Raw genomic sequence first — 144,179 nt, 5'->3', positions numbered from 1 at the left:
CTGGGAATCCTTTAGCCCTTTCGGGTTAATGTCTGAAATTAACCATCACATTAACTAATATTCACTTTATTAAGTCAAAACATCTCAGTGTGTGCATTGTGTTTAAAGGACATCTTAATACAGGATCATCTGTAGCTCTGCACATGGCTCAAACTGGGCATGAACATAGAATTCCCACACAGTGAACTTAACATAAGATATTCAGAACAGAGGGGCCATGGCCAGCCCATTAAGTTCCACAATTCATTTGCTAAGAGCCTAGAAATCTTATGAAGCACCTAATTTCTTTTTCTGAATAATAATAATATTTCCATTTCTAGAAAAATCTATTAATTCTGTGATCCAGATTACTGTTTCTAACATAATGCACCTATTAAATGAAACATAGTCCCTTGAATCTTTGGCAATAAATGCACCATCTGAAAGGAAATACCAATTCTAAACTCCAAGCCAAAGGAACATATGCAATGCTTACATTGTTTTTGGTATGCTTCAATTCTACCTTTTAAGTTATGAAGCTGTTTGAAATTCTAGTTCACACATAAGAAGATTCTAGGCCATCAGTGCAGCAAATACAGAATTTCCTCCTCATTTAGGAAATTAAATCTATTAACATTTAGGGGAAAAAACTTTATATGAGCATTTGCCTGAAATTCAGGTGGTATTGAAACATTTCCTGCAATGAGAGAGAAAATAACACAGAAAATAAATGCTGCTTTAGTGACTTAAGTAATAATTGCATGCCATCCCCTGGAGTGTTTTCTGTCCTTAGGAGCAGAACGCTATTGCACTTTGTTGGAGTGGAATGAGAGTAGGGATAATATATAAATACCTTTTAAAGAGGATCTAATGAAGTCACAAATAACAGAGTCAAATGGAGTACTAAGGGAAAGTAGGATCATTCAGACTAATCCTGTAACTTTGAGATTGACGTCAAAAGCTTCAGATGTTTAAGTGGTTATTTCCTTGTTTGTGAAAGGTTTTGTTAGGAAAAGGCCCCCCAAAATCTGGCCATAAACTGGCCCAAAAAATGGCCATAAGCAAAATCTCTGCAGCACTGTGACATGTTCGTGATGGCCATGACGCCCACGCTGGAAGGTTGTGGGTTTACCGGAATGAGGGCAAGGAACACCTGACCTACCCAGGGTGGAAAACCACTTAAAGGTGTTTTTAATCCACAAACAATAGCATGAGCGATCCGTGCCTTAAGGACATGCTCCTGCTGCAGATAACTAGCCAAACCCATTGCTTTATTTCGGCCCATCCCTTTGTTTCCCATAAGGAATACTTTTAGTTAATCTATAATCTATAGAAACAATGCTTATCACTGGCTTGCTGTTAATAAATAAGTGGGTAAATCTCTGTTTGAGCTTCTCAGCTCTGGAGGCTGTGAGACCCTTGATTTCCCACTCTACATCTGTATATTTCTGTGTGTGTGTCTTTAATTCCTCTAGCACTGTTGGGTTAGGGTCTCCCCAACCGAGCTGGTCTTGGCAGGTTTGAGGGTGGCTGGAGACATGTACTAGAAGCAATATACTGGACTGTCTGAATCATGAGTTTGATCCAAAGTGGTGCTTCCAATGTATATGTTTCCATGTGTGTCATGCATAAACATACACACACATCATTATGCTAATATATGCATATCTAGGCACTCACATGTACAACTGTGCATATCAATATTATTTTCTAAAGAGAAGAATTGTGTTTTCTTTTTTAACATGCAAGAAATGTCCATTTTTTGCTTTTGCCCCAAATTTTTACTGTTTATAAAGTTTTACTACAGCTAAGGAATTTTGCAATGCCTGAGTAATAAGACAGATTATTACTAGCCATACTAACTTGGAAACCCCCTAGATGTTTCTCTTAAAACTTTGGTTTTGGGGTGGTCAGATGTGGAAAGAAAAGGGGAAGAAATGCAGAAGATGTGAAAAGGAGTCTGATGGGAAAGTATGCCTTTCTGTATTCTACTACTAACTAAATCATGTTTCTCAAACTTTGGATACTTTTTCTTCCAAACATGCTTCTCAAACTTTAGAAACTTGAGAAGCTTTTTTCAAAATATACGTGTACAGCCCACAACACTGGAGATTCTTTCATGGAGTCTGGGGCAAGAATCAGCAAACTTTTTCTGTGTAAAGATTAGAGAGTAAATATTTTAGACTCAAGGCCATATAATATTTGTCAAAACCACTCGGTTCAGCTGTTGTAGGGCAAAAGCAGCCATAGACCATATGTTAACAAATGAGCATGACTGTGTTCCAATAAAATGCCATTTACAGGACAGATTTGGCCTCCAAGCTGTAGTTTGCCCACCTCTGGTGTTGAGTGACACCCAGGAATACTATACTTGGAAAAGTGTTATGCATCTATAAAATTCTCATTAAAATTTATTTTTAAAACTTACCAAAAACTCAACAGGAAAGTTATAAAGGGTTAGAATAGGCAGTTCCAAAACGAGAGAGAGATGAGAGAGAGAGAGAGAGAGAGACAGAAGGAGGGAAGGAAGGAAGGAAGTAAGGAAGGAAGGAAGGAAGGAAGGAAGGAAGGAAGGAAGGAAGGAAAGGAGGGAGGAAGGAGGGAGGGACCGGGCGCAGTGGTTCACGTCGGTAATCCCAGCACTTTGGGAGGCCGAAGCGGGTGGATCATCTGAGGTCGGGAGTTCAAGATCAGCCTGGCCAACATGGTGAAACACCATCTCCACTAAAAAATACAAAAATTAGCTGGGCATGGTGGCAGGCGCCTTAATCCCAGCTACTTGGGAGGCAGTGGCAGGAGAATCGTTTGAACCCAGAAGGTGGAGGTTGCAGTGAGCCGAGAAAAAGCCATTGCACTCAAACCTGGGGGACAAGAGAGAGACTTCTCTCAAAAATAAAAAAAAAAGGAAGGAATGAAGGAAGGAAAAGAAAGAAAGAAAAAGAAAAAGGAAGGAAGGAAGGGAAGGAAGGGAGAAAGAAAATGATTTAATAAAGGAAGGAAAAAATGCTAAACATAATTTTTTAAATGCAAGCTAAAACAAGACACCATCTTTTACCTAATAAATTGGCAAAAACTAAAAAGTCAGATAAGACGCAATTTTGTGAAGCCATGGGGAAGCCAGCATCCTTAGTATGAGGATAGGATAATACAACTTCAAAGGGCAGTTTGGACACAAATTATAAAATTACAGGGCACAAATATTTATGTATAAAGAGGGATTATAATAGCAATATATTGGAAACAATCTAAAAATCCTCCAAGAGGGACATGGTTGAAAAATTACCGTATATCTGTTAAGTCGTATGCTACATAAGCACTATAAAGAATAAGGTAGACCAGTATGCTGACCATAATGTTGGTTAACCCCCCAAAACTATTCTCACTTTTTCTTCGGTGGGGCTGCCCCACTTAAGATGACTTTTTTCAAACTTTTTGCAGCTAAATGTAGCCAATTACCTGAGTTCTCACCAAATGGAAATGAATGAAATTGGTGTGTTCATCTTCCAGTTCCTCTTCTGAAAGATGTTTACTTTCAAATCACCTTTCCTTTTTCTATGTCTTTAGCAGCTGTGGAAGCTATGATTTGAAGACAATTGCTTGACTTCACTCAAATGCGTCACTGAATGATTTCCTGGAACAGAACCTGCACTGTACTGCACTGTAATATGTGAGAGAAATAAATATCTATCTTATTTAAACCAGGGCATTTTGGCTTCTCTTTACAGAAGCTGGGCACTTGCCCTAAATAATACAGAAATGTGCATAGTGCTGCCATAACTGAAACCTAAGATGTGGCATTGGTACAATGAGAGAATCACAGGTGATGGGGACGTGGGTATTTCAGGCTAAAATGTTGACCACCCTTGTTCTATTGTCAAAAAACATTTGGCAAAGCTATTACCTACAATAACTGGAGAAGAAGATCGCTTCTCCTATTACTTCAAATGGAGCTATTGGTAAGAATCCAAATGTCAATCTGTGTTGGCTTCTCTTTGCTGTCTATAAACAGGTTTTTAAAAAAGTGATCAACTAAGACAAGAATTGGCAAGTTTGCAAGCAGAGCTGGAAGAAAGTAGAGAGCATCCAAAAAGAAGAGACTTGTTAAGGGTTGAAAAGCCAACTGATACGTAAAGAGGCTTATAATAGCACTTAATTGAACCAGAGCGGCAAGTGATAAAACCAGTACTCACGCCCTTTCTCAAAGGCCTGTTAAGACTCCTCAGCCACACAGAGAGGAAGCCTCAGGCAAAGAACAAATCCAGGGTGTTGCCTTTCTACCCAAGCCAATTTTTTTTTTTTTCAGATAGCTTCAAGGTACCTACGATTCAAACAGCAAAGAAAAGTGTGTCAAACCTACAAGCCAGGAAATAGGTCAGCCTGAATATCCACGTGCAGAAAAGAACATTGAGAGTGGTCAGTGGCCCAGGTACTGACTGCAAGTAAGCAGACCCAAAGCCAACTGAGTTCTTAATCAGAAGCAGTGTTTTGGTAAAACACCCTGGTGAATAAGACATTCAATAAGTCACATGAGTATGATGGGCTCAGAAGGCAAACCCAAATCTGGATGTGTCTACCCCATTGAGGACAAATCACTGCCCCCTCCAAGATGTTCACGGGCTGCTTCCTGCCATTGACTGACGGGACACTCAGGCCTGCAGCAGCCAAGTCAGCCTCAGTGAGAGGAGGCCTATTCTTCTGAGCCATGTGGGACCCCTGACCCTACTGCACAGACATTTGCTCACGAGCACATTGAGAAAATGCCAGAGTGCGAAACTGAGTAGGTCACATGTCCACAGAACAGGTCACCTTGTCCATTGATCCTTGACAGACATCCTGCAGTTTTATTTGTGCTGTAAGGTTGGATCCAGTCTTGCTATGCTCCTCCTGCTTCATGGTTTAATGGTCCAGAGAAGACCCATTCATGATGAGAAGTGTGGGCCACATAGTCCCAGGGGACCCCAGGGTCAGGCTTTTAGCCTCCCTCAGAGACCACTAATAAGCCAACAGATGTTTTCCAGAATGAGACTAGTTATTTCCTGAAGAGGGTAGGATTTTAGTCCAAAACCCTGGAAGCCATGGCCGTGTGTCTACTGTCAGGGTTTGCCACCAACTTCCTGCTTGGTCTCCTCTCTAGTGTTACCTCTTCCATCTAACTTTCATATTACAGCCAGAGTGATGTTTCTAAAACTGAAATCTGGCCCTGGCTAAAATCTGATCATTAATTTGTACATCTTTAATAAGCATCAATTATGTGCCTGTTCTAGGTCTCGAGAATTCAGCAGAGACAAAGTAGAGGGCCCTTGTTTTATCCTTTGAATCTGTAAAAGAAGCTAACCTCATAATGTGACATGAGGGGCACTAGCCCTGCAATGGTGGCAAAATTTCACCATTAGACATTCATTCTTTGAACAAAGCTGTTCATCTTATGCTAAAATGCAAATGTGCTTGAGCACAGTAAAGCTTTGTCATTCATGGTCATAAACAATTTTGGGTAAATTTATTTATATGATGAGTTCCAATATGACAACCCAAGATTATCTAGAAGAGTTTTGTGGCATCCTTGATAGGGGCTTTTATAGACAGGAAAAATTACTAAGGGGATACTGTGATTTTCTTAAATTAATACTTTATTTATTAAAATTACAAATTCAAATTCCTCATTATTCCTTGAATTTTTAAGTCCAACTCATAAACCTTATTACTTTGTTTATGAATCTGGCAACTTTTAACCATCACTTTTAAGTGGCCTTTTATACTTTAATTGAATTAGTTTAAATATTTTAAAACTTGATTTTTTTTACCCTTTTTGAATACTTCAATTGTACAACAAAAAAGTTCAAGAACTGTAAGATTTCTAAGGCTTTACCCTACTTGGAAACTAACTAATTGACTTGTCAGTGTTTCTTAGATGCTGGCAGAAGACATGAGACTCTTGGATCAGAGACAAAGGGCTTTAATACTCACAGCAATAGCTTTAACCAGAGTGTCATTCTTTTGCATCAGTTCACTTTTTATTAGGTCTGGAATAGGACCCAAATACAATGTGATGAATAAATTTAATGTGGTACCCTAAATGGGATCCAGGTACAGAAAAAAAAAAAGGACATTAAGTAAAAACTAAATAAAGCATGGACTTCAGTTAACAATAATGTATCAATTAATTTAGTTCATTATTTATGACAAATGTACTATACTAATACAAGATTTTAACAATAGGGGAAACCAGGTGTGGGGTATATATATGAGAACTCTCTGTACTATCTTCATAATTATTTTGAAAATTTGAAAATATTCTTAGTTTTTTTAAGTTGAGCAAGTGAAAAATATTAGATAAAATGACAATACATATTGTACTTGAATTTAGAAACATTGTGAAAATTATAGCCAAATGACTGAAGTTTGGGAACACGGGTTTTGAGAATAACAGGGATGGCTGAACTATGCTGAACCCTTGATCCTTCCCACCAGTGTGACAGGAAGATGTGTGATTACACCACAGTACTATCTACCCACAGCTTACAATTTCAGATGGTTATTCCACAGCACTAAGTAGAAGACTCTTTCATGAACCATCCTGAGAATGGGCAGGCACTAACCACCAAAAACAGAGCTGAAATTTCTCTGAGAGTGAGACATGTCTTTCTTTAGAGGAACTGGGCCTTCTTGGTGGCTGGGTTCTCAGGGGATTTCTTAGTGGAGAGTTACTATAAACATCTAAGCTCTGGTTTACCACAAAGGTTTGGCCCTTCAGACACCTGGTGTCTTTTAGCAGCACCCTCAGCAAACATGAGTCCTTGTCTACAGATAAGACCTCAGGCTCAGAGAATAGGGATTGGAAGCTGAGTATCACACCACTGATGGCCCATTCTCAGGAACCCTCTACCATCTCTCTTCTCACCCCGTTCACAATCATCTAGGGATTGTAGCACTTGTCCCCCTCCCCAACCTCAACACCCAAGGTCCCAAAGTGATAGACAGAGTGCCAACATTCCTTATCTGTAAAATAGAGGATAACAGGAGAGGGATGGTCTACATCAGCAAGTCTGGAGTTTTAGCCTATGCAATAATTGTCTGGAAGGCTTGTGAAAACACAGGGAACTGGGCCCCACCTCCAGAGTTCCTTTTTCATAGAGTCAGTAATTTGCATTTCTAACAAATCCCAGGTGACACTGATGCTCTGGTTGGGAGCTGCACTTTGAGAACCACTGGTTTAAATGATCTCAGGGGCATCTTTCAACTTTCATAGTCATTAAATCCATGTGTCTCAGACTCATGTGATCATGAGACTCACCCGGAGTCTTGGTTAAATGCACAGATCAGCAGGCCCCACCCCAAACTTTCTGACTCAGAATTACAAGATGAGCAGCCCAGGTGATTCTTATGATCAGAGGAATTTGGGAATCTTTATAATACCAAAAGCCAGTGCACCACCAGTGAATACGGTCTTTGAGCAGGACATGGTGAGAAATTGAGGGCATTCAAAGATGGCACACAGGCCCAGGAGAAAGGAGTAAAGCTGAAGGAGGGGATGAGAAGGGATCAACAGGGTCAAAGTTTTGCCCTGACCCTTGCCCATGGCACGCATAGCACTGCAAAAATCATCTCAACCGCTGGACATGAGCCTTTGCCACTCCACTGTCCATTAGATGGGGAGGGAAGGAGGCTCAAGGGAATATAAATGGCCAAGGTGATGTTGGGTCAAAGGGCAACTTCAGAAGGTCATAAATGTAACATTCATTGAGTGTTTTGGCCTTAAATTCATTTATATGATGAGTTCCAATATGACAGCAGCCTAAGCTTGTCTGTGAGTTTTATGGCATCCTTGACAGTGGCATTTGTACACAAACAGGTCAACCCATGAGCATGGCGTACTGGGAGGGCTGGAAGGGCTAGAATGGCAGTGCCCATCAAAATACAGCTCAAAGACCCCAGTCATTTTCCCAACAGAAAACAATACCCAATTAAGCTGGAAGCAAGAAAGGGAATAGAGTCTGTAGTTAAGGGGTTGCTTGCCCGTGGACTTCTGAAATCCTATAATTCTCCCCATAATACCCTCATTTTGACCATTTTGAAGCCTTTGGGGGAATACCATATGGTACAGGATCTCAGGGCAATGAATGAGGTCGTGATCCCAGCCCACCCATTAGTGGCAGATCCACGTACTCTTCTAACTCAAGTGCCGGGGAATGCAAAATGGTTTTAAGGTTTTTTGGTCAGATGCCTCCTGGGTTGGACTACATACAAGAAGGTCATCTACATGTTGGAGTATACTCCCACTTTCTAATTGAAAATTCCTCAGATCCCTTTCTAGGGCTCAAGCAAAAAAAAAAAAAAAAAAAAAAAAAAAAAAGGAGCTGTCCCAAAAGCCCTGAGGGAGTAATTTCCAAGTGTATTGTTTTGTTTTTCTCTGCCATTCAAAAGGAAAAAGGTATTGAGACTCCAGGCTCAGAGGGCTTAAGTGGTGTGACCAATGTCAGAGGCTATAATAGTTGCAGAATAAGGACTAAAACCTCTTCTAATCCCTAGACCAATGAGTTTCTTCCAGAGAGTGTTATTTGAAGGTAATGTCATCCATTTCATTAAACTATTTTACCTATGAGTCCCAGAAAATGAAATTCCATCATTAAGATATTCATTCCTTTGAGCCTTTTAACATCAGTGTCAGATGTCTCTTTTAAGATAAAAATATTTTAAGCCTCCATCAACTAATACATCAATGTGGTTAAACAAAGATGTAGCAGAAAGCTGGGCCTAATGTAGTAGTTAATGAAAGGCATGCCACCACCATAACCCCAACCTGCCTGGCAGGAAGTCGAAAGAGTAAGAGGAGAAAGAATCATGAGTAGGGAGACAGGCCTTCTCAATGGGTGTTTGGGAAGTTCCAGGGCAAGGAGGGCTTTATAACTCCTGCTTCTCAATTTTGCCTATGTAGTCCCCAGAAAATACTAGTTGCTTTGAATTAAATAGAAACAGTATTATCTCAACTGAAAGCAATCTGAGGTTTTAGTTTGGCCTAAATTCTTCTCTTACAGACTTCTTTTACTTTTGGAGTGCAGTGGCACGATCTCAGATTACTGCAGCCTCCATCTCCCGGGTTGAAGTGATTGTCCTGTCTCAGCCTCCTGAGTAGCTAGGATTACAGGCGTGAGCCACCACGTTTGGCTAATTTTTCTATCTTTATTAGAGACAGGGTTTCACCATGTTGGCCAGGCTGGTCTTGAACTCCTGAACTCAAGTGATCCACTCACCTCGGCCTCCCAAAGTGCTGAAATTACAGACATGAGCCATGGTGCCCGGCCTCCTCTAATAGATTAGGGGGCAGAAACAATCTCCTTATAGAGAAAGACACTATCCCGTGATGGCAACCCAAGATGCCCTATTTAAAAGAATGATTTCAAAATGACACTACCCAAAAAAGAAGGCTTAGTCAGGATAAGAATCAAGGCCTTTCTCTCTTTTTTCTCTGAAAGTCAGGATTCTGGGCAGTGTCATTTTTCCCTGGTGATAACCCTCCTTTCTTTCCTGCCACATCATGGGGCTGCTTTAAACCAGAGACCCAAGGATAAGGTTGTTAGAAAATTGGAGAGTGGCAGTGAAAGAGCAGATGCTCCCGCCTTATAAATTAGCAGAAGATTATGCACGGCCAGCTGTACCACGGAACTGCCCAGGTTTTATACCACACCGTGATCCTCTGTGTTTATCATATGGTCCGGCATCTGGTCAATTCTGTCCCCAGCTCCCATGTATCTACTCAAATCAAGCTTCGGCTGGGGATTTATTTATGTATACAGCTTCAATCTCAATCAGGATCCCTCCTGAGGTCTTAACTTGCAACACGGCAGGGAATTAACCCAGCAAGTCCTTTGTATCACAACTCTAAGTTACTCATTCACCTGAAGGTAACCTTTTTTTTTTTTTTCATGCAAGGTTTAGGAAGTGACGGGGTGGCCAAATGAGGAAGATAGGTATGTGTGACGAGAGTCAGAGAGAGAGAGAGAGAAGCCTCCAAGTGTTTATACATCAACAAAACCAGACATGGATACTCTGAAATAAGGTAAAAGTAACGTACTGTATGCCTTGAATAAGAAAAAAAGGAAAGAGATTTTCCTGTGTTTAAAAAATCTTGGGCTAAACCCGAAGTTATATAAAAGTTTCCTAAGCATTTTTCTCCTTTGTAACAAGATAGTATTTCCAAGAAGAAAATCCACTAATTGATTTCTTGGCATTGAGTGTTTGCCTGGGGTGTCTTTTTCCATTTATTTTAACAGGTAGATATATGGGCCTGTCACTGTGGTTAGGCCAAAAGAAAGTTCTCATTCTCCTCTCACACCATGCATCAAAACAAATTCTAGATTAACCAAAGAATTAAACTGAAAAAACTCAAACCAAAAATAAACTTAGAAGAAAGCACTTTGCAGGCCGGGTGCGGCGGCTCACGCCTGTAATCCCGGCACTTTGGGAGGCCGAGGTGGGCGGATCACAAGGTCAGGAGATTGAGACCATCCTGGCTAACACGGTGAAACCCTGTCTCTACTAAAAATACAAAAATTAGCCAGATAGCCAGGCGTGGTGGCGGGCATCTATAGTCCCAGCTACTCAGGAGGCTGAGGCAGGAGAATGGCGTGAACCCGGGAGGCAGAGTGCAGTGAGCCGAGACCATGCCACTGCACTCCAGCCTGGGCGACAGAGCGAGACTCCATCTCAAAAAAAATAAAAAAAGAAGAAAGCACTTTACTATTTTTCTGATCTCTGGAAGGTAAATAGCTTTTAGAATATAGAAACAATGGAAGAAGTCATAATGAAAAAAGACTAATAGACTTTATAACCCCATAAAGCTGTAAATTTTATGAGTCTTAAAATTTAGCATAAACCAAATTAAAAGACAAAAAGAGAGGTGTGAAGTTTTTTGCAACGGTTAATGAATAAAAAGTTAATATTCTTAGCATATGAAGAACTCTTATAGATCAATAAGAAAAACATGAAAACAATAAATAAATAGGAAAAAGACATAAGCAGTTTTATAAAGGGAAATACAAATTTTGGTAATTTTTTATTGTTCAATTAATTAGTAATTTTGAAACTTAAAGCAAAATACTATTCACACCTATCAACAGAAAAGGGATTAAATTATAATACTCATTTTGCAACACAAACAAAAAGTAGAAAAAATCTTAAGGCTCTTCAACTATAGGGAAATGGGAAGGTACATAGCTATGTCCTTTAAGCTGTTAGGTTCTCATTAAAAATCATTCTTGGCGGCTGGGTGCGGTGGCTCACACCTGTAATCCCAGCACTTTGGGAGGCCGAGGTGGGGGATCACCTGAGGTCAGGAATTCGAGACCAGCCTGGCCAACATGGTGAAACCCTGTCTCTACTAAAAATACAAAAAATTAGCTGGGCATGGTGGCACGCGCCTGTAGTCCCAGTTACTCAGGAGGCTGAGGCAGGAGAATCGCTTGAACCAGGGAGGCAGAGGTTGCAGTGAGCCAAGATTGCACCACTGCACTCCACCCTGGGCGACAGAGCGAGACTGTGTCTCAAAAAAAAAAAAAAAAAATCATTCTTGGCCAGGTGCAGTGGCTCAGGCCTGTAATCCTAGCACTTTGGGAAGCCAAGGCAGGAGGATAGCTTGAAGCCAGGAGTCCCAGACCACCCTAGGGGACATAGCAATACCCCTACAAAAAATTTTTTTTAACTAGCTAGGCATGATGGCACACACCTGTAGTCCTAGCTACTCAGTAGGCTGAGACAGGAGGATCACTTAAGCCTAGAAGTTGGAGGCTGCATTGAGCTATGATCATGCCACTGCACTCCAGCCTGGGCAACAGAGTGAGATCCTGTCTCAAAAAAAAAAAAAGTCCCTTTTATGAGAATTTCAAATAACAGAGGAAGGAGGAATAAATTCACATTTCTGTGGCCTAATTCATGAAGTGCCTTTTCCATATAGATTTGATCTGTTTGAAATGACAAGTCTATATCAAGCTTTCTAGTCAGTGTCTGGCAAATGGAAATTTTTTCAAGAATCTTAGCTATTATTGTAATTCTTATATAGTCTTTGAAAGAACTCTGTAAAGTTGCCATTGTTTTTCCCATTTCATCAGAGTGAGCCAAAGTTCGGAAAGTTCAAGCCCAAGGACATCTACCTGAGCTGCTGTGGTGAAGCCACATAGTCCATGTTCTTCCCAGCCACATTTTGCTGCCAAAGGCTAAATAATTCAGCAAGATTCATCACAAAATTCAACAATATGCCCCATGAAAAATCTGTCTTTGACTGTTTGGAGGGTGGGCATTTTGTCCTTTAGGACAGATATTGAAAGAGGCTTCTAGGTATCACTCTGATATGAAGCGGCTATTTTAGGATTTCAGGATGATTTCTTATAAGAAAGAGCTGGTATACTAACAGTAATTAATCTTTTACTTGCCAGAGGGAAAGAAATACTTTACAATGTCTTCATTATTTTTTCTATTTCAGAGTTTTCCAATGTCCGAAGGCAAATATGCCTATCAATTGCAAATCACAAATTCTCAACCTGGACTCTGAGGCATGGTATTGAGTGGAATGCTATAAATATGACCCAGCTGTTAACTTTGCATGCTACAAACAGAGATGTTTCATAATGGCTCATCAAGTGACTTATAAACATCAATGATGCAAGACAGAATAACTTGTTTTTTTCTACTATACCATGATGTTAAATACATCTTCTGTATTAGATTTTGTTACCTACATTCTCCCTTTGTTTATTTTTGAAAAATAAAATCCTTTTTATGGTACTCCAGACATACATTTGCATATTAGAGAGTTGGTAAAAAGAAAAAAAGAGAGAGTTATTTGGTATAAAAAGGAGTCATTAAAGACTTTAACATCAATTTGGAAAATTCAAGAATTAAGGCGGAAGACTATCATGCAAAAAGCAGTAAGTTCAAAGTAAGAGTTTAAAAAAGCAAGGGAGATTGTGGGAAATGAGCTGCCACCTTTTTTTCCCAGATTTTTATCTCATTTTAACTTTCTTTTAGGTACAATGGATGCAGACATGTCTGTAAACATTACTAATTTGAAATTACTCCTCTTGAATTTGAAGCGTATTATTTGATGGAATACTGTAAATGTGCTCACAGATGTTTCCTCACATGCTTCAAAACATAGGTGTCCCAACATGGTCAGCCAAGTGGCTTTTAAATATTGATGATGCAAGAAAAATTACCTTGGTTTTATATAATTGGGCACCATTGAGGTTTTGCAAGGCTTCAGATTATACTGGTAATAAAAGCTATAAATTGAGTCTTCCCTTACCACCAATCTCTTCATCTCAGACCTGCCCCAAAACCCTACTTGTCTGACATAATAAACAGTTGAACCCCAGCATAATTAACCAATTTTATAAGATGGTTTTATAATCAACCTAGAATATAGATGATACAAATGTCTTCCCATGTTACAGGGTGCAAGCCCATTTTCATCAAACATTTATGAGGAGATCATTTTCTCTGACCACTTCATTCCCAAGGCCAGGGCTGATGGGAGGTAGGGTAGGGGGTGAGGGAGACAGTGAGGAAATGGAAGTTCTGTCACCAAGAAAATTTCCTGGTGAGTGTGATATCAGGCAGTGAGAGAGTTTGAGAAGCAAAGAGCAGTGGTTTGCTTTTATTTTTTGGTTTTTGTTTTGTGGTGGTGGTGTGGGGTTTGTTTTAGTGACAGGCTTTAAATCACAATGAAACATTTCAAAAGTAAATGACATTTAACTTGAATAACTGAACAAATGATTCTTCTAACATCATCTGAAGAGAAGCTATTTACCTTCTGATGCATTGGTGGGGGGCCATATGGTATTGCTATGCCATTTATGCATAGGAATTCCTGTTTTCATACTGAAGTATGTACACACACACATATATACAGTGTTAGTTCTACTGCTCTCTTATCAGCGGATTTCAGATATATTTCCATTTAGTCTCACTGAAGGTCTGGTGTGGGAGGATATGAGAGAGGAAGTCACCGGGCCCATGGGAAACTGAGCTTGGGTGCAACCTCTGAAGCCAGAAGAAGGGGGAAGCCACCAGGAACCTAGTTATCTCATCCAGGCAACCAGTGATGATTTACGTGCACAGCCGTCCTCAGACGGCCCTGCTGCGTGGCTGACAATTACAGGATGGTTGAAACCCTGCTCTCTGTGTCTAGTAAATATTATTTCTATTGTCATGTCAAAACACTAGGCCTTTTTTCAATTATTCAGCTTTTCTTTTACAATCATCAATTGTACTGTGGAAAAAACCTCAGGAGAAAACTCTGTTATATACCAGCCAGAATCCTTTAACGAGTAATTTTGCACATTTACCGTAAACTTAAACTTGAAGCTTACACTCTTCAGTGTTTTGGGTTGCAAACAACAGTAGATTTTCTGGCTAACCTGAATTTGTTATAAGGATATAAATAAGCTCCCAGCGTTGTTGGGAAAACTCAGCATACTTAGGCAGAAACGAACGTAGGCAAAGCCCCGCCAACATCCTGCAGGGCCCTGCTGATCCCGGGTGCTTGCTATTACGCCACTAGCCTACACCTGACATCACAAATAATATGCAAGTGGCTGAGCCTTTGAGACGCCCAGCCACGCTTTGGTCACATGACCATGCTCCAGCAGCCAGGGGTCAAAGAGTCGAAGAAAGATCGTCCCTCTTTGACTTCCACTGCGGTGAGGCAAGCCCTGTCCCTCACCCATCTTCAGATTCTCCCCAAACCGGAAGGATACTGGGCATCCAGAAGCACAAAATGTTTAGGGCTTGGTGATCGGTGCTTTAACTACATTTCCTCACTTAATTATGACAATAGCCGCGTCAATCCTGTCTTAAAGATGAGAAATCAAGGCTCGAAAAAGACAAGCAATTGCCCATGATGATGAGATCTAAGATATTGAAGCCCCATTGCAAACATCACAGAAATCTTACATTATGATCAATCTCACTCAAATGTTAGGTGTCTTTGAGTGTATTTCCTTAGAAAAGTTGTGATCTGAATGTGGTAACACTCTTGACCAAAACACAGGTTTCATTAAAAAACAAAACAAAACCATTTCTTCAAACACAGCCGTGTCATAATAAGAGTCTTTAAGAATAAGTTAGTGCCTGTCTATTCCATATTACAAGCTGAAAGCATAATTTCTTTAAGCTTACCTGTCAATTTATCTGAAAATATGGAAGGAATAACATATTCTTAGTTTACAAGGAATTTAGGGCTTAAAGATGCTAGGGACTGTTTTTTGCTTCTGCGTAGAACCACAGCACGCTACTGACCTCCTGTGGCCATATTTCAAGGTACTGTCTTCTATTTAAAAGCAGCTTCTTCAAAGAGAACAGCAGTTGCAGGAGAGGTCCCCCGGGTGTTTGATCCTGATGTGTCATCATTGAGAAACTAGTTGTTGTTCTACTCAAATGTGGAATTACTGAGCCAGTAAGTCCAACTGTGCTCTGCCCAAAAGCTACAGTCTTGTTCCTAATAATTTGCCCAAGTCTTTGCGCACAACATAACTTCTATATTTTTAAAAAATATTCACTGAGCACCTATTGTGTTTGGGGCATCTGACAAACACTTTACCTTGTCTCATTTAATCATTGCAACAACTATATTATTGCCATTTTATAGAGAAATTGAAGTTCAAGGAAGATCAGTAATTTTTCCCAAAATCAGAGGCACAAAATGGGATTTTGATCAAAGGATTCAATCCCCTTCCCCATCTTCAAGGTCTGTAATATGGTTTGGATACATGTCTCCACCCAAATCCCATGTCAAATTGTAATCCCCAGTGTTGGAAGTGGGGCCTGGTGACAGATGATTGGACAATTGGAGCGATTTCTCGTCAGTGGTTTCGCAGCATCCCCTTGGTGCTGTTCTCATGATAGTGAGTGAGTTCTCATGAGATCTGGTCATTTAAAAGTGTGCAGCACCTCCCCACTTCCTCTCTCTTGCTGCTGCTCCAGCCATGTAAGACTCCTGCTCTCCCTTTGCCTTTTACCACAATTGGAAGCTTCCTGAGGCCTCCCCAGAAGCAGAAGCCACCATGCTTTCTGCACAGCCTTGCAGAACCATGAGCCAATTAAACTTCTTTTCTTTATAAATTGCCCAGTTTCAGATATTTCTTGATAGCAGTGCAAGCACAGACTAAAACAGTCTTCTAACATCGCCCATGAAGGCTTCCGTGACTGCTTGGCACACAGAGATATCACCTCCTCAGGACTTTAGTACTTGGCTCATACTCCTTTATATTATTATTTTTATACATGTAGTAAAAACCTTGGTCAAAGGTCAGATGGGAGGGGTGTTAGTGTGTAAATCTAGAACAAAAAATTCTCCCAGGGTCAAAATCTGCACACATAGTTGTGAAAAATAATGATGGCTCACATTTACCAGCTGCTAGCTGTGAGCCAGAGATGTCTCGATGTGCTTAACATGTTCTAAATGACTGAGCATGTGGCTTCGAGGCTTAGCTGGTTACAGCGGTTGTCTAGGAAATGACTGAATCTTTTTTACACCAACTCTGCAATGTGGATGTTACTAATATCCCTGGTTTATAGATGAGAAGACTGAGATGTTAAATCTGTTGTTTTCATAGGTTGAATTGTGTCTCCACAAAATTCATATGTTAAAGCTCTAACTCCCAGTACCCCAAATGCGGCCTTATTCAAAAATATGATGGTTGCAGATGTAATTAGTTAAGATGGGGTCTTATTGCAGTAGAGTGGGCCCTTAATCCAATATGACTGGTGTCCTTCAAAAAGAATGCTATGTGAAAACACAGACACACACACATAGTGATTATACCATGTAATGGCCAGACACGGTAGCTCATGCCTGTAATCCCAGCACTTTGGGAAGCCGAGCCAGGCGGATCACTTGAGGTCAGGAGTTCGAGACCAGCCCCACTAACATGGTGAAATGCTGTCTCTACTAAAAATACAAAAATTATCCGGGCATGGTGGTGGGTGCCTATAATCCCAGCTACTCGGGAGGCTGAGGCAGGAGAATCGCTTGTACCCAGGAGGCAGAAGTTGCAGTGAGCCGAGATTGCACTACTGCACTCCAGCCTGGGCGACAGAGAGAGACCCTGTCATACACACAAAAAAGACTGGAATTATGCTGCTGCAAGCCAAAGAATGCCAAAGATTGCTGGCAAACCACCAGAAGCTTGGAGTAAGGCCTGGAACAGAGTCTCCTTGGTGGCCCTCAGAAGGAATCAACCCTATTAACATCATGGTCTGACTTGCAGCCCGCAGAACTGTGAGACGACATATTTCTGCTGTTCTAAGCCACCCAACTTGTGGTGCTTTGTTACAGCAGCCCCAGGAAGATACAGTGCTTGGCTAAGATCTCAGAGCCACCAGGTGGGCAAGCACAAAAGCAGACCCCAGCAGTATGGCATGAGAGCCAGTGCTCTTCTGTGCACTGCACAGGCTGGAGAGAAACAGGAGGAGGAAGGAGGTAAGTGATTGCAGAAATATCTCACATCCCCTGGGAGGGTGGCCAGTACCTAGAGCCAGGGGGAAGGGATTTTATACAGAATCCCCACACTGCAGAAGCAGTCACTGTGTGTGTCCCGGTCTCCAGTTGTACTTCTTATCACCCAGGATTCCGGGTAGTCATACTGATATGATATTGAGCAACATACCATCTGCAGCAACAACAGGGGCAAGGGGAATGGGTGCCCATGCCTCCTTTGACCTTTCCATGAGCCCTGTCTACCAGCTGTCACACACCCACAGCAATAAACAGTGTGCTCCAAAAAGGTTAGTGAGGTTTTTTAAGATTAATTGTTTTATTGGCATTTAATTGCTGTGTTAGTCTATTTGCATTGCTCAAGGAATACCTGAGGCTGGGTAATTTGCAAAGAAAAAAAGTTTATTTGGTTCACAGTTCTGCAGGCTGTACAAGCATGGCACCAACATCTGCTCCTGGTGAGGCCTCGGGGTGGTTCCAATCATCGCAGAAGGCAAAGGGGGAGCATGCGTGTCACATGGCAAGAGGGGAGCAGGAGAAAGGGGGAGGAGGTGCCTGGCTGTTTTTAAACAACCAGATCTCATGTGAACTCATAGAGTGAGAACAGACTCATCACCATGAGGATGACACCAAGCCATTCATGAGGGATCCATCCTCATGATCCAAACACCTCCCACCAGGCCCCACCTCCAACATCGGGGGTCACATTTCAACATGAGAGGAAAAACATTTGGAGGAGAAAAGCAACCAAATTACATCCATTGCCATAAAATAAATTGTACATATTTACAGTGCACAATTTGATAAGTTATGACATCAGCACACATCCATGAAACCATCGCCACAACTAAGATATTGAATGCATCCATCATCCACAGAAGTCTCATCACACCCCTGTGTACTCTGTCCCACCTCGCCATCCTACCCTCCTCTCTGTCCGCAGGCAATCTTTCACTTGTCTGCTCTCTTTCACTATGGATAGCTTGCATTTTATAGAATCTCATATCAAGAGAATCATGTAGTATATTCTATTTTTGTCTGGCTCCTTTAACTTGGCATAATTATCTTGAGATTCATCCACGTGTTGTGTTATATCAATAGTTCATTACTTTTTATTTCTGAGTAGAATGCCACCATATGAGTATATCACAATGTGTTTATCCATTCACCTGTTGATAGGTACTTGGATTGTTTCCACTTTAGAGATATTACAGATAGTCTCGTCCATGCATTGTGACAGACTCTTCGTATGGACGGATGCTTTTATTTTTCTTGGGTAAATAGGAGTGACATAGGAGTGAAAGCCTGGGACCTATGGTAAGTGTATTTTCACTTTTTAAGGAACTGTCAAATGATTTTCTGTCGTGATCGTACTGTTGTACGTTCCAATCAAGAGTGTGACAGCGTTCTGGTTGCTCCATCTCCTCTTCACCAATATTTGATATTGTCCATTTTTTTTAGATTTGTGCCACTGTAATAGAGGTATATCTCATTGTGGTTTTAATCTGCATCACCCTAATGATAATGGTATTCGTGGAGCATCTTTCGGCTTGCTTATTTGCTATACCTTCTTCAGTATATATAACTCTATCTCTCACCTATGAGACGTTTAATTTTGGTGACTCTCTGAACATTTCTTCTTAGTTTTTGCCCTCCGCATCCCCAATTCTTGACTTCTATGCAGATTTAAGCTCTACTTATTACCTTGATGTTTTCCATCCTATATAATATTGAGATGAAGACGCCTCCTTGGTGGAGGCAATGAGACCAGGAGAGACATTTGAGGTTCTTTCTTGCTTTCCCCATATTGCCCCATGACAATCCCTGCCTGGTCTAGAGTCCAGGGGTGTCTTAGTCTGTTTGGGCAGCCATAACAAAGTACTACAAACTGGGTAGCTTATAAACAACAGCAATTTATTTCTCCAAGTTCTGGAGGCTGGGAAGTTCAAGATCAAGGCATTGGCAGATTCAGTATGTGGTGAATACCCTCTTCCTGGTGCACAGATGGCACCTTCTTGCTAAGTCTTCATATAGCAGAAGGGGGAGGGAGCTTTCTGGGGTCCCTTTTATAAGGGCACTAATCTCATTCACAAGGGCTTCACCCTCATATTTCATCACCCCCTCCAAAGGCCCTGTTTCCTAATGTCATCACACTGGTGACTAGGTTTCAACATGTGAATTCGGGGGTGGCACAAACATTCATTCCATAGCAAAGAGGTTCCATGTGAACAGCACAAAAGTACAGCTCAGGTGAAAAGCTGACAAAAACAGGTGCAGACAACTCCCCTGTCTAAACCACCAGGTTGCTGAGGAGTCCGGAGGAGCTTGTCTCCCTCCAAGGCACCTCCCCACTAAGGGTTAAAGATGGAGACCTGGCCTGGCCTAGAGTCACCTGGTACACAGGCAGCAGTTGGGAGTGGACCAGGCTGCGCCTTTCTGCCTAGGCATGAGGCCTCCTGCATTTCATCTGCTCCCCTCTCCTTAAATCACGAGGTGCCCACACTAGGCCTGGCTTTTGACCTTTCCCCAATCCACAGCACCAAGTGGTGTATACAGAAACGAACTACTAAATCATGATTCAAACTTTTAGGGAGCACTCCAGAATAAAAGAAGAAAGGTATTTATAGGAAACCAAAAACCAAAAATGAGTAAATAACTTTTTCAAAAGACAATTCCATCACTGACATTAATGGGAACTGCTTCTTGGGTCCTTGAGATGTTTACTTCTGCAAGGTATCAGAACTCTTGGACACCCTCCAGCCCTTTCATTACGTGACTGGTCAATTTAGAAAGACTAACGAGGCATTCTCAGCTCTGCCTGGCCTTTCTTCCTCTTGGGAGTGAGCCAGCCTGAGAGTGCTGGAGCTCTTCTCTGCTTTTCTGGAGGAGGGGTCTGTCTGCCGCAGGCCACTGCTGCTTGGGCAGAGTGAGTAAATGGGCCCGGCTGCCAGTCAGAGAGTAAGCCCGTTTGACTCTCATGCTAAGCTGCATCCTCCACCTTAGACTCCCGTTAGTAATAAAGGTGAGACTTTAGCTTCAATATTTACCTTTTTCTTTCATTTTTCAACTAGTTTAGAACTTATTCAAAAAAAAAGGGGAGGTGTGCATTATCTCCTGAAGACCTCAGCAACTGGCAGCCACAATACAATTTTCAGTCAGTCAGTGGAGGCTCAAAAAATCCTTTTTCTCCTGCTAACTGTTGCATACCCTCCATCAGCTACTCCAAATCCTTTTTTTCCCTGCTAACTGTTGCATAGCCTCCACCTGCTATTCAAAGTGTGGTCTGCAGAAGAGCAGCGTGGGTATTACCTGGGTGCTTGGGAGAAATGCACAGTATCAGGCCCCACCTCACACAGCAATGGAATCTGCATTCGAACCACATGCCAAGGGGATTCACATGCATGAGAGCTAGTAGCAAATATTAATAAGAAGGTAAGTGTTGCTCTCTCTCAGCTCACTCTTAACAGTTATTTTATTAAACATTTATCATTTTATTTAGCTTTTTATTTTTAGATAGTATTTTACAATAAATTTGTTCACAAATTTGTGCAATAGTGATAAAATGTATCAATATAAAACCAATTTTGCAAATACATAGCACAACTTATATTTTTAAAAAGAAGGTAAAATAAAAACTTTTTCAATAAAAATTTTATTTTTTATAATAGAAAAATAGATAAGCTATATTGAGCACATTTGTGTTCATTTCTTTCTTTCTTTCTATTTTCTCTTTTTTTTTTTTGAGATAAAGTCTTGCTTTGTTTCCCAGCCTGGAGTGCAGTGGCATGATCTTGGATTGGCTCACTTCAACGTTCACTTCCCAGGCTCAAGCAACCCTCCCACCTCAGCCTCCCCAGTAGCTGGGACTAGAGGCACGCACCACCACGCCCAGCTAATTTTTGTTTTGTTTTGTTGAGATGGGGTTTCGCCATGTTGCCCAGGCTGGTCTCAAACTCTTGAGCTCAAGCAATCCAACTGCCTTGACCTCTCAAAGTGCTGGGATTACAGGCATGAGCCACCATGCCCAGCCTCATGTTAGTTTCTATAGTAGTAGTGTTCAGTATCTTGGTTTCCAGTCAATAGTTTAGTTTTGCTATAACACATAGGGCCTTCAGAGTTTATTTAAGTAGAATAAAACTTTCATATGAGCCTTTCTGACAGCCTTGTTTTCATTTTTGGTCAATGATTCACTGTTTTTGACAGAAAAGGGTGAGAGGCAAAGGAAGACGTGACTCATTTATTTCTTCTTTTCAACAGAATGTCAGCCTGAGTCTTACTGCACACATTTCAAGATCGTATTGTTGTGAGATAATAATACCTTAGGCTTATGTGGTATGCTGCCATTAGCAAAGCGCCTTCCCAGGTATTATCTTGTCTATCCTCCCACTAACTGGCAAGGTGGGTGACATTAAGCTGCCTACTGATGAAAAGAGTCAGGCATACTGAGGTTGACTTGCCTCAGAATACATGGTGGGAAATGGCGAAGCAAAGATAGACAAACCATTCCCCCAACTCCAAGCCCAGGGTCAGCTCCAGACTCAGCCTAGATGGCATTAGTCTGAATGTGCTGTGTTCCACAGAACTAGAGTCTGGATATGGAAATAATAGAAACTAATATTGGCACTGCTTTAAATGCTTTACCTTTGAAAATTTACATCTATTAACACACTTAATTCTCATAACAACCCAATAATCTAGTTATTTTTATTATTCTCCTTATATAGATCATATATATCTATATATGCCCTCAGTTTCAGCTTCTAAGAAAATTTATCAATTATCAGGTAAAAAAATGGCTTCTATTAAATTTCAAAACACAAGTCTCCTTATTACTAGGATAAATACATGAGTCTGGGTTATAAATGACTTCAGACATCAAATGACATACATTTAGTAGTATAATGGTAAATGTCTCAAAACCAGATTTCTGAGGAGAAAAGTCCCCAATTTGTAGATTTTGCCAATTTCTGAAGTATAAATATTTCTATTTTGGTCGATTCTAAGCTATCCACTTGACATCACTGCACCTGGAGATGGGAAGCGATGTGTACATTCTGCTCTTACAGGCTGGTACTGACACATCCCTGGTGCAGAGCCACAGACAGTCTATTTTCAGTTGGTATTCTTCACACTCTTCAGTAAGCCCAAACGGTTTTGCCTTTGCCTTTTAAAATATTTTTGCAAGAATTTTGAACACTTTTTTGAATTACTGTTAATTTTTCCAAATGTTTTTCTGGACTGGATTATGCTAATAGGCCCTACACAGCAGGAAGACCTGTATATAAGCCTCTAAGCCAAGGGTTGGCAAACTCTTATAACGCGCCATACATAAATATTTTAGACTTTGCAGGCCACTTGCTGTCTCTGTCACATATTCTTTGTTTTTATCATCCTTTTAAAAGACAAGATTTATTCTTAGGCCAGGGGCTGTTTAAAAACAGTTGGGTTTGTCCCACAGGCTGTAGTTTGCTGATCCCTGATCTAAGCCCTGGGAACACAGATCAGGGAGAGAAATGAGACTGGTCATGTGGTCAGACACTCCTGATTTTACTGTTTATGTGATATTGACAGGTCAAAGCCTTCTACCTTACAGGATTATAAGGGTTAAAGTAATTAATTCCTTTGAAAGTTCTTTCTAAAGTATAATATTTCAAGAACCATGGAGTATCATTGATAGCATTATCCTGAATTGCTCACGAACTACTGCAGTTACAATCCCAGTTTAATCAAAACCTTTACTCAGAGCAGAAAGTACCAGCTCTTTAAATATCTGGAAGCCCAACAGCAGGGGAGGACTGAAACAAACTCAGATCATTATTATAAACCCCTCTATCTGTTCTAAGCCACTCCTGGGAAATATCCAGGCCTTCTGGCAATGGATAACAATTTCAGCCTTAGCTCTATTTCACATTGTTCAGGTCTCTGACCCTGCAAAGATATTGTCTGATACAGGGTAGGTGCTCAATCTATACTGAGTGAATGAATGATCATTTTCAAGTACCTGAGTGCTCACCTTCTATGAATCATAGCTCCCCCAAGCCATGGTCCCAAACCATATGCTCAATCAGCCACCTGCCCAACCCAACACTAAGAGACACCCTCTCCATGTATGGAGATGTTTTTCCTCACTCAGTGGACAGGAAAGAAATGAAGAGAATGCTATGTGGGTAACTAATCTGCCTCTCCATAATTATTGAATAGATGTCTGAATTTCTTTATAGCTGAAAAATAAACATATTAGGATCAGAATTACATCCTAATGAAATTTAAGAAGAAAAGGAAGAAATTCCACTTTTGAACTGACTGAGAAACCTAATCTAACAATTTAAGGAGGAGTATTCCAAGAGCTGGGTTGATAGGAGGACACCCCAGGAAGAGGTGATCTTAAGCTTCACTTCCATCCCATTCTTATAATATGTAATGTTTAGACAAGACCTCCTTATTTACAAATGCTTTACAATAATTTATTAATCTGGTACACCTTATGACCTAGCATTTTAGAGTACTTTAAAAACAAAGATTAATTACTCTAGGGCTTAGCAAAAAGGTGGAGGCGTAATAAATGATTCATTAAACTTTGTGGGGTTGAGGAAGGCTTTATCCATTTCACAGAGAGAATATTTCCTATGTCCGGGCAGCACAGAGGGATCCAGGAAAGGTCACATAAGAATTCAAAAGCAGAACTGAATGAGAACAAATGCATGTTCATTTCTTTACAAAAATATTGTAATGTGAAGTTCCCTTTTACTCTTATAGCTTTTAAACGTGATTTCTATTTGAACATACTTGGTAGAATTTTGAATTCTAATGTCAAAATCAAAACCCATTTCTCTCAATTCTACTTCCTCATTCATCTCTCACCTTCAGTCTGCAATATGAGCTGGGACCCTGTTTTTAACTTCAAGTGGGGACAGTTCCATCCATCTGAGATGTGTTTATACTTTGTGTTTTAAGTAAATTTTCTAACTATATGGCCAGTGTGTTAAAGAATGATAGAGAAAGGTAGATTTAAGAATCTAGTTTCAGAAAGAGAATGCAAACTTTATTTTCAGATGCCAAAGAGGAAAAAAGTACAACTATACTTTTTACTTCTATCAGTACATTAGGAAAAAGAAGTTGGCAATGAATTACAACATTTGTTAGAATCCAAAGAGATGTCATAAAGTCCTACTGAACATAGAAGTGAGAGTAATTAGGAAAGCTGGTTTTGAAATAAACAGAAAGAGATCTTCATAGAGCAATTCAAACTGGTCTATATGTTTTTACAGAGTTATGAAATCATGCAGCATTTAGTTGTATTTCACTTTTATTCATCTCTAGTGAGGCCCTATCCTAACCAGGACATTCATTCCAGTAAAAGAAGGATGGAAATACTACAAGTTTGTGATATTTAAACCAAATGAGTGAAAAAAGAATTTTTTAAAAATCAACTCTGGTGGCTAAAAGAATTAAGCCAAAATGATTCTAACTTCACGTAATGGATCCTAAAAGAACTAGCGATGAATTGCTATCACCAAATCTCACAGTATAGATGAAAACTACACTGGTGCTCATCTTCACCATGCCATTGTGCAGTTAAATCATAGTAACTGTCAGCTCTTTAAATGACTTTGTTCCCTATGAATTAGCCATTTTGTGGATTATCTGTAACAACACTTTCATCCCAGACCCATTTTCTTCTCTGCTATGCTACATGTTATGAAGCATCTTCCCTGACATCCGTTGGTATCTTCAAAAGAATAAATTTATTTAGAAAGTAATCTAAGCCTAATGTTTTCCAAACTTCATTGCAAGCAACACTAGTCCTAGAAGATGTTCTATAAAAAAGAGGTTCATCATCAAATAGATTTGAGCATAACTGCTTCGGATTCCTCTCTTGATGATTCACAATGCATTTTGGATTTTAAAATTTCTGAAAAGTCTTGCAGTAAAGAAACTCGCTGGAGCTTAGCCTGGGGGCCCGTGCCTGTAGGCGCAGCTATCTGGGAGACTGAACTGGGAGGATTGCTCCAGCCTGGGAGTTCCAGGGCAGCCTGGGCGGGACCCTATCTTAAACAAAGAAAAGAAAAGGAAATGTATTTGACCATAAATAATTTTATTTTTTCTTTTTTTCATCTAACACTTGTTAACATTCCACAGAACTAATGTTCACAGGCATACTTTGGAAGATATTCTATAAGTAAACAAAGAGGAAGTGAAGCCAGCTGGAAAAAAATTTCATAGCTATACCTAGTTTGAAAGACTTAGTATGAAAAAAATGCAAAATATCTTATTAATAGTTTTTTATTTTGCTAACATATTGAAATGATAATGTTTTTGATATATTGGATTAAATAAAATATTAAAATTTTTTTAAAAGGTTATAGCCACATTTCAAAGCCAAATCTTAGAGTACCAGAATCACCCACACAATGCTAGGGCCTGGGATTTGCACCAACTCATTCTCTGCTTTCCCATGCCTTGTCCCAGCACCAGAATGCCTGAATCCCTCTTCATTTCCTCCCTGTGGCCTGCCCTAGTTACCTGCTAAGATCAGCATTGTTTTTTAAGACAAAATTCTTTGAAGTTCTTTGAGCTTAGATGGAAATTAGACTTCTGTCTTTAGTTGAAAGCTAGCAGTATTTGAAAAATACATGCACCTAAACAAGACAATATTAGGAGTGTGTCTAAGAAAAATAGAATAAAAACATAAATACTAATTTTTAAAATGTCAGCTTCGGGGGACGGAGGTGCATAGTGGTTTTTAGACTAAGTAAAGGTATTGGAACTATAACTATTTGCCCATAAAATTACATTCGCTCAAAACACCCACAGGTAATTGTTGAGAATGGCCAAGAAGTGGAGAGGAAAGTAGAAAAGAAAGCCATGAGAGACGACCTGTTGAATTCTGTAATGTTTCTTTCTGACAACAAAATAACAAGAAAAATAATCTCATGTAAGAAAATGCTAATAAATTATTCTTCCTCATTTCCCCTCCATTGTTTTCACAGCATCCAGGAATTTTCAAACATAGCACTCACAACAAGTGTAATCCCAAGGTTCTCAGTGAAATTATGTTTAATGTCTGTCTCACCCACTAGAGTGTGATGCTTATAAGGGCAAGTGCTGTGACTGCTTGTTTGCTTCTGTGTCCTGCAGACTAGCACAGTGCCAGCACTTAACAGCTGTCAATACAATATCTGTGGAGAAGGAAGGAAAGAAGGGAGGGATGCGGCATGAGATGATCAATATATTCTCATAGAACAACCAGAGGAAAAAGTATATAACTAAGTATTTTCCTATTCTCATCAATTTGAAGCAAGAAAAGTCACAAATTAACACATTTTTCATTATTATGCTGAGCAGGGTGTAAAAAATAGTGCTGCTTCAACAAAACAGAAAAGGACTCAGGTATTCTCATATTTCTTTTCTGAGCCTAGATTTGAGCAGGGCCATTACATGTGGTTGTAATTCCTGTAGGTAAGCAGATGGTCAGGCAGCACACCAAGAATTATAATAATCTATGTGGGATGTTTCTAAGACATGAGTTAATGCTTTCAAACCCATAAAGCTTGGGATTTTATGGAGATGAACCACATTATAGACCCACATGCAAGCATGTGCTCATCAAAATGATCTCAACTGAATCAACAGCTCAGCTCATTTGCACCTCCCGACCTTCTGGAACTGACCTGAAAGATGCATCCTCAAACCTATTTCTTCTTACTAAGGATTGCAATTAGACATAGAAAAATATATATAACTAGCAGTGCTGACATGTATTTGAGGGTTCCAATCCCTTGGTCCAGAACAAATATGGGCAACAAGGTAAACTGTGCTGCTATAAGCAAAAATTCTTAAATTACAATCCACTGCCTCTCTAAGATTTCAAGGAACACACCAGAGGTGATTTTGAAAGCAATGGGAGGGGGCATAAATGGAAAGATTCCCAAGAGTAAACTGATTTCCACTGATTATCCACAATTAATTGAGAGTCAGTTTTGGTGCAGTGGAAAGAAGGCAAGACTTGGAATCCAAAGAGCTAGATGTGAATTAGGACTCAGACACTATTACCAATCAATGGCATCAAGTGGTTATTGAGCCTCTCTCAGCCTCAGCATTCTCATCCATAAAATGGGGATAAATAATACCTGCCTCGCAGCATGGCTGTGAAATAACCTGTGTGAAGTGCCTGGAACACAGGCCACTGCCAGTGAACAGATTTTACTTTTCTTCTTATATCTTTCTATTTTAGTAATAATACTTTCATTTTTTACAACATCTTACTGTTTTCAAAGCTCTTCTCCATAGTTTTTCTTAACCCATCTCACTGCAGCATTTGATACGAACATCAATTGTTTCACATGTGAGAAAACCAAGGCTCATTCTAAAACCCAGGCTATTTTACTTCTAGTACTGTGCTAATGCCACTAGACTGAATATTTAATACCCAAAACCATAAGAGGAAATAGATCAAAACAGTGAGCAGATTCTAAGATAAAAATATAATAATCCAAGTTTTTAAAAGATGATAATAGGTCATATGGACAAAGTGATATGGCAGTCCAGGTGACATCATTTCATTTTTACTACCTGGTTGGGGCTACAAAAGACTAGAAATAAATATCTCATTAAGAATTATAGAGTGCGTGATATAGGATTTAGTAGGCTTATGGAGAGCTGTGAAATGATTCATTTAAAAATTTATTTTTATTGCAATTATTGTTTGCAGAAATCTAATAATATACACATATATAAATATATGACCTTTATTTACAGCTCTTGCCATTGCAAAATTACAGTTAAATAGGAAGTATATATTGATTTTAGTAACTTAATAAAATAATGAAGCAATTCATATGGTTAATTGCTATTGGGGAAATATCTTTTTGGTTCTTGTCTATTTTCATTTCATTCCTGCAATGAGTGTACATGCCATCACCAGATGTCTTCATTTAAAAATGAAGTTTAGATCAATTTTATGAAACAAAATCTCAGAAATAAAAAGATGGAACAGAGGTAAAATAAAGAGTTTTAACAAATTTTGGAAGACAAAAAGAATAAACATTAGTATTTGGAAACAGGGCATATGTGAAGTCCCCAGCATACTGCCTGCTGGATAGTAGGCTTTCTAGTCCCATTTTCCTTTTCTGCCAGGTGAAGATATTCATAAGAATAAAAGGTAGAGATGATGAGTCAACAAAGATTGAATCTGAGAGCAGAGACAGAAGCAAAGAAGGGTCAAGATAATGAGAAAGCCAGGTGGGAGGGGGTCCCTGGAAAAACTCCAGCTGGCCTGGGCCCTGGGAGGAATGCACAGTGGGATGGAGCCACAGAGGTTCCCGCTGTTTGCAGCAGGGAGGATCCCGGCCCCTCCTCTTCCTGTGTGGAACCTGGGGTGCAAACAGTGGGCTGGGAAGCGCCCCAGCAGGAACCCTGGCCTTGCGGAAAGTCCCTGTTTCCCCTTTTTTTTTTCCTTTTTGCCCAATAAATTCCATAATTCTCACCCTTCAATCGTCTGCGAGCCTAAATTTTCCTGGCCATGTGATAAGGACCCCTGTCTTTAGCTGAGCTAAGGAAAAAGCCCTGCAATAGTAACAGGTTCATGTTTTATAGAACTAAAAGAACCCATCAATAATTTCTTGAATACCCACTGTGTGAAGTCTGGCGGGATTTCTGTAGTGGGGTTCAGCTGTACCACCAAGATCCAACCTCAGACTGAAGTATTAGTTTCCCAGCAGCCAGAGGTGTTGGCTGCACACAGCTATGTCTGTCTTATGGAACTGCCCTTGGCTGAAGAAAGCGCTTTACTCAAAGTATGCTGCCCTCTTCGGAAGCATGCAGCACCCAGGGACTAATGGCTGCAGGTTCCAAGGCCCAGTAGCCCCTTGCTATAAATGGAACAACTCTGAATGGCCATCCCAGCTCCAGGGCCCCTTCTGGGCTTGGCCAAAGCTTCTGCTGAAACTACATCACAGTTGTGCCTCTCTAGGAATATCGCTTCCCTTGCACCTTCCCAATGTTGATCCTTGGAGCACTCACCAATAAACTGCTGCCCATATATCTCCATATCAGAGCTGTTTTCAGGGGACCCAACCGAAGACAATTGGTTACACAGCACAAAAATTCTAGAAGATAACATCAAAAAAACCCTTCTAGACCTTGGCTTAGGCAAAGATTTCAGGAACCCAAAAGCAAATGTAACAAAAACAAAGATCAGTAGATGAGACTTAAACTAAAAAGCTGCTGCACAGCAAAAGAAATAATCAGCAGAGTAAACAGACAACCCACAGAGTGGGAGAAAATCTTCCCAATCTATACATCTGACAAAGGACTAATATCCAGAATCTACAAGGAACTCAAACAAATCTGCAAGAAAAAAATAAACAATCCCACCAAAAAGTGGACTAAGGACATGAATAGACAATTCTCAAAAGAAGATACACAAATGGCCAACAAACATGAAAAAATGCTCAACATCACTAATGATCAGGGAAATACAAATCAAAACCACAATGTGATACCACCCTCACTCCTGCAAGAATGGCCATAATCAAAAAATCAAAAAATAATAGATGTTGGCATGGATGTGGTGAAAAGGGAAGACTTTTACACTGCTAGTGAGAATGTAAACTAGCACAAACACTCTGGAAAATAGCGTGGAGATCCATAAGGAACTAAAAGTAGATCTACCATTTGATCCAGCAATCCCACTCCTGGGTATCTACCCAGAGGAAAAGAAGTCATTATACGAAAAAGATACTTGCACACATGTGTTTATAGCAGCACAATTCGCAATTGCAAAAATATGGAATCAGCCCAAACGCCCATCAATCAGTGAGTGGATAAAGAAATTGTGATATATATATATATATATATATATCTCATGGAATATTACTCGACCATAAAAATGAATGAAATAATGGCATTTGCAGCAACCTGGATTATATTGCAGACCATTATTCTAAGTGAAGTAACTCAGGAATGGAAAGCCAAACATCATGTGTCCTCATTCATAAGTGGGAGCTAAGCTATGAGGATGCAAAGGCATAAGAATGATACAATGGACTTTGAGGACTCGGGGGAAAGTGTAGGAGGTGGGTAAGGGATAAAAGACTATATATTGGGTACAGTGTACACTGCTCAGGTGATGGGTGCACCAAAATCTCAGAAATCACCACTAAAAAACTTAGTCATGTAACCAAACACCACCTGTTCCCCCAAAACCGATTGAAAAATAAACAAACAGCTGGTTACAGAAGTGGTCCCAGGAGGCAGACTCCATTATGAGATCTGGGAAATTGATTACCCATTTGGCCAGTTGCAATAAGGACCCCCCACCCAAAGCGTGGCGGGTAGAGAACTGATACTCTGACACATTGTAGAGGTCAATCGTCAAACTGTTCAGCGACTGGAATGAGATAGCACTGGGAAACGATGTGCTGGCTCAGGTGTTTGAGAGGTATGATGGGCATCAATGTTAGAAGGGCTATGGAACTAGGGAAACCTGATTGACCTAGGGGGACTGGCTTCCCTGCAGAAGTGGCTGCAGTTCAAGCTGACACTAAAGGGTGAGTTTGCATGTGAGGGGAGGGAGGGATGATCAGAAAAGAGCTTTCCAGTCAAAGGAAACAGTATATACAGAAGTTCTAATGCAGAAAAGTGCCTGGCAATTAGAGGAAGGGCAAAATGGCCAATGAATCTCTAGAGAGTGGAAGCATGGCTGTCAGCGGAGGCTGGGGAAATAGGCAGGGGCCAACTCACAGCCATGGCAGGATTTGTCTTGTCATTTTAGGAGAAGTGATAAACCATTGAAGGATTTGAAGCAAGGAAGCTACAAGATAAGATTTAACTTTTAAGAATCTCTTTGGCTATTTGTGAACTGACTGGAGGGAATAAAAATTAAAATGAAGAAAGCAGCTGCTCAGGGCCGTTGCCGTTCCTATACTGGGATATGACTGCTCTCACTAGAGCCTCATCTACTCATTGAGCTACTAAACCACCTTCTTGGTGATGGAAGGCCAGATCCACCTCCTGACACCTACAGAAATGATCTGGGCAATTTTTCTTTATTTTAATCTGTGTTAAACACTAGAATGTGGGCTCAGCAGTAAGAGAGACTTTGTTGTATCACTGCTGTATCCCCAGCCCCTAAAACAGTGCTTGGGCCTTAGAAGATGGCACTCAATAAATGTCTAGTGAGTCACTGAATAAATACGTTTTATTTTATTTATATGTATTTTTAATAATATATATATTGAGACAGGGTCTCACCCTGTGGCCCGGGCTGGAGTGCAGTGGTACAATCACGACTCCTTGCAGCCTCAAACTCCCGGACTCAATCAATCCTTCCACCTCAGCCTCCTGAGTAGCTGGGATCACAGGCATGTGCCACCACACCCAGCTAATTTTTGTATTTTTTGTAGAGATGAGTTATCGCCATGTTGCCCCAAGCTGGTCTCAAACTCCTGGGATCAAGTAACCCTCCCACCTTTTCCTCCCAAAGTGGGATTACAGGTATGAGCCACAGGGTCTGGCCTGAATAAATGAATTTTAAAGGAAATACTCCTAATCAGAGTGGAGCAAGTTTCTGAGGATTATTCACGCCTTGAAATCAATAAGTGTGAGCAAGGCTCCAAGGGGAGGGAGCAGACCACAATTAAGCAATCCATAGCAACTCACCTATTTATTATATTTATATGGTGGATAAGTAATGGAGACAAACAGGTGTTGCATGCAGGTTGGGAGATCTTAATGAGACTGGCTGAAGATAAACTTCCCAGGCGAGCTGTAACCTTGTGCTGCAAATAATTTCATTCAAAGTAAGAGCAGCTGACATGTTTTGACACAAACTGGTCACTGACCCTTGTTTTTCAATTCCTATTTTTTTGTTTTGTTCTTTAATGGAAGAATTTTGGTGTTATTGTTGAATATCATCTAAACCAGCTGTGAAACCCAAATGATTTCCAGTCCTTGCCTGTAGGTCTGGACCTGAAGAAAAGCCTATCAGCTCTTGAGTGACAGGGAAATGTCCTGGCAGCTGTGTTCCTACTCCTGAGCGCCGTTTTAGGGCTGAGACTAAAGCTAAGAGCCGCACTTGAGACCACTCATCTCTTCAAACCTTTCTGTGCTGCTCAGAACCGAAAATCAATTTTGTGTAGGAGCAGTATGTGATTCCATATTGAGAAGGCCTGTACAGGTGAGTCTGTGCCCTCTGTCACAGCTGTAAACCAGGACATTGCATATTGATGCTTAAGGAGACCTGGCAGGACACCCAGACTGAGGAGCATGAGAGAACAGTGACACCCAGTGGCTAGCTGGCTGCATCTCCAATGTGCTGGGCACAGAGATGGCTGAGGGTGGAGCCCACTATGCTCCAGATCCCAACTTCTGCTTTTTGTCCTTTCAAGCTGGAGAACCCTGTGAAACTCCAGGAAAATTCTAATTGCAGACCAGGTTCTACCAATAATATTTATCCTTCCATATTCTCTGCTACACTTTTTACTTTCAGGATAAGCACCTATCTCTTGCTAGAGTTACTGTGTTTTAAATTGCATCATAAAATTTAATAAATGTTCATGTTCAACAGTTGATAAAATGTAAAATTCCAAAATTCCTTTTTTTCTAGTTTTTCAGAATAAAGTTTGTTATTCAGTCAACAAATGTTTACTGTGTACCTACTAGGTGCCAAGCAGTTAATAAAACAGAAATTCTTTTTTTTAATTATCATACTTTAAGTTCTGGGATACATGTGCAGAACGTGCAGGTTTGTTCCATAGGTATATACATGCCGTGGTGGTTTGCTGCACCCATCAACCCCTCATCTACATTAGGTATTTCTCCTAATGTTATCCCTCCTGTAGCCCCCCAACCCCCAGCAGGTCCTGGTGTGTGATATTCCCCTCCCTATGTCCATGTGTACTTATTGTTCAACTCCCAATTATGAGTGAGAACATGCAGCGTTTGGTTTTCTGTTCCTGTGTTAGTTTGCTGAGAATGATGGTTTCCAGCTTCACCCATGTCCCTGCAAAGGACATGAACTCACCCTTTTTATGGCTGCTTAGTATTCCATGGTGTATATGTGCCACATTTTCTTTATCCAGTCTATCATTGATGGCATTTGGGTTGGTTCCAAGTCTTTGCTATTGTGAACAGTGCTGCAATAAACATACGTGTGCATGTGTCTTTATACTAGAATGATTTATAATCCTTTGGGTACATACCCAGTAATGGGATTGCTAGGTCAAATGGTATTTCTGGTTCTAGATCCTTGAGGAATCACCACACTGTCTTCCACAATGGTTGAACCAATTTACACTCCCACCAACAGGGTAAAAGTGTTCCTATTTCTCCACAAGCTCTCCAGCATCTGTTGTTTCCTGACTTTTTAATAATTGCCATTATAACTGGCATGAGATGGTATCTCATTGTGGTTTTGATTTGCATTTCTCTAATGACCAGTGATGATGAGGTTTTTTTCATGTTTGTTGGCCACATAAATGTCTTCTTTTGAGAAGTGCCTGTTCATATCCTTAGCCCACTTTTTGATGGGGTTGTTTTCTTCTTGTAAATTTAAGTTCCTTGTAGATTCTGGATATTAGCCCTTTGTCAGATGAATAGATTGCAAAAATTTTCTCCCAGTCTGTAGGTTGCCTGTCCACTCTGATGATACTTTCTTTTGTGGTGCAGAAGCTCTTTAGTTTAATTAGACCCCATTTGTCAATTTTGGCTTTTGTTGCCATTGCTTTTGGTGTTTTAGTCATGAAGTCTTTGTCCATGCCTATGTCCTGAATGGAATTAGCTCGGTTTTCTTCTAGGGTTTTTATGGCTTTAGGTCTTATGTTTAAGTCTTTAATCCATCTTGAGTTAATTTTTATATAAAGTGTAAGGAAGGAGTCCAGTTTCAGTTTTCTGCATATGGCTAGCCAGTTTTCCCAACACCATTTATTAAATAGGGAATCCTTTCCCCATTGCTTGTTTTTGTCAGGTTTGTCAAAGATCAGATGGTTATAGATGTGTGACACTATTTCTGAGGCCTCTGTTCTGTTCCATTGGTCTATATATCTGTTTTGGTACCAGTACCATGCTGTTTTGGTTACTGTAGCCTTGTAATATAGTTTAAAGTCAGGTAGCGTGATGCCTCCAGCTTTGTTATTTTTGCTTAAGATTGTCTTGACTATAGGGGCTATTTTTTTGTTCCATATGAAACTTAAAGTAGTTTTTTCTACTTCTGTGAAGAAAGTCAATGGTAGCTTGATTGGGATAGCATTGAATCTATAAATTACTTTGGGTGGTATGGCCATTTTCACAATATTGATTCTTCCTATCCATGAGCATGGATTGTTTTTCCATTTGTTTGTGTCCTCTCTTATTTCCTTGAGCAGTGGTTTGTAGTTCTCCTTGAAGAGGTCCTTCATATCCCTTGTAAGTTGATTCCTAGGTATTTTATTCTCTTTGTAGCAATTGTGAATGGGAGTTCACTCATGATTTGGCTCTCTGTTTGTCTATTATTGGTGTACAGGAATGCCTGTGATTTTTGCACATTGATTTTGTATCCTAAGGCTTTGCTGAAGTGGCTTATCACCTTAAGGAGAGTTTGGGCTGAGATGATGGGGTTTTCTAAATATACAGTCATGTCATCTGCAAACAGAGACAATTTGACTTCCTCTCTTCCTATTTGAATACCTGTTATTTCTTTCTCTTGCCTGATTGCCCTGGCCAGAACTTGCAATACTATGTTGAATAGGAGTGGTGAGGAAGGGCATCCTTGTCTTGTGCCAGTTTTCAAAGGGAATGCTTCCAGCTTTTGCCCATTCAGTATGATATTGGCTGCAGGTTTGTCATAAATAGCTCTTATTATTTTGAGATACGTTCCATCAATACCTAGTTTATTGAGAATGTTTAGTATGAAGGGGTGCTGAATTTTATCGAAGGCCTTTTCCGCATCTATTGAGATAATCATGTGGTTTTTTTGTCATTGTTTCTGTTTATGTGATGGATTATGTTTATTGATTTGTGTATGTTGAACCAGCCTTGCATCCCAGGGATGAAGCCGACTTGATCTTGGTGGAGAAGCTTTTTGATGTGCTGCTGGATTCGGTTTGCCAGTATTTTATTAAGGATTTTTGCATCGATGTTCATCAGGGATGTTGGCCTAAAATTTTCTTTTCTGGTTGTGTCTCTGCCAGGTTTTGGTATCAGGATGATGCTGGCCTTATAAAATGAGTTAGGGAGGATTCTCTCTTTTTTTATTATTTGGAATAGTTTCAGAAAGAATGGTACCAGCTCCTCTTTGTACCTCTGGTAGAATTTGGCTGCGAATCCATCTGGTCCTGGGCTTTTTTTGGTTGGTAGTCTATTAATTGCTGCCTCACTTTCAGAACTTGTTATTGATCTATTCAGGGATTCGACTTCTTCCTGGTTTAGTCTTGGGAGGCTGTATGTGTCCAGGAATTTATCCATTTCTTCTAGATTTTCTAGTTTATTTGTGTAGAGGTGTTTATAGTATTCTCTGATGAAAGTTTGTATTTCTGTGGGATCAGCAGTGATATCCCCGTTATCATTTTTTATTGTGTCTATTTGATTCTTCTCTCTTTTCTTCTTTATTAGTCTGGCTAGTGGGTCTATCTATTTTCTTAATCTTTTCAAAAAACCAGCTCCTGGGTTCATTGATTTTTTGAAGGGTTTTTCATATCTCTATCTCCTTCAGTTCTGCTCTGATCTTAGTTATTTCTTGTCTTCTGCCAGCTTTTGAATGTGTTTGCTCTTGCTTCTGTAGTTCTTTTCATTGTGATGTTACAGTGTCAATTTTAGATCTTTCCCGCTTTCTCCTGTGGGCATTCAGTGCTATAAATTTCCCTCTAAACACTGCTTTATCTGTGTCCCAGAGATTCTGGTAGGTTGTGTCTTTGTTCCCATTGGTTTCAAAGAACTTATTTATTTATTTCTGCCTTAATTTTGTTATTTACCTAGTAGTCATTCAGGAGCAGGTTGTTCAGTTCCCATGTAGTTGTGCTGTTTTGAGTGAGTTTCTTAATCCTGAGTTCTAATTTGATTGCACTGTGGACTGAGAGATTCCATTCTTTTGCATTTGCTGAGGAGTGTTTTACTTCCACTTATGTGGTTGATTTTAGAATAAGTGCAATGTGGTGCTGAGAAGAACATATATTCTGTTGATTTGGGGTAGAGAGTTCTGTAGATGTCTATTAGATCCACTTGGTCCAGAGCTGAGTTCAAGTCCTGAATATCCCTGTTAATTTTCAGTCTCATTGATCTGTCTAATATTGACAGTGGGGTGTTAAAGTCTCCCACTATTATTGTGTGGGAGTCTAAGTCTCTTTGTAAGTCTCGAAGAACTTGCTTTATGAATCTGGGTGCCACTGTGTTGGATGCATGTATATTAAGAATAGTTAGCTCTTCTTGTTGCATTGATCCCTTTACAATTGTGTAATGCCCTTCTGTGTCATTTTTTATCTTTGTTGGTTTAAAGTCTGTTTTATCAGACACTAGGATTGCAACCCCTGCTTTTTTTGTTTTTGTTTTTGTTTTTGCTTTCCGTTTGCTTAGTAAATATTCCTCCATCCTTTATTTTGAGCCTATGTGTGTCTTTGCACGTTTGAAGAGTTTCCTGAATACAGCACACTGATGGGTCTTGACTCTTCATCCAATTTGCCAGTCTGTGTCTTTTAATTCGGGCATTTAGCCCATTTACATTTAAGGTTAATATTGTTATGTGTGAATTTGATCCTGTCATTATGATGCTAGCTGGTTATTTTCACCATTAGTTGATGCAGTTTCTTCGTAGTGTCGATGGTCTTTACAATTTGATATGTTTTTGCAGTGGCTGGTACTGGTTTTTCCTTCCCATATTTAGTGCTTCCTTTGGGAACTCTCATAAGCCAGACCTGGTGGAGACAAAAATCTCTCAGCATTTGCTTGTCTGTAAAGGATTTTATTTCTCCTTTGCTTATGAAGCTTAGTTTGGCTGGATATGAAATTTTGGATTGAAAATTCTTTTAAGAATATTGAATATTGGCCTCCACTGTCTTCTGGCTTGTAGGGTTTCTGCAGAGAGATCCGCTGTTAGTCTGATGGGCTTCCCTTTGTGGTGACCTGACCTTTCTCTCTGGCTGCCCTTAACACTTTTTCCTTCATTTCAACCTTGATGAATCTGAAGATTATGTGTCTTGGGGCTGCTCTTCTTGAGGAGTATCTTTGTGATGTTCTCTGTATGTCTTGAATTTGAATGTTGGACTGTCTTGCTAGGTTGGGGAAGTTCTCCCGGATAGTATCCTGAAGATTGTTTTCCAACTTGGTTCCATTCTCCTCGTCACTTTCAGGTACACCAATCAAACGCAGGTTTGGTCTTTTCACATAGTTCCATATTTCTTGGAAGCTTTATTCCTTCGTGTTCATTCTTTTTTCTCTAATCTTGTCTTCATGCTTTATTTCATTAAGTTGATCTTCAATCTCTGATATCCTTTCTTCCACTTGATCGATTTGGCTATTGATACTTGTGTATGCTTCACGAAGTTTTCATGCTGTGTTTTTCAGCTCCATCAGGTCATTTATGTTCTTCTCGAAACTGGTTATTCTAGTTTGTAATTCCTCTAACTTTTATTCAAGGTTCTTGGCTTCCTTGCATTGTGTTAGAACATGCTCCTTTAGCTCGGAGGAGTTTGTTATTACCCACCTTCTGAATCCTACTTCTGTCAATTCTTCAAACTCATTCTCCATCCAGTTTTGTTCCCTTGCTGACAAGGAGTTGTGATCCTTTGGAGGAGAAGAGGCGTTCTGGTTTTTGGAATTTTCAGCCTTTTTGCACTGGCTTTTTCCTCATCTTCATGGATTTATCTACCTTTGGTCTTTGATGTTGGTGACCTTCGGATAGGGTTTTCATGTGGACCTCCTTTTGTTGATGTTGATGCTATTCCTTTATGTTTATTAGTTTTCCTTCTAACAGTCAGGCCCCTCTGCTGCAGGTCTTCTGGAGTTCGTTGGAGGTCCACTCCAGACCCTCTTTGCCTGGGTATCACCAGTGGAGGCTGCAGAACAGCAAATATTGCTGTCTGTTTCTTCCTCTGGAAGCTTTGTCTCAGAGGGGCACCCACCAGATGCCAGCCAGAGCTCTCCTATATGAGGTGTCTGTTGACCCCTGCTGGGAGGTGTCTCCCAGTCAGGAGGCACAGGGGTCAGGGACCTACTTGAGGCAGTCTGTCCCTTAGTAGAGCTCCAGCACCATGCTGGGAGATCCATTGCTCTCTTCAGAGCTGGCAGGCAGGAACATTTAAATCTGCTGAAGCTGCACCTACAGCCACCCTTTCCCTCAGGTGCTCTGTCCCAGGAGACAGGAGTTTTATCTATAAGCCCTTGACTGTGGCTGCTGCCTTTCTTTCAGAGATGCCCTGCCCAGAGAGAAGGAATCTAAAGAGACAGTCTGGCTACAGAGGCTTTGCCGAGCTGTGGTGGGCTCTGCCCAGTTCAAATTTCCTGGCAGCTTTGTTTACACTGTGAGGGGAAAACCACATACGCAAGCCTCAGTAATGGCAGACACTCCTCCCCCGACCAAGCTGGAGCATCCCAGGTTGCCTTGAGACTGCTGTGGTGGCAGCAAGAATTTCAAGCCAGTGGATCTTAGCTTGCTGGGCTCCATGGGGATGGGATTCACTGAGCCAGACCACTTGGCTCCGTGGCTTAAGCCCCCTTTCCAGGGGAGTAAATGGTTCTGTCTCACTGGCGTTCCAGGTGCCACTGGGGTATGAGAAAAAATTCCTGCAGCTAGCTTGGTGTCTACCCAAATGGCTGCCCAGTTTTGTGCTTGAAACCCAGGGCCCTAGTGGTATAGGCACTAAGGGAATCTCCTGGTCTGCAGGTTGTGAAGACCACGGGAAAAGTGTAGTATCTAGGCTAGATAGCACCATCCCTCATAGCACAGTTTCTCATGGCTTCCCTTGGCTAGGGGAGGTAGTTCCCCGACCCCTTGTGCTTCCCAGGTGAGGTGACGCCCCACCCTGTTTCAGCTCACCCTCCCTGAGCTGCACCCACTGTCTTAACCAGTCCCAATGAGATGAGCCATGTACCTCAGTTGGAAATGCAGAAATCACCCACCTTCTGCATTGATCTCACTGGGAGCTGCAGACTGGAGCTGTTCCTATTTGGCCATCTTACCAGCCACTAAAACTCTCTTGGAAGTTACATTCTTATTGGGGAAAACCAACAATAACATATGCAAATGTATATGCACATGCACACACGCATACACAGACATACCATAATGTCAGGTCAAGGTAAATGCTAAGAAGAAAAATGAAACTAATTAAAGCATAGAATTTGACAGAGGGATTGGTGTTATTTTGGAGGGTGGTCATACAAAGTCTCTCTGAAAACATTTGAGCAGAAACTGGAATTAAGTGAAAGATCAGATTATAATCATGTCAAGGAAGAACTTCCACACAAATAGAAAGGCAAATGATTAAGATAACTTTCATGCGGAACCAAGGTTCTAGAGAAAATTTTAAATTGAGATCATCAGTGTTAAAAGGAAAATAATTATACCTGAAAGCAATTTTAATTCTATTTTTAGTTAAAGAAGAAAAGACGCTCTGAGCCTAAGCTCAACTTTCATATTTTAGACAGAAGTCACAAAAGCTAATTACGGTCAATCTAGCTGGGCTCAGTGGCTCATGCCTGTAATCCCAACACTTTGGGAGGCTGAGGTGGGTAGATTGCTTGAGCTCAGGAGTTTGGGACCAGCCTGGGCAACACAATGAGACCTCTGTCTCTACAAAAAATTCCCCCCAAAAATTAGCCAGGCATGATGACATGTATCTGCAGTCCCAGCTACTTGGGAAGCTGAGGTAGAAGGATTGATCGCCTGAGTCTGGGAGGCAGAGGTTGCAGTGAGCCAAGATCGTGCCACTGCACTCCAGCCTAAGCAACAAAGTGAGACCATGTCTCAAAAAAAATGAAATTAATTGTGGCCAATCTTTGAATTAGAAACATAGACTCAAAATAGTGTAGTAAAATAACAAAATGCCACTATTTATAAACAATTTATTTTCATGAAAAGACAAAGAGACCATTAGTCCGGAGTGAGAATAGGCACTCAGGGCACCACTCTAAGAACATTCAACAGGAACAATGCAACTACAAGCATCCAATTGGTGGTAAAGGCATTTTACACACATGCACACGTACACAGACACACACACACACTTAGAAAGTTTTACATTCGTTAAGGTGTTTGATAATAGAAAAGGGAAAGATATGCCTTTTTTCCTTGTATTTCCTCCTTATTGAACTATAGCTTACATTCTTATTTCTGCTCATCAAGAAGCGCCAAAGGACTAAAAGAAAAAAGAACTCTGGGGTTGCCGTGTCTTTCCTTTTCCATCTCTATTGCCATTTCTAGCACATGTGGCTGATGAACACAGGAAAGAAACAGGAGTAAGAAAGCCTATGATAACTGATATGCAATAATGTACACATCTCTTAAGAGTATGCTTGTTTAATTTCTGACAAGGCTATGATAACTGATATGCAATAATGTACACATTTCTTAAGAGTATGCTTGTTTAATTTCTGACATGTATATGTTTAACCACCACCCAGATCAAGACATAGAAAATCCATCCCCAGCTTCTCAGAAATCTCCTTCATTCCCCCATCTACCTAAATTTAACCACTATTCTGACTTCTATCAGGATACATTTATTTAGCCTGTATTTTGGACTTCTTACAAATGAAATCACAATAGCATATATTCTTTTTGTGTCTGAGTTCTTTTACTCAGCAGTCTCTGTGAAATTCATTCATCTTGCTCTATATAGCAGTAATCATTTATTTACATTGCTGTTTAGTATTCCATTATATGAATATACTACAGTTTATCCTTTCAATGAACTTTTGGGTTATTTCTTGTTTGGGGTTATTATGAATCAATCTTGGGGTAATTAACATTTTTGTGCATGTCTTTTGGTGAAAATAACCATTTATTTTTGTTGAATATATATCTAGGATTAAAATTACTGTTTCATAAACTGGGCCATTTATCTAATTTGCAAAGCTCAGCGCAAAATGAAAATGTAAGGTCACTCATTTAAAAAGTGGGGGGAAAAGTGTCATTAAAGGTATGAAAACGTAAAGCTTTTTCCTTTTTTCCACTTTCTCTCTCTCTCTCAACTTGTCATGGTATTCTTTTATCTGCAATTTAATGTCATTCTAAGTAGAAAAAAATTAAAATGTTTAAACATTAGCTTGAATTTTACCATTCATTTTGTATTGTACCCAGTGGCAGTTTTAAATACAGATATGAGAGCATTTAACCTGTATGCAGAATTACTAAATTATGTAATTTGTATTCATTAGCTTGTACATGCATCAGCATTTCATTCTTGAAAATGCTACACAGAACTAAGTTAAATATTTTTCTTTCAATTCTTTAAACATGCACATTATGCTAATACTTTCTACATTCAGTTTATTGGTGAAAAAGAAAAACTAAAAGAAAAAAGAACTCTAGGTTGCCCTATCTTTCCTTTTCCATCTCTACTGCCATTTCTAGCCACGTGGCTAATACATGAAAGTAACGGGAGTAAGAAAGGCTATGACAGGATTCATTGGTTTTTTTGCGTGTATGTTGTTTAAAATGGCATTGCCTTCTCTCTGCATTCAAAGCAAATTCTGGTTCAAATGGAAATGAGGCCTCTCCTGGCTTTCAGAGTCCCCCACTTACCATGTACTCCTTTGAGTCTTATTGAACTCCCAGATACTTGGCTCCAACTAAAATTCTAGACTCATGGAGCATGGTGAATGCTAGACCTCAATGTAGCAAGGAACAGCAGCAGACACACAAATTGACCTTACCTCCTCTGGGCATGCTCCATGTCAGGCCTTTGAGCCCAAGCTAAGCCATCATATCCCCTGTGACCTGCACGTACACATCCAGATGGCCAGCTCCTGCCTTAACTGATGATATTCCACCACGAAAGAAATGAAAATGGCCTGTTCCTGCCTTAACTGATTACATTATCTTGTGAAATTCCTTCTCCTGGCTCATCCTGGCTCAAAAGCTCCCTTACTGAGCACGTTGTACCCCCACTCCTGCCTGCCAGAGAACAACCCCCCTTTGACTGTAATTTTCCTTTACCTACCCAAATCTTATAAAATGGCCCCACCCCTATCTCCCTTCACTGACTCTCTTTTAGGACTCAGCCCACCTGCACCCAGGTGATTAAAAGCTTTATTGCACCAAACACAAAGCCTGTTTGGTGGTCTCTTCACACGGACGCAAGTGAAATTTGGTGCCGTGATTCGGATCAGGGGACCTCCCTTGGGAAATCAACCCTCTGTCCTCCTGCTGTTTGCTCCATGAAAAAGATCCACCTACGACCTCGGGTCCTCAGACCCACCAGTCCAAGGAACATCTCACCGATATTAAATCGGGTAAGCGGCCTCTTCTTACTCTCTTCTCCAACCTCTCTCACTGTCCCTCAACCACTTTCTCTTTTCAATCTTGTTGCCACCCTTCAGTCTCTGCCTTCTCTTAATTTCAATTCCTTTCATTTTCTGGTAGAGACAAAGGAGACACGTTTTATCCGTGGACCCAAAACTCTGGTGCCGGTCACTGACTCAGGAAGGCAGCCTTCCCTTGGTGTTTAATCATTGCAGGGGCGCCTCTCTGATTATTCACCCACGTTTCAGAGGTGTCTGACCACGCAGGGACGCCTGCCTTGGTCCTTCACCCTTAGCGGCAAGTCCTGCTTTTCTGGGGGAGAGGCAAGAACACTGACCCCTCCTCTCCCTGTCTCTACTGCTTCTCTGCTTTTCTGGGGGGCAAGAACCCCCCAATCCCTTATTTCCATGCCCTGACCTCTTATCTCTGTGTCCCGATCCCTTATTTCTGCACCCCGACCTCTTATCTCTGCACCCCAATCCCTTATTTCTGTGCCCCCACCTCTTATCTCTGAGCCCCAACCCCTTATTTCTGTGCCCCAACCCCTTTTCCTCTTTTCTGGAAGGCAAGAACCCCCCCAGCCCCTTCTCTCTGTGTCTCTAACCCTTCTCTGCTTTTCTGGAGAACAAGAACCCCCCCAACCCCTTCTCTCCATGTCTCTACCCCTTCTCTGCTTTTCTGGAGGGCAAGAACCCCCCCAACCCCTTCCCTCCATGTCTCTACTCTCTCTTTTTTCTGGGCTTGCCTCCTTCACTATGGGCAACCTTCCACCCTCCATTCCTCCCTCTTCTCCCTTAGCCTATGTTCTCAAGAACTTAAAACCTCTTCAACTCACACCTGACCTAAAACCTAAATGCCTTATTTTCTTCTGCAATGCCACTTGACCCCAATATAAACTCGACAGTGGTTCCAAATAGCCAGAAAATGGCAGTTTTTATTTTTCCATCCTACAAGATCTAGATAATTCTTGTCGTAAAATAGGCATTCATAAAATGGGCAAATGGTCTGAGGTGCCTGATGTCCAAGCATTCTTTTACATATTGTTCCGTCCCTACTCTCTGTTCCCAATGCGACTGGTCCCAAATCTTCCTTCTTTCCCTCCTGTTTGTTCTCTCAGTCCCAACTCCAAGCATTGCTGAGTCTTTCTAATCTTCCTTTTCTACAGACCCATCTGACCTCTCCCCTCCTCCCCAGGCTCCTCCTCACAATTCTTCCTCAGCCTCTGCTCCCCATCCCTATAATCCTTTTATCACCTCCCCTCCTCACACCCGGTCCAGCTTACAGTTTTGTTCTGAGACTAGCCCTCCCCAACCTGCCCAGCAATTTCCTCTTAAAAAGGTGGCTGAAGCTAAAGGCATAGTCAAGGTTAATGCTCCTTTTTCTTTATCAGACCTCTCCCAAATCAGTTAGCGTTTAGGCTCTTTCATCAAATATGAAAAACCCAGCCCAGTTCATGGCTCGTTTGGCAGCAACCCTGAGACGCTTTACAGCCCTGGACCCTAAAAGGTCAAAAGGCCATCTTATTCTCAATATACATTTTATTACCCAATCTGCTCCTGACATTAAATAAAACTCCAAAAACTAAATTCTGGCCCTCAAACCCTACAACAGGACTTAATCTCACCTTCAAGGTGTACAATAATAGAGTAGAGGCAGCCAAGTAGCAATGTATTTCTGAGTTGCAATTCCTTGCCTCCACTATGAGACAAACCCCAGCCACATCTCCAGCACACAAGAACTCCAAATGCCCGAACCGCAGCTGCCAGGGGTTCCTCCAGAATCTCCTCCCCCAGGAGCTTGCTACAAGTGCCAGCAATCTGGCCACTGGGCCAAGGAATGCCCACAGCCCAGGATTCCTCCTAAGCTGCATCCCATCTGTGCAGGACCCCACTGAAAATCAGACTGTTCAACTCACCTGGCAGCCACTCCCAGAGACCCTGGAACTCTGGCCCAAGGCTCTCTGACTGACTCCTTCCCAGATATTCTCAGCTTAGCAGCTGAAGACTGACACTGCCCGATTGCCTCGGAAGCCTACAGAACCATCACAGATGCTCTGGGTAACACTCACAGTGGAGGGTAAGTCCATCCCCTTCTTAATCAATACGGAGGCTACCCACTCCACATTGCCTTCTTTTCAAGGGCCTGTTTCCCTTACCTCTGTAACTGTTGTAGGTATTGATGGCCAGGCTTCTAAACCTCTTAAAACTCCTCAACTCTGGTGCCAACTTAGACAATACTTTTTTAAGCACTCCTTTTTAGTTATCCCCACCTGCCCAGTTCCCTTATTAGGCTGAGACACTTTAACTAAATTATCTGCTTCCCTGACTATTCCTGGACTATAGCCACATCTCATTGCCACCCTTCTTCCCAATCCAAAGCCTCCTTTGCGTCCTCTTCTTGTATCCCCCCACCTTAACCCACAAGTGTGGGATACTTCTACTCCCTCCTTGGCTACCGATCATGCACCTCTTATCATCTCATTAAAACCTAATCACTCTTACTCCACTCAACACCTATATCCCATTCCGCAGCACGCTGTAAAAAGATTAAAGCCTGTTATCACTCGCCTGCTACAGCATGGCCTTTTAAAGCCTATAAACTCTCCTTACAATTCCCCCATTTCACCTGTCCTAGAACCAGAGAAGCCTTACAGGTTAGTTCAGGATCTGAGCCTTATCAACCAAATTGTTTTGCCTATCCACCCCATGGTGCCAAATCCATATACTCTCCTATCCTCAATACCTCCCTCCACAACCTATTATTCTATTCTGTTCTGGATCTCAAACATGCTTTCTTTACTATTCCTTTGCACCCTTCATCCCAGCCTCTCTTCGCTTTCACTTAGACTGACCCTGACACCCATCAGGCTCAGCAAATTACCTGGGCTGTACTGCCACAAGGCTTCACAGATAGCCCCCATTACTTCAGTCAAGCCCAAATTTCATCCTCATCTGTTACCTATCTCGGCATAATTCTCATAAAAACACATGTGCTCTCCCTGCTGATCGTGTCCAACTAATCTCCCAGTCCTCAATCCCTTCTACAAAACAACAACTCCTTTCCTTCCTAGGCATGGTTAGATACTGTCGACTTTAGATATCTGGTTTTGCCATCCTAACAAAACCATTATATAAACTCACAAAAGGAAACCTAGTTGACCCCATAGATCCTAAATCCTTTCCCCACTCCTCTTTGTGTTCCTTGAAGACAGCTTTAGAGACTGCCCCCACCCTCGCTCTCCCTGACTCATCCCAACCCTTTTCATTACCCACAGCCGAAGTGCAGGGCTGTGCAGTCAGAATTCTTACACAAGGACCACAATCACACCCTGTAGCCTTTTTATCCAAACAACTTGACCTTACTGTTTTGCCCAGCCCTCAAGTCTGCATGTGGCAGCTGCCACTGCCCTAACACTTTTAGAGGCCCTTAAAATCCCAAACTATGCTCAACTCACTGTCTACAGTTCTCATAACTTCCAAAATCTATTTACTTCCTCACACCTGACACATATACTTTCTGCTCCCAGGCTCCTTCAGCTGTACTCACTCTTTGTTGAGTCTCCCACAATTACCACTGTTCCTGGCCGACTTCAATCCGGCCTCCCACATTATTCCTGATACCACACCTGACCCCCATGACTGTATCTCTCTGATCCACCTGACATTCACTCCATTTCCCCGTATTCTTTCATGTTCCTTACCCTGAACACACTTGGTTTATTGATGGCAGTTCCACCAGGCCTAATCGCCACTCACCAGCAAAGGCAGGCTATGCTATAGTATCTTCCACATCTATCATTGAGGCTACTGCTCTGTCCCCCTCCACTACCTCTCAGCAAGCCGAACTCATTGCCTTAAGTCAAGCCCTCACTCTTGCAAAAGGACTAAACGTCAATATTTATACTGACTCTAAATATGCCTTCCATATCCTGCACCACCATGCAAGAGGTTTCCTCACTACACAAGGGTCCTCTATCATTAATGCCTCTTTAATAAAAATGCTTCTCAAAGCTGCTTTACTTCCAAAGGAAGCTAGAGTCATTCACTGCAAAGGCCATCAAAGGGCATCAGATCCCAGCACTCAGGACAATGCTTATGCTGATAAGATAGCTAAAAAAGCAGCTAGCATTCCAACTTATATCCCTCACTTTCAGTTTTTCTCCTTCACATCAGTCACTCCCACCTACTCCCCCGCTGAAACTTCCACCTATCAATCTCTTCCCACACAAGGCAAATGGTTCTTAGACCAAGGAAAATATCTCCTTCCAGCCTCACAGGCCCACTCTATTCTGTCGTCATTTCATAACCTCTTCCATGTAAGTTACAAGCTGCTAGCCCGTCTCTTGGAACCTCTCATTTCCTTTCCATCCTAGAAATACATCCTCAAGGAAATCACTTCTCAGTGTTCCATTTGCTATTCTACCACCCCTCAGGAATTGTTCAGGCCTCCTCCCTTTCCTACACATCAAGCTCGGGGATTTGCCACTGCCCAGGACTGGCAAATTGACTTTACTCACATGCCCCGAGTCAGGAAACTAAAATAACTCTTAGTCTGGGTAGACGCTTTCACTGGATAGGTAGGCCTTTCCTACAGGGTCTGAGAAGGCCACCGCTGTCATTTCTTCCCTTCTGTCAGACATAATTCCTCAGTTTGGCCTTCCCATCTCTATACAGTCCGATAGCAGACCGGCCTTTATTAGTCAAATCAGCCAAGCATTTTTTCAGGCTCTTGGTATTCAGTGAAACCTTTATATCCCTTGTGGTCCTCCGTCTTCAGGAAAGGTAGAACGGACTAATGGTCTTTTAAAAACACACCTCACCAAGCTCAGCCACCAACTTAGAAAGGACTGGACAATACTTTTACCACTTTCCCTTCTCAGAATTCAGGCGTGTCCTCAGAATGCTACAGGGTACAGCCCATTTGAGCTCCTGTATGGACGCTCCTTTTTATTAAGCCCCAGTCTCATTCCAGACACCAGACCAACTTGGACTGTGCCCCAGAAAACTTGTCATCCCTACTATCTTCTGTCTAGTCATACTCCTATTCACCGTTCTCAACTACTCATACATGCCCTGCTCTTGTTTACACTGCTGGTTTACACTGTTTCTCCAAGCCATCACAGCTGATATCTCCTGGTGCTATCCCCAAACAGCCACTCTTAACTCTTAAGTAAATAAATAATCTTTGCTGGCAGGACTATGCTGAATCTCCTTAAGCATTCTCTAATTAGATGTCCTGGGTCCTCCCAATTCTTAGATCTTTAATACCTGTTTTTCTCCTCTTATTCCATTTAGTTTTTCAATTCATACAAAACCGTATCCAGGCCATCACCAATAATTCTAAATGACAAATGTTTCTTCTAACAGTCCCACAATATCACCTCTTACCACAAAATCTTCCTTCAGCTTAATCTCTCCCACTCTAGGTTCCCACACCGCCCCAATCCCGTTCGAAGCAGCCCTGAGAAACATTGCCCGTTATCTCTCCATACCATCCCCCCAAATTTTCGCCGTCTCAACACTTTACCACTATTTCATTTTATTTTTCTTATTAATATAAGAAGACAGGAACGTCAGGCCTCTGAGCCCAAGCTAAGCCATCATATCCCCTGTGACCTGCACGTACACATCCAGATGGCCAGTTCCTGCCTTAACTGATGACATTCCACCACAAAAGAAATGAAAATGGCCTGTTCCTGCCTTAACTGATTACATTATCTTGTGAAATTCCTTCTCCTGGCTCATCCCAGCTCAAAAGTTCCTCTACTGAGCACCTTGTGACCCCCACTCCTGCCCGCCAGAGAACAACCCCCCTTTGACTGTAATTTTCCTTTACCTACCCAAATCTTATAAAACGGCCCCACCTTTATCTCCCTTCGCTGACTCTCTTTTCGGACTCAGCCCGCCTGCACCCAGGTGATTAAAAGCTTTATTGCTCACAAAAAGCCTGTTTGGTGGTCTCTTCACACGGACGCAAGTGAAACTCCACATTCTCATAATATTACAAAAACAAGTTTAAAAATAAAATTATTAAGAGTTTCAAGACATGGATAGGTAAGCATTAAACCACACGCAAAGCTCTTCGGAGTTTGGGACCCTGAGCGACTGTACAGATTGCTTGCCCATGATGCTGGCTCCATCTGGAAAATCACTTGTTTTCTGATTTAACCAGTTTAACCAATTTAACACCAGCAATGTAAGAATGTTCTAGATGTTCCAATGTCTCACCAGTACTTGGTATTGTTTAACCATCAAAACGGGAGTGTATTAGTATCTCCTTGTGGTTTTAACTTTCATTTCCCTGATGACCAGTGATGTTGAGAGGCCTGTTTTCTATTTTAATATCTTCTTTTGTAAAGTATCTGTTCAAAGTTTTGCCCATTTTTATAGTGGATTGGTGTATCTTTTTCTTGCTGATTTGTAAGAGGTATATTATCTGCTTTCTTTTGACATACATATGTATGCAAGTATCTTCTGACCTCTACTCTTTCACTCTCTTAATGGTGAGTTTTGGTAATCAACAGTTGTTAATTCTAATGAAATCTAATTTACTAATCTGTAGCTTTATAGTAAATTTTGATATCTTGATGTAAGTTGCCCAGTCTTATTTTTTCTTTCCTTTTTTTTTTTTTGAGACAGGGTCTCGCTGTGTCACCCAGGCTGGAGTGCAGTGGCACGATCTTGGCTCACTGCAACCTCTGACTCCCAGGCTCAGGTGATTCTCCCACCTCAGCCTCCTGAGTAGCTGAGATTACAGGCACACGCCACCATGCCTGGGTAATTTTTATGTTTTTAGTAGAGACAGGTTTTTGCCGTGTTGCCCAGGCTGGTCCAAACTTACTTTTCTTCTTCAAGATTATCTTGGTTCTTCTAGGCCCTATTTTAAAATTAAAAGCCCCCAAATAACCCGTGTGCTAACCTAGCATTTTCAAAACTCTTCAGGTCTTAATTCCTTAAATTACTCAGAAAAGAGAACTATGCTACATCTGAGGTGAAACCAGACTACCTCTGGATTTGAATTAAAGCAAACTGTTAATATTGTGCTTTGTTTTTCCATACCACAAAAGAGGAATCTTTAGTTTCTTTTCACATACTCTAGCTAATTAGCATCCCTGGCAGGTACAACCACCAGCTGAATTATTATCAACAGTTGTTGCATTGGGAATTTTTTCGGTGATCATGAATGCCAAGGTCATTCAACACTTGCAAGGATTTTCATCTTCTTTATGACCATCATTTTTTATGGTACTGACTGAAGTAACTTCTGCAACTATTTATAAACCCTTCTAGAAGCCATTGTTTCTGTTGTCGGCAGTAATGTTTCCATAGTAGTTCTCAACCTGAAAATAGAAAAGAAATGATGAAACAACATTACAAATCCTTGAGTTAAAAAAACTTCTTTGAAATTAAGTGAAAATTACCTAATATCCAGAATACATGTATATATAAAGCATAGTGTTCTGCATAATATATGTTATATATGATGCATATATATTCTTCCAGTTTGCAGTTTGTCTCTTCTCTCTTTTAGTGTCTTTTCATGGCAGAAATTCTTTACGTTAATGTAATCAGACTGTCAATCTTCTGATTTATGGCTAGACTTTTTATGTCTAAGAAACGCTCTCTGACCCCAGGGTCATATAGATGTTCTACTATCTGGTCTTTGAAAATCTTCCTTTGCATTTAGCTCTTATATTGGCTTGTTAGGGCTGTAATAACAAAGTACCACAAACTGAGTGGCTTAAATAACAGAAAGTGTCTGAGGTTTTGAGGGGCTAGAAGTCTGAAATCAAGGTTTTGGCAAGATTGGTTCCTTCTGAGGCCTATGAGGAAAAATCTGTTCCATGTCTCTCTCTCTCTCTCTCCTGGCTTCTGGTGGTTTATCAGGAGTCTCTGGTGTTCCTTAGCTTACAGACACATCGCCCCATCTCTGCTTTTATGTTCATGTGACATTGTCCCTATGCATGTGTCTGTGTCCAAATTTCCCCTGATTATAAGGACACAGTCATTTGGATGATGGGCCCACCCTACTCCAGTATGACCTCATCCTAACTTCACTGATTACATCTGCAATAACCTTATTTCTGAATAAGGTCATATTCTGAGGTACTGGGGGTTACGACTTCAACATTTGAATTTGGGGGGACATCATTCAACCCATAACAGCTCTTTAATTTACTTAAATTATTTTTGAAGGTGATGTAAAATAAAGTACATACCCAGCTTTCCCAGAACCACTCACTGAAAATCCTGTCCTTTCCCCACTAATCTGAAATGTCCCTTTCACTTATCAAATGTCCCTAAATTTGGGACTCTATATACTGTTTCATAGATCTTTTTGTCTACCACAATGTCTGAAGGTAATTTTATAAGTCTTGTTATGTGTAAGGGAAACTCTCCCTCTCTAAACTTTTTCAAAAATGCCTTGATTATTTTTAGACCTTTGCAATTCCACTCAAATTTTATAATCACTTTGTCAAGTTTCATAAAAATCTGTTACAATGTTGTTGGAATCTTACATCTGTAACCTAATTTTGAGAGATATTGAGTCCTCAGTCCATAACCACAATCCATATCCCTCCATTTAAAAAGGCCTTCTTCAAAGTCACTCAATGAAAGTTCATACATTTTCCTATAAAGATCTTGTACGTCTTAGATATTTTTCACGTTATTACAAAATAGTACTTTTATTTCATTTTAACTATGTATTATTGGCATGCAATTGCTTTGAGGATATTGAATGCATGAATAGAATCCTATAAACTCTCACATTCATATTTGTAAATTACCCAGAGATACTTTTCCACTGTCTGTGCATATAATCATATTATCTATGAAAGATAACAATTTTATCATCATTTCTAATTCTTATGACTTTCTTTCTTTTTCTTCCCTGCCATAATGGCTGGGACATCCAGCATAATATTGAATTCAGAAGGAATGACAGGAGACACACTTGGTTTATTCCTGACTTTAAGGAGATACTTTCAGTATGTCATCATTAAGTATATGCTCATGAAGCATTAAGATCTTCATTATTAGATGAAGGAAGTTGACTTCTATTCAGAAGTTGCCAGATTTTTTTTTGTTTTGTCCTATTTAAATAGACATCTGATTTTTCTCCTTTATTTGTATTTGTAGTGAATTACAACTACTGATTTTTCTAATGTTAAAACAGCTTTACATTTGTTGAATAAACGCTGCTTTGTTATGATGGATTCGCATCCATTTTCTCAGTGTAATTTTTTGGCAATAGCTTTATGGAGCTGTAATTCACATATCATGCAATGTATTCATGTGAAGTGTGTAACTCAGTGGTTTTTAGCATGTTTGCAAAATTGAGCTACCATCATCACAATCAATTTGGGAATATTTTCATTACCCCAGAAAAAACACTCTACTGTTTAGCCATCACCCCCAAACCACTCTCAACCACCACCTGCCCCAGCGCCTGAAAGCAACTAATCTATTGTCTGTCTCTATAAAATTGCCTATTATGGACATTCCATATAAATAGAATTTATTTCATATAAATAGAATGTGTGGCCTTTTGTGACTGGCCTCTTTCACTTAGCATATGTTTTCAAGGCTAATCCATCCATGTATCCACACTCCATTCTTTTTGACAAATAATGTTTTATTGCATGGATACGCCTCATTTTATTTATCCATTCATCAGTTGATGGACATTTGGGTTGTTTCCAATTTGGGGCTATTATAAATAACGTTGCTATGAATACTTGTGTACAAGTGTTTGTGTGGACATGTATTTTCATTTCGCTTTGTTAGATACCTAGGATTGGAAGTGCTGGGTCATATCATAGCTCTTTGTTTAACCATTTTAGTAACTGACACAGTTTTCCAAAGTGGCTGACTCATTTTATAGGCTCACCAGCAGTGTATGAAGGCTTTGATTTCTCTACATCCTTGACAATATTGTTGTCTTTGTTATTATAATATGGCACTTTTACCCTCATGGGTATGAAGTGTGGGTTTCACTGTGGTTTTAAACTGCATTTTCCTGATGAGTAATGATGTCAAGCTTCTTCTCCTGTGCTTATTAGCCACTTGTAGATCTTCTTTGGAGAAATGTCTTGTCAAGCCCTGTGCCCATTTTTTACCTGAGTTATTTGTCGTTTCATTATCAAGCTATAAGAGTTATTTATATATTTTAGAATCAAGTCTCATTAGACATACGATTTCCAAATATTTTCTGTCATTCATTTGGTGTCTTTTCACTGTTTTGGTGGTGTTCTTTGAAGTGCAATAATTTTTAATTTTGATAAGTACGATTTACCTATGTTTTAAATTTTGATAAGTACAATTTACCTAGTTCTCTTTAGTTGCTTGTGATTTTTCTGTCATATTTAAGAAACCATTTTCCCACTCAAGGTCATGAAGTTTATCTTATATTTTCTTCTAGGGGTTTTATAACTTCAGCTCTTAGGTCTTTGATCTATTTTGAGTTAATTTTTGCATATAGTTTATGAGACAAAGTTCAAAGAATTTTACTCTTTGGCCATGGATATACAGTGTTCTGCATCATTTGTTGAAAAGACTACTCTTTTTCCATTGAATTGTGTTGGTGCCCTTGTCAAAAGTCAATTGACCATAAATTATTATTCCTTTGAAACTCTCATTATATGTCATTGATGTATATGTCTGTCCTTATGTCACTGCAACATTAGCTTGGTAGTAAGTTTTGAATCAGGAAACTTGAGTCCTCCAACTTTGCTCTTTAAGATTATTTTGACTATTCTGGCTCCCTTAAATTTCTATATGAACTTTAAGATTAACTTGTCAATATCTGCAAAGAAACCAGCTGGTATTTTGTTAATGATTGCATTGAATCTGTAGATCAATTTGGGGAGTATTACCATATTATCAATATTAAATCTTCCAACTTATAAGCATTGAATTCTTTCCATTTATTTAGATCTTCTTTAATTTCCTTCAGCAATGTTTTTTAGTTTTTGTAGTATAAGTTTGTACTTCTTTTACTAAATTTATTCCTCAGCATTTTATAGTTTTTGATACTATATTTTGAGTGGAATTGCATTTGTTTTCTCATTGTTTGTTGCAACCATGTAAAAGAACAATTGGTTTTTGTATACTGATCTTGTATCTTTCAACTTTGCTGAACTCATTCATTAGTTCTAATAGTTTCTTAATGGGTCCCTCCAGATTTTCCATATACATGATCTACATCTAAGAGTATGTCATCTGTGAATAGTTTTACTTCTTCCTTTTCATGCCTTTTATTTATTTTTCCTGCTGAATCACCCTGTCTGAAACCTCCAGTACAATACTAAACAGAAGGGGTGAGTGTGGACATCTCATCTTATCTTCATTTTATAGGGAAAGCATTCAGTCTTTCACTACTAATTGTGATCTTAGCTGTTTCTTCACACATGCCATTTATCAGGTTGAAGAATCCATTTTATTTTTAGTTTCTTGAGTATTATGAAGGGTTGCTAGACTGTTTCAAAAGCTTTTTCTAAATCTATGGAGACAATCATGTCTGTGGTTTTTGTCCTTTGTTCTGTTGATATGGTATATTATATTAATTGATTTTGGGATATTAAACTAACTTTGCATTGCTCAGCTAAATCCCACTTAATCATAATATATAGTCTTTTCTATATGTTGGTGGATTCAGTTTGCTAGTATTTTGTTGAGGATGATTGTGTCTATATCCGTAAGGAATATTGATGTGTAGTTTCATTTTATTATTATATCTGTGTCTGGTTTTGGTATTAGAGTAACACTGGCCACTTAGAATGAGTTAAGAAGTGTTCTCTTCATTTTTGCAAGTGTCTATGAGAGACCGATAGTCATTCCTCTTTAAATATTTGGTAGAATTCACCAGTGAAGCCATCTGGGCCCAGGACATTTTTAAGATGCCTTTCCACGTACATTTTATGAATAAGTTCATCTATGTCTAAAAGATAATCTTGCTAGGATTTTGACAGGAATGGAATTATACCTATTCTTTCTTTGGAAAGAATTGTCAGCTTTACAAAACTTTTTTTAAAAATTAAAAAGAAAACAAAGAATTTACAACCTCGATTTTTAAATGTATTAATTCATTGAGTACTTACATTACTGTGCAGTGGTATAGTTATACATGATTGATATATTTGAATATTTGAATAACCATGCCTTGGTATACTAAGTAAATAAAGAAGTACTTAACTGAATTATCAAAACTAACACCGAAACTTTACATTTCACTTTAAATGTATAAATCCTTTTTATGCAAATCTCTCTTAGGTTTAGCTCATATTAATTCAATACACAGAATAAGAAAACAACTGATGAAAGAAGAAGAAAAGTTAGAATATATGGATGATAAACAAGATATGATTCTGACTTTCAAATAATAGCTAATTTGTCCCTTTCCAAGTTATTTCATATCCTGTACAGGATAGTTGAACACTGAAATGGAGATGTGAGGATTTCAGAAAGGGAGTGTGTCTGCACATAGATGTGTGTGTATTTTCTGTGTAGGTGCATATACATGCTGGTTAAGAAACAGACCCTTTGGATTTGCAGCTTAAAATATATAGAAAAAAACTTCAGAGAAGTTTTATTTGTTTTAACAAAATTCATCGGGAATGTACTACATTCCCAGCATTACACTAGACACTGGAGATATAAAAAAGAACAAGGCCGGGTGCCATGGCTCACGCCTGTAATCCCAGCACTTTACGAGGCTGAGGAGGGCAGTTCAAGACCAGCCTGGCCAACATGGTGAAACCCTGTTTCTACTAAAAATACAAAAAAATTAGCCAGGTATAGGCGTGGGCACCTGTAATCCCAGCTACTCTGAAGGCTGAGTCAGGAGAATCACTTGAACCTGGAAGGCAAAGGTTGCAGTGAGCCAAGATCACGCCATTGCACTCCAGCCTGGACAACAACAGCAAGACTCCATCTCAAAAATAAAAGAAAGAAAGAGAGAGAGAACAAGGCACAGTTCTTGCCCTCAAGAAGTTCACAGTCTAATAGCCATATATGTAACCACTTCAATATAGTGCTATAAATACATATATAACTGATACATATTTTTGACATTATCAGAACTGTGTGATATATACAGAATACATATGACAGTGGCACAAAGGAGCCACGAAAAGGAGAAACACTGGAAATAATGCAAGAAATATACTGAAGATGAAGATGGAAGGATATAATGCTTGAGTAGAGCCACAGAAGTCTAGGAGAACTCCCAGACTTTTCACTTGGGTAACAGAAAATATAGACACTGTACAGATGAGTTCAGCTTGGAACAAGTTGAAATTTAGGTACATAGGACTTACAAGCAGAGCTGGGGAATTAAGAGAGGGATTTCTAGAGCTCAACAAAGAGGCCTAGATTGGAGATTGAAAACTGAAATTGGCCTGGTGCAATGCCTCACACCTGTAATCCCAACACTTTGGGAGCCGAGGCAGGAGGACCACTTGAGGCCAGGAGTTCAAGACCAGCCTGGGCAACATAGCAAGACTCGTCTCTACAAACGTAAAAATAAAATTTAAAAGTTAGCCAGGCGTGGTGGCACAGACCTGTAGTCCTGGCTACTCGGGAGGTTGAGGTGGGAGGACTGCATGAGCCCAGGAGTTCAACGCTGCTGTGAGGTATGATTGTGCCACTGCACTCCAGCCTGTGCCACAGACACTGTACCCACCCCCACCAAAAAAAAAATTGAAATCACCCATGGAAATATTGTAGAGTGAGAAGAAAAGTGAATAAAAAGACAAAACTGAAGAACTCTAATATGTAGGGGATTGTTACAGAAAGAGGAACCTATGGAGAAAATCCAGATGCCACTGATTTTATATTATAAAGGTAGTCTGTGGCTGCCTGGGGATAGGGCTGGGGGTGGGGGTGGATGTCAGTGAAATTCACAGAGGCCATCACAGGTGTATTCCCCAGGAAGCAGACTCTGAGGTAGACTTTAGTATGTACGGTGTTACTGGGGAGGGCCCTTGTGATAAACACCTGCTGGAGGGAGGAAAAGGAAGCAAGAGTGGATGCAGGTGAGCTATGAGGAAGGTTCAGCAACAGCCTTGGCCAAAGGAGCTCTGGACTTAGAATGGACAGAATTGCCCCAAGTTGGACCAAGATGACTAGGTCTTCATTGTACCACATCTGATTAGTCATTGGAACTGAGCCTTGGAAAGGGACCTGACCTTGGGTGAGTCAGTTCCCAGCCACTGAGAGAGTCCTTGAAAAGGCTGACAGCTGGAGGCTTCTAATATTAGCACTCCCAGGAGCTTGGACAACAAATCCTTCTTTGAAGTGGGGTCTGGGTGGTGCATCATAGTGTCTAACACAGAGACCAAGGCCACGCTGTTTGGATAGAGTGGAATTGAGAATTAATCCATATATGACACCAGAGCCATGCAGTTTCCTCAACATTAGGCCATCAGTTGGCCCATAACCCATCCTCCATTTGTTCATTAAAGGATGGAGAGATGAAGAGTCATGTCACTGTTTGAACTCTCACTTGGGGGCCAGATAAATGCTTATTTGGAATTTGGGTAAACTGAAGGGGCCATTTCTGTAGTTATTTGACTCTTCCTCTATTCTTTAGGCATCAAGAAAAGAGTAAGTTTCTTTGCTTTCAGCCATATATATATACCTGTCTATATAAAAATGACCCATCTTTTAAGAAATTGTTTCTCCTTGGTTTCCTCCAGATTAAAGCACACAGAAACTTTCTCTCTTTCTCTCTCTCTCTCTCTCTCTGTCACACACACACACACACACACAAACACACACACACACAGAGTACCTTCATATTCTGCAATTTCCAAACAATGGAATACCATTCTCCAATAAAATAAACCAGGGTTCCATGGAAAAATAGCTGGTTTTAAGGCTAGCAGAGATAAATCCAAGACGAGGCTGGAGTCTCTTACATTACCAGAAAGTAAGGAAGTGCTCAGGACAAATCAAAACAGGATGGGGGTGTATCAAGGCAACACAGGTGTCAACCTGAAAGAGCTCACAATGGCAAAAGCTGGAACAATTTGAGCAAGAAAATAAAGAATGTAGCATTGGACTATAACTCAAAGTATAAAATAAATACATTTGAGTCCATATTAATTTAAATAAATGATTTAAATAAATCAATAAGTAAATAGGGAGAAGAGAAGGGACAGATCTTCCTTGCAGAAGATTTCCAAATAACATACAAAGATACTTCCTCCCTTCAGAAGGGGGAGCTTAATTTTGGCCACCACCACTGTCCGTCCCCAAGGGTAGGTTAGACTTAATGACTCTCTTCTAAAATACAGAGTAGGAAAACGTAAAACAATACCTTTACAGTACAGAAACCTGGCAAACACTTCCTTAAGCAAGTGATGAAGGTTAACATCATTATCAATGTCATGTGATGTCATATAATCTTGATATGATATGATTAAAAAAAGCACTTCACCTCTGTGATACTTTTTTAAGAAACCATTAACTTCAGTCTAATCATGAGAAAAAACATCAAACAAACCCAGACTGGGGCACATTCTATAGGACACCTGGCCAATACGCCTCAAGACTGTCAAGGTCATTAAAAAAAGGAAAACCTGAGAAACTATCAGACCAAAGACTGAGAAGACATGCCGACTAGATGTAGCATGGTACTCTGGATTGGATCCTGGAACAGAAAGAGAAAAACTAGAGAAATCCAGGCCAGTTGTGGTGGTTCACCTGGGGAGGCTGCAGCAGGTGGATCACTTGAGATCAAGAGTTCAAGACCAGCCTAGCCAACATGGTGAAACCCCCCATCTCTACTAAAATACAAAAATTAGCTGAGCATGGTGGTGGGTGCCTGTAATCCCAGCTACTTGGAAGGCTGAGGCAGGAGAATCACATGAACCCTGGAGACAGAGGCTACAGTGAGCAAGAGATGATGCCACTGCACTCCAGCCTAGGTGACAGAGTGAGTGAGACGCCATCTCAAAACAGAAAAAAAGAAGAAGAAGAAGAAAAACTAGAGAAATCCAAATAAATCTAAAGTTTGCTTAACAGTAATGTGCCAATGGAAATGGAAGTTTCTTAGTTTTAAAAATTTACCATGGTGATGCAACTGTGTGAGGAGTGTACAGAAACTCTGCACTACTGCCTTTGAAACTTTTCGGTATACAAGTACAAAATTAAAAAACTAAAAAGCTCCTTTTGTTAAAACATGGTATTGATGCAAAATGGACAAACAGACCAAAGAGTAGACATCTAAAAATGACCCAATACATATGTCTTCAATAGATTTTCAACAATAATGGCTAAAGCAATTTAATGTGGAATGAAAGTCTTTTTAACAAATAGTACAAAAACAGTAAGACATCTATTTGGAAAAAAAACTCTACTCTTTTCTCATACCATACACAAAAATTAGCTCAATGTATTGCAGACCTAATTATAAAAGCTAAAACTATAACATTTCTAGGAAAAGCCATCTTTCTTTCAACCTTGGGATACACGAAGACTTCTTAGACGAGACACCACAGTCAAAACAAAAAAAGTGAAAAACTTGACTGTATCAATATTAAAAACTTTTGCTCTTGCAGACATCATTGTAAAAATGAAAAGGCAAGCGATGAAGTGGGCAAAAATATTCGCAACGCACATATCTGACAAAGAACTTGTACCCAGAATACATAAAGGACACCTACAACTCAATAATGAAACAACCCAAATGTCTATCAACTGGAGAATGGGCAATCAAATGGAGTATATTCAAATAATGAGACGTCAGGGAAACATGAATATTTTCACGTTTCTGGATGGTTTGTCTTCCTGAGCAAAGGAAATTGGCATGCCATAGACTGTCTCCTCTTCCACAGAATCATTTGCTCCTCACATTGCAAGGGTGTTAGACCTGGAGCCATCTGGTCTCATTCAGAGAGTAATAAAATTTATCTCCCCGCCATAGCCAAATGTTTATATTCCAGGGTAGGTACTTTCCCCTTTGCCTTCCTGAGAGAATTAATTTACTTTCCAAGAAATGTGTTGACATTAGGGAGCTAGGGTTTTTCTTCCTCTCTCAGAAGAAGACAGTGGCAACTAAGTGGTGTGTAACCTATATAAACTCAATATTAGATTGTCTTTTTATTTTGTTTTTAATTTGTTTGAAGCAATTCACTACATATGCTGAATATTAGGCCTTTAGCAATTATATTCATGCTGTTTTACAGTTCAGACCTCAAAAACCAGTAAGATATCTATATGGAAAAAAATTAATCTTTACTCTTTCCTCATATACAAAAATTAGCTCAATGTATTGTAGACCTAATTATAAAAGCTAAGTCATAACATTTTCTCAAGTGTAGGAGGCATATAAGGAAATTATTAAAAGCACAAACTTTGAAAATAGATGAACCAGCATTCAGTTTCCAGTTTCTGTTGCTTATTAAACGAATGACCTGTCCAAGTCTGTCTCCTTGTTTTGAAACATGGGGTAATGTGACTAACTCTCAGAATTGTTGTAAGGATTGAAGGAGGTAGTTAGGAAATTTAAATTTCTTAGGTAGGATCTGACTCAAAGAAAGAATTCAGTAACTTCGTATTATTAGTATGTATTATCCTTGGAAACTATTTAGTAATTAAACTAGGATAGAAAAAAAATTATTTTTTGCCTGTGGTATTAGTGTTTGGGGTGGGAGGTAAGGAGTAGTGGTTTATGGCCTTTTTCATCAGGAAGCCTGGAAATCCTATACATCAGGCTCCACAAAATTAAGATCTCAATGTGGTAAATCATGGCAAGAGGAGTTGCAAAGTTGAGAAGTAGAAGAAAACCTCAATTCGAAAACATCATTTCAAAAGTCTCTGAAGAACACACTGAAGATTATATTGCCTGGGAAGGCTTAGATGGGGAGGAACCAAGACTGCTGCTTCCCAAAGTTAACAGAGGGGGGTAAGAGGTTAGATTTGAAAGTACTAAGGAAACTCACTAAGGTGAGTTCTGGGTCACAGATGCAAACAAAAGAAAAACTGACTCCACTCTTTATTTCAATGCATGGGAAACATCAACTGAATACATGGCAAGTTCTCAGGTCACACTCATCCTGTAGAACCCTAGGCATTCTGAGGACAGAGTGGTGAGTTTGTGAACATGTAAAAGACAAGCCTTAGAGGTAAAATTTTGACTGCCTTCTGACAAGTGCCAAGGGGAACTTGAAGAGGAAAGGAGAGAGGGGACGAAAGGCATGCAGAAAACTGTTCTCAGACAATTGACAGCCCACTCATGGGGGAAGAAACTCCAAGTCGCAGTTACTCCATCCCCTACTCCATTCCCACTTTCCAGCTGGAGGAAAAACTTGGTGAAATAATGAAATGTCACTGTTCAAGTTCAGAAGACTTAGGAGATAAGGGAAGGCTTTGTATAGGTCTGCTTTAGCCTCTTGAAGGACCTGAACGATTCATATTTGAACAAAAATGCATACAAAAGTTTAGATATCCAAAAATGATTGGCCCCAAACACTTCTGTAGCAAATATTTACCCTATTTAACCCACAAGACTTAAGATGATAATGATGAAAGTAAACTAATACAATTTATAATTAAAAAGTAAGAACAACAGCAACTCAAGATAATATTGATAATGTACTGATCACACAGAGTCCTTCCTAAAATGTTCTGGGATTACAATGGAATCAATAAGAGTCCAGTTGGGAAAACAGAAACCACACTAGTTATTTCAACAGAAAGAATTTGCTGTAAGGAATTGGTTAAACAAATGTTGGAGTACTACAAAAGTAAAGCGGGAATACTGAGATTGAAAGAGACAGAGTGACTACTAGAAGCAACTACCACCGTCAGGGTTAAAGGAACACAGGGCAGACGTGGGGTTCAGATCCCAGAAGCGAAGCCTCCATGAAACTGGGACTCAGACCTCTGAGAATGGGGCATAGCCTACTCAGTGCTGGTATTTCTCAGGAGATGAAGTGAAGCTGATTCTGGGAGTACAGGAAGAAGCTGGGAACTAGAAACAATTGCTCCTGGAACTAGCTGTCCCTGCCAGGGTAAAGAGGCACTGTGGGGCCTTAGTGACAAGAACAGCAAACAAATAGGAAGCAAGTCCCTTCTTTCCTCATCCAGCTTTCAGGATTCCTTCAGGGCCCCTTTTGGTGGAAAGGAAAAGAACCAGCTAACAAACAAGAAAAGTGGTTTGAAGAGACCTCACGTCAGCACCACGAAGCTAACATCCCAGCCTAAGGGGCCCTCTGACCCAGATTCCTCCTCTGTTTCTAAGTCTTTCAGGAAGAAAAAGTAGCATACTTAGGCGACTCAGAAAATCCTGCCCCATCTTCTATCTCCTTACTCCCTCCTCACCAAAAAAGATCTTTTTTAATACTGAAGACCCCCTTTAAAAAAAAAAGAAAAAGAAAAAGAAAACAATAGTTGCTCTAATTTGAGTGTCGTTTCCCTTTATTGGAGCATTTGAAAACAGACATTTAAGGGCAAAAGAGATGGAACACATCTGAGGTAAATCGTGTATCTATCTTCAGGCTGTGCCCAAGCTTTAGAACCACCTAGAAAGGTACAAAGCTGAGAGCCTCTCTCAGATTTTTCATATAGTATTTCAAGACTTACCTCTTAATTGCCCCCTTCCCCCCTCCCATTATAAAGAGCATGGAACCTAGAACCCACCGCCTTGTGTGGAAGTCCACACACCACTGGTCACAGGCCACTCACAGGTTTGGGGGACTTCATGATGATTCCTAGACTTTCTGAGTTTCCCTTGCCTCATCTGAAAAAAGGGCCAGGACCTAACTGCAGGTTGTGAGAGTTGAATGAAATCAAATAACAACTTTTCAGTCAGTGACAGACTGCATATACAAAGGTGGTCTCATACGATTATAATAGAGCTGAAAAAATTCCTATTGTCTCTAAAGACCTTCCCGGAGGACAGGATGTGAGGTGGCATCAGTGGCACTGACAATCCTGACCCTGTGCAGGCCTAGGCTAATGTGTGTGGTTGTGCCTTAGTTTATAACAAAAAAGTTTAAAAAGTAAAGAAAAAATAAAGAAAAAGAAAAATTTAAAAATAGAAAAAGCTTATAGAAAGAATACAAAGAAAAAATATTTTCATACTGCTGCACAATGTGTTTGTGTTTTAAGTCAAACGTTATTACAAGTCAAAAAGTTTAGGTCGGGTGTCGTGGTTCACGCCTGTAATCCCAGCACTTTGGGAGGCCAAGGAGGGTAGATCACCGGAGGTCAGGAGCTCGAGACCGGCCTGGCCAACATGGCAAAACCCAGTCTGTACTAAAAATACAAACAAATTAGCCGGGCGCGGGGGCACACACATGTAATCCCAGCTACTCTGGAGGGTGAGGCAGGAGAATCATCAAAACCGGAAGGCAGAGGTTGCAGTGAGCCGAGATCGCACCACTGCACTCCAGCCTGGGCTACAGAGCAAGGCTCCGTCTCAAAAATAAATAAATAAATAAAGTTTAAAAGATTTAAAAGTAGAAAGTAAAAAATCATAGTAAGCTAAGGTTAATTTATTATTATTGAAGAAATAATTTTTTAATAAATTTAGCATAGCCTAAGTGTAATACAGTGTTTATACAGCGTATAGTAGTACGCAGTGATGTCCTAGGCCTTCACATTGACTCACCACTCACAGACTCAGCCAGAGCGACTTCCAGTCCTGCAAGCTCCATTCATGGAAAGTGCCCTATACAGGTGTACCATTTTTAAAATCTTTCATACTGTACTTTTGCTGTACCTTTTCTACTTTCAGACATGTTTAGATACACAAATATTTACCATTGTGTTACAATTGCTTGCAGTATTCAGTATGGTCACTTGCTGTACAGGTTTGTAGCCTAGGAGCAAACAACAGCCTGTACCATATAGGGTAGGCGTGTAAGAGGCTATACCATATAGGTGTGAGTACACTCTAAGATGTTCACACAAGAAACTCGCCTAAGACATTTCTCAGGAGGTAATCCTGTCATCTTAAATGATGCATGACTGTAAGATCTACGGCTGAGTGCCTAACTGTATATTGAGAAATAACGCTCTATTTCATCCGTCTTTCGATATTGAACTTTAACTGACCATCAGACCGGCCTGAATACCAGAATCTCTTTGCAATGCACTCGCCTCGCTCATTACCAGAAGGAGGTTTTACCTGCCTAGTGACCTGGTTGGTCTGGGCATGAACCCCGAGAGGTGGAAACTCTCAGACTCTCAGGACTGACAGCCGAGTGGCTGGGGACTATAAATCCGCGAGAACTGCCCTCGTGCTGCCATCCAGCTGGGTAGTCGGGGGAGCGCGCGTGGGGGCTCCGCGAGTCGCTCGCCCTTGGTTTCTGGGGAAGCCTGGGGGACGCGGCTGTGGCGGAGGTGCCCTGGGCCTCAGGTCGCCTGGAGCGTGGCACGCAGAGCCCCAGGCGCGGAGCTGGGGCCGCGCGGCCGCCCTTGGCCCCAGCGGGCGTGGGACTGAGCAGTCTGCTGCCCCCCGACATGTGACCCAGCCCCGCCGCCCATGCGGGCTCCCGGCCGCCCGGCCCTGCGGCCGCTGCTGCTGCCGCCGCTGCTGCTGCTGCTCCTGGCGGCGCCTTGGGGACGGGCAGGTAGGTGGGTCGCGCCGCCAGTTGCGGGTCGGGGATGTCTCCGGGCCGGGGCCCCGCCAGGCAAAGCGCGAGGCCGAGCTCTCCCCTCCTGCCCGCCGGCCAGGTTTCGCTTTCGGGCGGGCAGAGGACGAGGTGCGCGGAGGCCGGAGCTTCCAGCCCCGGCGCTGCAGGGAGCCCGGGGGACACTCGCCGTCGCCTCGCGCACCTTGGCTCGGGGTCAAGTTTGTAGGACTCCGCGCTCCGCACTTTCGGTCTCGAGAATTGAGGTGGGGTGGGGGGAGTTCGGTGGGGGGGGGGGGGTGGCGCTCTGCGCGGTGCCCACAGCCTATGACTTGGGGTCGGGGACGGTTACCATGCGGGGCCCCTCGCCGGCCAGTCCCAGGTTCCCGCCACCACCGCCGCGGCCGCGCGGAGGGGCCCCTGTGGATGCCGCGTCTCGGCCGCCGGGCCCCGCAGTCCTGCAAGCCGCGCGCCGCGAGATCAGCGCTTCAAAAGCCAAACTCCCCGAAAGGGTCAGGCCCAAAGAACAGGATCCAGAAAGACGCAGCTTCTTAAAGTAAGCTCCCCCTGTCCTGGGTACGCCGTTGTTTCCTTTGCAGTTATGACCATGTACAGATAGTGCTCTTTGATTTTTCAGAAATAACAAAACTTTTAACTCGTTTACGACATAAGGTAACTGAAGAGCTCTTTCGTTTTGTTTGGTTTTTAAGTTTAAATTCTCTACCAATTGGAATCCAGTAAACGAGAATGATTCATTAACCTGATTGCTTTTTTTCCCTGTATTTCTCGTACATGAGAAAAAGATTTTTTTAAAAAACAAAAAACAAGATATCCGGGATCCCTTTTTAAAAAAATTATTTTAAAAAACAACAACAAAGCTTCTCCAAATACTGTGCTTTGTAGACACTTCGTTCAGGACCCGCTGTCTTTTAACCCAGAACTGAACAGTAAGAGTGAATGCAGGAAGAAAGTTGACGGTGAATCTGGAGTCCTTGGTAGTTAAAGAAAAAGTTAAATTCAATATAGTTACAACAGTAAGAAAAGTATGCACACAGATCTTGGAGAGATTTTGAACGATAGCTATTATACATAAAATATTTTATCTTTTAAATTTATCAGAAATTATAGTTATTTTGCCTTTTAATATTCCCGGGTAGCCTGAATGGGAAGAAACGACTGACGTGCAAATATTGAGCCTTCAACTAACAGACAGAAATTTGTTTTTATTTTTAATCGAAGAGAGAAGCTGGGCGCTGTGGCTCACACCTGTAATCCTAACACTTTGAGAGACAGAGACATAGGCAGGAGGATGGCTTGAGGTCAGGAGTTTCAGACCAGCCTGGGCAACATACGGAGACCCCTGTCTATACTAAAAATTAAAAAAATAAAAATAAAAAACTAGCCAGACGTGGTGGCAAAAACCTGTAGTCCTAGCTACTCCGTGTGCCCAGGAGTTCCAGACTGCAGTGAGTTATGATCACACCACTGCACTCCAGTCTGGCCAAGGGTGAGACCCTGTCTTTGGGGGAAAAAACAAAAACAAAGAAAGTGAGAGAGAGAAATAAAATTGTTGGGTGCTGACATTACCAGGTAGTAATGTTCTTGACTTCAAAATAAAATTTGCAAAACAAAACAGTAAGAACTCTTTTCTGACCCAAGAGACCTTGATACTACTTTCTTAGCTCTTCTTAGGGTATTCCCGTCCTCTCCTGGGTCTTTGGGCTAAGGTCTAAGGACTGCTGGGAAGACCACCTTAGAAGATGTATGTAGTTACCTGGATACTACCTGCTCTTAACTGAAGGATTATCTACAATGTCTTCTGCACAACGTGGGCTTACTAAGGTTCTATGACTTTGCCACTCTCAGGTAGATTAATGCTTTAATGCTGTCATTTTTTGAACTTCTAAAAATTTTCATCTCACAGCTCAGTGCCATATCAGGCTGTAAAATACCAAAACATCCAAAGAGGAAAAAAAAAAAAAAAAACTCAGCATGTCATGAACCTTGTAGGGAAATCTTGGTATTTCATTTCAGATAAAGTTGTAATGGAATTCAAAATGTCTACGCAGCTCCCTCAAGGCAGGTGCAACACGCTGTCATTCACTCTTGGACCCCTCCAGGGACAGAATTTCACAGGGAAGTTTATCCTTATGGCTTATCAAACTCTGCCCTATTGGCCATTCCCATATCCTGTCCTCAGGAAAGATAAAGAACCATGATTAGCATAATATAAACAGGCATTTAAAGTCACTAAGATAGAATGGGAGATGGTGACTTCTCAGGTCATCTGCCTCCTCTGCTGAAAGCCCTTCAGAGGCTTCTACTGTTCCTGGAATCATTCTCAGTTCTTCTACAAGATCCTGTGTAGCCAACTCCTGCCTGTCTCTCCAGCCTTATCTCACACCACCTAATTCCTGCTATCCTGGCCTTTTTCTACTTCCCAGAGCAAGCCAAAGTGTTTCCCATCTCACTCATACTGGCAGTTCCTCTGGAAGTTCCTACTGGAGATTCATACTGGCAGCCCCTCTGCTAGAATGCTGCTGTGCCACTCTATTCCCGGCTAACTCCTGCTCAGACTTTGGCCTCTCCTGCCAATGTGCTTCCCTCAAGAAGGTCTTCCCTAGGGAGTTCAACAATGAAAACACATGGACACAGGGAGGGGAACATCACGCACCGGAGCCTGTCGGGGGGTGGGGGCTAGGGGAGGGATAGCGTTAGGAGAAATACCTAATGTAGATGACAGATTGATGAGTGCAACAAACCACCATGGCACATGTATACCTATGTAAGAAACCTGCATGTTCTGCACATGTATTCCAGAACTTAAAGTATATATATATATATATTAAAAAATAATAATAACAGTGTCTTCCCTAAATCCCCAAAGAGGAAAAAAGTATAGCTTATGATGTCTATTAACAAATAAACTTGAATTTTAGAGCTTTAGATTGCAGTCTAAATACCAAACAACAACTATGCTTATTAGAATGACTTAATGGAGTAAGAGTATTCGTCAAAATGTCTCTTCTTTGATACAAACATGGCAGCATTCCGTATTTTATTTCAGTGAGAAGTTATTCCAGGACATACTTCACTCACACACACACATACACAGAGACATAAATGATTCTAGTGAACTAATTAAACTTGCAGAATTATTTTCTTTTTTTAACTTTTAATTTTGAACTAATTTGGGACTTGCAGAAAAATTTCAGAAATAGCACAAAGAATTCCCATATCCCTCTCACCTAGTTTCTCCCAATTAAAACATCTTATGTAACCATTGTACAATGTTCAGACCAGGAAATTAACACTGGTATAACACTACTCACTAAACTATAGACCTTGCTGGAGTATCACCCATTTTTCCAGTAATGCCCTTTTTCTGTTTCGGGATCCAGTCCAGGATCTCCCATTACATTTAGTGGTCATGTCCCCTTAGTCTTCTCCAACTGGTGACAGTTCCTCAGCCTTTCTTTGCTTTCATGACCTTGATACTTTTGAAGAGTCCCAGTTACCTCTTCCTTAGAATATCCCTCAGTTTGGGTTCATGTAAAGTTTCCTCAAGCTTAGAATGAGGTTATTCAATTTTGGCAGAAATACCACATAAATTGTCACTTCAAAGGATCTGTAATATCAACATGTCTTCTTATTGGTGATGTTAACCTTGATCGCTTGGTTAAGGTGGTCTCTTCAGAGTTTCTTACTATAAAGTTACGATTTTTCACTGTGTGACTAATAAATATTTTGCAGAGAGATACTTTGAGATTATGCAAAAATCCTGCTTATCCCCAAACTCACACCCAACTATTTTTAGTATCTATCGGTGGATTTTGACTGCAAAAACTACTATACCTAGTAGTGATTTTTTATTTCACTCTTTTTTTCCACATTTATTCATTGGAATTCTATTACAAGGAAGGGTCATCATTTTTGCCTTTTTAGGTATTTATTCAATTGGTTAAGTATATCAGTATGGACTCATGGATGTGTCTTCTTCTTTCATTTATAATCCAATACTATCATTATCAGTTTTATTGCTCATGCTGTTCCAGCTTTGGCCACTAAGAGTTCCTTCAGTTTGGCTCCTGTGTCCCTCTAAGGAACCCCATCTTTTTTTGAGCACTTCATTAACTTTCTAGCACCAACAACATTCCAGACTCATCTAGTGTTTTCCCTGCCCCAGGCCTGGAATTAATGACTTCCTCAGGAAGCTCTGGTTCCTTCTATTGGAGAAAGGTGTTTAGAAACCAAGATCTGGGTGTGAGGCATGCTTATTGCTACTGGAATGTTGTTTCTAGGTGCTCTCGGTGGACGGAGCTGGGAAATATGTGTGTATAGACTAACGTAGTTATACACACACATCTATATTTCTGTATGTATCTGTGGGTGTGTATATATATTTAAGACCGTGAGTTTGTAATGGTGCCACCAATTTCAGCCTAACAATCAAGGTTCATTCTAGCCTTCCTCTTTCATTTACAGCCTCTTTGTCTAACAGTGAGAAACCCAGATGTCATTATCTACAATACAATAGGCTTATTTGCCTGATTCTAATATAAATAGTTTCAGGATTGCTAACTCATGCTCTTATGAGAAAAACATGTACTTACTAAATTATAGCCTTTATGTACAGTTTTCTGGTCTTAAGCTTTATAATATCCCATGAAGATACTATTGACCAAAGTTACCCGGCTTAGTCCTTTTTTTTCTTTACTCCTTTTGGTGTGGTTATTCTATCCAATTGGGATAAGTTCAGTTCATTTGTTAAACTGCTTGTATTACAATTTGGGTTCCCCCTCATGCTAGTTGTTTTGTTTGTGGCATTTGGGGCATTTGGCAGCTAGGTGAAATATTACTGTGCTTATAAAAGTCAGAGCTATACAAAACGGTTTTTTCAGAGAAGTGTGGCTCCCTTCTGAGCCCTACTACCTCCTTTCTATTCCTCACCATACCACCACCTCTTTCCCATTACACTATAAATGTGATTACGATGTTGTACTTACACTGTCATTGTGATATTCTGACATCATTTCTACTTTGTTCTTGGTCCACATTCCATGCCATCTCCTTCATTTCTTGTTTATTTTTCCTGAATTTCTTTTGCACCAATGAGCAAATACGTGTATGTTTTAAGATCCAGGTCTAAATCTGATTTCTGTACTGCAGCTAATGGAGGATTTGCTCGCTCAAGTGTTCTTTTTATCAAAAAAGCATGTCTTCTTTTCCAGCCTCTCTCCTATTGCCCTTCAAGCAGACTTGGGGTGATTTCTTATCTGTAGATTTGCAGGCCTCCTGATCTATCAGCTTGAGGCCCAGCCCCAGCCTCCCCAGAGAGTATCATGTACCCAACATCCAAGCTTATGGCTACAGATATCTCCAGCCTCACTCCTCACAATGTGCACTCTTCCTGCCTAGAACTACTCAGCTTCCTATAGAACGAATTCAGGAAAGGCAGTATTTGCGACCTGGAGAGCAGCCAAGGAGATTGGTTACCCATGGAAAGCAGTATGGAATAGGAACGAGGTAGTAGGGCTGAGGAGGAAGCACCACTTCCCTGATTATACCTTTTCGTTTAGCTCTGACTCTTAGAACCATAAGGTAGGACATATATATTTCACTTACTCATAAACTGTGGGTAAAGACAATAGGCAAGTGGGATTATTGCTTTAAAATTAAGATTTTAGTATAAACATTTCAACATAAAACTTTTGCTGTTTTTATAATTTTTTAATAAAACTGTATATCTCTATGTTGCCTTTTTTAGTGCTTGGCATAGTATTTTTCACAAAATGGTTGTTCTGTAAAGTTATATGGCTTTCTTAAAAGCAACTTTCATTATATGCGTTACATTTTAAAAATGACTTTCTATTTGCACCATTTTCTTCAAAGTACAATTTTACCAGGTGTCATTGACATGTTGACTTCCATATTGATTTAAAAAAAATTATCATCTGAGGCTTCAGGCAGCATATATTTTATGGAGTAAAATCGCATTATCCATCTTAATTATAACATTATACTTTTGCTATCATCGTGATGTTCTGACAGCATTTTTACATTTTCTTAGTCTACAGTTTATGACACAACACAAAATTTGATACCAGAAACATGAATTAAATCACTTTAATCAATTCCAAGGTCTATCAATTACATATAAAATTGGAGAACAAGGCCAAGGGCAATGGGTCATGCCTGTAATCCCAGAGCTTTGGGAGGTTGAGGCAGGAGGGTCACATGAGGCCAGGAATTTGAGAGCAGCCGGGAGAAACCCCATCTCTACAAAAAAATTTCAAAAAATAGCCAGGCTTGGTAATGCCTAGCTGCTTGGGAAGCTGAGGCAGGAGGATCACTTGAGCCCAGGAGTTTGGGGCTGCAGTGAGCTATGATCGCACCACTGCAACTCCAGCCTGGGCAACAGAGCAAGACTCTGTCTCAAAAAAAAAAAAAAAAAAAAAAGGAGAACAAAAGAACTATAGAAAGAAAGTATGCTAGTCAGAGACATTAAAATTAAATACTGCTTTATCTTTCAGAATTCCTTTTGATGTAGAAACCCAGAGTTGACAGGACCTTAAAAGTCACCCCACCCAGCTGCCACTCTCTTGATTGTCCTCTGCAGCATCACTTCCAAGTAATGACCTGTCTGCTGTGTGAGCACCTCTCATCACAGGATACTCACTACCCTGCACCCAGGCAGGCAGGATGTCCTGTCACTGCAGATTTCAACTATTAAAAAGTTCTTTGATAAAATGAGCTGAGCCTTGATCCTTCAGTTTTCACTCATTGTTAGTCCTCATTCTAAGCCAATGAAGTCATGCTGGACAAGCTGTTCAGATCATTGAATTCAACCATCACATTTCCTCTGTGGCTTCTTTCCTCTCCAGAAAACCACCTCCCCAGAAAACTGCTAGGTGCCTTCTCTCTCCCAGTATTTCCAGTATATGTTCCAGTTTGTTTGCAATCTCTCGGGCTGACTTCCTATAGATCATGATGAGACTGCTGGTCTACGACCTTCTAAACAGTGAACCTTGGAAGGTTCATTTACCCTCCAATGATTCAGCATCAGGTTCCTGATGAACACAGGCCTCTGATGTCTAAAAGGCGCCCTGCTTTCTTATCTTTGTTGTCATCTATGAGACACAGACCCTCATTCAAACTCAGAATTTCGTATTAGTACAATTTCATTTTGCTCTGGAGGTGATTTTGTTTCTGTTTGCTTCTTACAGCATAGAGAATGAAAGTATGGGATAGTGTTTTATCTAGAACTTGTGATGATGGTCTTAAATGCAACTAAGGCTAGTCTTTTCTGAAAGGACAATTTTTATTGACTATAAATATTATCTATACGAAATTGGGTCTATTTTTTGAGGGTAGCAATCGCTGCATTACACTTTGCACCACCAAAATGGATACTTCAATCACTATCCACTGTTCAAGCAAATGCCAGCTCTACCCACAACACAGAGAAAAGGCATACTTAGTTAGTCCTGTACAGACTTGTGGGGAAGCTTTGTTTATACTTCTTGATTTCAACATGTATACCATGTATACTTTTCACCCCGCTTCTTCTCGGCTGCATAGTCCAAAGTTCCATTCCATACAGCTACGTTTGCATTTTGATGACGTGGGATATTTTGGCAGCTATGTGCTCCTAGTTAAAGCATTTGTTTACATTATCAACCCTATTTAAATTTCCTCCTTACCAACTTTGCAGGGTTTTCTTTTGTTTTGGTTTTTTTGCTCAACATCAGTCCCCTCATCTTCACTTTCAGGAGACTCCAGCAGCTCTTAGAGCATTCATTTTTTTTTTCAATAAACATTGTGCTCATTGTTGAGGAAAGATACAAGCAAGCAACAGACACCTACTCTATTAGCTTCTCAAGGCTGCCATGGCAAAGTGCCACAAACTGGGTGGCTTAAAATAACGCAACTTTATTGCCTCACAGTCCTGGAGCCTGGAAGTCTGAAATCAAGGTGTCAGCAGGGTGGGTTCTTTCTGAAGGCTGTGAGGGAGAATCCATTCTGTGCCTCTTCGTGCTTCTGGTGGTGCTGGCAATCTTAGGCACCCCTTGGCTTGTAGACACAACACCCTGATCTCTCCCTGATCTTCACATGGCATTCTTCCTGTTTGCCTTCACATAGTCTTCCAGAAGACTCTGCGTGTCTGTCTGTGTTCAGATTTCCCTTTTTATGAGGACACCAGTCATACTGCATTTCGGCCCACCTTGATGACCTCATTGTAACTTGCTCATCTCTTTAAAGACCTTATTTCTGAATGAGATCCCATTCTGAGGTACTAGAAGTTAGGATGTCAACATATTTCTTTTGGGCAACACAATTCAACTCATCACATCTACCATACCCTCAAAGACTTATAGAGTAGCAAGCAGGATCCATGGGCTTGGCATCTATGGTGGAAAAGAATCTGTTTTCTCAGCCACATGCAGTGGTTCCTCCTCTCCAACATGTTTAGGAGTCTGTGTCCAGTGAAGGAAAACTTTTGCAGAAGGGTGAGAGCTGAAAGCCTCTACTGAGAATGTTGAGGGCCCGGACGAGGTCTTCTCTTGTGCTTTCCGTAACTTGACCATAAGGCAGAGCTGTCAATGGGTACTTAATAAAGACTAAAGACATTTAAATTTATCCAGCAGAGGAGCTCACTCTTCTGAGACCTCTGCCTCCCATCTTGGCTGCTCTAGGGAGCACTTGCCCTGAGAAATCCTCTCCCTTGTTCCAACAAAGACCATTTTCATATGTAAGGCATAACTACCCATAGTCTTCCAGCCCAGCATCCCTCTCCCTTTCCAACGAACCCATCTGTGTTGCAGAATGTCTATAAATTATCTACTAAATGCTCAACGTATTATTTTTAAAATTAGCTTATCAATTTTAAGTGCAAAGTAGAATATCACATGCAGCCCATAATGTAGGGAATGAGGTATTTGAAGTGATCAGATTTAACAAAATAGGATTACCTCAATACCCCATGCATCCATTTTGAGTTTTCAAAACATTTAACTATATCCCGACTCAGTGTAATTTCTAAATAATCCTTCGAGTGCTTTTTGCTCACTCGTTCATTCAGTGTCGTCCTTTTATACATATGGGGAGCTGTTCTAGGCTTCAGGGTGAACAAGAAAACAAGAGCCCTTTCTTCATTTAGTCTTCAGAGAAATATAGACAAGTAAGTGATTGCATTAAAATGTAAATGCCAGAATTGAGGAAAACAGTTTCTTTAGAAGCATAGGATAAGACACCTGATCTAATAATGGTGTCAGGCAGGGCTTCCTATAGGAAGGTCCTTTAAACTGAGACTTATAAGAGTTGTTGGTTAATTAATATACATGTATGCATATGTATATATCACATCACATTCTCCTTACTCAAGGATAAAAGGTGAATCAGAAAAGAAATTTGATATCCAAGTAAATGCCTTTCTATGAATAAATACCTTAAATACTTTTAGTAAAAACCATATTAATTCAATCAGTAGTCATAAGTAGGTTGCCATCTATGTTATATAAAATATTTATAATTCAATATAAATTTAAATCTTTTTTAAAATGTGGTAATATACACCATGGAATACTATGCAGCCATAAAAAGGAATGGGATCATGTCCTTTTGCAGGGACATGGATGAAGCTGGAGGCCATTATCCTCAGCAAACTAACACAAGAACAGAAAACCAAATACCACATGTTCCCACTCTTTTTTTTTTTTTTTTTTTTTTTTCTGAGACGGAGTCTCGCTCTTTTGCCCAGGCTGGAGTGCAGTGGCGCAATCTCGGCTCACTGCAGCCTCCGCCTTCTGGGTTCTCACCATTCTCCTGCCTCAGCCTCCCAAGTAGCTAGGACTACGGGCGCCTGCCACCACGCCCGGCTCATTTTTTTTTTATATTTTTAGTAGAGACACGGTTTCACCATGTTAGCCAGGGTGGTCTCCATCTCCTGACCTTGTGATCTGTCCGCCTTGGCCTCCCAAAGTACTGGGATTGCAGACGTGAGCCACCGCACCTGGCCCACATGTTCTCACTCTTGTGTGGGAGCTGAACAATGAGAACACACGGACACAGGGAGGGGAACAACACACACCGGGGCCTGTGAGGGGTGCTGGGGGAGGGAGAGCATCAGGATAAATAGCTAATGCATGCAGGGCTTATTACCTAGGTGATGGGTTGATAGGTGCAGCAAACCACCGTGGCATACATTTACCTATGTAACAAACCTGCACATTCTGCATATGTATCCTGAAACTTAAAATAAAATTAAATTAAATATAAAAAATAAAATAAATTCAGGTCTTTTAAATTTAAATATTAGCAAACAAATAAAGCTAAGTCCTGCTATCAGCATATTCCATATATAAATTACCAAGTAGTTAATATTCCTTTTCACATACATTTCTTTCTTAAAACACTAAAAATGAACAAACAAACAAAAATCCAATAATAGCAAAATCCCATGGAAAGGACGATTTTTCTGAGTGGTAGTCATCTAGTAGGTAGGAGTCAGGAGTTTTGTGACTGTAGGACGCTGACCTCAAGATCATCGGCAGCCTCAACAAGCCACTGTGGTCTGCGGCTCTTTGCAACACTCACTCAAACCACAGTAATCAAAAGGCACACATTATGCTGTGGCTTCTGACATAGGTACTATTTACCACTTCCTGAGTCAACCCAGTCCTTTAAGGACTCTGTTAACTTTCATGAACAAGATCAAAGGGACTGTCTTGCCTGGTCCAGTATCCAAGTTGTTTCTGGAGGTGTTACAATGAAACAGTGAATTGAATAGCGTCCTCCCAGAAGTAATTTCCACCTACAACCTCAGAATATGACCTTATTTGGAAGTAGAGTTTTTGCAGATGTAATTAGTTCAGAATTTTGTATTGGTCCATTCTCGCCTTGCTACAAAGAAATACCTGTGACCGGGAAATTTATAAAGAAAAGAAGTTTAATTGGCACTTGGTTCTACAGGCTACACTGGAAGAATGGTGCTGGCATCTGCTTGGCTTTTGGGGAGGCCTCAGGAAACTTACAATCATGGCAGAAGGCGGAAGGGGAGCAAGCATGTCACATGGCCTGGGCAGAAATAAGAGAGAGCAATGGTGGGGAGGTGCTACACACTTTAAACAAACAGATCTTGTGAGAACTCACTCACTATCAGGAGAACAGCACCAAGGGGGTGGTGCTAAACCACTAATGCCCACTTTGTGGGCATTCCATTCATGAGAAATCCACCCCCATGGTCCAATCACCTCCCACCAGGCCCTACCTCTTACATTGGGAATTTTTAGTACTTCAACATGAGATTTGGGCAAGGACACATATCCAAACTATATAAGATTTCATGATGAAATCATCCCAGAATTAGGGTGGACTGGTGTCCTTGTAAGAAGAGGACACCACATGAAGGCCAAGGTGAGCAGAGACTGGAGTGATGTTGCCATGAGCCAAGGAACACCTGGGGCCACCAGGAGCTGAAAGAGGCAATGAAACATAGTTTTCTAGAACCATCTGAGGGAGTGTGGCCCTGCTGACTCCTTGATATCAGACATCCAGCCTTAGAGCTGTGAGATAATGAATGTCCATTGTTTTAAGCCACCTAGTTTGTGGTACTTTGTTTTGGCAGCCCTAGGAAACTAATACAAGGGACTTGGACTCTTCTTTGTGGGCATCTCTTCATTATTGTCCTTGTTTTATCCTGATTACTCTTGTTTTATATCTTGTGGCAAAATAATGTAAGTACCTCAAAGAGCCAGTCTTCTGCAAGTCCTGTTCAGCATATGGAATCTCTGTTCATTTTACTGCATTTAGTTACGCAACTTTATCAAGGCATAATTCGGCCTTGAAGAGGTCTGATCCTAGTCCTGGTCACCCTCAAAACAATTCATCATTCTGATAGTGTTCTTGATGGCTACTGAACACTTCCATCTGCCTGGTGTGTGATTGGAAAGTCTGAGATTCCAGTTGAGATCGTGCCGTCAATCTCATTTGCCTCCAAATTCCAAGCAACAATCAGCAGAAGTAAATACTATTCATTATTTTCTTGAAAGTTAAAAGAAATGCAACATTGAAATTACTGTACACAAATGCTTCCACCGAAACAGAAAGTGAGAACTTGGAGCCAGGATCTCAGGGCCACGTGGAAAGAATAGCAATCGGGAAATCAGAGGATGGAAGTTCAGCCCCTCCTCGTCCACTGCCCTCTGTGGGCAAGTCACTTACCTTGAATTGGCTTTGGTTTTCTCATCTATGAAGGAGTAGGGTTCCATGATTTCTGAGGCCCAGAGATGACCACTGCCTGGGCAGTAGCAGGCCATCACTTCACCTGCCTTGTGCCCTCCACCTGCCTGAGGGAACCTGCCCTGTCACTCTGTCCTTGGGGCTGGCCTTTGTACCCTGGTTCCCACCAGCTGTCTCCTGTCACTGAGACTAGCCCCTGCCTAACCCTCCACATTTCTTACATTTCCCCCAGGAGTCTCCCCACATTACCACCTATGCAACAACACAACAATCTTTTTCCTCTCCACAGAGCTTATTCTAATTCATACCAAGTGGATACCATACTGGATTTATTTTCTTTTTTTTCTTTTCTTTTTTTTTTTTTGAGACAGAATCTTGCTCTGTCGCCCAGGCTGGAGTGCAGTGGCACAATCTTGGCTCACTACAACCTCTGCCTCCCAGGTTCAAGTGATTCTCATGACTCAGCCTCCCAAGTAGCTGGGATTACAGGCACGTGCGCTGCCACGACCGACTAATTTTTGTTTAGTAGAGATGGGGTTTTGCCATGTTGGCCAGGCTGGTCTAGAACTCCCGGCCTTAAGTGATCTGCCCACCTCGGCCTCCCAAAATGCTGTAACTACAGGCATGAGCCAACACACCCAGCCTCATACTGGATAACCATCCTCTTTCATTTTCTTGATCACAACCTGATACAGGATTATACGAAGGACATAGTTCTGTAACAGTGAAGCATCACTTGATGATGGGGATACCTTCTCAGAAGTGTGTCCTTAGGTGATTTCATCCTTGTGCAAACATCACAGAATGTACTTCCCCAAAGCTAAATGAAATAGCCTACCACTACACACCTAGGATACATGGCATAGCCAATTTACTCCTAGGCTACCAACCTGTACTGCATGCTACTGTACTGAATACTGTAGGCATTTGTAACACAATAGTATTTGTGTATCTAAAAATAGATACACATCTTATATATACATCATCTTATGGGACCAGCATCATTGACTGAACGTCGTTATGCAGCGCGTGACGTTATTTCTGAAGTGTGCACCAGTGGTTTAAGTTGATCTTTGAGCTAGCAGTGCCGTTACCCAGCTACACCCAGCTGGACATTGTATCATCCAGGGCCCCAGCAACAGCACTGTTTGTTAATTTACTGTGGCTGTTATGGGCTGAAAGGTAACTTGTGCAGGAAGGGTATCCAGCATAGGTGAGCGAATTGGATGTGCTTGGAGGAAATGGGCTGTTTTAAGTCTTTTGATGTCCACTGCCATTGGCCTGCCATTTGCCTGCTTCCCACAGATAAGTAATTCGTGGCAATGTTTATTACTGATAATAATGGCAGTTATTCATATAATAACAATAGTTATTGTTAATGGTAAGGAACAGTAAATATTTACAATGAATAGTAACTGTTGAGATGGGTGGCTGGGAGGAAATAAGTATAAAAGGTGAGAATGGGTACGTAATAGTGGAGGAGGTGAAGGGGAGGTGATGCTGAAAGCATACTCCAGAGATGTCCGAGGAGTGTTTGAATCATCCCTGTACTGATCCACTGGGCAAATTGAAAAGTTACTACATCTGAGTATCGGGAACCTTTTTTTTTTTTCATTTTTTCCCTTTGAAAAAGAAAAAGAACCAACTCTTGGGGTTAATCAATAAACCAAAAATATTTTCACTGCCTTTCTCAAATGATTGGTTAAGATTAAATCATTTGAGAAAGGCAACAAAAATAATGTTAGTTATTGCCTTGTCCCACTGTTCCTCTTTCTTTACTCCTTCTATCCTTCCTAAGGACAATGTCACATGTGCAAGTGTAAATTAAATACATAAATATAAAACTTTGGGAAAGCTGATGATGGGGACATGTGGTCTTTATGAGTAAAGGAGGCACCCAGAAGTGTGTGTCATGAGGGAAAAGAGTTACACTGTTTTTCATCCATTAATCTTATTTATTCTTTGCCAAATAGCCTTGCTGTTGCTTTTCAGCTTATTGAAGTACTTACTGATATATGCATTGAAAACTGGTGGCTGAGGATGGTGGCTCATGCCTGTCATCCCAACACTTTGGGTGGTTGAGGTAGGAGGATCGCTTGAGCCCAAAAGTTTGAGACCAGCTTGGGCAACATTAGTGAGACCCCATCTCTACAAAACAATGTTTTAAAACTTAGCCAGTCATGGTGGCATGCATCTGTATTCCCAGCTACTCAGGAGACTGAGGAGGGAGGACCACTTGAGCCCAGGATTTTGAGGCTGTAGTGAGCTATGATCATGCCACTGCACTCCAGCCTGGGTGATAGAGTCAGACCCTGTCTCAAAAAAAAAAAAAAAAAAACACAAACTGCTGACATTTTCCACCATAATTCTTTAATGAAAATGAAAGAATCTCTATTTTCCTCCCTTTCTCTAATGCTCTTTTGTCCATTATTTACCATTTAATCATTTCTGCCTCATTTTTTTTACCTTTTCTATTATTTTTTTCTTACACTTTTATCTTGTTGACTTTCCTTCTGAAAATTTCAAGTCATGAAGATATTAGTGGAAGAATTGCATTGCCTCTAGGAGGATAAAAAGAAGTACTAGTGTTGAAAATGATTTGAGGAATAAAGTGTCGATATTTAAGAAATAGTTACTGGTTGAACTTGGAGTTTCCAACAGCTATTCTTTTCAGTACTTTAGTGGTCCCAAACAGTTTGTCTTTGACCTTGTTCTTTCTTTTATATTTTCCCTTCTGATGCATATTATCAAGTAGTAAAGATTTCAACCCATATTTGAATCTACTTTTCCAGTTACTATGATGATCATTACTACCAATTGAGATGCTTTGGAGATTATAACATGTGAAGAACATTAGGTACTCACTCTCAAAAAGTTTATTTTATTTTATTTTATTTTATTTTATTTTATTTTATTTTATTTTAGAGATGTAGTCTCACTCTGTTGCCCAGGCAGAAGTGCAGTGGAGCAATCTCAGCTCTCTACAACCTCTGCCTCCCAGGTTCAGGCAATTCTTCTGTCTCAGCCTCTCGAGTAGCTGAGACTACAGTCACATACCACCATGCCTGGCTAATTTCATATTATTAATAGAGATGGAGTTTCACCATATTGGTCAGGCTGATCTCGAACTCCTGGCCTCAGGTGATCCACCCACCTTGGCCTCCCAAAGCGCTGGGATTACAGGTGCAAGCCACCATGCCTGGCCCAAAAAGTTTATTTTCTAAAAGGTAAGGGAAGAGCTTTATATAATCTAAGAGATGACATAAAGTAGTGGGACTGGTTTTCTAACAATGGGGCTGGCTTATACAAATTAATAATAGTCATTATGGGAGGCTACACACAAAAATCTCTCAACAATGAATTTCATAAGCTCCCTTTTCTCAGTTGCAGGTACAGCTTGGCACACACTGATCAGAATATCCCATTGAGTGGCAAACTTTCAACTTGGGGGAATGAATTTTATTGTTGAAAGCATTCAAAGCCACTTTCCACAAGTTTGGGTGATCAAGCTGGGAAATGCTATATTGAGCAAAAACAAGATGTAACTATTTAAAAAATGAGATTGAATTTTTTTTGCATGTTTCTAAGCTACCTCTGAAGATAATTGTAGCTGAAAGGAAACATCCCTCAAATGCCATGAGCTAAGAAGTATCATGAGAATAATCATAAACCCTCCCAAGTAAACGACTTTGAAGATACACACTCTCTTTAGTGGGTAAAATTCAATAGATTTATTTTACTTTAAATAGTCTGTATGTTAAAGTCTTACTTGCTATGAAGCACCAACAGCAAAATACTAAAAAAACATGTTTAAGCACATAGATTTACTTACTGAGGTGTGGCCATAAAGAAATAATACCAATTTTTCTGTATGACTTATGTATTGCTCATCCATATAAATGTGCAGGTACCTGGCAGAGAAAGTATATACTGATGGGTTGTGCCCCAGACTCAGAAAATATCTCCCCCACGAGAGCAGGGCTTTCTGTCAATTTCTTTTTTTTTTTTAGATGGAGTCTCACTCTGTCACCCAGGCTGGAGTGCAGTGGCGCGATCTCAGCTCACTGCAACGTGTCTCCCAAGTTCAAGCTATTCTCCTGCCTCAGCCTCCCAAGTAGCTGGGACTACAGGGGCACGCCACCATGCCCAGCTAATTTTTGTAATTTTAATAGAGATGGGGTTTCACCATGTTGGCCAGGCTGGTCTTGAACTCCTGACCTCAGGTGATCCAACCACCTCGGCCTCCCAGAGTGCTAGGATTATAGGCGTGAGCCACTGTGCCCAGCCCTTCTGTCTATTTCTGTCCTCAACTGTACCCCCGTGCCTATCATATATTCTACTTCTAGCCCATAGTAGGTACCAGTAACTATTTGTCACACGAATATAACTATGAACAGTTCCACCAGGAAAAGCTTAAAAGAATAATACTTGAGTTTACCTCATTGACTTTCTTATATCTTTCCTTAGAAGCTACAATCTTTAATATGCAAAATTGATCTTGGTCATATAATCTTTTCTTCCCACAACACTGTACTTGGGAGCATTTCCCACTTACCTAAATGTAAGTATCCCAGGCGAGAGCCCTGCCTTGGCCAGCACACTTGGGCCTGAGCATCCACCAAATGGCTGAAAAACCGTGGGCAAGTCATTCAACCTCCCTGGGCCTCTATCCACTAAGCTGTAAAATGAGGATAGTAACTTTGGAGGACAATACTGAGCGAATAATTCCTGAGCTCTTTCTTTGTGCTGGGCACTGTTCCAGGAGCTCTATGTGAAGAATCTTAATCATTGCAACAAGCCTAAGAGGCAGATAGTACTGTTCCATTTTCCAAATGGGGAAATTGAGGCACAGAGGTTAAGTAACTGGCTTGAGGGCGCATAGCTGGTAAGACGTAGAGCATGGAGTAGGCTCCAGTGTGACCCTAGAACTTTTGTTCTGGAATCTCTCCCTGAGCTACTCACATAAACAATTACTAGAAACCATTGGGTTAGGGCAGTTGGCAGTACCTCGTAAGAATGGACAGTATTATTACAGAGAAAACTGAGGCAGCGCACCGGTCCAGCAATTAGTCAGAGAAATAATAGTGAGGTGGTGGTTAGGGGAAGAAAATCAAGTGCAAAGGAACTAATGCTAGCACCAAATCGTGCTCTGTCCTTTATAGACGACAGTTGTGCAGCTTTTTTCTCAGGTAGGTCCTCACTGAATCATATTGTAAGTGCTGTTTAGAAGACTTACTTTTCAGCCAGGCGTGGTGGCTCATGCCTGTAATCCCAGCACTTTGGGAGGCCAAGGCAGGTGGACCACCTGAGAACAGGAGTTTGAGGCCAGCCTGGCCAACATGGTGAGACCCCATCTCACTAAAAATACAAAAATTAGCTGGGCATGGTGGCAGGCGCATGTAATCCCAGCTACTCAGGAGGCTGAGGCAGGAGGATCACTTCAACCTGGGAGGCGGAGGTTGCAGTGAGCCAAGATTGCGCCACTACACTCCAGCCTGGGCAACAAGAGTGACACTCCATCTCAAAAAAAAAAAAGAAGAAGACTTACTTTTTGTGGGAACTTGATATATAATTAGGAAGAAGAAGGGAGATCAATTAATATTTTTCAAGAGAAAGGGTTTGTAACTTGGGACAGAAGAAAACATGCCGTTCCTTTCAACATGATGAAATTAAAACAATGCTTAAGATAATCTATGTGAAGGCAGTCATACCTGTTTTGCTCTTCGGCGGTTAGAATGTCATTGTTTACAACATCCGCTTCCTGAAATTAGTCAATCATCCCCTGGTGTTTCTGTACTGCCTTTTAACCTTGTTCCCACAGTAGAAAACTCACTTGGGATGGAAATTTTCTTTCCCTACAAGCCTATGAAGGTATTTTCCTATTTAAAAATACACATAAAATATGTAGCAACCACTTGCCATGCCATGGGTTACTGTGCCTTCATTAAAACACAGCTGTTGAGTATCTTCTGACTGTGCAGATCCTGTGTGTAATGTAAGCTTACCAAGGTGAATTCAAGCTACACAGATTTGGTAGTTCAAGCTGTTCCACTTCAATTCAATGCTCATGTGGATCTAGGATCTGCCATGATTTATGTCAGCCCGAAGAGTTCCTGGTCAGTTCATTTCCAAAGCATTTATTTGCCAGACACTGAGAATACAAAGACCTTATAAGACCTGGTGTCCAACAGATCAGAGCCTCTGATTCCTTCACAGCTTCAACTTTAGAAGGGTAAAGGGGGTAGGACATCTGGGGACCTTTTCTGAGCAAGGTGGAGCAGGGCTTCTGAAATGCTAAGGCTGCCCCAGTTGGTCATAAGCTTCAGAAACTTGAATGGTCCCAAAGGGGAGTCTCCAGAAGTGATCACATTTGGCTGCCCAGTCTCTTGCGATTTGTTTGCTTTCTGTACTGGTTAATGAATGTGCTGGCTATAATGGGAAAGTCTAAATGCCTCAGCCACAAAAGAGAGGTTGGGTTAACCACAGAGGCTGATTACCCTGGCTGTTTATGAGTTCACCCTGAGAACCTTACCCTTTTAACTGGTGTTCATCAGGCACTCACATATGCGTAGGCTTTTCCTTGAGTACAACTAAAAAGAAACAACTTTTACTGTCAGACATATAATTAAAACTCTAACATACTTAGATGGCAACCCTAGTATTCACTTTGAGGCCATTAGGAAAAGGTCACAAACCATTTTGCTATACTTACAGACCTGTATTCAAGGTAACTGTTAGAAAAAATGTAGCAGCTGCATTTTATAAAACTCCACTAATGATAAATTTACCCATTTAGATCTATCTTATTAATCCATTATCTTCCTACTGGAAGGACCTGCGAGCAAACAGAGAACTTTTTCCTTTGGTGCTAGAGCATAAATGAAGCTGGGCTAGAAGAATTTCCCAAAGACCAAATGCATTAGTTCATTCCAGCTGCTAGAACAGAATGTGATAGATTGAGTGAATTATAAAAAACAGAAGTTTATTTCTGACACTTCTAAGGCTGGGAAGTCCAAGATCAAGGCAGATTTGGTGGATGGAGAGGGCCCACTTCCTGGTTCATAGATGGTCATCTTCTCACTATGTCCTCACATGTTGGAAGGGGCAAGGGACCTCTCTGGGGCCTCTTTTATAAGGGCACTAATCCCACTCATGAGGGCCCTGCCCTTATGACCTAATCACCTCCCAAAGACCCCACCTCCAAACACCATACATTGGGTGTTAGGATTTAACCTGTGAATGTTTTGATGGGGAGGAGGAACACACACATTCCATTTATGGTGCCAAGGTATAATATAATAAAAGGGAAATAAACACTGAGAGGGGACACAAATCTCTATGTGGCTTACAAGCTACAGGAAATCAATCATTACCTCGAAGTTCATTAAATGGGTAGTTCCTTGCCGACTCCTCACAACTTTGTGAAGGCAGAGGCCATCTTTAACCCACAATTCAAAGGGGCATCCTCACATATCCTTCCATTGTTCAAAGCTCAAAGGGAGTCCAGAGTTGATGACCCTTCCCTCAGTCTTCTGAGTTCTGCTTCCTCTGGAAAGATCAGTCTCCTGCCCAGGTGTCTGTGGTCAGGATTGCTCACTTTAGTGGAGACCACACATACCCTACACATCACAGCACAATCATGTCATTAAAATAGCACAAGCCAGTATTTATTCAATGATGCACACATGGAAAACCAAGGGGTCTCTTAGTTCCAAAAGAATGCTAGAGGCGGAAGGGACCTAAACGCAAAGGTATGAAAAAACAGGGTAGGTTCAAGTATTGAAGGTATTTTGGTGTGGCTGGTGAACACGGTGCATTTGGCAGAATTGCAAAAGGAGACGTTGGACCTGCCCATCTGAAGAATTTGTGTACCAAACCAAAGTCATGATGGTCTGGCACTCCCCAAACATAAAACTATGTGCACCAATCCAACGGCTTTTTAATTTGGGATGTGAAATCTCAAATATCTCAGAGAATCAGAGCCGTGCTTCCAGACCATAAATCTATTTGTTAAAATGCATTTGTTACCCATAAATTGGCACACATTTCCTGATAGCAATGTGGGTGTGACATGTTTTCACTTTGGTGTTGATTCAATGACCTTATCAGTACTAGCAGGTTAGAAAATTGATTTCTCTCCATTGAAATGTTTATTCAGGAATCTTTCATCATGCTTTTCAAACTTGAAACAAACAGTGCCTAAAAACTTTGCAATTTTTTTTAAACTAAAGAGAATACTAGTTATCAAATCGTATTTCTTTTTTAAATGTACTATTTCTTTTCCTTTAAATAAAAGCGCTAACTCTTGTTTTGTTTTGTTTTGTTTTTAGATAGAGTCTCACTCTGCCACCCAGGCTGGAATGCAGTGGTGCGATCTTGGCTCACTGCAACCTCCACCTCCTGGGTTCAAGCAATTCTCCTGCCTCAGCCTCCCAAGTAGCTGGGATTACAGGTGCCTGCCACCGTATCTGGCTAATTTTTGTATTATTAGTAGAGACAGTGTTTCACCATGTTGGCCAGGCTGGTCTCAAACTCCTGACCTCAAGTGATCTGCCTGCCTTGGCTTTCTTAAGTGCTGGGATTACAGGTGTGAGCCCACACACCTGGCCTAATTCTATTTTTTATCACTCCTTTGCATCATCAAAATAGATAAAAGCATGAGTATTCCTTGCTAGATCTTCATCTGTTAATTTTACTTTCACAGCACAGCCACTCTCTTCCTGATGGGACCTGTGCAGTTCTGCTTCATCGGCAGGTCCCACTTCTAGTTTGAAACTTGAGCTCCAAGCTTCCCATGCATCTCCCTCTCCACAGCCTGCATCTTGGTGCACAATGGAGCTACTGCAGTTATGGTCTCACTGGCTTCTCCCTTCTCCTCTTGGTCTATCCAGTCTTTTCTCCCTTCAGCAATGAAGTGATCCATTTGAAATATAAATAGGTTCATATTTTCCCCTGCAGCAAAGGATTCAATACTTTCCCATGAATTTCAAATATAATCCAGACATTTTCCCAGAGTTTAGAGAGATGGGGGATCTAGCTCCTTTGTACTCCTTAGATTTCATCTTGGCCACTGTCCTCTTTGTCAGCTTTCCAAACTGATCTTTTGACAGTTCCAAAGACACTGTCTTTTTGGATAGGCCCTTTCCCACCTCGGGGGTCTCTGCCTAGAACACTGCCCTCTCCTAAGGCCCTGTGTATTTACAGGTTCTGTGACCCACCACTCCAGCCTTACTCCCTTGCTTAGTCTGATCACCAAATTTTTATGTATATATTTGTTTTTGTTTTTTACTTTTTAATGATGTCTCTCTTCCTACTGCCCTGGAAGCTCTGCAAGGGCAGGAACTTACCTGTCTATTCACCATAAGATATCCACATGGTAGGCACTGTGTTAGTATTCAAGGGCTGCCATGGCAAAGTACCACCGGTTTGCTTTAAAAAACACAATTTATTCTCTCACAGTTTTGGAAGCTAGAAGTCAAAATCAAGGTGTTGGCAGCACCACACTCCTTCTGAAGACTAGAGAAGCCTCCTTCCTTGCTTCTTCCAACTCCTGGTGGTCCCAGGCATTTCTTGGCTTGTAGGTGCATCACTCCAGTCCTTCGTCTTCACATGGCATTCTCCTTGTGTCTCTGTGTCTTCCCATGGCTGTCTTCTTATAAGGATATCTGTCATACTGAATCAGGAGCCCACCTGACTTCAGTATGATCTCATGTTAGCTGTATCTGCAACAACTCTATTTCCAAATAGGTCACATTCTGAAGTACTCAGAGGTTAAGACTTTAGTATATATTTTATTTTTATTTATTTGTTTTTGCAAGAGAGGGACACAATTCAACCCATAAGCGTACCCAATAAATATGAGTTGAATGACTGAATAAGATGAGTGTCGAACTGATGTTTCTCATCAATACAGATAGGATTGACTATAGTATGATTTATATGGGAGACAAAGAGCTAAAGTCCAAGGCCAAGGTGAAATATATGTGTCCATATCTATAAAGTTAACTGTGGTTTCAAATTAATAGAAATCCTGTTCTCGGCAACTAAACATAAACCAGAGTAGAGTCCAACACAATCTTCTAGGAATCCCTACCTTCGTGGTCACCATATCGTCTGGAGAACGTGTCAAAAGAGGAGGAGTTTCTGCTTGCATTCCCTAGGACCAGATAAGGGAGGACATATTGTGGCAGGAAAGGGAACGGACCTCCTATGACAAAATGTGGTGGGATCCCAAAAAATTTGCTGAACAGATTAGTATCTGACATTTTTAAATTCCCAAATTATTTGATGTATTAATATCATAGATTAATACATGTTTTCTCATCAGCCTTTTCTTATCTTTAAATTCTGCTTAAATTCTACTTGGTTTACAACACTGGCATGCGAGTGAGGAGGTTAAGAGTATGGGTTCTGAACTCAGCTCCTCCACTTACTAGCTGTGTGAATTTGTGGCAACTTACTAAACTCCTCTGTGCCTCAGTTTCCTCATCTGTATAATAGAGATGATAACAATAGTACCTACCATAGGGCTGTTATGGAAACTGATTGAGTTGGTTTGTGTAAAGCACATAGACCATGCTGGCTGTGTGATAAGGATTTAGTAAGTATTAGCGACTATTTTTATTATATGCCAACCAACTTGCTCATATCGACTAAATACACTTTAACATATAAAGGCTTTCGCAATATTTATTATTATTATTAAAACAGAGCCTCTTAGCCTGTCATAAGTGGATCCCACTTTCAACATTTTATTTTTTGAGACAGAGTCTCACTCTGTTGCCCAGGCTGGAGTGCAGTGGCTCTCTGGAACCTCTGCCTTCCTGGTTCAAGTGATTCTCCTGCCCCAACCTCCCAAGTAGCTGGGACTACAGGTGCCCACCACCATGCCGGCTAATTTTTGTTTCTTGTGTGTGTGTTTTTTTTTTTTTTTTGCTAGAAACAGGGTTTCACCATGTTGCCCAGGCTGGTCTCGAACTCCTGACCTCAAGTGATCTACCTGCCTTGGCCTCCCAAAGTGCTGGGGTTACAGGTGTGAGATACCACGCCTGGCCACAACATTATTTTTAATCATACCCAAATGTATGATACCATTTCCAGGTGAAACCAGAACTAATCCAAAGGAACAAGCAGTCCATGTGAGAGAATTCTTTTAACTCCTCTTTGCAGAAAAGTCAAACCTCTCTGTAGGAAGAACCATCTATTTCCATTGATCAAAGACACATTATTAAAAGTCCATAATTAACAAAATACTGCTAATCCACAGCAATTTATAAGCATCCATTTCTGAAAATAAAATGTTGACAAGCAGAGAGACAAGATGTGCTTTGCCTGATCTAAGGAAAGATGACTAACATGGCTTAATTTGTTCTGATTTAAAAAAAAAAAAAAGGTTTCAAAACCAGCAGACCATGTCATAACAGGAATATTTTGTGTCCTGGAGAGATTTAGAGATGGGCTGATATCAAGACGTGACCTACTTTTCTCATGACAGGTCTGCCCCTGAATAATAGTTTGATTTATTGACAACAGGATGATCCAAAACTGAAACATTTTCTGCCTCTGCCGTCAGAAAGATAATGTCAATCCAAAGGAAGAACCTGCAGGTCTAAAAGCTGTAGTATTTTTTCCCCAGATGCAGTGTACAAAATATAACATTCATTTTTAAGTGGATTTCTTTTAAAGATGTTTATTACTCTGAGATCTCATCAGTGTATTTGCAATAGCTTAACTAAGCATTTGTTTTTTAAAAAAAAATTCAAAAAGTTTTTACTGTGATCTTTACTTGCTATTAAAAAGATAGTAAGTTTCTGGTCTTCTCCTTGGGTAGTTTTTAATTGTCTTCATAAGCATAAAATCAAACTATTAGAAAGAACATTTCTCAAAATTGTTAAGGCAAGAGCCATTTTATTAAATTATTGGGAATGGAGGGGTTTTTTTTTTTTAGTGATTGGTCTGTCTTAGATGCTTTCAGTTTTAGAATCATTGTTGTATTCATTCTCTACTATTAGGTAACAAATTACCTTACACTTAATAGCTTTAAACAACAAATATTATCTCACATATTTTTTGAGAGTCAGGATTCCAGTAAGGGCTTAGCCAAGTGGTTTTGGCTGAAGGTCTTTCACAATAGTGTAGTCAAGAGGCAAGCTGGGGCTGCAGTCATCCGAAGGCTGGACTGGGGTCAGAGGATCCACTTCTAAGATCACTAACGTTCCTCTTGGCAGGAGGCTTCACTCAGTTCTTCAGCAGCTTTGGGAAGCCTCAGTTACTTTGCCACATGGGCCTCCACAGGGCCACTCACAACAAAGCAGCTGGTGTTGCCCATGCAAATGATCCAAGACAAAGAAAACAAGATAGAAGCCACAGTGCCTTTTATCACCTAATCTCAGAAGTGTCTTTTGTCATGGCTTTTGTCATATTTTATTGGACACACAGACCAACCCAGGCACAATGTGGGAGAGAATGATACAACCTGTGAATGCCAAGAGGAAGGGATTATTGGAGGCCAGCTACCACAGTCATGGTGATAGATAAGATTTACCCATAATGTAGATGTGCAGGGGAGGCATACATAGTTCACAGCATTTATAATGAAATATATTCTCTTCTCAAAGAATAGAGTGGCATAAGAACATTATTTTTTAATGTTATTATTGTCACATTACTCATTCTGTTGGTTTAATATCATTACCAGAGTTTGCTAACATTTCAACAATTGGCATAGCATTTGTGAAGGACCATTTAGACAATTACAAAGCATTAATCAAAATGTCTACTGAATCAATGAACATTAATTATTGACAGCACATTCCAGAGTATAGGTTATTTCAGAAGAGAAAAATTGCTTTGTTTCCTTATGACAGCAACCAAAAAAACTAAATTAAAATAAAATTGCCTGTCTATTTCTTTTACTCCAAGTTGTTTCTCAAAACTTTTTTGGGTATGTTTTAGGCATCTTGAGAGCTCTGTCATTTCTTTACTCACATTAAAAAAACAAATAGGGCTGGGCGCAGTGGCTCATACCTGTAATCCCAGCACTTTGGGAGGCCAAGATGGCAGGATCACCTGAGGTCAGGAGTTGGAGACCAGCCTGGCCAACATGGCAAAACCCCATCTCTACTATAAATACAAAAAAAAATAGCCAGGCATGGTGGTGAGTGCCTGTAATCCCAACTATTTGGAAGGCTGAGGCAAGAGAATCATTTGAACCTGGGAAGTGGAGGTTGCAGTGAGCTGAGGTCATGCCACTACACTCCAGCATGGGCAACAGAGTGAGACTCTGTCTCAAAAAAAAAAAAAAAAAGATAAATAGAATACAGTGTTGTAGAAGATAAAGATTTGTACAGATTGAACCTTGAGACGATATGCCTGGACTATACTATCTAAGATAACTTCTGTTTTCTATCTCCAAACTCATGTTGCCACAAACCAAAATGTTCAATTTCCTTTTCATTTCTATAAAGCCATGTTTTGACAATGTCTTCCACCAGTGATATTATAATGCACAGTCTATTTTATTTTGTATAAGATGCTAGCCACTCTTCATATGTTAAGGCCATCTAAAAATGTAGGCCACAGCATTTTAGCTCTGGAAAGATCCTTGGCAATTTTTATGTTAAATGGGTTCCACATTTTGGAAGAGCTGAGAAGTGTAATACTCAATGTGCTGCCTCCTCATGTTCTGTTTTGTCTTCAAAAATCTGATTAAAATTGAGAACCTAGTAGTACTACAAAGCAGTATTAAATCATTGATAAATATTCACTCTATGTAATCTCCAGAAAATACCAACACCACTTGCTACCCAATGGTTCCAAAGAATTACAAGAAGAAATCAAAGACTGATGTTGGGCAGGCTATGTCCTTTTGAGATTCCCCTACCGCTAACACACACACACACACACACACACGCGCACGCGCGCGCGCACACGGCAGTGGTCAATTGATTGTGCTTCTCTGTAACATTTTTTAAAAAAATAAAACAAAATTTTTTAAATGAGCAAGGTTAAAAGTAGGTGTCATGACAATTATAACACAAGCATACCTACACTCAGCCATCTTTACACTAAAAAGCTAATTTTGCTTAGAATCAGGGTGATATTACAAAGTTTAATTCTAAAGTAAATAATTTTTCTTTTCACTTGGCTTGCAAAATAACAATACATTGTATAGAACTAAGCTTAACCAAGGATTACCTCACACATAATTCCTTTCTCTGACATTAGTCCCAGCTACTTTACTCAAGAATTATGATACTTAGCAAGATTGGACCTGCCATCAGTGACTGAACTAAATTTTATTTCCTAAGTTTGATTGGCAGTATTAATATTTTATATTTTTCAAGTTCATTGATTGACTAGAATGTGCATATTTGTGACAGGATAAGTTGTTCATAAAACCTGATTGGTTATCACTCTGTGCTTTGTGATCTTTCCAATATTTTAAATTAATATTTTGATTCCTACATATTACCACTGAATTTTTTCATTTACTTTAATCCAAGGATTATCTTTGCTTTATTTTATAAGAAAGTAGCCTCTCCTTTCCTTTTCCAAGTTTTTAGTAGTTTCTCAATTCTTTACCATTTCTCTACAAGGATTTCTGTAAATTAATCCTCTAGGATACAGTTTTTCTTAGAGTGCACCTATGTGAACATATCAGTGTTTATTTAAATAAATTGTCTTATTTCATTGGTTCCTTTTCTAATTATTGCTTTACTATATTCTTTAGTAAAGGCAGTCCCAATTCTAACCTTTGAAACTCTGGCCTCTCGGGGTCACCTACTCTAAATTTTGTTTTTATATTTAATAAAGAGATTGTTTTAGTTCTCTGCTGTGCATAACAAACTACCCCCAAAACTTAGTGGTTTAAAACAATCATTTTATTATTTCTTAAATTTCTGGGGATTAACTGGGGCTCTGCCAGATGATTCTTCTGCTGGTCTCACACGAGGTCTCTCATGCAGCTTCAGTCTGTGACAGAAGGGGCTAGAATGGCCACAGTAACTTCATTGTGGCCCCTTAATTGGAAGGCTGGGCTCAGCTGGGACACCAGGACAACTGAGCCTCTCTTCGTGCAATCTCTCAGCATGGTCTCTCCAGCAAGTTAGCTGTTATTTTACATAGCAACTCGGGAATTTTTTTGAAAAGCAAAAGTCCTGGCTTAGTCCCAGAGCCACCTCTGCCACATTCTCTTTTCCATTTCAGAGATGTTACACAGGGCATGCATACTGGAAGGCCGTATTGGGGGCCATCTCTGGAGACTAGCTGCTACAGGAATCATGTTTTCCTTTTCTGCCACTAAGACCTCAATTCCTTTCTGCTCCTTTTTCAGTTCCCTGTGTCTCTGGTGGTTTGCCTAAACCTGCAAACATCACCTTCTTATCCATCAACATGAAGAATGTCCTACAATGGACTCCACCAGAGGGTCTTCAAGGAGTTAAAGTTACTTACACTGTGCAGTATTTCATGTAAGTTTCTTCTTTTCCTTTTGGCTAGCTTACAAACACAAGACTCAGACTCTTGTGAATTGTGTAAAGAAAAACTCTCTGTGGTATTAAATGTGTTTGAAAAAGAGAAAAGTTTTAGATATTTCAGGTTAGGTTTTCTTGATGTTTTGTAAGATTAAATTAGAAAACAGTTTCTTCATGGAGACAGAGGCATTGGGGGGCTCAGGCAAGGTGAGGTTATTTAGACAGAGAAAAGAAGTTTCTAATAATAAAACATTATTAGGTGGCTGAGCAAACAAGGCAATCCATCATCTCTGAAATTTCTAAGCTGTTTGGAATTATAGGCATCCTTAGACTCCTTGAAACCGCGTGCACATTTGGTGTGATCAGCTGTTGCACTTAAAGATAGCAGTGAATAGACATTTCATCTGGCCCTCAAAACTCATTGCAAGCAGGAAAGAATGCAAGACAGATAGTCAGTGTCCATCTTCAGAGAAACAAAGGAAATGGCCACAACCCTGACCACAAACTAGGAACCATCCAAGCCAAATCTTGTGGAATCTGAAGAAAAACAGCTGCAGAAACTGAAGGCAAACCTACATACACCTTCCCAGCTCCAACCACAGGAAACGATTTCACAAAATAAGTGTCACAGTGCGAAGAGGCCCACCTAACAATCTGAGAGCATGGAAATCTAAGGATTGCCACCACCAGAAATTAAGGAAATGTCCCCGTGGAGCCCCAGCTGGGTGCCACACAATATCAGAGATGGCGAAACTGAAATAGAAATCAGGCACACAGGACATGTCCGTTGTGGAGGCCGTGTCACAGCCCAGGGAGAAGCTGGGAATGAGCCGGAGTCAGGAGGAAAGGGAGGTGGCACTGGCTGGGAGGCAGCCCAGGAAGGCTACAACATCAGCCTCCTGCAGCCCAAAACCTGAGGGCAGACAGGCTTCACAGGGAGCAAAGGGAATAATGGATTTGGTGAGAGGGTGTTTGATGGAAACAGAAGTTTAAAATTATGGAGAGCATTGGCCGGACGCAGTGGCTCTCACCTGTAATCTCAGCACTTTAGGAGGCCAAGACTTCTGGATCGCATGAGCTCACAAGTTCAAAACCAACCTGTGCAACATGACAAAACCCTGTCTCTGCAAAAAAATACAAAAATTAGCCGGTCATGATAGTGCATGCCTGTAGTCCCATCTACTTGGGAGGCTGAGGTGGGAGGATGGCTTGAGCTGGAAGGTGGAGGTTCCAGTGAGCTGAGATCATGCCACTGCTCTCCAGCCTGGACAATAAAGCCGGGTCTTTTCTCAAACAAACAAACAAACAAACAAAAATTATGGAGAGCAAAAGCTCATTATCTGAGCCCTATTCTTATATCCATTTGCCTGTTCAACAAACAGCTGGCCCCACTCAAAAAGTAATAGTCCCAAGGGAACTAGCATAGCGCCTATTCATAATTACTGGAAGGGGGAAAGAGGAAAACAGAATACAAGTTTCCAGAAAGCTTTGCTATGGAAGTAAGGAAGAATTAAAATAAATAACAGTCCATAATTTTGTTAGAGTGCATAAACAACAGGATCTGTAAAGGTAAAACTCAAAGAAGAGAAAACAGTGAAAGAAGAGTTTCTAAGACAACAGGGAGAACATGCTTTTTTTAAGGAAGTGTGCAGAGCTTAGGAAAATGCTGGAATATAAAAATACTGTATCAAGATGAAAAACCTGTTAGAGCTAAGTGATAGTAATGGTTGAACAGGTAATAAAAACTGTTTGGAACTGTGTGTCATAAATGTGTGGTGTGTCTAGAAAAAAATTGGTAAAAACAATAGCAAGACATGTCCTGGTGAAGTTACTGGACTTTAAGATAATTAAATGATTCATGGCCGTTTTAGCAAAAGCAGAACTCAAGTTGAGAGAAAGGGAGAATTTCAATCTGGCAACACTCAACAGAATATATCTTGTGAGGAAAAGACAAGTATAACCTAAGGCTCTTACTAAGTTCAGTAGACTGGTGTTTGGAAGCAGGTGGGAACTCAGGAGATGACTTTTCTGAGACCTTCCTGGAAGATGAGGTGGAGCACTAACTAAAGATGACCTCCAGCTAACAGAGAGATAAAGACAAACCCAAAAGAAGAACTTAGTGATGACCAAAAGACTGGTAGCATGGATGGAATTCATCTCAATGTAGAACTAAGACTAAATAGTGATGGAAATGTAATTATTGAAGTTTCTTAGAAATAATTTGAATTTAAACAATAATATAAGGTGGAAAAGGAGGGGAGAACTATAAGTGTACTGATTTTCATAGCCAGAAGCCATTAAATGTCATCTAAAATGACAATATTTTATTATTTTAATAATTAACTTCTCAATATTTTTCACAAACCATTTTCTTAATTTAAAAGCTCTTTTAGGAACAAATATGTCTTGTGACAAACATTTGCACTTCTGTAGTTTCTTTAATCTCACTTCAATTTCTTTTTTCTTTCAAAGTTCAGGGCACATTGAATTGACTACTTTTATTAAAACCATATGTATGGTATAATCTAATTTTTGTCCATCTATTCTGCTATCATATCGTCCTTCTGTTTATACAGAAGCACAATGAGATATCCAGAATCATACACACCAAATGTTCCAGGGTAAAGGGGTTTTAGGATGATTTGTTTCTCTTTTGATTATACTTTCTGAATTGTTTGATTGTTTGAATTAAAAAACATTTACCATATTTTCAAAAAAGAATAAAGTCAGTTTTGTCTTTGAAAAAAAAATTCAGATAACTAAAACCAGTGAAAGACTTCAGCAGCGACTCACAGTGACCTCATTTATCTAGAACCTCATTCTTATTTCCAAGGAGTTTCTCAGGAGCCAGTGTTAGAGGAAAGAAATCACTTTGCAGAGAAAAGGCTCGTGAGCATGTCCTTGCCTCCTTATCCATTAGGTGGAGCAAAGAGCTTGCTCTGTCCTTTATGTTTTATGTGATCCAGAAAGGGATTTTTAAAAAATAGACAAGAGTCATCACTGCTTTGTGTGAGCAGATCACTTAGATTGTGCAACTTTTAAAAATATGTTTTTAAAAAGAAGCTTGCGATGTTGGAGTTCTTACATGCCTGTGCATGTGAAAGAGGGCAGGAATATAGGGCAACGTATTTCACTGCCAGAGGGCTCCAAGCTCAGCTCTGGAGTCAGACAGTCCCCAGTTCATAGCCAGGCTATGAACCTAGCTGGGAAGGTTACAGATTATACTTTTATACTTTTGAGTGAAGTTTGTTTCCAAGGTGAAAATTTTCCAAAAGTTTAAATTCTATCCACCAAAACAATTAATGCAAAAAAATGGAATGTAGCACTAAAAGCAGAAGTTTTGGCATCGGGGAAGAGTGGTTCAAATCCCAGGAATGCTGTTTACTAGTCATGTGAATTTGAGTGGATCCCTTAATCTCCCTGAGCCTCAGCTGTCTCATCTGTAAAATGGGATGAAAATAAGAGTACCTACCCCCTAGGGTTGTTATGATAATTAGTGAGATAAAGCTTGTAAATCAGAGACCACTGAGGGCCCCATATGGCTGTTTGCCATGCGTGAGTGTCATTACTGGAATATTTGCTGAGTGATTCTGGTCATCATTCATTTATTTTGTTGAAAATCTTGTAAAGAGCCTTTTCTCCTGCATCAGCATCTGTCATGGGAAGCTGCCTTGCCTTTGGCAGAGTGAGGAAGTTTGAGGAGGGAGGGGCCACATAGGCAATGGCAATAGTCTTCAAGCCACAACTCAGGACTCTTTGATGACTCATGAAATGAATGTTGAGGGATATTATTTTTAATGGAAAGGAATGGAATGGTGTGGAATGGACTGGAATGAAAAATAACTGAATGCAAGGCATGTGGTAAAGTTTAAATATTTTCTTGTACAATTTTTGTTTTAATATGTTAGATAGTTTTATATTTTGTGAGCTGAATCACAATGTAAAATGTATTTTTCTTTTCCCTGTGGATCATGGTCAAAAAAAAATTGAAAGCCCCTAAATAACAGTGATCACTTGGATGGAGAAGTTGATCAGTAAGATCTGACCATATCTCTGATGTCTTTTGGTAGATATGGTACTTAGGAAATGGGAAACATTTACTTTCAGAAATCTGTTGCCATATTCTGAAAAGAGAAAATATCCTTAAGCTTTGGCAATACATGGGCATATCCTCTTTCTCAAGACGCACTCTTCCCTTGACCTTTCTGATATTTTTTTCTCATCCCTCTTTAGTTGCTATTTCCAGGTCTTCTTTCTGTCCAACCTTTAAATCTTGACGCTCCTGAAATTTTATCCTAGACTTTGTTTTGTTTCCATGGATCATTCATTCATGCTTGTGCCATCAATGAGCAGTTTGATGACATTGACTCCAAAATCCCTACCTCCCACACACATGTCTCTCCTGAGACCCATTGCCCACTGGGCATCTGCAGTGGGATATCTCTAACATACTCAGGCTCAAGGCATCAAAAGTGAACATCTTATCTTCCCCTCCTGCTCTGCCTTCCCATCCATTTCCCAAATCTGTTCTGTCTCAGTGCTCTTTATCGTAGTAAATATCACCACCATTCCACCCATCTGCCCCAGACAGAAAGAGACAGCATCCTTAACACCTTCATTTCCCTAATCTGTTACATGTTTTCTATCACGAAGTCCTATCTCCTAATATTTCTTGCTTTTGTCCTGTCCTTATTTATCCTACTGCCCCCGTCCTTGTCCAAGCGACCTACATCTTCCCCTGGACCACTGTAGTGTCCTCTCAGCTGTTCCCTAAGCTGCCACTTGTAACCCATCACCTTTCCCAAACTGCCTCCCCTGTCCCTTTCACTGGCTTATCACATGTTACCTGAACTCTACACTTCAGTCTCTCCCACCTGAAAAGGGCTGAAAATATTGCCACCTCCCTATTTGCTATGGGGGTTGTGTTTTTAATAAAGAAAATGAAAATCAGTATGACCAACCTAGTCAATATTATCATCATCACTATAATTATCAAAAATGCAGATTTCTGTATGCACTCCAGCCTCATGTATTTTCCCTAGAATCATTGATACTTAGATTTTTATATGCTATGAGAACGTCAAAGTAATTTTTCTTCCAAGAAAAAAAAGACAAACTGTTCTTCAAACAATCCGTCAAACTGACCTCGTGTACATAGTAGACTAAAAACCTACACAGATAATTACTAGAAGAATTGATCACACAATATGTAAAAATTTCACTGTAGCCAAAGAATAACAATAAAATATATGCTTTCAAAATATACTATCCACATTATAATTCACAGAAAGAAAGGTGATTACAGAAACTCTGACTCATGTTCCTGACAGCTGATGAAAAAAATTGCCCGCCGCAAAAGTGGATTCTTTTTTATCTCAATGACAGGCACTTTTGTTTTTCTGAAGAGAAGGTCGTCAGTTCCATTCAGTTTTATAAAATGACTGAGTTTTTTTATTGTAAAGTATAGAGGGCACCTCATTATTAATTCAGCTTCTTTCTTAGCAGATATGGGCAAAAGAAATGGCTGAATAAATCAGAATGCAGAAATATCAATAGAACCTACTGTGATCTTTCTGCTGAAACTTCTGACTACGAACACCAGTATTATGCCAAAGTTAAGGCCATTTGGGGAACAAAGTGTTCCAAATGGGCTGAAAGTGGACGGTTCTATCCTTTTTTAGAAAGTAAGTAATGCCATTATTGCAATGGTCAGTTAAACATGTATTCATATCAGGTTTAACAGTCTCAGCCTCACAGACAGCCTTGCCCAGAGGAAGGTACTCTGCTTGGCTGTATTCTGGACCAGTGGGTTGAGTGAGCAGGACAAAGTCCTTAACCTTGCTGGCTCTGAGTCTCACCTTGATTGACTGATTGATTGATTGACTGTAGAGACAGGGCCTCATTATGTTGCCAGGCTGGTCTCAAACTCCTGGGCTCATGCTATCTTCCCACCTCAGCTTCTCAAAGTGTTAGGGTTACAGGCATGAGCCACCGCACCCAGCCTGAGTCTCATCTTTAGAGTGAAAGGTTTAACCAAGTGGTCTCTAAGATCTCTCCCAGATCCAAAATTGATACTAGATGACAATGATATCAAATTTTGACTTTGTCTTACTACTTTGTGGAAGCTATGTAATTTGAGGAACAAAATGACTTTATTTAATGTGGGTTTATGGACTATTAATGTCTCCACAAGATTGATTAAACATTGTCCTGATTATCCACTATGCTTCTTCTTGTATGAACTTGGTAGTGTGATGATGTAATTTCCAAGTGTAACCCAGAATTAAGGCAACTTCTTCCTGGTATTTACTTTTAAAATGTTGCCATCCCCTGAGCTATGGCTGACTCAGTCATGAAGGACCCACTCAGGGCTGCCATAATGAGCTCTGCAAGCACTCCATAAGTCCAGGAGCCCTTCCGGATCAGAGGTCAGAAAACTACCCTTGGGACAAATCCAACAACACCCTTTCTGTTTTTCTACAAGCCAAGAGTTAAGAATGGTATTTATATTTTTAAATAGTTTCTGAAAATCCAAGGAATATTTTGTGACATTGGAAAAGTAAAGGAAATTGAAATGTTGATGTCTATTCATAAATAAAGTTTTATTGGGACACAAGCCACACTCATTTATTTACACAGTTACCTTAGATTGCTTTCGCAATACAGCAAGAGTGGAGTAGTGCAACAGAGATCATATGGCCTGCGATGCCTGAAATATTTACTGTCCAGACCTTTAGGATAAAAGTCGCCTGGTCTCTGTTCTAGATCATTCTAATCACATCTCTGATTTTCCACTTATCAAGTCACGTTGTTGTCATTTATCACCAACTTTTCAACTCACAGAAATGTTACAAACAGTTTTGATTGTATTAACCATCTACTGTTTATGCATGTGACTAAGGAAACAGAATACTTGAGTTTGCTGTTCTAACACGGGATCAGGCTGTGTGAAGGTTGGTTTCAAGGTTGGTTTCAGGATGATTTCAAGATTTGGCATATCTCAGGCCCACCTTAGTACATTTTGAGGCATCTCCTGTAAGAAGGTGTCTTTTAAGGCTGGGCGCGGTGGCTCATGCCTGTAATCCCAACACTTTGGGAGGCCGAGGTGGACGGATCACAAGATCAGGAGTTCGAGACCAGCCTGGCCAACATGATGAAACCCCGTCTCTACTAAAAATACAAAAATTAGCTGGGTGTGTTGGCGGGCACCTGTAATCCCAGCTACTTGGGAGGCTGAGGCAGGAGAATCGCTTGAACCCAGGAGGTGGAGGTTGCAGTGAGCCGAGATTGCGCCATTGCACTCCAGCCTAGGCGACGGGGCAAGACTCCATCCCAAAAAAAAAAAAAAAAAAAGGATGTCTTTTAGGGCCTTGATCCAAGTAGGATTATATGGTAGCTTTACCTAACGTAATTTTTCATCTGAACATGATAATACCCTCTTTCTCCCCCTTTAAGCACAAATTGGCCCACCAGAGGTGGCACTGACTACAGATGAGAAGTCCATTTCTGTTGTCCTGACAGCTCCAGAGAAGTGGAAGAGAAATCCAGAAGACCTTCCTGTTTCCATGCAACAAATATACTCCAATCTGAAGTATAATGTGTCTGTGTTGAATACTAAATCAAACAGAACGGTAAGCCTGAAATGGAATGGGGCATACATTCATGTACCACTCTGTAGCTAATGTGGGAACAAACAACCCTGATGCATTGATTCTCTGCATGTGAATCTGGGAAGTCATGATGTTCAAAAGATACGCCGCACAAAATAAAGTTCTATATACAGAAATTTTACAGAACTAACTTCAGATCTTCTTTACAGAAACTCTGTTGACAGGATGTGGTGCTGTTATTGGAGTGTAGAGAGATTGTACACTTCACTTTGATGAAGAGCTTTCACTTGCACAGTCTTTCTCTGAGAAGAAAAAAAAAATGTGAACAAGGACCCAGGACAATGAATAAGAACTCTATCCATGTGTTGTTTAGAATTGTTCTCAGCATTGGTCCAGTTCCTGACCATGCTCTGCTGAGCTAAAGGAAAAGAGTATATTGAAACTGTTGCTGAAAAAAAAAAAAAAAAAAGCTTATACTGATAGTAAAGAATTAAATGGTGCCTTGGTCTTCTATTTCCTTCTACAGTTATTTGTCTGGGGTGGTCCCAGAAATGTCTGGCTCTAACCAATGTTTGCAATTCCCTATCCTAGTGGTCCCAGTGTGTGACCAACCACACGCTGGTGCTCACCTGGCTGGAGCCAAACACTCTTTACTGCATCCACGTGGAGTCCTTCGTCCCAGGGCCCCCTCGCCGTGCTCAGCCTTCTGAGAAGCAGTGTGCCAGGACTTTGAAAGGTAAGCTTTAAAAAATCTTTGCTGGTCTAGGAAGGAGATCTGCTAAAACTAGAAGTCGGTATGATGGTTTAGACAAGGTTTTGACAAATCCGTGTCTAACAGAAACAGGTTGAGGCAAAGGCAGAAACAACTACCACCAGAAATGCGTGGAGCAGCCTGGGACTCTGCCATTGAGCTTGGCCGACGTTCAGAAGCGTTCTCACACCCTCAGAGAACTCATACAGGTTCCGTGTCCACTGCCAGCTTCTTTCCATGGTCCTTCGGCCACCTGCCTTGTGAATTAACAATGAAGAACTTTTACACATGCCTTTTTTCTTCTTTAAAATCATAATCAGGCTGGGCATGGTGGCCCACACCTGAAATCTCAGCACTTTGGGAGGCCAAGGAGGGAGGATGGCTTGAGCCCAGGAGTTTAAGACCAGCCTGGGCAACACAGTGAGACCTCATCTCTATAAAAAATAAAATCAACCAGGCTTGGTAGTGCATGCCTATAGTCCTAGCTACTCGGGAGGCTGAGGTGGGAGGATCACCTGAGCCCAGGAGAGGCTGCAGTGAGCCATAGGTGCACCACTGCACTCCAGCTTGGGCAACAGAGTGAGACCTTGTCTCAAAAAATAAAAAATAAAATCATAACCACTCTGATTGATAGAAATTCTGTGGTCTTCAAGAACATCAGACAATTTTATTGCTAGAAACAAAGCGTTATTCTAAAACCACTGTAAAGCAGAATTCATTTTTTACTTTCCCTGGGGAATACTAATTATAGGTGCTTCCAGTTGTATTCAAGTGCCACTAATTGGCTGCATGAGGGTCTGGGATCCACAGATCAGTGATCACTTCCTTATCCTTACAGTTGCTTCTCTCTATTTCCTTTTATTTATCTCCTCTTCACATTTTCTACACTGGGCTGCCAAGGAACCGTGATTGGAGATACCCATTCCTATGAGAAGACATAGAGTTGTGAGCTTGGCATTTGTTTAATTTTTCTGCTTTCACAGTGAGAGGAGCTTTAACTAAAAACTTGAAAATTGAAAAAAAAATACATCCTAAAGTTTGCCTACATCGAAGGGCTCTTCATCCATTATTCCTCCGCTTCTTTTCCAAACAGCTGGTCTAGAGACAGAGGCCCACGACCTCCACCCCATGCCTTGGCTCTATCACCAGCCATGGATAGGAATCCATAACCCCTGCTTTCCTCCTCCCTCACCCCTCCCACCTTTCACGATGAAACTGTCCCAAAGTAAAGAAAGGGAACTTTGTGAGTACATGTGAAAAGCGCAAGGCTTTGCCTTTGACTCTCTGTCTTTATCATAGCTTTTCTTTTACGATGAAGGAGTCTCTACCATATATCAAATGAAACTAAAATGCCAAGCAAAACAAAGCATATTGAAGAAATCGTATTCGTATTTGGGAGAAGTGCTCTCTTTACTAACACCTTAATCAGTGCCAGCTGGTGGGAATGAATTTCCAGTGGAAATCATTAACACAATTGGAGCAAAAGCAACAAAATGCAGATTAAATTCAAAACTTCTCAGTAAGCAGATGAAGCCCACTTTCTCACTAATATGAAAAAAGTGGCCAAGTGCAGTGGATCACGCCTATAATAACAGCACTTTGGGAGGCCGAGGCAGGAGGATCACTTGAGCCCAGGAGTTCAAGACCAGCCTGGGCATCATGGTGAAACCCCCATCTCTACTAAACATACAAACTTAGCCAGGCATGGTGGCACACACCTTTAGTCCAAGCTACTTGGGAAGCTGAGATGGGAGGATCACCTGAGCCTGGGGAAGTCAAGGCTACAGTGAGCCGTGATTGTGCCACTGCACTCCAGCCTGGGCAACAGAGTGAAACCCTGTCTCAAAAAAAAATAAAAGAAAGGAAGAAAAATTAACGGAATAACAAGGCTCTGTTTCTGGTTCTGAACCCGTGCTATCCCAGCTGTTAGACCACCAGAGATATCTTTCCAACACACTGGTGTGAGGACTTGCTTTCTGAATAATCAGTATTACCTCTATTGGAACTATTCTTTAAAACATACTTCTGCTCTCTCGTACCCCATCCCTAAAATACAATTATAGTTTATTAGGTTTGTTGTAGTAAACATGGGTTAGTGTATGCTAAATGCTATCAGCCATTGTTATGACTTTTTTCAATTAGGACAGGCTCAATCCAGGGACCAGGGATTGTATTAAGAGGGTTGGACTGAGTTATAGGCTACAAGCAGGGCAGGTGGTGTTCTGACACCCGCAGCATCCGCATTGCAGCATTGGCACATCTCTGTATGGAACCTGGTGATGAATGTGCTCCTTGGGAATTGTGCAGGGTAACAGGCCCACATGCGGAACCTTTCCCACCGGCTCTTGTTGACCACCCTCATCAGCCATGACACATCTGTTTCGCTTTCAACTGGATAGTTATCCAGATAGTGACTTTGCTGCTTTCTCTTGGGCCCAAGCATCAAGAGCATCCAACATTCTCCTGGATTAGAATGCTCCGGTCACACTCCTGCTGGTTTTGTTAGTGTGTAAGGAGCACACTCGGACTTTTGTCATTTGTGCTGAAGCTGCTCTTTTTCCTACAGCTGTATCAGTCAGGATTTTCCAGAGAAACAGGACCAATAGAATACATATAGATGCACATATCGATATACTTATTTGTTTAGAAATATTGATTTATTTTAAGGCGTTGGCTCACAGGATCGTAGAGGCTGGCAAGTCCGAATTTATAGGATAGGCAGGCTGGAGACCCACAGAAGAGTTGATGTTTGCAGTTCGCACCCAAAGGTAGTCTGCTAGCAGAATTCCCTGTTCCTTAGGGTCATCAAGACATTTTTTATGAAAGTCTTCAATTGATTGGATGAGACTCACCCACATTATAGATAGTAATCTGCTTTACTCAAAAACCTGCTGATTGAAATGTTAGACTCCCATTAAAAAAAAAAAACAACGACAACAACAAAAACCTTCACAGAAGGCTCTAGAATAATGTTTAGCCAAATATCTGCATACTGTGGCCTAGCCAACTGGACATGTAAAATGTACCATCACAACTTCCAAGTATACCACAGTGGCTTAACAAGTATGAGCTAGTCACAATGAGCTCTAGTCATCAGCTATATGGCCTGATCAATGGTGTGGGCCAGGGCTGCTTTTATTAAAACGATTTCCCAGGTCTTTTCATTCCTCTGCGGACTTTTACTCATCATGAGCCTACAGCACAGCAGGCCCGGGAAGGGAGTTAACTGCCATTCGCACTGTACCCTGTCCAGCCACCTCCCTACACACATCCCCAGGCTCCAGCCCTACCCAGAAAGTCCAGCCAAACAGTGCAAGAACAGTTCTGCTACTCATATAAAAGTGGCATCATGCATTCATGTCTTTCAGTGAACATGCAGAAAGATTGAGTCAAACAGGTGGCGTGGAAAAGTGGAGCAATTCAATGGGATCTTCACTGGAGCGTTTTGTTGTTTGTTTGAAATTCTGTGACTTACTTGAATATCAAATACACTTACTTTCAAATATAAGAACCTGCATGAATCTCATAGCCAGACATACGATGGTGGAATATGTGCTGACTTGGATGATTGATGTATTCTTAGTGTAAACATTTGAAGTACACTCAGATGATTCCTTCAGACCATCTCTTGTCAGGGAGAGTACGAATTCTGAGACCGCTTATAACATTTAGCTTAAGCTTCTCAATGTAGAGGTGAGAAAACTGAGTTCCCAAATGTAAGTGATCTGCGCAGAAGCAGCTTAACGATACCAGTTTTTTCCCATCACATCAAATCACAACTATCTAATCCCTTCCCAAGAATTCCCACCTTTTTTTTTTTTTTTTACAGATCAATCATCAGAGTTCAAGGCTAAAATCATCTTCTGGTATGTTTTGCCCGTATCTATTACCGTGTTTCTTTTTTCTGTGATGGGCTATTCCATCTACCGATATATCCACGTTGGCAAAGAGAAACACCCAGCAAATTTGGTGAGTACTTGGTGTGGCAGGGTTCTTTATTATAATAGTACACCTCCAGGAGGACAGAAGAGGAGGTTCTAGAACAGATTCAGTTCCCTTTAAGGGCAGAGTGAATTTAAAGTTAAATAGCTGGTGAATTAAAAAACAGTTTCTGGGCTGGGCATGGTGGCTCACACCTGTAATTCCAGCACTTTGGGTGGCCGAGGCAGTTGGATCACTTGAGGTCAGAAGTTCAAGACCAGCCTGGCCAACAGTGTGAAACCCCATCTCTACTAAAAATGCAAAAATTAGCTGGGTGTGGTAATGCACGCCTATAATCCCAGCTACTCGGGAGGCTGAGACAGGAGAGTCACTTGAACCCGGGAGACCAAGATTGCGGCAAGCCGAGACTGTGCCACTGCACTCCAGCCTGGGTGACAGAGTGAGGCTCTGTCTCAAAAAAAAAAAAAAAAAAAAAAACGCTTTCTGGATTAGCTGACTAACAGAACGTTTTTCCTTAGCTTTGAAAAGATGTTCTATTTAACCACCAGATTATACAAGGTCCCACAGATAAATTCAGTCATGATCCCTGCCCTGCCCTTCTAGAAGTTCAAGCCTAGTAGGGAACTAGAATTTCAAAATAACACATGAAGGCTAAGATGAGAGCAGGCACTGGGAACTCTGGGGGTACAAGGAGGGCCCCAAAGCCCTACACAGGGGCTCAGCTCTCATGCCAGGGCTTGGCTATGAGAGGTGAGTAGGAGTTAGGATCCGTAGTGCAGGCAGAAGAAACAGCAAGGTGGATGTGTGGAAACTGCATGACACCCCTAAACAAGGAGGCTCCAGATGAGGAGCTAGAGAAGAAGATGAGACTGGAGAGTGGGCGGTGGGTCGAAGTAAGGGGAGAGCTGGGGTGCTGTTCTAAGGAGCTAGGCCTCATTCTACTGGCAAAGAGAAATCTCCATAGGGTTTTAGGTTAGGAGCATCATAGTCAGTATCAAGGTTTAGATCCAACCAGATATTAGTTCCAGGAAAACTTAGAGTGGAGTTAAGACTAGAAACAAGAAAAGCACCTAGGGAACTGTAGCTTTGTCCAGGGGAGAGAAGATTCAAGTCTAACAGGCGAGAGTGGGATATCAGGCTAGAGAGAAAGACATGGAATGGAAACACACTTAGGAGGAACATGGCCATGACTTAATCCTTCACAGTAAGAAGAAGCAAGAAAGAAGAAAGAATTAAACCCACAGAGGTGGGACAATGTGCTGAAGGGTTCTGAAGGGCTGAGCATATTTTTAACAATCAAAACCATTTTCTTGGGAACTATTAAAAGATGTGTTCACGTGTACATGATAACATACCTTGTTTCCTGTTAGTTCAGTTTATAAGTTTTTCTATGATTCTGCCTGCATTCAGATTTCAGAGTTGGCTTCTTAATGGCATTGGGAGACCTTTTCTGGAAGGAACATTCACAGGAGAATTGACCACCTGTGATTTTTTTGAAACTTAAAATGTTGTAAAAGATTGAGGCTGAAGGTTCTGTTTTGTAAAGTTAAATGAAATCACATGGTAGAGTGACAATGAGGATTGTAACTCATGCTCTCTTAGATAACAGGTATCTTTCATGGTACCCACAGCAATATTTTAATCTCATCTGAGCTTCCTTGACATGATTTAGAGTTACTCTGTCTACCATAAACTGGCAGATGAATTTCCTTTTTTGGCTCTATTATAGCATGATAAGAATGGTGTAAGGGGTAAAAACCATCCCTGCTCATATATTTCCCTCCTTTTCTACATCCAGTTCTCATGCCTGTCTGCATTTCAAGTATATCCAAAAACAGGGCAAGTAGCCCAGGTAACCACAGCTTATTAACAAGTACATAGCGAACTATAAATAAAACAATGTCACAAACTCTGCCACACTCAGTCTTTGCTACTCTTCATGTGGCTGAGATTCTGACTTTACAGAATGTAAAAAAGGTCGAGAAATGAAGCAACTCCTCTGCCAGTTAGAAGAGGGGGCACCAACGCCCCAGCCCCAGCCCTGGACTGGAGAAATATCCACCCAGCCAACCACTTCTCGCTTCCAACTATCTTTTGTGTGTCTTGGGTCTCTTGCCTCCCAGTGAGCGAGGTTTTCTGTATATTGCAAGCATAACTTTCATTTACATGAGTTGGTAAGAGTAGGTCTTTAAAACTGTCTGGTGACAAGATATTCTACCTAACAGCTGTTTTTAATGTCTCTCCAAAGTGAAAAGGTGAAAATCATTCTCTTTTCTCTTTATAGATTTTGATTTATGGAAATGAATTTGACAAAAGATTCTTTGTGCCTGCTGAAAAAATCGTGATTAACTTTATCACCCTCAATATCTCGGATGATTCTAAAATTTCTCATCAGGATATGAGTTTACTGGGAAAAAGCAGTGATGTATCCAGCCTTAATGATCCTCAGCCCAGCGGGAACCTGAGGCCCCCTCAGGAGGAAGAGGAGGTGAAACATTTAGGGTATGCTTCGCATTTGATGGAAATTTTTTGTGACTCTGAAGAAAACACGGAAGGTACTTCCCTCACCCAGCAAGAGTCCCTCAGCAGAACAATACCCCCGGATAAAACAGTCATTGAATATGAATATGATGTCAGAACCACTGACATTTGTGCGGGGCGTGAAGAGCAGGAGCTCAGTTTGCAGGAGGAGGTGTCCACGCAAGGAACATTATTGGAGTCGCAGGCAGCGTTGGCAGTCTTGGGCCCGCAAACGTTACAGTACTCATACACCCCTCAGCTCCAAGACTTAGACCCCCTGGCGCAGGAGCACACAGACTCGGAGGAGGGGCCAGAGGAAGAGCCATCGACGACCCTGGTCGACTGGGATCCCCAAACTGGCAGGCTGTGTATTCCTTCGCTGTCCAGCTTCGACCAGGATTCAGAGGGCTGCGAGCCTTCTGAGGGGGATGGGCTCGGAGAGGAGGGTCTTCTGTCTAGACTCTATGAGGAGCCGGCTCCAGAAAGGCCGCCAGGAGAAAATGAAACCTATCTCATGCAATTCATGGAGGAATGGGGGTTATATGTGCAGATGGAAAACTGATGCCAACGCTTCCTTTTGCCTTTTGTTTCCTGTGCAAACAAGTGAGTCACCCCTTTGATCCCAGCCATAAAGTACCTGGGATGAAAGAAGTTTTTTCCAGTTTGTCAGTGTCTGTAAGAATTACTTATTTCTTTTCTCTATTCTCATAGCACGTGTGTGATTGGTTCATGCATGTAGGTCTCTTAACAATGGTGGTGGGCGCCTGGAGTCCAGGGGCTGGCCGGTTGTTCTATGCAGAGAAAGCAGTCAATAAATGTTTGCCAGACTGGGTGCAGAATTTATTCAGGTGGGTGTACTCTGGCCTCTTGGTTCATTATTTTCAAACAGGCACACTTGTACAATTATTTTCTGGGTACCTCCCATGTGCACATAGCACTGTAAAAAATATTTCCCAAAGATCACTCATTTTATAAATACCACTTTTTCAGAATTGGGTTTACTGCGAGCAGGAGGAGATACTTAAAACATGCACATATACCAGGTTGGTGGTAAGTTGGTCACATGTGAAAACCTCAACTATTTAATCATCATGATTCATATTTTGAGTGAATACATCAGGCACAGACCTTCATGATATCACACACTCTTGGCTACTTTAAGAGGCCATCTTTAATACCTTATGAGTAGTTCTGGAGTGTAAACATAAACGAGTATTCTTTTGTAGTCAGAAAAGTGTCCTCTCAATAATTTAGTAGGGGCTTATTGTCTCTCAAAACTAACCTAAAAGAAAATGACACATTTTATAATAGAATATTACATTTATTTCTGGAAGTGTGTTTTCAAAAAGATATTTACATAGTCTGTAAACTAGAAAGTGTTAAGTAAAGCTCTAGGTTACTGTGTTACTATTATAATATTAAACATTAGAATAGGCAGTCGTTCAAAGACTCTTTGGAATATCTATGAATGAATATCCTCTATTCTTATATGATAAAACCCACAAGTAAATATAGGACATACAAGAGAAATGAGTTAAATGACTATGTAAGGGAGAGTTTATTAAAATTTGATGAAATTTACTGTAGGAACTAAACTATGCCATAAAACAATAGCTTTCTAGTTCATTTCCAGTAACTGTTCCCATCTCCTTTACCACTTGTTAAGAAAATTAAATTCTTCAGTCACGCTGCTTTAAAATGGGACAAAATCTATTAAGTTGAACCATATATAATTGTTGATATTTGGCTGTTTTTAATCTGACAAGCAGTAACTCCATATGGTTTGCCTTAATATATATTTGTTTTAATCATGAACTCATAATCCATTAATGCTCTTTCATGAGAAGAGATATCACCCATATTTCTTTATTGATATTTTTGGTACAGGCAGACAACCCTGGTAGGAGAGATGGATTCTGGGGTCATGACCTTTCGTGATTATCCGCAAATGCAAACAGTTTCAGATCTAATGGTTTAATTTAGAGAGTAATTATATTAATCAGAGTGTTCTGTTATTCTCAATCTTTATAGAAACGATTCTGCTGGTTTTGAAGAACAGATGTATTACACTAACTGTAGAAGTAGTTCAAGAGTGAGAAAGAATAAATTGTTATTAAGAGCAAAAGAAAAATAAAGTGATTGATGATAGTTCTGCTTATTAATTCCATTCACAAAATATTCTCTAAGTACCTAATATGTCCTTCAGTGTCCTCATCTGTGCAATAGAAATAAGAGCTGCCTTAGGGCTGTTTTGAGGATTAAAAGAGTTGGACTATAGAAGGTACTTAGACCTGTGCTGGGCACATAGTGAGTGCTCCCTAAGTGTTTGTCATCATCATCATTAACTGCCAGGTCCCATTACTAACTGCCAGAAAGAAACGCCATTTAGACATACAACTACTGTGATTCAAAGGCAGACCTTGTCTAACTCTGTTTTTCTTACCAGAGAGTAAATAGTAATTTGCTTCCTACTTTGTGCCCTCAGATTGAAATCCTTCAGTGACTCAGCCACATTATCTGGCTTCGTAAAAGGGGAATCTAATTCTGAGTTGCTTTTACATCTCTTGTTATTCTAAGCATGTCAGAAATATTGAGCATTCTCTAATTTTGCTGCTTCAGTTCTTTGCAACATATGGATATATTGAATCTATATATATACACACACATTCAAACATGAGCATACAGTAGATATTTCTCATGGGGGTGGTGACATCTTCTTAGATGCGGTATATCTGTGTGGGAGGCAGCTGTCATGCATCCTGTTCCTCCTGTGGCCACGCCTCACCATCTCCAAGAAGCCACCCACCCTTTGGTCCGCTTCAGATTCCATCTCTGTGCCTGAGGTTCAAGTGGAGCTGAGAAGTTGAAGTTTCAGAATCCGACAAGTATAGTTGGTCCTCTATATCTATGGGTTCAGCATCCATGGATTCAACCAATAGCAAATCAAACATTCATTAAAAAAAAAAAAATCCACAAAGTTCCAAAAAGTGAACCTTGAATTTGCATCGCACTGAGTACTACACTGAATGCACTTAAATGAAGTGATGTCTAGGCCTATTGGGCATTACAAGCAATCTAGAGATGATGGAAAGTATACAGGAGAATGTGTGTAGGTTATCTACACCATTTTATACCATGGACTTGAGCATCCGTGGATTTTGGTATCCTCAGGGGTCCTGGAACCAATCCCCAATGAATACCAAGGGACAACTATGCTGTTCATCTTATCCCTGGTCATTCCCAGGATTTTATATACCACTTGAACATTGGTTAAGTTTTCCTTATCTAATAGAAATAAAAAACATCTATTAGCAGCTCCATTTCCACACCCCATAAATCCTAAACAACTGGTGAACGAAAATACCACCTCTACAAAGTAAGTGAAACATAGTGCCATGTCTTCCTCTCAAGAAGGAAGTGAGGGAAGTGAACTTGTCACTGGAGCCCATAACATGGGAAAGATCTGGTGCCTGCCCATGCCGAGCCCAACTGGAAGGAAATCAGTGCAGACAAAAACTATTTGTACAGCCCAGAGCACAAGACCGCCAGCTTGGTAAATCTAATGAGAACATTAAACAGAGGATTGGTTGTCATGGATGGGTACCCCTGGGTCATTAATCAAGTTATTTCTGGCCCACACATTACCACCCCCACATCTTGCAGATTAATTTTTGCTAAATTATCTTAGAAGAACTTTTCCTTTTTAATTCCTCACATTGTATCTTCCATAAACCTATCTACAGATATTTTTCAAAGATTTTGCTCAAAAGCATGTACCTATAATTTTTAAAATAAATAGTGCTATGGTTATGGGTATTTTAACAATAGCTTTTATTTTTATTATAGAAGACATATATTAAGATATATGTATACATATTCATTGTAGAGTAACTAGAAATAAATAGGGGAAGAAAGAAAAATTACCTGTAATACTGTCACCCAGATTTAACCACCATAAACATATTTGAATAGAGAAATGATTCTCAACTGGGAGAATTTTTGTCCCCCAGGGGATATGTGGCAATGTCTAGAAAATTTTTGATTGTCACCACTCAGGAGGAGGGTGCTGCTGGCATGTAGGGGGCCAAGGCCAGGAATAAATACTGCTAAACATCCTACCATAACAAAGAGTTATCCAGCCCAAAATGCCAATAGTGCCTCAGTTCATAAACCTTGGTGTAGGACTTTCCGGACATTTTCATTGCATGTATGTAAATATTTTTGCCAAAAGTGGGGATTATATTGGATTATTTTATAACTTGCTCCTTTCACTCAAAAATATGTAACTATCTGATTTTAACTACAGATTAAGTTTATAATGCACCAATCTTATTCAAGCTAGAACATTTGAAACAACAGATTGGGAATTATTTTTTCCAAACATAATGCTTTAAAACAGTTTTAGGCCAGGCATGGTGGCTCCCGCCTGTAATCCTGGCACTTTGGGAGGCCGAGGTGGGTGGATCACTTGAGGTCAGGAGTTTGAGATCAGCCTGGCCAACATGGTGAAACCCCATCTGTACTAAAAATACAAAAATTAGCCAGGCGTGGTGGCATGTGCCTATAATCCCAGCTACTCAGGAGGCTGAGGCGGGAGAATCACTTGAACCTGGGAGGCGGAGGTTTCAGTGAGCCAAGATGGCACCACTGCACTCCAGCTGGGGTGACAGAGCGAGAGTCCATCTCAAATAAAATAAAAAAATGAAAATAAAATAGATTTAGCCAAGCAGCAACCAAAAATACTGTAAGTCCTTTAAAGATAACTGAACCTCTCAAAAACACTATTTCCTGAAAATTACTACCTCTCCAAACTGGCTGGATGACTATTCTGGTCATGTATCGTCCCTTATTGGAGTTAGACTCTCTGTGCTTAGTTCCTACTACCACTTCTCCCAAGCCTTGGGTCCTCAGTGACATGTGCTTGAAGGCAGCCTTGGCCATGCAGGCCATTACTTTGACCATCTCAGCAGGACTGATGTTCCTCCAGCCTCCTTGGCCCGTTTGGTGGCTGCAAAACTTCAGTCCTACTAGTTTTAATCTTTAACATTTTCCCTTTGATTTTCACTTCTTGTTTTCATGCCAGTGAGTTAAGGTTCTTTCAGCATTGCTACACGCAAGACTCCCTTGAGGGAGGGGGTGAGGGCTGGTGTGTGAGGCTGTTTGGTGGTGCTTTCTGTTGTGCTTGTGTTGATGGGTGAAGGCTCCTTCTGTCCCAAGGAACTGATGCTCTGGCTCTTTGCTACAACTGGAAGCAGATGAGGCATTTTCTCCCTTACTCTCCCCAACAGATCTCTTTAGATTTCTCAATCTGTCATTTTCTGGATTAGGTGGTATTCAGAGGGTTTCCACCAACTCAGAAGATGGACATATGGCTCATGTTTATGTTTTCATGCACAGGCCACTGAGACAGATGAGCACTGATGGGGATAAACACCATTGGTCATTTGCCTGTCCCTGGCACTCACTTTTGAGGGGCATATTAATTAGATACTGCTCTTAAAGGTCTCATACAGTTAAAATTATTTACATATTATTCTTTCTTCTCAGGCAAGTGCATTCTTTCCCATTCTGAAATTGATTTGACATGCTAAATAAAACATCAGGATATTTGATATGCGAGGAAAATTTAAAAATGATAGAGATTTTAACCCCAAGCCCCCAAAAAGGAGGTGTGGCGTATTGGATCTCTATTAGATTTGTTGACTTTTTGCTTTAAAAAGAATTTGCCAGCATTTGATTAACAAAAGGATATATGGACAAATGGAAACACACCTTAGAACTTTTCAAATTGACTGATTGAGGGATGGATAAGCCAAAGAAGAATCAGTATGGTGTACTGATTGCAAGGATAGACTCTTGAAGCTGAGAGGCTTGGTCTCTGTAGCTTCCTAGGTTTGTCACCTCAAGGCAACTTAACTTAACCTCTTTGGACCAAACTCCCTCATCAGTGAAATGAGGATGATAATTTTACGTACCTCAGAGGGCAGCAGATTTAAATGAATCAATATATTTGAAGCACTTAAAACCGTGCCTGACACAAAATAAGTGCTCAATAAATAAAACAATAAAAACAGCAATAAAAACAGCACCAGATGCACATATAAGAATGTTCATAGAAGCATCATTCATTTTTTTAATCTGCAAAAGAACACAAAGGCTTATCAGCAGAAGAAAGCTTTGAAAATGAACTACAACTTCACAGGGTAACATGAATGAACCTCACAAACATAATATTGAGCAAAAAGATTGATTTCTAAAAGAACACAGATAGAATAATTCCACTTGTATAAAATACCCAAACATAGAAAACTAAACACTATATTGTTTAGGGATACATATATATGTGGTAAGACAAGGAAATGACTAAAAGTTTGAGATTGTGGTTCCCCCTTGGGAACCAAGGACAGAGGTCACATTGGAATTGGTAATGGTCTCCTTAAATGGTGATGAAAACAAGAGTTTTCCTTTGGTTATTCTTCTTTAGACTGAGCATGTATAGTATACGTGCCCTAATGTATGTCTATTTAATTAAGCAAAACAACAATGGAATTCCAAAGCCCCTGAATTTTAGTGTCATACTCATGGGTTCCATAATCAGTATTAGCTTTGTGACACTGGTCAAGGCATTTGAAATTATGAAAGCTGTCATACATTTTCCCTTGGAATTCAGAAACAAGTATATTAATGGTCATATTCTGTTTATAAAAGCTCTTAGTTTGCAAAATTTTTACTAAGTCTAAAATTCTGAACAGGAAAGAGCCGTTGACAGATTAGGTTCTATGCAGAAGTTAAAACCTTAGCTTTACTGAGAACCGTCATTATTCAAAATAAACAAATACCTGAACTCTGGTAGGAAATGAGGAGGACACGTGATTCACACAAACTGCTGAAATGCAAGCACCTTTTTCTTATTCACAGGTAATATGCATTAATAAGTAATAAGATCTCAGGCAGGCAAACAGATTGTCCCACTGATAAAAATTACGTAGTGTAAACAAATCCCTCTTTTAAGAACCAGCTACTAGTTTATCTCTGTTAGCTGATTTTAGCATGCAGGGAAGAAGGGTTAGGATTTTTCAAACGCCCTGCCTTTACACTTCAGCTGATTGTTCCTTTCTGTAATAAGCTTGCCTTGGTTACAATCGCTTAGTGACCATTAGCAAATAGAATGTGTTTGCTTTTCCTAAGGTCCATGTTTCCTGCCAGCTTGTTGCCACCAGCTTCCAAAATAAAATATTTTGAAATTACAGATTGAAACAATGCTTTCACGTAGAAGCCTCTTTAGTTGAGGCATAATGAGGAACTTTAAACATTTAACCTCTGGGAGAAAAAAGAGTATAAACGTATAAACAGAAGTATAGGTAAGACATTCATATAAACAGAAGTATAGGTAAGACATTCATATAAACAGAATTATAGTTAAGTATAATTAAGGTGTTTCTTGACTGGGCACAGTGGCTCATGCCTGTAATCCTAGCACTTCGGGAGGCCTGAGGCGGGAGGATCACTTGAGCCTAGGAGTTCGAGACCAGCCTGGGCAACTAACAAGACCCTGTCTCTACTTAAAATTCAAAAACATTAACCTGGTGTGGTGACAAGTATCTGCGGTCCCAGCTACTCAAGAGGCCAAGGCAGCAGGATGGCTTGAGCCCAGGGGTCAAGGCTGCAGTGAGCCATGATGGCGCCAATGCATTCCAACCTGGGCAGCAAAGCAAGACCCTGTCTCAAAAAAAAAGTTTCTTGTTAGCAACCCACATCAACTAAACCCTAGGCTCAAATACCAGGAGTGTTGTGTTCATTTTGGGCAGCACCTTTAACAAGGGCTTTAGCCAACCAGAAAACAACTTTAAAAAGTCTCAAAGCCAAGACTTAAGGGGAAGTGCAGAGAGAAAGAATCCAGGACTTAGTGAACCCCTGATAACCATATGCAAAGGACTTTCTTGCAAACGAGGACATTAGATATATATGTCTGTTGCTTCAGAGAATAAAATTAGGACACATATTTGGGGGTCTCTGGAAGACAGAGTTCAGTTCTGAGTAAGGGAGGGTCTTCTATAATTAAGTGGCAGCTCTGAGGTACTGAGTTTCCTGTCACTGGAAAGGTTCAAGTACAGGCTGGTTTCTGCTACAGCTTTTGTAGACGGATTCCTCCACAGGGTTGGGAGTTGGGATAGATGAGATCTAAGGTCCCTTTCACTTCTAAATGCCTAATATGAAATATGAAAAAAACAATATTTGAAATCTTTTTTTTTTTTTGAGACGGAGTCTCACTCTGTCACCCAGGCTGGAGTGCAGTGGCGCAATCTCAGCTCACTGCAACCTCCACCTCCCATGTTCAAGCGATTCTCCTGCCTCAGCCTCCCGAGTAGCTGGGACTATAGGTTAATACCACCACACCCTGCTAATGTTTTCTATTTTTAGTAGAGACAGGGTTTCACCGTGTTAGCCAGGTTAGTCTCGATCTCCTGACCTCATGATCCGCCTGCCTCGGCCTCCCAAAGTGCTGGGATTACAGGTGTGAGCCACTGCACCCGCCCTGAAATTACTTTTCTTTCCTTTTTCTTCCACGCAGTTGACTAGCTTGCAACTCATTCTCTATTTTTCATATACTGCCATAGACTTGCCCTCTGTGTACAGCGAAGAGGAGCCAAGTAATACCCATCTGATACAGTTTGGCTGTGTCCACATTCAAATCTCAACTTCAATTGTATCTCCCAGAATTCCCATGTGTTGTGGGAGGGACCCAGGGGAGGTAATTGAATTATGGGGGCTGGTCCTTTCTGTGCTATTCTCGTGATAGTGAATAAGTCTCTTGAGATCTGATGGGTTTATCAGGGGTTTCCACTTTTGCTTCCTCCTCATTTTTCTCTTGCTACCACCATGTAAGAAGTGTCTTTCGCCTCCTGCCATGATTCTGAGGCCTCCCCAGCTGTGTGGAACTGTAAGTACAATTGAACCTCTTTTTGGGTATGTCTTTATCAGCAGCGTAAAAACAGACAAATATACCATCCCTGAATGGGACACACAGGAGCCTAGAAGTTCCTCCCTGAGGAGTCAGCACCAGACTGACACCTCTGAGTTCTCATCCTTACAAAAAATAAATTCCAGTCTAGAAATGTCATCTTCCCCTCTCCCTTCTTCATGGCCATGATGCTTAAGCAAGTCCTTTTTACTTCCTTCTTTTTTCCTTAATGAAGTTTTTGGGTTGCCAGAAAAGGAAATACTGTACAAATGAGACTCAAAAGCTAACTTATTTCCGTAAATCTCTTTCTGACTCCTAGATATGTTCCCAGTACCTAAAACAGTACTGATCATATAGTAGTTACTCAATGAAATATTCGCTGATAGAATGTTTGAATAAAGGAATCTTTAAATTTATATTAATTAGTCCTCAAAAATAGACCCACACAATAGTTAACTGATCTCTGACAAAGGCCCAAGGCAATTCAATGGAGGAAGGGTTGAGCATTCACCAAATGGTGCTGGAACAATTGGATATATAATGCCAAAAAAAAAAAAATCTAGACAAAGACCTACCTTTCACAAAAATTAACTCAAAATAGATCACAGACTAAATGTGAAGTTCAAAACTATAAAACTTCCAAAAGAAAAACATATAGCAGAAAATCTAAATGATCTTGGGTTGGCAATGAGTTGTTAGTTACAACACCAAATACATAATCCAAAATGGGGTTCTGGCCAAAGGAAGAGCAAGTGCTCAGTCGCTGAGATGCAGATGCACTTGTACTTTGAGGAGAAGGTCAGAAAGCAGGCAGCTGATCACAGAGAGGCAGGAGGAGCCTGGGAGAAGATCTGGGCAGGAGGCAGACAGAGGCCAGATCACAGAAGCCTGATGGTTCCTGTAAGGAGTTTGAGTCACACTTTAATGGCAATGGGGAGCCACTAGAGAGTTTTAAGCAGGAAACTGATATGACTTGATACAGTTAATAAATGTCTATTCAATCTAAATCTGAATGACCCTTTGATGGTGGCTCAGTGGGCACCTTCAACTTTTGAAGAGAGAATACGGAAGAAGAAAATGAGTTCTTTTGTTTGGGAGGTGGGGTTGGTTTTGTTTTTTATTTTTATTTGTTTTTGTTTTGCTGGGAGTTTGGAATAAAGCATTGAGTCTGGGGAATACTAACTTTAAGATACTTGCACTATTATCATGGGAAGATGCCAAGGAATATATGGGAATACACATCAAAAAATTGGGGAAAAGGATAGAGCTTAAGGATGAATCATTCTCATAAATAGAATCAGAGGACAAACTAGCTAAGGGAGAGCATAGACTACAAAGAAGGGAAGTCAAGAATAGAATTATGCCTAGATTTGTGGGCATTTAAAGAGAAGGCAGAGGAAGGATGTTGAAAGGTAAGGGGAAATGTGGAAATCATAAAGGCCACTTTGGCCAAGCTCCATATATATATAGTCTCTCGTAAAGGAATAGAAAGCCCAAAGTGAGAAATTTTCAGAGAGATTGTAACTAGAATGAAGACTCGAGTCAGAGGAACTAATATGAAGAACCCAGTAGAGGCAATACTATCTTCTGTATCAGCAAAATCAGCTCCCATTGAAGGCAGCAGGTTGAAGGCATAAGTAAAAGCTCTGGTCAAAATGAAATTGGGTCCCAGAAAATTTATCTTATAAAAATAATTGGGCAAATGCACAAGAATATAAGATGTTCATTGCTGTATTTCCAATAGCAAAAATTTTTCAGTAATTTGCATCTCCGACAATAAAGAATTAATTGAATTGATTTTATTACATCTGTATGGGCAAAATTAAGTAGCCATTAGAATAAAGGAGAGTATTCATGCTTTATTTAGCAGAAAAATGTTTTTAAAATGGAATGTATCATATTTTTATAAATATGTATACATTTTTATATTCATATTTATAAATATGTACATATAAGTGCATAGTTTTTATTTCTGCTTACCTGTTTTCGGTTTTCATCATGGATATATATTACTTGTGACATTTTAAAAGTATTTTTAAAAGAAAAATGTGGAAATTCTATTATGAGCACATTTACTCTGTTACTGGCACCACCCTCAGGATCAGAGAGGCCTCTAGGCTATTATTGTATTTTAAAGACCAAAGCCTCAAAGAGAAAGTAATTAGGATGGAATGGTGAGAATTCAATGAACAATGTCTTTCCAACAGTGTTATTAAGGACAGGCACAGCATATAAGTTCAGATGGAAACATTCAAAATGCATTTGAACCGAGGAAGTAAAACCAGTTGAGTACAGCTGAAGATGAATAATCCCATGAGATATCTATCTAGCTGAAATTAAGGAACAATAAGACTAGTGTCGATAAGGAAAGCTCTTCAACCCAGTCACAGAAAAGGGAGCTCATACAACCTGTGAACCATTATGATTTAATTTTAATTGTTTAAAAGAACCAGAGGAAACTCGGTAGTTGCAAGTGGTGTGTGAATTTTTAAAATATTTTAATACTGTTAGATAGAAAACAGATGCTCACTTATGGAAGCCGTTTTTGTTTGTATAGAATCCGAAATACAAATGTGCAATCGTATAAGCAAATGTCTCAACCTTCAAGTTTGCCTTTTAAATACTATTTGAGGCCCATGGTATGTAGAATAAAAATTATTAAAGTTTCAAAGTTTACAAGGATTTTATAAAGACCCTACATATCTGATGGGAGAGGGAGCTAGTAAACAAATATTTCTGTGCCATATCTCTATTTTCAGGGGAATAATGGAAGGCAACGCCTCCGAATTAAATTTTGGGACCCCCAGTAAAATTTCAGGAAAGCCCAGAATTGATCTGAGAATGCACAAACTCGGCATGTCTTTGACAGAGAAGGCTCCGGGATTTCAGCGCGTTCATTGCCCTCCACTAAGGAGCTGCTCAGCAAAGGGGCTTCCCTCTGCTCTGCTCTCGGGTTCGGAATCCGGAGCGAGTTTCCGGTGAGCGGCGCCCGCTGAGCGAGTGGGAAAGCATCGCGCGTGCCTTTCCCCGCGCGCGTCTGCGGATCAGCGCAGGCGAGGTGGGTGGGTAAGTGCAGGGGAGCGGGGCGGAGGGCGGCAACGCAGAGCAGTCAAGTCTTCCTTGAAATGCTGCAGGCAAAGCCAGACATTTACATCTAAAAATGGCTCGATCTGATTCCACAGTCTTGCCAGGAAAGTCTGTCGTTTCTTCGTGACCCTCCGCTGAGGGCTAGGACCCGTTCCTAACAGGGAGCCTTACATTGGCAGCGCCCCCGCGTGCATTCGGAAACGGAGTAGGTTACTCGCTGTGCCTGGTGCAGCCCCCTACACGTCCTCAGCCTGCCAGGCTGCAGGCCACATCTTTCCCGGGGTGGCTTTGGACTGGCTGCGTCCCTCCATAGTCACCATGGCCCCTGGTTGGAGGGAGCAAGTCCAGGGAGAGGTGATGAGAAGCCCATCCCTCCAGACGGGCTCCTCCCACATCCGGGAGTGTTGGCCCCCATACCAGATAAATGCTTCCAGAGTGACCTCCCCATAAAGAGGTGGCTGAAATGGAAACAGCTTACCTCGGGTTCAGGCTTGCAGAAAATCACAGCTGCTTTAGGAAAATTCAAAAGAATTTTCACACACACAACCATGTCTCCTCCAGCCAAGGGACATAAATCTCCACCCAGAAGACCCACTGCCCAGTTTAGTTTTAGTTCTAGCACCTATCCCCTGCAGCACCGTGTTCATCTTAATCAGAGATTTTGTAATGAGAACATCTGCTATTCAAGCTCACAAATTTGGCAATCTGATGTAATAACTTATCTTTCATATGCAAGAAGGAACATTGTTGGGAGTGTTTTTGGAAGTTGGTTTTCCTTGTGCAATTTCATTATTTTGTTTTTCTCCCCCACTTCACAGCCAACTGAGATTTTAAAGCTGAGAAAAACTCAAGACATATAAACCATGACTCACAGCTATTTGTGAAAGATAAAATGCTTCTATTTCTCAGGCTTTAACTTTGAAAATTAAATATTCAAATAAAAAAATAACATTACTCCAATAGATGTCGGTGATAAAAATCATGAAAACAGTTTCTGAAAAGCTTCATAACACATCCAGATGGTTCTTTCCCCCTGTCCAATTTTGACCTAGTTCTGAGATTTTCTTTTTAAGTGCATCTTGACTTAACTGTTTACAAGTTGCCTCTTCAGCTTTTTTCCAGCAGAAGCCCCTGAGGAACCTTCTAGGGGTCTAAAAGGTTTCAGGGGACATTTTACTCCCCAAGGTCAGCCGAATGAGGCCTCCTTTTCTTTAGGGTATGACAGTCCTTTTCCAGACCTGTCAGCATGCAGAGTGCCTGTGGGGACAGAGGGCTGCTCCGGTGCCCTGAGGTGCCACCACTTGCCTCTCTCCACACCCCAGAGCCAGTCAGGAAGCTAATTGGTGTCTGCTACTCTCGAAGCAGCTGAAAACCTGAAGAGATGGAAAGGTTGCTTGTCAGGGTCTTAAGATCTGATTCAATAAGACAACAACGTAGAATTTTCAATTCTCCTAAGAAAAATTCTTTTTGAAAGAGAAATATGTCTAGAGCCAACCGTTATCTGCTCAAGGACTAAAGACATCTATAAATTTCCAGTTTTATCTTACACCCTAAAGGGAGATAGCTAGAAAAGGTCAGGATTATCTAAATTGATTTCTATAAATCCAATAAAGACGTTGTTACTAAGCATCTACTGTATTGGGGCACTGGGGATGTAAGGATAAATGTTGGGTGCCCTGCCCTCAAGGAACTTACAAAACCTCCTCCATATACCAGTCATTTAAGACGAGGTGTTTTCTTCGCCAGCAGAGAAAGTCGCTACTAAATGGATTTCGTACTTCTCTGACCTTTTGTCAGTGATTCCCAAGTCTTCATTTAAAATGTCAGCTGTAATGAGGTGATGCCTTCTGGAGAGACTGGAGCCTCTAACTCTTTCTTTACAACAGCCAGAAATCTGAGTGACATCCTGGACTCTTTTTTCTCCCTCGCCCTTCACCTCAATCCATCATCCTGCAGTACAAATTCTACCTCCATCATCTTTCAAGTCTTACACATTTCTGCATCCCCACTACCCCGATCTTAATTTGGGGTTTCAGATGTCTTACCTGAAATACTTGAAATGCATTTTAGCTTATCTTCTGATTTAAGCCGAATCAGGCACTTAATCATTCTCCACATTATATTGTAATTGCCTTTTTATTTGTCACCCTTTCTGCTAGATTAGAAGCCCCTTAGGGCAGACACTGAGTCCTTAATCTCTGTATCCTGTGCACCTAGCACAGTCATAGGCTAATAGCTGGCATTCAGCCCACGCTAATTAAATGTATGTAAGAAAGGTACATGGACGCACGTATGCATTGAATATCTCCAAACCGGTTTGACAGTTCCTCCTTTCCTGTTTCCTCACTGATGTCAATAATCACTCTCTATATTTTAGCAGCACCCTGCTACCCTAGTAAATTGTTAGTTTTAACTTGCTGTGTGTGGCAAACTGGATCATCAAAGTTATTTAGACAGTGAATAGTAAGGGTGAATAGGCTCTGACTGAGTCCCTCTTCTACAACTAAAACAAATGAGCTTCAGTGAATTGATTTTGTGAAAACTGTTTCAGTGCCTCAGGGAACTTAGTTCCGTTGCTGTGTTCCAGATTGCAGGAGTTGTCCTTAAGTCCGACTTCTAGGTAACTAAGGTGTTACTATATAAAATATTTTACTATTCAATGATTTTAATTTCTACTTTTATTTCAACATGAATCTTTCAAATTTGCTTCCGAAAATGTATAGCAAGGGTCTTGCTTTCACTGCTTTTTAATGATAAATGTTTCTTACCAAAAATGTGTTCTTAAAATTTGTCTTGGTAGAAAATATATTTCTATTTTTATTTATATCTTTTTTGCCTAACTTTTGTTTGTTTTTTGTTTGTTTTTGTTTTTGAGACATAATCTTGCCGGAGTGCAGTGGCTTGATCTCAGCTCCCTGCAACCTCCACCTCCCAGGTTCAAGCGATTCTCGTGCCTCAGCCTCCATAATAGCTGGGATTACAGGTGCGTGCTACCACACCTGGCACTAATTCTTTTGCATTTTTAGAAGAGATGGGGTTTCACCATGTTGGCCAGACTGGTCTCAAACTCCTGATCTCAGGTGATCTGCCTGCCTCAGCCTCCCAAAGTGCTGCTGTTTAACTTTTTTGAAGCATGGTTATAATATTAAGTGAGACAGGACGTCAAAAATCCATGCTCAAATGAGTTTAGGGTACCCTTAACTAAAAACCTATGAGCATTTGCGTTATGCTGTTGAAAATCTCCCCCAATCCTGTTCTTAATGGGTTGTCAATGGAAAGCTGGGCAAGACAGCCCTAAGATACTTCTGAGGACAGGGCATTGGTTTCTGCTTTTTAAGCTGTGATTCGTTATATTTATTTTTTGGAGTGAAGCTGCTAAACACCTTGTAAAAGGAAGTGGAGCATCAAAGCCAGACAATCCTCCGTGAAAGCATCGTAAGTGCCTCAGTTGGAAGTACAAGTCCAGTCCATGCCATCTACTCTGAAACTGCCTTCCACCTGAGCCCCAGCAAAGTGTGGGCCTGGACAGCCAGGTGTCCTCAGCCCATTGGAACAGGGCACCTGACCCTGGACTAGCAAATGCTTGGGCCGGGCTAAGCCAATTAGATTCTTTCTCTCAGAAATGGAGACAGAATTAGTGGGTGGATGTTGTGTACTTGAGTCAGGGTGGAAGCAGCTGATCTAGAGAGAGAGGAAGCAGAGAGAAGCAGGGAGACAACCGTTCTGAGGCCGTAGGGGAGGCACAGAGTGTGACCTGAATTCAGAGTACAGTCGCCTGTGTAATTTGTGGGCCCCGGTGCAAAATGAAAATGTTGAGCCCCTTGTTTAAAAGTAAGAGGAAAATGTCATTAAAGGCACTAAAATATAAAGATTTTTCTTTCATTAAAAATATTTTCTGGGCCGGGTGCGGTGGCTCACGCCTGTAATCTCAGCACTTTGGGAGGCCGAGGAGGGCGGATCATGAGGTCAGGAGTTCGAGACCAGCCTGACCAACATGGTGAGACCCCCGTCTCTACTAAAAATACAAAAATTATCTGGGCATGGTGATTCATGCCTGAAATCCCAGCTACTGAGGAGGCTGAGGCAGGAGAATTACTTGAACCCAGGAAGCAGAGCTTGTGGTGAGTGGAGATCATGCCATTGTACTCCAGCCTGGGCAACAAGAGTGAAACGCCATCTCAAAAAAAAAAAAAATTCTTATTTATAAAATGTAATAGGGGCATACATATTAATTAGCTTGCATTGTCATAAAATACCATAGACGGTGGCTTAAACAACAGACATTTATTTCCTCACAGTTCTGGAGGCTCGAAGTCCAAGAGGAAGGTGCCAGGAGAGTTGGTTTCTGCTGAGGGCTCTCTTCCTGGCTTGTAGACAACCACCTTCTCACCGTGTCTTCACATGGTCTTTCCCGGTGTGCTTGCTGAATGAGCGCTCTCTCTGGTGTCTCTTCCTCTTCTTACTAGGACACCAGTGCTATTGAATTAGGACCTACCATTAAGGCCTCATTTAACCTTAATGATCTCCTTAAAGGCCCTATCTCCAAATACAGTCACATTAAGGGTTAAGGATTCAACATATGAATCTTGGGTGACCACAATTCAGTCCATAACAAGGGGTAATCATGATACATAGGTAACAACGTAGAACTAGGAATTGAAGAAAATATTTTTGGTGTCCTAATCTTATATAACATAATAAATAGTGTGCTTATTATTTCTCTTCTGTCTGTGAGTTTCTTCTCTTATTTTTGTAACAGTACCACTGCTACCACCACTGCCAATACAGTCATCCCTTGGTATCCAAGGGGAATCAGTTCCAGGAACCCCCTTGGATAATAAAATTCTCAGATGCTTAAGTCTCTTATATAAAATGGCATTGTATTTGCATATACTCTACATATGTCCTCCTGCATACTTTAAATAATCTCTAGATTACTTATAATACCTAATACAATGTAAATGCTATGTAAATAGTTGTCATATTGTATTTTTTACTGTGTATTGTTTGTTATTGTGGTATTTTTTTTATTGGTTTTTCTTTTCTGAATATTTTCCATCCTCAGTTGGTTGAATCCGTCGATGCAGATCCCGAGGATGTCTATACTTTATTAGTATGGTATCTTGATTGATCATGAGGTTTTTCTGGCTCACTTCTGCAAATTTGTTTACTAGGTCATCAAAATTTATACTTTTGGCAACTTCATTTTTAATTGATATAATTGAAAGCCACATGAGTTGCTCTTGGAATATGCAAGATTGCAAATAAATTTGGTAATTTTAATTTTAAGGAGGATCTTTCTACTGATGTGAATGTTACTGGAGCTGTTAGGAGTATTTTATAGGCTGTGACGACATTAGGATAAATGTCTGATAAATTATATATATTAATACATCGAGAGCTGACAATTATTTTAGAATAATTTTTCTAAAAAGACTTAACTCTTCATACTAACCAGTTTCATGTAAGTCTGAATTTTATTTTAAACGCAAATTGTACAATGGTTTTTTATTTCCTCTTACATTTTCTGTAACTTGTGGAGGTTTTACAAGAAACTGGCTTTATGATTTGTTGAAAATGCAAACACCTGTTTATGCATTCTATCACCGTATCTTCAATTACAAGATAAAATTTAATTTTAAATGTCTTCTTCATCAATAATTGATTCATCCATTGCTTTATATGAAAATACCAGGTTTTTTTCACCAGATGAGATTGTCTTTAAATTTAATTTCTGTTTCTAAGCTTGTGAATATTTGTTTTGCAATGTTGTGGTACTTTCCAAAACCAGGGATTCTAAATTCTGAAGACTCTTAATAACTCCCCGACAGGTTTTATTGCAATGTCTATGTGTACATTTTTATTTTTGTAATAGTTTACTGATAAAGTTTGACTGCCTGACAGCCAGCAGTTTCTAGCCAAGAAGTTAAGGCTTGTGCAGATGCCCCAAGAATGGGCTCCAGGGATAGACCAGCAAACTGACCTCCCAACACAAATCCTAGCACTGCCTTCATGTGGAGCTTCTCCTGTCTCCAGGGCTATGGCTGCTGTCTCCGCAGTTGCTGCTTCTGCTGCTGTTATCACCATCATCACTACCACCAATCTGGGCCCAGGTCCTATCCTGGCCTGTGCAGCTGAGCTAACTGCTTGGCATGCACATTGCTCATTGCACGCTGTACCACGAGCCTGAGCCAACAAGGGCGTGTGCTGCCACTTCACATATGCTCCATTGTCCCATCAGACTTAATAACACAAGTCCAAAAACAGAATGTGATTGCTCAGTGACAGCATAGCATGAAACCAAACACAGGGCCCTTCCACATGCCCTGTGCAACTGTACAGGTCACTGCCCATAAACCCGCCCTACCTCAATTCCTCATTGGCAAGTTCTGGCACCATCCCTCAGATATGTCAGCTGTCTGTACTTAAATCTTGTCTTAGAAAGCTCCTAAAGCCTACAATTATATTTTTACCAAAAAAAAAACCTCTCCTATTGGGTAGACACCACTGTATGCCCAGTCATTGCCCATTCTCTCATCTTCACTAAAAAAAAAAAAAAAAAAAAAAAAAAAAAGCAAAGAATGAAAAGTTATTCTTTTCAAGGGAACCATATGCCACCTTCCCAGAATTCCATACGTCTAAAGGTAATTACGTGATTCAGTTATCGACAATGGGAAAGAAACCAGAAGTCTGCTAGAGATTTCTGGAAACTATCTGCTTTCCTAGTAGACATACAGCCTTTTCTGTTCTGTTCCTCTTCTTCTTCCTGCCAGGAATGCAGATGTGAGGCTGGAGGCAGTAGAGCTATCTTGCAATCATGCAGCAACAAGCAAGGCAGAGCTGGCATGTTGTTGACTGATAACATCGAGAAGCTGCTATATTAATCCTGGACTGCCAATCTCTGAACTTCTTGGTATATTGGGAACATAAACTCTTTTGGTTAGGCACTGGGTCAGATTTCTATTACATGCAGCCAAATGCAATCGAGACTGAGATACCCCTTTACCTAAGTTAGCTTTAGCTGTTCTCACAACTTGCTGTTTGTGCTCCACCCACAGCATATGAGATCCCTTTTGCCCACAGCACCCTCCCTCAGTGCGATGTCGTCCCCCAACCAGTATTTGCAGGTTTTTTGTTTTTTTTTTTTTAATCACAAAACTGCTCTCAGGCTGCCAAATCTGTTGGCCCTAGAGCCAGAAGTGCTATCTCCTGGGAATTTTTTTTTTTTTTTTTTTTTTTTGAGACAGGATCTTGCTGCCATCCAGGCCGGAGGGCAGTGGCACACACTCCTGGGCTCAAGCGATCCTCCTGCTTCAGCCTTCCTAGTGGTTGGGACTATAGGTGAGTGCCACCACTCCCAGCTAATTGTTTTTATTTTTTGTAGAGATGGGGATGGGCAGGGATCTTACTTTTTGCCCAGGCTGGTCTTGAACTCCTGGACTCAAGCCATCCTCCTGCCTTGATCTCTCAAAGTGCTAGGATTACAGGCATGAGCCACCATGCCCAGCCTGGGATCTATTCTTAACCCTTGCCCTAGTCAGGGTGGTCTTCCTGCAGGATTAAGAGTTAGACTCTGAGACTCTGATATCACACCCTGGCTTGGCCTTTCCTTCCCTGTCCTACCTTCCCACCCTGCTACCAGTTTCTTCTGGAGATATTTCCTGATAGACTACAGTAGTCCTCCCTTACCTGAGGTTTAACTTTCTGCAGTTTCAGTTATTGGCAATCAACTTAGGTCTGAAAATACTAAATAAAATATCCAGAAATAAAAAATTTATAAGTTTTAAATTGCATGCCATTCTGAGTGGCATGATGAAATCTCAAACCGTCCTGCTCTATCCCATGTGGGACATGAATCCTGCCTTCATCCGGTGTATCCATATCGTAGATGCAAACCGTCCATTAGCCACTTAGACGTCAACTCAGTTATCAGACCAACTCTCCATATCGCGAGGCTTGTGTTCAAGTCATCCTTATTTTTACTTAATAATGGCCCCAAGGTGTAAAGGTAGTAATGTTGGTGTGTTGTTATTTTACTATTAGTTATTGCTGTCAATCTCTTGACTGTGCCTAATTTTTAAATTAAACTTTATCTTACGTACATATGCATAGGGAAAAGCAAATTATATATAGGGTTCTATCTGCAGTTTTGGGCATCCACTGGGGGGCTTACCTACCCAAGGAAGGTAACCCCCATGGATGAGAGGGGACTACTATACTTTCACATGAATTTTCATCTCAGGGGCCACCTCTGGAAATTCAACCTAAGACACAAAGATCCCTGAATAGAATAGGTATTAACAGGAATTTTAAAATCATTTAAAACTCAACCCATTTTGATGTTTCTTGTACATTTGAGGCTTCAGTAGGAAAAAAGGTATGAAATCCTCATCACTCTTCATATATCCCAACTGATAGCCTAGGAATTTTTTGACAGTTCAATCATAATTTGATAGTTCAAATAAATACACATTTATTTGTTTAAATATACCACAAATCAGGCTGGGTGCAGTGACTCAGGCCTCTAATCTTACCACTTTGGGAGGCTGAGGCAGGACGATTGCTTGAGACCAGGGGTTCAAGACCAACCTGGGCAACATAGTGAGACCCCTCTCTACAAAAAAAAGAAAACTGTTTTAATTAGCCAGGTATGGTGCCACACACTTGTAGTCTTACCAACTTGGAAGGCTGAGACAGGAAGATCCCTTGAGCTCAGGAGTTCAAGGCTGCAGTTAGCTGTGATCACAACGCTGCACTCCAGCCTAGGCAACAGAATGAAAGACCCTGTCTCTTTAAAATACAGATAGATAGATAGATAGATAGATCGATAGATAGATAGATAGATAACTCAAATATAATTGCCATAAGAAGACAATGTCACTATTTTTATGCCAACAAGATGAATAAAACACACACACACAAAATAAAATATGTATCTGTCAAACTTTTTTAGGGCTCTTGTTAACACCTGAGAAGAGCTTTAGTGGAAAAAACACCCCGGCATGGGGCTGGCTCCATGGGGACCACAGTTTGTCACTCTGAGCCTCCTCATTACCTCCTAAGGCTATAGTTTCCTAATCCTAAAATCCCGGTAATTTTGCTGATCTTTTCTGTTAGTGATTTGAGAAATGCATTTCAGGGCTTTGTTTTGCATGTAAAATAAAGCTGCTTTTTTTTTTTTTTTTTTTTTAAGAGATGGGTCTTGCTCTGTCACCCAGGCTGGAGTGCAGTGGCAGGATTGCTGCAGCTCACTGGAGCCTCCAAATCCTGGGCTCAAGCGATCCTCCCACCTCAGCCTCCTGAGTATCTGGGACTACAGGTGTGCACCACCACACTAGGCTATTTATTATTTTTATTATTATTTTGTAAAGATAGGGTCTCACCATCTTGCTCAGGCTGGTCTTAAACTCCTGGGCTCAAGCGATGCTCCCCCTGTGGCCCCTCAAAGTGCAAAGAAAACTTAACAGCTTTATCCACAGTGTGATTTTCTTTTCTCTTGATGCTGTGAATTATCCCCTTGATGTCAGTGAAGCTGGGGTTGTTTTGAAAGACTTAAATCAATACTTCCATTGAGAAAATTGGACCTTGCTGGCTAAAGATGAAAAGCTGGAACCCTTTCCAACAGCTCACTTCTGTGGGCTGAGATCAGGGGCAGATGGCTCAGTGTCCCTTGAAGTGATTTGATTACCCGTCACGGCCGGACGCCTGGTCTGGGTACGTGAAGAGAAGCACAGACAGGCAGCTGTAGTTACACTGTTTAAAAAAGCAGAGGTACTTTTTCAATTCAATGACAGGAAAGCAAAATGCCCCTTCAGGTTTGAAGGAAAAATAATTTTTTTCAAAGTGGAAAATTTCTTCCTGTCTTAAAGGGTCTGTTTCAATAATACATGCCCTTCAGGCTGAATCTTTGTCCTTCTAGAGTTCTATCAAGCTTGGTTAAGAAAATGTCCCAACAAAAACTCCATTAATTCCAAAGACTCGTAGAACTAGAGGGTTGAGGGAGAAACTTCAGGATCATACAATGCTGAGTTTAACTCTTTTGTTTTTCAGTAGAAAGCCAGTGATCTCCTGGCATTTTGGTAGCACATAACCATGCACTTTACCCAGTGGGGTGGATAGGAAGGTGCGTGAATGTCCCATGAAGGCTTTTTGGTTGCATAATCAGAAACCTACTTCAACTACTTTAAATAAGGAAGAAAAATCAAGAGGAGGGCATGTGATGGAAAGAATCCTGGGGGCTCTCACAGAATCCAAGGACAAAGTGTGCATCTGAAAATCACTGGAAACTTGAGGAACTCCAGAGACTTCAGGAACCCCCTAAGCATCTTCCACCTCTCAGAAACCACAGGGCTTCTTGCATACCTGCTCCTTCATCTTGCACCTGCCCGCCCCACCTGCAGCCCCATCTCTCTGGCTTCAGCTCTCAGCTCCAGCGCTCACCACGGACAGACTCAACATCCCAAGTCCTCAAGAGGGAAACCCATTTGGTTCTCTCTCACTGTCATGCCAGCCTGGCCACTGGTGAGTCTACTGAGGGAACCCTTAGGTCAAGTGTCCAATTACAGTGCACTCACCAGAGGCTTGGAGCTGGGGAGGCAGGGCCACTTATTCAGCTGTGGAACAATTTATCCCAGAGGCAGGAAACAATTGGCATCTTTTGTAACTTGAGATGGTTTGTTTTCCAGTCATTTTCAAATGACTGTCAAATACAAACAAAATTGTAGCATGTCAAAGAAGTTTACGGAATACAAAAGTAGTCTGGCACTTTTTTTGTTGTTTTATTGTTATTGCTGCAATATCCCACGTCTTTAAATTTAAAAATAAGAAAACATATCAATAGATACCAATAAGACATTTGGTAAAATTCAATAACCATTCATCATTTTTAAATGGAAAAAAACTGTTAAAACACCATTCAAAAAGCAAATAGCATGCTAATTAAAATATGTACTAGACAAGAGGTTAATATCTTTCATATAGAAATATTTCAACATCGTTTTTTAAAATTATCTTCTCAATAGAAAAAAGTAGACAAAGCAAGTGGGCAAAAGGCAATTCATACATCCAAAACTACTCAGCCTTATGAGAGATTAAAATACAAAAACAATACTAAAGTATTATTGGTACTCATCAAGTAGGCAAAGATTGAGATAATGATTATACTTAAGGCTGTATAGGGTATGGCAAAATACACATGCAATGTTTTTGGAAGCACATATTGGTAAAACTTTCTGGCTCATGCCTGTAATCCAGCACTTTGGGAGGCCGAGGCAGGCAGATCACTTGAGGTCAGGAGTTTGAGACCAGCCTGGCCAACATGGTGAAACCCCGACTCTACTAGAAATACAAAAATTAGCCAGGTGTGGTGGTGGGCAACTGCAGTCCCAGCTGCTTGGGAGGCTGAGGCAGGAGAATTGCTTGAACCTGGGAGGTGGAGGTTGCAGTGAGCAGAGATTGTGCCGCTGCACTCCAGCCTGGGCGACAGAGTGAGACACTGACTGTCTCAAAAAAAAAAAAAAACCTTTCTGGATAGCCTTTTGATATTATTCAGCAAAAGCCTTAAAATTGATTATGTGATTTTACTAGGAATGTATCAGATGTATTCTGATACTTATGTAAGTAGATTGTACTATAGTATCCCTTAAAATAAAGGAAAATTATATACAAAAATGCATAACAATTAGGAATTTCAATAATTTATGGTATCATAACAATAAAAATGACACGAGAAGCTGGATAGAAATATACATAAAATAGTTTACAGTTTTATTTTTAGGTAAAAATTTTCATATTACCTATGATTTTCATTTTCTTCTTTGTGCTTTTTTATATTTTCCAAAATTTTTCTAATGTATAGTAATCTGTCATCAAGAAAGAAAAAAAGCAACCACTTACAGAGATGCAAAAGGAAAATAAAAAATTTTAAATAGCGACAAATGGGGAAACATTGGAGCCAACCTCCTTGAAATCAGTACCAAGAAAAATGAGAAATGTAGCAATTATTGTTTAATATTTTTATATCCTGTCACTGTGAGAAATAAAAAGGAACAAAACAGAGATTAGTCCATGGAAAACAGTTTAGAAAAACTAGCCAGATGCAGTAAAACAGGCTTCTTGAATATATCAATCACAGGCCAGAAAATGTAAAATAGTAATGAGGAAAATATGCAAATCTGTGATTCATAAAAGATAATCATATCTAACTTATATTCCTAAAGTTGTTGTAAGGAGTAAAAAAAAATAACAGATTTGAAAGCCTTTTGGCATTTTGTAAAAAGTGGTATAATGGTAGGAATAATAATTATATGGCTGCGTTATTTTTAAAAAATTATAAAAATTATGTGATCCCTTCCACACAAGAGTCACTATTGCCCCTCTTGCCAAAAATCACACTTTATGATATTAATATATTCTCATTATTGATGTCCAGCAGAACAGAGCTGTAAAAACAATGGCTTATGGCAGAAAAATGGTCACTATCCCTCTGCCCCCACGACCCTACACCTTTCTGAGTTTGGCACATATAGAAGCCCAGATATGAAGAGAAATCACTCAGTAGCACAGTTCTAGAGAGAGCAAAGGACTTGGAGCATAAGAATCCACAGGAGATCCACTAGGGGTGAATGTGCTCTGATTGTCTTGCAGATACCACACAAACAATATCCAAGGTCATTTCCCCCAACCTCGATTCAGAAAGGGTGAGGGAGTGGAATTCTTCTCTACAGGCAGCAGAGGTCACAGGGGCTAGGAGAAATAACAGAGAGGAGACAGAAGGTTCAAGAAGAAATCAGAATGTCTAAATAGAAAGGGGTGTGCAAGAATGGGGCCCTGGCTCTAAGGGCCAAGCCTGAAGGACCAGCCCTCGTTTAGGAGCTGGGAGACAAGGTGAACAGTGTATAGGAGCCACCTCTAACCACTAGCCCCCATCTCCACTCAGCTTCCTCCTTGGGCTCTGAAATGATTGAAAGACAAAGCTCAAACCTGAAGTTGAGAACTGTTTTGTGCCTGATTAACTCACATCCTGAATCAAGAGCAGTATCTCAAATAGAGAATAATTAATACATTGATTTTTTTTAAAAAAAAGTTTCTGAGGACCTATTTCCAAATGTGTTTTACTTATCTGATACTCTCTCCTGCTTCTCCATCAATATCAGGATTGAAATTTAATGTCCTTCATCCCTCCATATATGTATGTCTATGCCATACCAAAATCCCAACTTCTAGGTTCAAATCCCAGCTTCATCACTTTTAGATGCATGATTTTCATTAGACCATTTAACTTCCTTGTGACTCGTTTTCTTCATCTGAATAATAGGGAGTAGAACACTTATTTTATGGGGTGCCAGAAAGGTGAGTAAGATCAGGCAAGGAAATCACTTGAGAGTGCTATATACTGGAAATTGCACCATAAGTAGTGGTCTTTAAAAGAATCAATAAACATTATTTTGTTTTTAACATGATATTTTGCAAGTTTCATAACACCACTGTTAAAAATGTAATGACCTGTAAGCCCAGCACTTTGAGAGTCCAAGACGAGCAGATCATTTGAGGCCAGGAGTTCGACCAACCTGGACAACATGGTGAAATGCCATTTCTATTTAAAAAAAAAAAAAAAAAGAAAGAAAGAAAAGAAAAAGTGCAAAAAAATTAACCAGATGTGATGGCATGCACCTTAATCCCAGCTACTCTGGAGGCTGAGGCAGGAGAATCCCTTGAACCCAGGAGGTGGAGGTTGCAGTGAGAGTGAGCTGAGATCGCACCACTGTACTCCAGCCTGGGCAAAAGAGTGACCTTGTCTCAAAAAAAAAAAAAAAAAAAAAAAGGATGTAATGAGACAGAGAAACTTTTATTAAATGAGATTCCTCTGAGGAAGTGCTGTCTTTTTATTGGGTAGAAATATTTTGATAAACTGATTGGCATTGAGGGTAAGACCTCAGGGTCATGCTTCAGGTGAGAAAAATTCTAAATTGAGATTCAAGAGGCAAGATGCAGAATTCACTCTACTTCTGAGAAAAAAGGAAGAGAAGAAAAGTAAAATGGGGTGGGGATTGGGGCGGGAGAGAGAGAGAGAGAAGGAGAGAGATAGAAAAAAAAAACTTCAGAATTTTATGCCAGGGTTACCTAACCCAATCACAGGGAGAGAGGGTATCCATGGCTAGGATGTCTAGGAGAAAACTATTTCCTCTTGGGATTTAAGAGGGGATTTTCATATAGCTTTGTGCAGTCCTCTTATTTTTCAGAGGGACAAATGCCAGGTCATTTATCCCCTGGAGGAACAGCTAGTTCTCATCTAGACCCTGGCTAGGTCTAGATGAGTTCTCATCTAGTTAGTTCTCATCTAGACCCTGGCTAGATCTAGATGAGAACTAACTGGCTAGGTCTAGATGAGAACTAGCTGGAGAAACAGTTAGGATTAAGAACTAACTGGAGGAACAGTTAGTTCTCATCTAGACCCTGGCTAACAAACTAAGTTATGTCTCCAGAACTACTAACAGGGCAATGTGAGTTACGTGAGTGTAGGATGAGAAGGGGTACTAGTTTGAAATATCCACTTTCATATAGAGATGGCCAATAGATTTTTCACTCAATGCTGCCCTTTTTTATTTTCAGTCTCCCAAAGACCTATCACTTTAGGGAATTTGAGGTGTTTCACACATCTACACACCCAGTTGGTCTAGGGTTCGCTGCACCTGCTCCTGTGTCTTCTGGTGTTGGTTTCTCCACCCCAGCATATTTACTTGATTTCAGTAAAGGCTAAACTGTTGGCAGTTTCACTTCTCTTGCCGTACATACCAGTAGGCCCATTAGGAAAAATGAGCTTCTGTTTATCAATTTACATTTCAATGTGTATGTCTTTAAATTTCTGTTATACCTAGTATTATAGCATTCAATTTCTTCACATCATTATATATGTTTTACCTATAAGATTTTAATAAATTGCATAATATTTAATCATATGTATTTATAGTAATTTATGTAACTAATCCATAATGGGTAATGATCATCCTTCTGTACAACTTTTGTCCCCATCTCACTTAAAAGATTTCCCTTGTCATGCACCCAGAGGACACACACACTATTAATGTTTGTAACATATAGTTTCTAAGTGTTTTCTAGGGGGAAAGTGATACCAATTTATAATCTTACCAGATGCCGCTATCAGCCCTGAGTGTTATCAAGTGTTTTAAACTTTTAAGTTTGCCAGGCCTGGCGTCGTGGCTCATGCCTATAATTCCAGCACTTTGGGAGGTTGAGGCAGGCAGATCACTTGAGGTCAGGATGAGTTCAAGTCCAGCCTGGCCAACATGATGAAACACTGCCTCTACTAAAAATACAAAAATTAGCCGGGCATGGTGGCACATGTCTGCAATCTCAGCTACTTGAGAGGCTGAGGCACAAGAATCACTTGAACCTGGGAGGCAGAGGTTACAGTGAGCCAAGATTGTGCCACTGCACTCTAGCCTGGGCGACAGAGTGGAAAAAAAAAAGTTTGCCAATTTCATGTGCAAAAATATCTTGTTTTCATATTTTTGTGTTCACTTTATTTTCATTATTCATTTATTCAGTGAATATTTATTGTGCCACCATATGCCAAGCACAGCTGCAGGCCTTGAACATACAGTAGTGAGCAAAGTGCCTCCCTCTTGGAGTCTGGGTGTGAGTGAGGGTGCCATTTTACATTAGGGGGTCAGGAAAAGTCTCTCTGATATGGTCACATATGATCAGGAACCTCAGTGAGTCCCCTCCTGTCACCTTGGAGCCTGTGGAGGCCTGCTGGGAACAGGACTTCTTAAAAGGAAGTACGTCTGGAAGGCTGTGTTCCAAGTGCTTTTTTGCTGGCTATAAGCGGAGCCTCCAGAACCAAAGGGAGCGTACAGCTCTTCTTAAAATTGAAGGTGGTTATGCCCAAGATGAAACTGAATTCTATTTGGGCAAGAGATGTGCTTGTGTTTACAAAGCAAAGAGCAACACAATGATTCCTGGCAGCAAACCAAACAAAAGCAGAGTAATCTGGGGAAAGGTAACCCGGGCTCACAGGAACAGTGGCATGGTTGCTGCCAAGTTCCATAGCAATCTTCCTGCTAAGGCTGGCCCGGCGCGGTGGTTCACGCCTGTAATCCCAGCACTTTGGGAGGCCAAAGCAGGTGGATCACTTGAGGTCAGGAGTTCGAGACCAGCCTGGCCAACAAGGTGAAACCCTGCCTCTGCTAAAAAATGAAAATAAAAAAATTAGCCAGGTGTGGTGGCGTGCACCTCTTCTCCCAGCTACTCAGGAGGCTGAGGCAGGAGAATCGCTTGAAACCAGGAGAAGAAGGTTGCAGTGGGCTAAGATCGTGCCACTGCACTCCAGCCTGAGTGACAGAGTGAGACTTCATCTCAAAAAATAAAAATAAAAAGAGAGAGAGAGAGGGAAGAAAAGAAACAGACACAGAGAGGAGAACACCAGTTAAAGACAGAGACACACAGGGAGAAGACAGCCACCTGAAGATGGAAGCACAGATGGAGTTCTTTGCCTCAAACCAAGGAATGCTTGGGCCACCAGAAGCTAGAAGAGGCAAGGAAGGAGTCTTTCCTGTAAACTTCAGAGAGAACATGGCCCTGCCTGTACCTTCATTTCAGACTTCCAGCCTCCAGAGCTGTGAGAGAATAAATTTCTGTTGTTTGAAGTCACACAGTTTGTGGCACTTTATTATAACAGCCCCGGGAAACTAATATACCCTCTTTATTATATATTAAATTATCTCATTGAATGGGATCTGTCTCTTGATTCCCTTCATTTATTATATCAATATAACACTATTTTATTACAGTGTTTTGATTTAATACTTCATACTTTTCCCTCATTACTTACCTTTTCTAAATTTTCTTAGCTAATCTTGCACATTATTCTTCACAATAAGCTTTATTTTCAGAATAGATGTGTCAAGCTTAACGCTGTGTCTTGCACTTGTAATCCCAGCTACACAGAAGGATCCTTTGAGGTAAGGAGTTCGAGATCAGCCTGGGCAACACAGCAAGACTCCATCTATAAAATAACAATAATAATCAGCTGGCTGTGATGACAGGCATCTGTAGTCTCAACTACTCAGGAGGCTGAGGCAAGAGGATTGCTTGAGCCCAGGAGTTCAAGGCAGCCATGAGCTGTGATCACGCCACTGCACTTCAGCCCAGATGATAGAGTGAGACCCCATCTCTAAGAGAAATTTCAAAATAAAGAACAAATGTGTCAAGTCCTGTTTCCTCCAAAACATAAACCTAATAATTTCCATATACAAAGTAATTCATTATTTAACAAAAATAAAAATTTACAATGATTAAATTGAATAACAAAATTTTCTGTTTATTTTAAATTATTTCAGTTTTTACAATTGATTTACATTTAACAATTATATTTACTCCAGATAATTCGATCAATATGTGTTTTTAAAACACTTGTGTGCTGAGGTTTGGGCACAAAATAAAAAGAAAAAAATTATAGGTCTTAAAAAATAATAAAAAATGCATAATGCCTACAGTTGAAGAGAACTATTTATAAATAATAATTAGATTTATAGTTGTTATTATAGATAATGATGCATGTCTGATTTCCAAATTATTTAAAATTTTTAAAATTCTTTCCCATCACTTATTTCAAGTAAACAGTAAAATAGACATTCTGCCTCAAGGAATATTTCCACATTCACCACCCATGCAGTCCAATGCCCCAATTCCAATCATGAATGTTTGTCCAAAACATTCTGCTTTCCCAAAATCTTCCTCTTCCCTATATCATGAATGCTTGGATCCCACCAATCCTTCAAGAACCCCTTAAGAGCTGCTCATACCATGCTAAATGCCCTGAAGTCATCCGAGTTAGAAGCAATTCTTCCCTCTGCTCAAGTTTTTACTTTTCGTCTATAGCTCATTTGGCACTTATCATTTACTGTATAATAATGTTAGTTATCTTTTATTTATGTTTATGGTTTGGACAATGACTTATTAAGTCATATTAGTTTGAACAATATCTTTTGTTTTATTGTGTCCTAAAACTTTTTAAAAATCAGATTGGCTGATGCCACTTACTCCCCCTGAATTTGTGCTTCCAAATACCCTGCTCTTATATGGAGAAGATGATGAGAACTGGCCTCACCTAAGACATTTTTGTGATAAGGAATTCCCAGCATTTAAAATCCATTTTTGTATAGGTCAGGGTTGGTCCCTGTGGCTATTTCTCTGAATGCCAGATGCAGACATCAGTACTACCGTGATGTTTTCCAGTGTGCTTCAAATCTAGCTTTCTCAATGTGATAAAATAAGCAGTGGGCAAAGGGGTCCAAACGACTGGATTCAAGCTCTGGCTTTATTCTTTTTTTTTTTTTTTTCGGATGGAGTCTCGCTCTGTCGCTCAGGCTGGCACAATCTCGGCTCACTGCAACCTCTGCCTCCCAGGTTCAAGTGATTCTTTCACCTCTGCCTCCCAGGTAGCTGGGAATGCAGGCACACACCACTATGCTCAGCTAATTTTTGTATTTTTAGCAGAGACGGGGTTTCACCACATTGGCCAAGCTGGTCTCGAACTCCTGACCTCAGGTGATCCACCTGCCTTGGCCTCCCAAAGTGCTGGGAATACAGGCGTGAGCCACTGCGCCTGGCTTAAGCTCTGGCTTTGTTCTAATCTTTTACTTCTCTGGGCCCCAGTTTCTTCATCTATATAATGATGTTATTGCACCAGATCACTAAGAGGTAAGGTTGGAATTCTTTGTTTTATTTTCATTTCAACAGCAGTGGAGACTTTTTTGAAAATCGAAGTGGGAGGAGGGGCAGTGGATAACAGGGAGCTGCTCTTGTGGTAGCTGGGAGAAGGGCTGGGAACCTGCCTCTACTTCCCTCACAGCAGCCCTGGAATCTCCTCTTCAGCTGACCCCAGGATGGCTCCTAAGAACACACTTTGAAACCATTAAACTAGGTCCAAGTTTCCTAAGCTTCAGGCATTCACATGCTACATTGTGATGTTTGCCGGAATCAGCATATATGTGTGCTATTTATTCATTCATTCAGCCATTCAACAAGGATTTACTGAGGACCTACTCTGGGATGAAGATCCAGCTAAACCAAAGTCCCTCTGTTGGGGGTGTGGCTACATTCTTAGAAAGCCATATCTCTCGGTGGTTAGGAGTCTAGGCTCTGAATTCAGACAGATCTATGTTTGTCTGGATTCAGACAGGTCTGCCCTTTAAAATTTTGTGAATTGGACAAGTTATTATGCAACTCCTCTTTGCTTCAATTCAGTTTTCTGTAAATCAAAATTTAATTCAAAGGGCTATTGTGACGATTAAATGAGGAACTACATTCAAAGCACTTAGTACAAGACAGCACACAGCTCTTAGTAAGAGCTGTTATCTACTTATTTTTTTAACTAATTGTTTTAGCCTCATTCTGAGCAAATAAATTTAATACACAAGATGTATATTTCTAACACACTTGAAGATACATGTACAACAATTTCATCTGAAAATGTTTTTCTTCAATTAGCTGGGCATGCTGGCATGTGCCTATAGTCCCAGCTACACTGGAGGCTGAGGCAGGATGATCACTTGAGCCCAGGAGTTCATGGCTGCAGTGAGCTATGATCACCACCACTGCATTCCAGCCTGGATGGGAGAGCAGGGCCCTGTCTCTAAAAAAAAAAAAAAAAAAAGAAAAAGAAAAAGAAAAAAGAAAATGTTTGTCATCACACATGAAGTCATTTCAGAATACCTATGGTACAGGTGTGACACTTGGGAAGCATAATTACATCATTCCTTCTACTATGACCAGTCCATGCTTGGGCTGCATGGACTATAAGACCTCATTTTGCTTTGTGTACTGCTATCACTCCTATTCATCTTAAGAAAACAGTCATTAGATGTGCTTAATTGCCTCAGCATTTCGTATCCAGGGAACGGCCTGCACCCACTTCTTTGTCATCCAGATAATGATCGCAGTTGCACAAGGTGTGATGAAACCAGGCCCAGATCATGCGTGCAACTCAACAAAGACAACAAGCCAATCCATGGACAGATACTAAAATATTTATACCATACAGTGCTTAGGAAGGATTTTTCAGGGATGGAGACAAGAGCAAAGCCCTATGAAGTTAGCGATGTTCAGCACACAAGCTCACCCATCTCCCCATAGTGCTGCTCCCGTCCCAGAGGGCCTACGGAAGCCTGCAATACTCCCTCTCCTGTCTCCCTTTTCCCCAAGATGGAGCCTGGGGACTCTGCAAGGTCAAGGACACCAGGCAATCCCCAGCCAGAGACCTTGCTAGCCTCCTATTTGCTGCCACATAAAAGCAGCCTTTTCTAAGGCCAGACACCAACTCCCTCCTCCACCCCACGCGCTACACACAAACTTTCATCACCATGAATTACCTGGCAGTTATTAAGAGAGTCACATGGCACACAGAGATAGAGTATGTCAGAGGTAAACACAGACGTTTTCCAGTGACTAGGCTGGGGCCAGCCCTCTGGGCAATTCAGGAACTCTCTGGACACCCAGTTTCTGCTTCAACACTAAACAGAGGCCACCACCTTCGTTACCCTCCTCACCCACCCTATAGCTTACAACCTGATGGGCGACCATATTTGGGTATAGTCAAAGGGCTGTATCCTAGTCCTTTGTCTGTCTGTTACCAGCCAATGGTGTGACCCCGGACAAGTGTCACTCTCTCAGCCTTATTTTCTTCTTTTGTAAAATGAGGAGTGTGTTTGATGGGATTCGTAACGTCCCTTCCAAAACTAGCATTCTAGTTCTAGTTCTTCCGACCTGATTCTAACGACCTCTCTTCTCCATGACAACCCTTCCAATATTTAACTGTAGTGTTCAAGTCATCCCTTCCTCTGCAAATATCCCCTTCCCTTCCACACGTCTCTGTCACTCCTGGTTTCCAGATCCCTCTCTGCTCTGGTCATCCTCCTCTGGACGGGGGCCAGCTCATCAGCTCGGTTCAGATAAGGGGCACAGCAGAGCTTGCCTGGGACTTCTTCCAGAGCACCTGCTCATTGCCAGAACCAAGGCTGACTCAATTAGAACATCTGGTCACCTTCCCGTCCCCTGGCGCCTCCTCATCCTGTGGCAAAACCACTGGCTTCACAGATATAGTTAGATTTAAATTATTAGCCATTAGGAAAAGACAGAAAGGTACCCGCTGGCTAGGCATGGTGGCCCAAGCCTATAATCCCAGCACTTTGGGAGGCTGAGGCAGGAGGATCACTTGAGCCAAGGAATTTGAGACCAGCTTGGGCAACATCACGAGAACCCCATCTCTACAAAAAAAAATAGAAAATTAGCCGATGTGGTGGTGCACACCTGTAGCCCCAGCTACTCAGGAGGCTGAGGTGGGAGGATCACTCGAACCTGGGAGGTTGAGGATGCAGTCAGCCAAGATGGCGCCACCGCACTCCAGCCTGGGCGACAGAGTGAGCAAGTTTTTGTTTTGGCGACCCTGCCTCAACACAAAAACAAAAGCAAAAACAAAAGTTACCCGCTAATGCATAACCTCATATTTTCCAAGACATTCGTTTAAGGAAAAAGAAAAACATGAAGAAAACTCTTTGTAATAAATGCTGTGAGGCGCCTCAGCTCCTCAAAAAGCAAGTCCCAGCGGGGAGAAAGCCATGGCTTCTGCAGTTAGAGAAAAAGCACCCACTAGGCTAGGTGAGCACAGCCAAGAGATATTGCTGCCACCGTGTGGCGACAGTTGTTATATTACCTCTGTCCAGCCCCGGAAGGACTTAGTCATGAACGGCTGAGGAAAATACGTATTGGCTGGTTTCCATAATTAGGAATCCTGAGACCGAAAATTAATGAAGACAGCACACTTGACCAAAATGTCACCAGATTGGTTCTCCTGTCTGCATTCTTCTCATCTCTCAGACCACTCACCTTCCTCCCAGCCCTCTTTAACATCAGGAACTAAATGTGCTTTGGACTAGACCTTGCGGCATGACGGTCATCCCTATGGTAGCAAGTGTGGCAGCATCTGACTGCCAATCTCCGACTCCCACCAGAGTGGGGAGTGATTTCTGAACCACAGAACCCATCTTTCTATCTCTCTCTCTCTCTCTCTCTCTCTTTCAATTCTTAACCTTCTGTTACGCTCCTGGGACAGATCACATGTGTGAACCTTCTTGTCTCTTTGCCCCTACTTGAAGGGGGTGTAAGCAGTGGCTAACTGAAGGGGGTGTAAGCAGTGTCAAACACCCTTTCTTGGTCATTTTGCACATCCCTTCAAGCTAGTTAGCTTAATCCCCTGGTCCCGTGCCCCAGCTAACACCAATGTAGAGAAAATGTCTTTGTCCATAATCTAAGTGGAAGATGGAAATCTGACTTCCATCTTTGCAGGAAGATGAACTGCCCCCTGCCCCCTTTTTAATAGTATTATGGCCATAGATTGCTGTCCTGTGTGATCTCCACCAAGAACTCTACCTAGAGATCTCCAGGCTGGATGGTGGCTCCAAGGAGGCACGGTCATAGCATAGTGGCTCTAGGGGTGCACACCACAGCTTCCTATGGTAGGTCCCTCCAGATTCGGACCCTATGTGCCTGTGCCTGTGTCTATGCCGGTCAGCAGCATCATCTTCTTCCCTCACAGATGTGTCCCTTTTCCTTCTGCATGCCCCACTGCAGGGAAGTAGAAGGTTGGAGGACCAATGTACAGGAGCTGGGGTGACTATGTATATCTGGTCTAGTGTAATCCCTGGGTGTGATTCTAGGAAGTTTGTCAACCTTAAACTAATTTACTTCCCTATCACTAATTCACGAGTTCTACTGACTGAACAAAAAGTGCAAAAAAGAAGGTAGTGAATTCATCAATCATAGAAAAGGGCTATATTAAGCTTACTGTACAGCTCAAACTGATATTTACCTAAGCACCTTCCCCAGACAGCTATAAAAATAACTGTTGCCATCACAAAGAGAAAGAAAACGACCTAACTGTTCTGGTTAAAAGGTGATGAGGGGACAGGTGTGGTGGCTCGCGACTGTAATTCCAGCACTTTGAGAAGCGGAGATAGGCAGATCACCTGAGGTCAGGAGTTCAAGACCAGCCTAGCCAACAAGGTGAAACCCCCATCTCTACTAAAAATACAAAAATTAGTTGGGCGTGTGGCACATGCCTGTTGTCCCAGCTACTTGGGAGATGGAGGCAGAAGAATTGCTTGAACCTGGGAGGCAGAGCTTGCAGTGAGCTGAGATTGCGCCACTGCACTCCAGCCTGGGCAACAGAGTGAGACTCTGTCTCAAAAAAAAAAAAGAAAAGAAAAGAAAGAAAAGAAGAAACAAGGTGATGAGGAGAAATCATCTAGAGAAGGGAAAGAGATGGAAACATAAACAAAATGAAACATACTAAATATTCACTACATGATCTGGAGCAGAGGATAGAATCACCTGCACATCACAAACCTGTACTTTCTGAGGAGAAGGATTTACAAACTAACCCATTCCCAAGTGAGGCTGCTTAGCCACATGCAAGATGTAGCGTCACGGGAATTCATCCGGGCAGTCGCCTCCCAGGTCTTGTGAGCGCCACCATCCTGTTCTGGTCCCTCGTGTGCAGTGAGGCACAGATAGATATATGAAATTTTTAGAATAAGATCTGGAAAGAGCCACATCAAATGGTGACAGTGGTTACCTTGGGGAATGCAGGTGGGGAAAATAAGAATAGAGAGAGATGATTAATGGGAACATTAACCTATTACATCTTTTTTTGTTTGCAAACAGAATGTATTCATTTATCACTTGTGTGATTTTTTTAAATACATTAAAGATATTACAAAATCCAGTAGAAGGAGTATGGACGTAAGTTGTACTACTTGGCCTACCTGGGCCCCAGCTCTGTCTATATCTTACTGGTGGGTCTAGCTTTAGGCAAGACACTAAAATTCTTGAGCTTCCATTTCCTCATCTGTAAAATGAAAGCATTAATATGTAACTCACAGGGTTGCTGTATTGATTGAGACTATAATAGAAAGCAACTGAAATACAGTTGGTCCTCAATAAATGCTTAAGAAAAGAGAGATCGTGGTTGGACACGGTGGCTCATGCCTGTAATCCCAGCACTTTGCGATGCCAAGGGAGGTGGATCACCTGAGGTTGGGAGTTCGAGACCAGCCTGACAAACATGGTGAAACCCTGTCTCTACTAACAATACAAAATTAGCCGGGCATGATGGCACATGCCTGTAATCCCAGCTACTCGGGAGGCTGAGGCACGAGAATCACTTGAACCTGGGAGGCAGAGGTTGCAGTGAGCCAAAATCGCACCATTGCACTCCAGCCTAGGCAACAAGAGCAAAACTCTGTCTCAAAAAAAAAAAAAAAAGAAAGAAAGAAAAAGAAAAAGTAAGAAAGGAAAAAAAAGAAAAGAGAGTCCATTACCCAGAGCAGAGGTGATGAAGGCTTATAAAGGTGGTGGCAAAGAAGATGAAAAAGAAGAGAAAGATGGGAGAGACATTTCAGAGACATGACAGAAATGAAGGCGATTTGCCAACAAAGCCAAGGCTTAGGACCCTGCACCCCCTTGCTATCCCAAGCTGACCTTTGTGCCTCTTTTCTCCTTCCAGGCTACTAGGATGTTGCTGTTGTGTGAGAATATGAAGGGGGATGAGAAAAAAACAATGGAATGGAATGAATTCAAGACCAAATAAAGTCCGTGGTGAGACTTTTAAATATTCATATTCGTCAATGGCAATTTTGTAAAAGAATTTGCAATGCCCCTACTTTCTGTAAATGAGTGGGTACCCCCATCCTAGGGATATCCTCATCCTAATACCTCTCATTAGGACAGCCTGTCTCTCCCTCTAAGCCATTCTTGGTGGAGATGATATCATCTTCCAGAAGACAAAAATTGTTCTTGGGAAACAAAAATATCTCACTATGTTAATGTGTAAGGCACAGATACACACAGAGTACACACGCAGATAAGCAGTATGTTTGTGGTATTGAATTTTGTGGGGAGGATATCAGAAAAAAAATCTAAAAATGTTCTTTAGAGAGGTGACAAAAAAAGTCAGGAAACTCTAGTCTATACCCTAATCACCTTTGGAGCAGGGATTCTGAATTCACGTTCACTGTGGAATTCTCCATTGGGAATGT

At 40.9% G+C, this 144,179-nt stretch overlaps 1 protein-coding gene and 1 long non-coding RNA gene across 6 annotated transcripts; both read left to right on the top strand.

Moving 5' to 3' along the window:
- Nucleotides 1–63,928: 63,928 nt before the first annotated feature.
- Nucleotides 63,929–107,870, top strand: IL20RA (interleukin 20 receptor subunit alpha). Of its 5 annotated transcripts, none has more exons than XM_055391200.2 (7): nucleotides 63,929–64,479; nucleotides 92,054–92,189; nucleotides 97,695–97,876; nucleotides 99,648–99,823; nucleotides 100,394–100,538; nucleotides 104,383–104,522; nucleotides 106,780–107,870. In XM_055391200.2, the coding sequence occupies exons 1-7, from the start codon at nucleotides 64,392–64,394 to the stop codon at nucleotides 107,575–107,577; spliced, it is 1,665 nt and encodes a 554-aa protein (XP_055247175.1). In that variant the 5' UTR covers nucleotides 63,929–64,391; the 3' UTR covers nucleotides 107,578–107,870. The 5 variants fall into 5 exon arrangements, with proteins under 5 accessions (XP_055247175.1, XP_004044784.2, XP_018884223.2 ...); XM_004044736.4 differs by having other exon boundaries at nucleotides 63,932–64,479; nucleotides 97,698–97,876; XM_055391201.2 differs by lacking the exon at nucleotides 63,929–64,479 and adding an exon at nucleotides 65,021–65,035.
- A 6,348-nt stretch (nucleotides 107,871–114,218) lies between these two features.
- On the top strand, nucleotides 114,219–143,687 carry LOC109027218 (uncharacterized). The gene is made up of 3 exons (XR_008680949.2): nucleotides 114,219–114,376; nucleotides 115,903–115,956; nucleotides 143,648–143,687. It is a non-coding gene; the product is annotated as an uncharacterized lncRNA (long non-coding RNA).
- The last annotated feature ends 492 nt before the right edge of the window (nucleotides 143,688–144,179 follow it).

The sequence above is a fragment of the Gorilla gorilla genome, chromosome 5, assembly GCF_029281585.2.
Source record: "Gorilla gorilla gorilla isolate KB3781 chromosome 5, NHGRI_mGorGor1-v2.1_pri, whole genome shotgun sequence".
Classification (NCBI taxonomy): domain Eukaryota; kingdom Metazoa; phylum Chordata; class Mammalia; order Primates; family Hominidae; genus Gorilla; species Gorilla gorilla.
Note: the sequence above shows the minus strand (reverse complement) of the source record. Positions and strands in the feature narration are given on the sequence as shown.

Excerpts from the sequence above, each read along its gene's own strand:
- IL20RA (XM_055391200.2), top strand. The coding sequence starts at position 64,392 with ATGCGGGCTCCCGGCCGCCCGGCCCTGCGGCCGCTGCTGCTGCCGCCG. Across the intron at positions 64,480-92,053 it reads GGCGCCTTGGGGACGGGCAG|TTCCCTGTGTCTCTGGTGGT; the intron begins GTAGGTGGGTCG and ends CTCCTTTTTCAG. Across the intron at positions 99,824-100,393 it reads ATACTAAATCAAACAGAACG|TGGTCCCAGTGTGTGACCAA; the intron begins GTAAGCCTGAAA and ends TCCCTATCCTAG.